Source organism: Opisthocomus hoazin, chromosome 2 (assembly GCF_030867145.1).
Source record: "Opisthocomus hoazin isolate bOpiHoa1 chromosome 2, bOpiHoa1.hap1, whole genome shotgun sequence".
Taxonomy (NCBI): domain Eukaryota; kingdom Metazoa; phylum Chordata; class Aves; order Opisthocomiformes; family Opisthocomidae; genus Opisthocomus; species Opisthocomus hoazin.
Window position 1 is genome coordinate 80593067 of NC_134415.1, and position 134321 is coordinate 80727387.

Genomic DNA, 134321 nt, shown 5'->3' on the forward strand with positions numbered 1-134321 from the left:
CAAAGTGATTCAAGTGCCGTCTCTGAGTATTGGCTTTGTCCTTCTAACGTTTCATCAGGCTCCTGGAAGGCAGCCTCAACTCTGATGGCTGATCAAGCTTTCAGCAGGGGTGACATGAGTAGAGAGCTCAGTCACTTCTGAAAAAGATCAGTTTGGAAATGATATCTTCAGTTTCCCTGTGCAGCTGCTCTTCCTCGGTAACGCAGAGAAAACCAGTGCCTCCTATCTATTGGTAAAGATTAATATCTTGAAAAATAGAAAAACATAACAGATGTTATAAAAGTAGCATATGGTAGGGACCTGACAATATCAGCCTTATAGAAACAGTTAGATATCTCCAAAGGCTATTCATGAATAATGAAACTCATTTTCAGATTTCATCTTCATGTTTAGAGAGTTCATAATTTTTCAGGACTACTTCTTGCCAATGTTCCTTAATGATAATTACAGATAAAGGTTAGTACTTGCAGTAGGTCCCAGAAAAAAAAGACTTTAAAATGGAATAGATCAACAGAATAATTAAGCAGTGTTTAGTCTTCTGGTCCCCCACAACGGCAATGACAGCAATTTCTGACTGTAAAAACTGGAGTTTGAGATTAGTTAAACTGTCATATCTTAAATAAGATTGAAATATGCTCTAAAATGGCTTCAAAGTGTTGTTAATTCAATAGTACATTCACTCTGGTAATACTAGACTGCATGAAAATGTGACATTTGTTTAGTGAGTTTGCTCATAAAAGCCACCGGCAATGGTTTAGGGAATGTCTGTGCTTTCAGAATGAAGAATGACAGAAGAAGGAAGTTTTGGACAACTTCGTTAGGCAAGCACGCACATTACCATGTTTACTCCTGTATCTTCTTGACAACAGCACATCCATTCCATTTACAGCAAGTAAATCTCACTTTTCTCACTTTTGAAAGGTTTCCTCCACCACCTCTGGTCTATCTATGAATTCCACGTTTATTGGCCAAATTCATCAGGAAATCTTGGTTTTGAATGGAATAAATTTAGTGGCAATGAAGTGTGAGACTGGAAGAGCTGGAGTCAGAGATGCTCTACACAAAAAGCACAGTGGTTGCAGAGAAGAGCAGTAGTTCCCTGAAGTTCCTCTATGCCTTAACTTGTCTTGGGGTCTCACTTTTAAAGAAGAAAGGGAAATAATTGTGTTCTTTCTTTTCAATTAGGGTGTTAGTTCAGTGCACGTTCAGCTGAAGCCTGTTTTTCACCAGGTTCAAAGCATGTTAGATCAAGTCCTATTCCTTCAGCGCTCCAATCTGGTCTCGCTGAGGTGATGGAACTGGAGCAACGCCGCTCCCTTTCACCAGGCTGTTTGCAAATGTAACTGTGCTTGAAGAGCAAATGCATTAGAATATTTTGCTGACTTGCTTGCAGAAATTATTTTCTCCTTTGGTATTCCACTTCGTCTCTCCTCATTTTTCAAGGCATGCCACAAGTTCCCCACCACCATCCTTTCCGTGTGTAGCATGTACTTGAAAAGGGGAATCTGGTTTTCAAGAAAAACATGCCAGGCAGGAGTAATACACTTGGCACCTGCAGTGTCTCGGTATACATTTAGGGGACAAAACAAAGAGTATTTTTGCCTAAGAATAGCGTGTTTCGCTGAGTTCCTCCCTCGGGAGAGATACCAGGAGGTGTAATCTCCTCTCCCTTTGGCTGAAGATCAGTAGGGCCTCTTTGCTTGCTGTGTGAGGGAGTCCCTCCTGCTAGGATGTGCTGTGGTCCTGCTGGGCTGCCCTTGAGTGAGAAAGTCTCATGGCAAAGTTGTGCAGCACTGATGGCTACAACACAGAGTGAATGTTTGCTGGCTGTGATGGATGCTTTAAGTCCCAAATCAAACAGGCACGAGCAGAGCTGGGCTCTTGTTCCTCCCTGAGGATGTTTAGACACATTCCCCAGGGCAGACCTTATGCCTTGGGATGTGTTTTCGCCTTGACCGCATAGTCAGTGCTTCACACAGCCCTCGTGGCTTTTATATATTCCTCATGCTCACTGTCTGCGGGCTGCTATGGGTGCTTTGAACCTAAACGTTGATTCAAGACTGGGATGGGAAATGAAGAAACACAAATTTATCATTGAGTCCTTGGAAGCTAAGAAGCTTAATAATTATTATCATCACTATGCTTGAAAACTGCAAGTACAGACCTATTAAAAAACAGCCCTGAGAAACAGCCCTCTCCTAAACTGGGTATCAGCTGTCCTAGGGGCCAACACTTCTGGAGAGCGAGGCACCAGGCCTGCCCTCATGTCTACCCGAAGACAGTGTAGTGGGCAGCCCTCCCAGGGGCAGCTTTTCTTCCAAAATATGTTCTCTGACTTGTGGTGTGACCAAGCTGATGGAGCCCAGCACCTTCCCACCGCCACTGGTCTGCACAGCAGGCACGCTGGTGTCCCTGGGAGCCGGCAAATTGACTCAGAGCCGATGCCTTTCTCTGAAAGTCTTTTTGAGGTATTTTTGTGCTCTCCCTGAGCCAGGCCGTATTGGCAAAGCCTGCATTGTCAGTGTGGTTTTGTAGCACAGGACATGGGCACAAATATGGCCTGAAATGGAAGCCCCAGAATAAAATGGAGTTTGCAGGTCAGTACAACAACGTGGACTTCGCCTTGCCAGTCGCATTCCTGACTGGGGCTGCAATACAAGATTTTGTTGCTTGTCTGTTTAAATACTGTGAATTGAGATGTTTTCTTCTATAAATGAAGTGACACTGTTTTACATGCTGTATGAAAAAGCACGCAGAACTTGGCTACGCAATTGTGCTTTTCACTCTGTCTTCTGAGTTAATAACTGCAAAAGCACTATGACTACAATATCTTCTTAAAGTAGTAACATCTTCCCTGTTTAAGTGATGCCATTTTCCTTCATGATTATCCTGTCCACTCCTCTGGGGCTAAGTCTTAATTTTGAGCATTGAACAAAATTCTACACTTTGTGTATGAACAAGAAAGCAATGTAATAGCCCCTCCTTCTAGTCCTGGCTGCAGTGACCATCTGGAGACTTCGCTGCTCAACTTTGGATGAACTTCAGCTGAAGTACGGGAGCCAGTTCGGCTCCACAGAAGCTGTTCCAAGCCTCATTGTTGCTGTTAGCAGTTTGTCTTAGTGACAAGGCTGCATTTTGCCTATTGAAGGCCTGGTTTTAGTCATTCAGCGTGTTTCCATTGTTCGCAATTGAGAGTAGATCATTCAGGCTCTTATGTTTCCAGTGCTGTGGATACAAAGAGAAAAGGCAGCTCTTGTTCACAATAGCGTATTATCCTGGGGTGGTTTTTTTGTTGTTGTTTTTGTGGGGAGTTTTGGATAGATGCACAATAGATGCAAGCTCTTTTGAAGGGCAGGTTCTTTTCTTGATGTCCTTGCACAATGTTTATCGCAACGGGGCTCTGCTTGCTTGCAGCCTTCAAAGAAAGCCAGTTATGGCACAAAGCGAGGACCAAAACCCCAAGTTTTTGTTAAGGGTGGCTGCAGCTCCTCTGCCTGTACCTAGCTCTTGTCAACATGCAGTGCATCGTCATGATTCATCAGGGCACTGGTGAGACCTACAGAGGCCACACAGGAGAAGCTGGGTTTTATTGTCCTCTAGGGCCATTGGCAATAACAGCTTGGAAAATGATTGGAATGAGGATAAAGTTATGGAGAGAAGTTATTCAAAGGACACATTCTTTGTTTCTGATGGCATGAAGCTGAGAGTTACTGTCAAAACAGCAGAGTGGGACTCTACAGGAAAAACTGGAAAACACCGATAATTTGAATAGCAGTAACGAGAAGGAGTGCAGGGTCATGAACCTAGAGGCTTAATAACGAGCTCTCGGCTCATACCAGAAATGCTTAGCCACTGAAAGCAATGGAGACAGTGAAAGGCCCAAATGCATTGGTTAATCATAAATTGGCTTTGAGCTACCGCTGTGGTGTAATGTGGCTGAGTAAAAGACAAGCGAGATTCCAGAGTGTTCTGCAGAGCAATTTTTCAGGAGCGGTGGGGAAATATTAATGCTGTTGTGCTTGTAAAACTGCACCTGGAATTGCCTTTACAATACTTGTCACCCATGCTGGAAGGCAGACGGATTCAGCTGGAGCAGGTGCAGGGAACGGCTACAGGGATTAGCCCAGGGCACTCTAACATACAGGAGTAAACTGGGAGAGCTTGACTTATTCACCCTAGCAGAAAAAAGGCTAAGGAAGAATGCAACTGTTCTCTATAAACACGAGTGAATTAAACACAAGGAGTGAGAAGGCATATTTAAACAAAAGAACAATATTGCCTTGAGCAAATAGGTGTGTGTGGCTTGGCTGTGATTAAAGTCTCTAACAAAAGGTTCTGGAATACTAATAGGAAAAAGAAACCTAAATACTCTTTAGATAGATTTCAATAAATTTATGGAGATGACTGTATGACATAGCTACCTATGAAAAGAAACAGAGCCCACGAGGTCCCTTTTGCAGCGTGTTCCTAGGCTTCCTGAAGAATATTGTTAATAACATGCTGATTTTTGTTAAGCACATATTATGTGTGCCTGAATAGCACTCACTTTGGGACTAAAAGCTTGCAAATGCAAGTCTTAAACACTCTGGTCTTGGACTAAATCAAGCAGACTCTCTCGTACAGAGAGGTACAATTCACAAAGGTATCCACCTTCAAAGATTTCAATCTAGGAACATGAAGCCGGGTCCCGTCCTTCACTAGAATACTTCTGCTTCCTCATCCCAGCGTCCTTTGTCTCTTCAATGTTCCTCTCCTAAGTCTCTGGTTTCTCGAATGAGTTACCAGCTTCTATGACACTTAATTCTTGCCCTCTTCCGTGTGTTTTCTACCTCCTGGTGTTTCACAGCCTGCCTAGGCAACCTTCCTGTGCTTCTCTGTGTCTCTTCCCAACCCAAAAATGTCCCCTCTTGGGTGGCACGATGAAATGCCTGGTGCTTTTACTCCATACGCTGCAGTGGAGGAGCCTGTCTCCTCACTGGGATTAGTGTTGGCAAACAGCAGTCGCACCCCAGCAGCTGTCCCAGCTCACAGTACAGTGCAGGCGGGTGCCCAGTTGCTGCCAGCCAGTACTGACCACCTACCACCTCTGCTCCTGCTCCCTTGTTGCTGTATCTTTTGCATCCGCCTGCAGCAGCCTTTCAGCCAGTCTCTCCTCTGCCCTGTAACTCCAAGACCTTTTCCTCCCCTCCCAGCACACACCCTCCCCTGAAGAGGGGCATCTAACCCAGGAGTCTCTGCTGTTGCCCCGGCTGTCTGAGCTGGCACGCATGACAACAACCTGTCCACCACACGGCACGAGCAGGCCACACAGATCCGTTCAACACACAGAGTGATGTACAAAACCAGCCCCTCTAGCTAAGCAAATTTCAGTTCCCACCACTTTGAAGTCCATTTCAATCCATATTGTGCCGCAGCATCTGCTTGCGACTCTCGACAGCGCTTGCACCCTCATCATAAGGGTACCGGACCACGGACCAGGCTAGAAAACTGCACGCAGGACCAGGCGAAGGTGCCTGGCTGGGTTCCTGCTGCTGTCTCTGAATGCTTTGCACCGCTGAGCTAAAGACATCTTTTATCACTGTTCAACAGCGAGCGCAGGAGGATGCCCATGCTGGGTGGGGAAAAAAACCTTTCTCCTGTTTACAAAGAAAAAGGTTAGCTTGGAATCCTCTAATTGCATCTGGACGTTAGTCAAGCGAAGGTGTGGTGAGCTAATTAAGATGATGGTGAGTGTTTTTCATTTCCTGTCTCTTTGTAACATACCTGTAATTGGATACCTTCTTTATTTGAGAGACATATTGAAAAATAACAAACTAACATAAACCTTTTTTGCTCTGCTGACTTTTTTGCTTATTTCCCTGCCCTCTCTGGTGGCATTGTGGGCACCAGTTTAACATGAAGTATGACCGCCATCTAACCCTAGCAGTCTCCTGTATGTGAGTTCAGTGGTATTGCTCTCAGTATTTTGGGGGGCAGAGCTGAAGGGGGGGCACCTGGGACACCCCAGGTAGGCCACAAAGCCCATTCCCCGTTGCAGGTTTCCAGACAGATTAGTCCCTAGGTGAATCATAACAGCGATGGAGAAGTGACTAGCACTATGTAAGGAGAAGCTACAATGAAGTCGCAGTAACTATGGAAGTGCCTAACGCCTGAAAACAGAGAAACGCAGCAATAGAGAAGTGGCAGCAGTCAGGTTAAATTTGGCTTTGAATTTCTCCTTACTATGAGTCTGTTAGGGAGGGTGAGGGAAAAACACATACATGGAAACAAAATAAACTGCAACATCGGATTGTAGTTGTGTTTAAAAACATCTTGCAGCAAAAGCTCTTATTTTCTTCTCAAAGGTAACTTTTCCACTATAAAACGTCCTTCCCGGAAGCAAAAATTTTGCAAGCCCAAACATTCAAGCAGATTGCTTGTTTGCTAAAGCTCTGAAGTTAAGTTCCCTTCAGGAAAACACTGGAATTATCTGGGCTCAGATATCAGGTGTGCTAAGGTTACACCTACCCCCTGCTGTGGCCACGCTGCAATGCCAGAACACTTTACCAATTTCAGCAAATTGTCTTTCAAGACAGCTGTACAAAATGTTTGTATAGGCAGGGGTTTTCCTCCCCCCCCCCCCCTTTTTTTTTTTAGTCCCCAGACCTTCCTGCTCCCTGGAATTCCTCTACTTCTTTAACAAGGGGTTTTGAGAGTCTAATTATCCGTCACAGAAACTTAACTGTTTATAACTCTGGAGCCGTGACTTGGCAGTGGTAGCAGCTGCACAAAGCTCTGCTCCGAGACGCCTCTCACAATGCCTATACCCACCTGTAAGCCAGAGTGTTAAGACAGTTCAGGAACTGCTGAGGGGCCCAGAGTCAACTACTTCGAAATGGTTTTCTAACACGAAGACAGCAAAAGTCTCTTAGACACACCCTTGAAACACTTGAGGAACTCTTGCTTACATACTGAAGCTGGTCGACCATGCTGCTTCCCATGCTCTGGCTTTGTGGAATTCCAGCATTAGATAGGGGAAGTCAGAGGCAGCACCAGGTATACGGTCCCAAAAAATGCAAAACAGCTAGCTGGGAGCGGGAGCAGGGCAGAAGCCTTGTTGGGGCTGCCTTGAATCTAATAGCCCAGAAATGTAAGCATCTGCCCAGGAGTTTTGTTTTCAAGTCTTTATAAACTTTAACTCAAAGATGGGTCTCGATCACTAAGATGAAGTTCTCAATGCCATGCTATTCAGAGTTGCAGAATCGACGTCCGCATGTCTGGCTTGTACCTTCTCTACTGTGTATTTCATCGCATAGTTATTCTACGCTCAGAAACCTACCAACAGAAGAAACTCTGAAGGACCTGTGTCAGAACAGCCAATTGCTCTGATCATCTGCACGCTCCTTTAGAGGATGTTGGAGACTGGAATCAGAGCTTCACTTTAAAAAAAAAAAGAAGCAGTGCTGGTGTGAGAACAGCTCCCTTCACCTACTCCTCCTCTAGCTGCTCGGCAAACGTGGAGTTTTTCCATCGGATTTCTCTTAACATCAGGGGAAGTTATACGAGAAAGATTGCCAAGCACAAGCAGGCATTTTCCTCTGGGCGGAGGAAGTCAGTCCAGAATTAATTTCCAAGGGAGAACGCAATTCTCTGCTTGTTCTCTTCTGTGAGTAACACTCCAAGGCTCCTCGTTACCCTCCAGGAATGCTGTCCACAGTCAGGATTTTATCTCAAACTCTGGGCAAAAGACACCAACCCTTACTTCTAGAAACCGCAAGTGGTAGGTCTGGGTTTGAGACATGACTGCAAATCAACGAGCAGGTACTCCAAGTCGATATCCAGGTATTCCAACTTGGATTATGGATAACCTCAAAGACCTCTGTTCAGCAAGCTGCTATAAGACAAGATGTACACAGTGACAATCTTAGATCATACCTAAATTATTGAACAAGACAATGGTGAAAAGTCTGCTGGGACCCCCACTTAATCACTGCCCACTAACAGAAATCATTGCCCACTAACAGAAAAAAGAGAAGACTGTTCTATGAAAAGAAGCCAGATAGCATCAGATTAAAAATAAGGTATAGATTGGGTTTAACTTAAAAATTTAATTTTACTTTTAAATTTTAATCATGTGTGTACCATTGTAATTGTGTGGGAAAGGTATTGGAAGATCTCACTTGGGGTGTGGAAAATTCACCAATTCATTTGTAATTTTTAGAAATAAGGTGGTTTTTTATATAGGTGACAGTATCATCCAAGACAAGATGTAATTCAGGAAAATTCTGTATGTTACCGTATCAGACTAACCTCAGTTGTTTTCCCCACCCTACAGTTCCTACATTTGTGCAAGCTGTAAACTACGACGGAAAGCATATCTGATGTAATAATAAATCTACCAACATAACCTTCATACTTTTTTAACTTTCAAAAAATGGAAACTACAACATTCACAACAGGATATCAGTTGTTTAGTAGGTCTTCCAGTCTATCAACATTATGGTTTGGAAATTCGTTTCAGATTAATATTGTGCTGAATGGTCATCCATGAAGGAATAGGTGGTATTACACTTATGGAGAGTTACATTGAAGAAGATTCTTTCTTAATAAGTATTCTTTTTAAGTGTTCATTATAAAGAACCATGATAAAGCAAGAAGAAAATAACTACTCAAGGACTAGTAGGCATCTTTCCCCAGAAGAAATCTAGAATTCTTCATTCTTACAATGAATGTAACCAGAGTAAACTGGTGTGATGGGTAAACCTGGAAGTTATCTCACCTCTTGCCTGAGTTTGCTAGAAGGATTTCTTTTTTTTTTTTTCCCTTAAATGAACTATCTATATGCCATTCTCTAGTTTCCTTTTATATTTACCTGTTCGTGAATGGATCCTTGATACCTTTGTTCCATTAGAGCTTGTCTGGTTGTTCCACTACAAAAGCCTATGCTCCAGAAGGAAACCAACCCTTTGGCATCAATGCAATTTTCACAGGAAGGCTCAGGTTAGTTCAGGTTAGTTCATTAATGGGCCAGATACCTTACACACCCTCTGGGGACGGAAAAAAGCAGTTCCACAGGCATAAGATACATAATTTCAACGTGGTGCTTTTAATATCAGTTAGAAATTATTCTTCATAACAGACATATTTACTTAATGATTCACTTTGACTTAATTACATAGTAACAAGCTCTGATGATTCCATCCTGCATTACTGTATATGGTCTTCTTAAAGTGGATTATTATTTCTGCAAAAGGGAATTAACTGCAGGAATACATTTTTACACCATCCCCACAGCCTTCTTGCTTTAGCTGACTCGCAAGTCTCACGTTATGAAAAAGAAGATTTCTGATGCTGAAAGACATCGTGGTCGTGTCTCTTCACTTCTTCTAGCTGGATCATTGGGAATTTTACTTGTTTTTCAAACCATTTTGCTACACTGAGAAGCTGCCTCTCCTGGAATGAACGTCCAATGAACTGAAGCCCAAGTGGCAACCCTCTCTCTGAAAGAGCTGCAGGAACATTTATGGCTGGCAGTCCTGAAACAAAAAAAGAAAAAAAGATACACATGCAACCACTTACTACTAAACAAATCCAGCTGGAGTAATTTCTGTATCAATTCTGCCCTTAGAATTGTTTTTATGTAGTGGAAAAAGACTACTTAAAATAATTTTAGTCAACGAACAAAGGATACTGCTAGGTGATGACAAGAAATGAATTAGTGATCAGAGAATCAACTCTCCTAAGAAAGAAATTTCAGTCTCGGAAACTTGAATGGATTCATCTTATCTGCAAACCCTACCCAGCTCCAAGGTGCCTCATCTTAAAATCTAGTCTTACATTTTAAAGCATTTCATAAATAAGCTAGCCTTATACTTGGTTATCACTGTAGGAGTTACAACACAGAGATGAAATATCTTGATTCTAAAGAAGAGGTTAAATAGCTGAAGGGAATGGACATAAAAAATGACTAGGCAGCAGAAAACGTAGTTGTATTCCTGTCCCTACTCACCAGCCATGTTTGCAGCCTGTGTTAGGATGTCATCTTGTGCGCTGCGGGTTCTGTTGTCTTCTTTGATGAATTCCACATATGGTACTGCATCAGTCAGAGTGGTAGGAGTGAGCAAAATATCAACACCACTCTCAAAAACCTTCACAAAGTCATTGGCAATGAGACGTCTGACTTTCTGTGCCTTGATAAAGTAATTCTCATAGTTCCTAGAAAGAAATAGGGACATGAGGGCCTGACACTACTTTCAAAAATACAGAACTTAATTTCTTAGTTTGTGTAAAAAAGACAAGGCCGGTATTCCTTCTGGTTAGAAGACTAACACTGGTACTTGAGTTTTTGATATACCAGAAGCTTAGTCATCAAACATGGTGTTTATGCTCTCATAGCAACAAAGCTGTCAGGGAAGATGAGGGCATACTGCTGCAGAAAGGTGAAGGGAAAATAAAACTCTAGTTTACAATAGTGAACTAAAAATCCAAACAACACTTTTATGACCTTTCTGAAACTAAACCTAAACTGTGTATTGACTTTCACTCCAGGGCAGCACAGCAAAGCCTAGCAACAATACAAAACTAAGCAGGCCTGGCAAACAGGCATTAATCATTTAGGATTCAATCCAGCAAGATAGTTAAAGCATGTGAAAAAGTCCCAGCATCTATGGAGGACTCCATGTGGTCTATGGATTTCTAAACTGTCTATACACAATTCTGAAGAACAAATTAGTCAGCTTTATGTCTACTGTTCCTTTTAACTTCATACGCAGAACTGGTAAATGTGGAATCCTTAAATTCAGAGAAGTTCAGTTTCAAAAGCATTGCCATCTGAACCCACAGCTATTCTAAAAAAAAAAAAGCGGGGGGGGGTATTAACAACTGCTACATGCTGGAATGTTTGTAGATAGAACAACTGAAACTGCCCCAAGGCCACTTTGTTAGAGTAATCTAAAGATTTCTGTTTCTGAAAACTACAATGAAAATCATTATAATCAATAATAGACAGCAGATTCAAGTTAAGAAGTTACATCATGGGAATTACCCCTCTTTCTACAATCGTTTCTGAAATCATCCTAGCTGTTAACTTCAAAAAAAGCAGTAAACGGAACAAAAAGGACTTCAAACAACATTTTAAGCTGGAAAGACCATTCTGGGTTTTTTAAGAAAAAAGTGAAAAAATATTGTTAAATTAAACATACACTCTGTTAATTCTGATACAATGTTGACAAGCTTCCATTGCTTCCTGAACAATCACCTAGTTATTTTACAGATCTCAAAAGCATGATAAAAATCACTTGTAAAATGCAACGTTTGCAGGAGACACAGACGGTTTTTGTCTACTATTTATTCTAAGAATGCTTTCCGAATCCTAGGTTCAAAAAGTAATTACTTCAAAAGTAATCTACTGTGGACAGGAAAAGGACTCTCCTGTTCAATCTTGGTGGAAGCTGATTGTATATTCCTTCACAGAAAAGTGAATGACATGAATTTTATAGCAGCCTTAGGAAAGCTGATCTGGACAGTTGTAACCAGAAGGAGCATATTTGGCAGGAATATCGGCATTCCATAAAGGCTAGTTGTTACATACTGACTGACAACATTCCCGTCTCCAAGAGCAACACATCTGATGAACACTCTTGCTGACAGAACTCTTTCTGTAGAGCACTTGCTTTGACACTGATTACACAACTAACATTTCTGTTAGTATCTGAACAAATGAAGACAGAGAAAAACGGCAGTTTTACTATCATAAGTTAGGACTGTTGGGTAAGGAGTGAAAACAGAAAAAAAGTCGAACTGATCCATGCACCGGCTTCTCTACGTGAGCTGGATAAAAACCTGTCTTCTGTGAAGACATCAGTTCAGTACCTTTGCCAGTGCCTTCCTTTGCCTGTATACTGAGGCGAAGAGCTATCGTTAATTTAATTGCCGTATCTTCTGGCTTTCTCTAGACGATCTCAGTAGAATGTACCAGCAGTTTTTCTATGCAGCTTTAATGAGGTTAACAGCTACAGCACTTTTAATGCTACGACAGTAATGGCTTCAATATGATTTCAATGTCATACCCCAGGATAGATTTTTGCTTAATTTAAGTAATGGGCACCAATAATACTTGGTGGGGTGGGGGATGGCTGTGGATGGTGGAAATCACTAAGTTGTTTTACTTATTTAATTCAGGAGGCTTACTGGTAAGACTAAGGGAAAACATTTTCATTGATTATTAGCAGTTCACAGGTATTATATAGCTAAAGCAATAATAATACTACAAGTAGCTACCAGTGTAAGGACAAATTTTTTTTCACGTCATGATGAACAATTCATCACCATTTACTTAAAAAATTGTTAACTTGGCAAATTTGAGTTTCAGGATGTTCTGCTCACTGTTTCAACAAGAAATAGTTTCCCGACAGAATTCTTCCTCTTACAACATCATTAAAGCCTTCTCGTCGTGTTGCAGCATACATGCTTTCTGTGGACTTGTTCATGTCAGAACGGTGTCCTGAAAAGAAAAAGCAATTTGGAAATCAACACTTTTTGTAATCCTTAAGATTTAACAACATAAGGTAATGTTATACATAGCAATACAATAGACCACTGTTTGGTGCAGTCTGACATGCTACTATTCTGGAAATACAACAAAGTATATTCCTGTTTTATTATAGAAATGTTAGATGGATTTTAAGCCCAGACACCCATGTGTCTAGAGTGAAGTATACTAAAATATGTATTTATTTACTCATTTTTACTTGGACAGGCTTTTTACTCTAGTCCACCTTGGAGAAATAACACCATATATTCAACCATGAAAAGCTTATCTATTAAAACTAATACTTTTTAATGGCACCCAGCAATGTGTCTATTGTCTCAGAAAAAAGTTTTTTCAAAGGCCTTACCATATTCAAGTCCATCAAACCTGGCCATATTTGATGCCACTTCTGCTGTGCACAGCACATGATAGCAGACAATTGAGTAACAAGTGTGTGGTAGACTCACTTCAATTACTCGAGCACCTGCATTCTTAAAGAGCTCAGCAGCCTTTGACCAGAGAGACAGAATTTCACTGGAAAGCCCTGGTGCATGGTATTCCTTAGAGAAAAACAAGAAAGGGAGTGATTTACATACCAGTTTACTGCTAAAGGCAAACAAAATGCAAATATTACTAGCTAAAAATACATTGAAACTATTACCTCACCACTATATGATTTAAAGTACTTATTAAAGCTTCTTGCATCTACTAAATACTACACAATCAAGCAGTATTAAATTAACAGGATTCAGTTGTCTGAAGAATATTATGTTCACCTCAGTAGAATCAACCCCCACATCACAAACCATGGAATTTCAGCAGTTTTTCTGCAGGAGAAATTGCCCAGTTATCTACTTATTTGCCTATTCATGGAGACCACACTGCACTGCTCTGCAGTTCCTGGGTAGAAACTCTTCAGGTTTAAATCCTAACACTAGGGTTGCTGTGAGTAGGAAAAACAAGAAGAAATTATGGCCACAGCACATCAGCGGCAACTGGTATGCCTCAGTGCAACAAACAAAATAACCCACCAAAGAAAAACTACAACCAAGTGGTTGGGAGAAGACTTAGATAAGCAACGTTCTTGTTTAAGAGCTAAGTTAAAGATATCCTACTAATATTCTCTATTTTTTAAGACACTTGCTTTAGTTCTAACTCACAATATCAGGGTCGTAACACTGTCTTGATTTCTGAGTAGCTATGACTCATGCTTAATATATGCATATATCTGTTTAGGATAATCTGTAGCAGCAGAAAAAAACTGTCCAAATGATACGAATATTTAACCAATACAACTATTTTAGATTTTTCAAAATCTAAACAGTATGCAGCCAATTAATTTTCTAGGCACACAACTTTTGCATTTCACAGATCCTGAATAATTAACTGGTCAGTGGACATCGCTGTTTACCAAATTAAATCTTTTGGTATGCCTGTTCCAGCACAGGTTCAAATACTGAGAATCAAACCAGTAAATGTTATTCACACTGTCTCTTTGAAGGCAGATCCTTTAATAAACTAAAAATAGGCTGAAGTCCCAAACGTTGTGCCTAAATTGACAGTATGCTTAGAGCTATACACAACTGATTTTCATAGATCAGAAACCAGATTACAGTTGTCTTTCAATCCCTATTAGAACTCTTCAAATCATGGCTCCTTGTGCCTCTCAATTGCCTTTAAAATTCTGCTTTGTACTAACACAGTGTCATTTAGACAAGTATCTCAAAGCACTGCACGACTAACTTCACTGTACGAGAAGGCACTAAGAGCAACTTGTTTGAGGTTAAACAGGTGACTGATGAATGAGCAACGGAGAGAACCAAGAGCTGAAGTTCCCCATTTTCCTTGGAACTTCTGACAGTGCTTCCCACAATGATGACAAAATGTTTTAGATGAAGCATTAGCATATGCTCACTCCAAACCGCCTGCACAGGCAACAGAGCACATACTGCTCTTTCCCAGGAGCTGCTCGTGCTGACGTCACTGTTTTATATCATGAGAGACTGGGAGATGGTGGGCAAGACACAAATGGTTTTTTGTTAGGTGTCCTATCTGCTGTCCCTGTCCACAGCTGCTGACAGGATTTAAATGTTACCTTTGGAATTCCTATTGAGAGCTTGCTGACATTAGTCAAACTAGGTAGTTCAAATGGCTCAAAGTTGTCCTGAATTGTGGTAGAGTCTTTAGGATCATGTCCAGCAAGTGAACCTGAAATGTGACATGACATATGAAGAACAGGAAAATGTACATTGAGCAGCCAGAACTCAATTTATTTTGAGATGATGTTGTAAACAACAATATGTTGCATACAAAGACATATGTAGTAGTAATACCTAACACAACTGCTGCGTCATCCACACATCTGGTTAAGATTCCTGGCACATCCATGGAGTTCACTAGAGGAATGAGACCATGGCGAGAGATCAGTCCATATGTTGGCTTTAAACCTACTACACCACAGTGAGCAGCAGGGTTTCGGGTAGATCCTCCTGTGTCTGACCCTAAAGCTCTACAGTTTCAAAAGAATTATCATTAGTAAAATAATTGAGAACATTTCCAAATAATTAAAATGTATGACCTTAAGATGCATGGATTTAAAAACATGTGAATTCTTCCAGATTATAAGTCATAGTAACACAACCTAAATTTCAGTCTGCTCCCTATGTCTGCTATTTTTTCTCTGTTCTCTTTATTTTTCTTAGGGCCTCTGAATTAGTCATCAGGAGAGCCCAGTTCTCTCCACAAAGAAGAGGTACACAGGCAGAATTTAGGCCATCTGAATATGGCCCTAAACATCTAATTCTGCATTCTCTGTTGGTCTGTTCGTGGACTCCAAAACAATGTCTCATATGATTTCGTGCACAATTTTCAGACACTGGCATCTTATTTATTCAGTAGCCAATACACTATGAATCAGCATTTTCCAGTAAACCATGACAGCAACACAGTACACTTTTTGGTCCTAACAACAGAGCATACTTTTCAAAGTCTAGGATGTCTTCCCTGTTTCCAAATCTACAAAGCATAGCACCAGAATTTCCAGTTTAGAGTAGCTTAGACGCATTTTTAGAACACTGTATTATTTTTTTATTTCTTTTTTTTGTTCTTTCACATGTGAAACCTTGTTCTTTCTAAACTGAAATTTTTATTTAAAAAATTGTAATGGAATTCTAAATTCATATTGAAATGAAACCTGTTCTTCTCTCATTTTTAATAATTTTAACTCAAGGACTATTTAAAAAATAAAACCACTTTAATCCAAATCTTTGCCAAAAATAAATTAAACTTCAGAAGGAGATGTAATTTTTATTGAGGTGGGTATGTGACTTTTCCCATAGGCATCTGTTTCTGAGATGGCTGAACCAATTCAATTGGCTTTGTTGAAGTGGAATTTTTTCCAAGCTTTTGTGTTGATGTAAAACATACTCAATTTTGTAGCATTTCTGTACACCCAAAGCTCAAATTGAAAAGACAAAGACTGGCAGCATTCCTGATGCCTGAAAGAAACTAATAGAGTAGATATACAATAGGTTATAGGCAAGAAAATAGCTGGACAAAAAAATCTCCCTGACCCAGCAAAGTGCTGAGCATCGCAAAATGGGAGTTCAGCATGCCCAGCAACAGAAGAGAAGGTGCCAGACCCTATCAGGATCAGGCCATTCTGGCTCAGGACAAGGACCAGTAGTCCCTGGGAACTGCTGCACTGAGTTCAGTCTCACCAGTATTAAAATGTTGAGTAGACTACATCCTAGCAAAGCGCAATGAGATGGAGAGGTATCATTTTAAAAAATAATAAAATAAATTGAGGCTTGTACATAAAAACATATTTTTTTAATAAAGCTGTAATCAACATTAGCAAAAAATATTTTAACAATAAAATAGATGCTTATAACATAGTCTGTGGGTAAACAAGGACACAATACCTAAAGAGCATTCTCAAACACCTTCCAGTTAAGAGCACAACCAAAATCATCATCAGTAAAACAAGCTCCACTATGTAGCTCTAAAAACTGCACAAAAGGAAAGGTGTAAAGTTTTAAAGATCATATTTCTTTTTACTGCCTTCCCCATCCAACTGTTTATACAACTGATTTGTGAAATAGTGTGCTGCTATTCCATGCAGATAATAATCATTGTAAAAAAAGAAAAAATCCAGCTTGTTTAAATTCCTCTTAAAAAACCCCCCAAAACTAAAAGTGTATTCTAACTTTTTTTTAAACAGACAGGTTTGTAAGTATCTGTGTGGTAAGCTCTGTGTATCCTTTTGTTAAGTCAGGAATTTGAAAGCTTTTAGATCCCAAATCTCATGCATTGCTACATAATTTTGCTATAAAAACAAAAGGAGGGGAGGAAAGATTATTATACTGTTACAATCTAAGGGATCTCCTCATTTGCTGAATTACATTTTCAGCATGTATTTGTGTAATGCATTTACTGAGGAAGAGGATGTGTCACAAACCCCATGTTAATTTTAAGAGGGTATGTGGGAATAACAATGCAATTGTCATTCCTTTACTGCTACTATCATTTTATTTCCCGCAGTGTAAAGTGGTCATATCAGTACACTGAGTAACGCTCCAAATGAATAAGCCTAAATCTGTTTACGTGGATTCATTCTGGCTTCATGATAGACCACGAATAAATTAGGGACACTGAAATAAATTCTTGCATGTCAGTGCCAATAACCCTCCCATTTCAAACTAGACTATGAGATAATTATAAAATTAAAACCTTGCAACATATTTTGAGACATTTAATAAAAAAAATTTTAAAAAGCCTCTTACGCAAAACATGTGAAAGATGACACAGCAGCCGCACTGCCTCCTGAGCTCCCTCCTGTTATTACCCAGTTAGACTCTTCGTCCTCAGAATGGGATTCTGGGACAGATTTTTCCTTGTACTGTCTTGAATAACTCCAGGGATTTCTGACTGGTCCAAATACCCCATCTGTACTCCCAGATCTAAGACAGTCAGACAGGACAAATACATACAGAAGTGACAGATGACACACTGCATTCACCAAGTTTTTTTCTTTATCCAATTCCTCATCCTTGCAAATTCAACTTCAACACAAGAAGACTGGTGTACATAAATCCTTGTGCAGTCAACTTCAACAATGTTACACAGAATTGTAAAGCTTATAGATCTTCATCCCTTTCTGACACAGAACCTGAACTCGTACCTCTTTCTAACTTCTGCTAATGCCACTGAAAAGAACAAAATCACAAAAACGTAAAACTGATTTAAGCTATGTAACAGTAAAGCTGCACATCTGTTTCAAAACAAAGGTATTTTGGTTTCCTAACCCTGCATTTGGAAAAGGCAAAAGAAGATGGCCACAGTCTTGTGGAAAACCATGCTGCTAGAGGGGGGGAAGAAGCCCTGCAACAGCAGGAACAAGCACTTCTCTGTAAATAACGTACTTACTCACTCTGTAGCCCTCTCCTGAGACCACAGTTCACTGGTTCAGAGTGCCAGATGGGCTTCTTGGAAAACGTTTTCAGTCAGACTGTGGTCACCTAAGTGTGAGCTGCCACCAGAAGTGGGGTGAGGGTACTTTCCTCCTTCCTCACAGCCTCCACCCTGCGTTCCTCCTGACTCCAGGGTGCCAGTGTCATCAGCCAAATCATCAGACAGAGCAGGCAGTTGACACAGCCGTTGAAAACTGACCTTACTGAGACATCATTACTTTTGAGCTGGATCAGGTCCCTAATCAAGCTCATGGTGCAGCTGTGTTGCTGCTAGCAGCACAGACCATGCAAACACACAGGCAAGAGATCAGAGGCCAGAGGTGGGATAAGCCTTTTTAGGAGAATCCTGCGCTTTAATGAGCTTAGACCAGTTGTAACAGTGCATAATCAGCTTTTTTTGTGCTTTTTCCCCGCTCCTCCTCTGAAGAGCGTCTCTTCGATACAGAAATTACTTTATGTAAAACAATACAGTCAAAGTATCTCCGCCCCATCCATGTGAATTCCCAGTCAAACCTCTGTCTGTGGTTTAAGTAAAATAAAAACAAAATCAAAACACAACACTTATTCCTTCTCATAGGTAACTGAAGTCCCAGCATTCCTTTCCAGATCCAGTAGTTGTGGTGACAGAGACTCCCATCCCTAATGGCCCAGTGCTGTTCCCTGCTACAGCCTGGCTGCCTTCACTGATTTGCTGGAGAATCAATCCGGGAGAGCATTTTCCACGTGCTCCTGACAAAATGTCACCAACATTAGCTTAGGCAATTTCAAGTGTTGCTCTAGGTTAATCTGTTTGCAGCAAATCAAGGAGCACTGGTACAAAATACTCCAGTGGCTGACTGGCCAAGTCAGTGACTACCACTGGGGGCATGGTAATACCTAGCTAAGGGCAAAAACCACCAGTAAGGAGAGAGAAAAAGGCAGCAATTAACTGGTGTTGTAAACAATTCTACTAAAACACTACTGGATCTGGAAGAAGTCTGCTTGTCCTTGGCCTTCTGCAAAGGCTGTACTGCTTCCTCCCACTCAAACACAGCTATACTCGAACACTGTGTTCATAAAACTCAACATTTATATCATTTACACAACAGTATAAATGTTCAGGGACAAATTCATGCAACTCTATACACTCTTCACGGGTAACTATTCATTACTTTCTGAACGCACAGAATGAGGAGTTGAGGCTTACAGGTAGATCAGAACAGATGGTGTGTATTCTGTTTAACGTGCAATCACACATTAAAAATAATAAACATCACTCACCCCATTGCAAATTCATCTAGGTTTGTTTTTCCTAAAAGCACAGCTCCCTGATCCAGTAATTTCTGAACTACTGTAGCATTGTAAGGAGAAATATAACCTGAAAACAATCAGAACAATTAAGAGAGTAATTGGTGAGATACAGCTGATTTTTAGCAGCAGCTACTCTGAACACTTCCAAGTTGCCATTATTTGTGCATAAGAACTGCCAGTTCACAGGGCCAAAATTTTGCTTCAAGATAACACAAGTAACTTCCAAAATTTAGCAGAAGTAAACCAAACGCTGCTGTTTGCAACATCGTTTTTTTTTTCCTCCACAACTCACAACCCAGTAATTCTGGATTACACATTTCTAGACTGTGGAGCTAACACTTCACAGGGTAGCAAATTACAGCGTTCAGCCAATTTGCAGGAACTGTCTAAAATTAGAAGAAATGAGAAACAGCTCTTCACAGAAAAGTGCTAAACTATCTTGAATTATCTCCCTTTACCGTGAGATAAAGGAGCATATGGTTAACCACAAGTTGAAATACTAACTGGCTAGCTATCCTGCGACCAAAGTGTGCACCCTTGACCACTTAGACCTTACATAAACTAGGACAAAAACCATGATACCTACATGAGATCCCAGGTAGCAATCAAATCCTTCTGTGATATTGACAGGGGTTTCCACACAGCTGCCTCAACAGGAATAAGGACAACATCATTCCTAATACTCTCAGCCACGATGTTGTAATCAATCACAATGGGTCTGAGAATGTGCTTTAAGGAAAAGCATCTCAGGTAATAAAACACTTTTTAAAATGGCGAAGTTATATTTTGCTTCTTCTACTATTAAAACACCCATAATCAGATTAGGTTCCTGATAATTTACTTGAGCCATCTTCCACAAAACTTTTTAGTTCTGCTTTTGTGCAGAATAAAACAGATGTAATAAATGTTTTCTACTTTTGCTTTTACTATGAAAACATCCTAATGCCTTCTCTTGTTAAGAGAAACAATGAGCTTAGGAAATCTCAAAAAAAATTAAAAAGCCTTATAGAATGTGTCTCTATATCAGGAATATACAGAAAAGAATTGTTAATGTCTACTCTTCCTACAGCCACATGAAAAAACTACTTAAGTCAACAAATGTCAACGGCATCAAAAAAAGACTGTCTTTGGATTTTGCTAGACAGAAGAGCAGCAAGCAGTACTGACTGCTCTCCTGTAGACCTCAACATAATGTGAAGCAAAATATGAACTACAGAACAATTCTATTTTCTTTTTCTATATAGGCTATAACAAACATCATGGTTAAAAGCATGTAACTATGTGAATAAAGGAGATAATGTGCTCACACAAGAAAAAGATGTATCTGTGATATCAAATAAGTTTGGCAGCAGAAATCAGATAAACATATTTTCTCAAATAAGTTCAGCTCATTTTTTGAAAATATTTAGAATTCTGCAAGACTTCACTCCATAAATCCTCTAAAGGGAAGAGCAAGAGGTCTGAAATGAAATTTGATTTCACTTTAAAAGCTCTACTGTACCTTTTAGCATGTTTGATGCACATGTTGTCTCAATGCCAGCTGTATTAAAGTTGTCTTTTACCGCAACAGGAATTCCATCTAAAACACCCAGCGGCTGACCTGCATTAGGAATTGTTGTAAAGACACTGGTGATCAAAGCAAAGTGTGCTATATGCATAGTATTCTTATCAGTTACAATTTATTTTACATGTCCCTTCGGGTGCTTGTTGGAAGCAAGAACGCTATCCGCTTAGCTACATTTCTGTCAGCTACATTTTCAAGAACCATCTTCCATTCTAACTCGAGCACTGAGCATTCTGCCCAGACCAGACTGACCCTGCCGCGCACAGCTCTGCAAACGGGTCTAAGCCTGCAAGACAGGCAGCTACCTTCATATAGTTTAGCTATCCCAAAGGAGTGCTTACCTCTTCAAACGTGACCACGTAAAGCTCATTTCATGCACAGGTGCTGCCTAAATCTACTCCGTGCCCAGGCTGGGAGCCACAAACTCTGCCTACCTAACACACACAATAGATATGATCTAAAAAAATTACCAAAGCAGAGTAAGTCTTTCCTACATGAGTGATTACCCACCACCCAGCAAAAAAATAATTAAAAATGCCTATGTCAGGAGGCAAAACACTCTGGCTGGCAATTTTCTTAAGCTGTCAAGAGGACAGACAGTGTCACCCAGGAAAGAAAAAATGCACTCTATTAGATGAAAATTTCCCTTTAATGTGCTAGGAAAGGCAAAGGAAAATGAGGATGGTCAGCCTCTAAACGCTGCAGGTGACAGAATTTAACGCTGGTCTGTTCACCAACTCACAACTGCAATTAACAAAGTTGCTTTATTTTCACTTGCTTGCTTTATTTAAAACCTGACAGGTAGTCAACAGGTCTGCAAAAGACCACTGTATCGTCCTGCTCATTCCAACCATTGGCTGCCAATTTAAAACAAACTGCTGAGGGGAAAGGAGCAGCAACCAGCAGCAGCGCGGTCCAAGAAGCAGAGGGCCTGTTTAATCTGCAGTGCCCGCCCGGTTTGGTCCGGCTCTCGCCTTCGATTTTTGAATTGAATATGCTACCGAGTGCCAAGCCCACGCCCACGGAAGCCTCAAGCACAACCCTCGTCCCCTAACAGCATCACCCGCTTTAAGAAGAACAAGTTGCTTCATCCAACACCAAGAGCTCCTCCGCAACAGCTTCTGAAGGACTCACGTCAAGCAGGAGCAGACCCACCTCTCCTGTATCTTTCCTCCGACTCTTCAGCCTGCTTCAAAGCGGTTTCCTCCGCTACGGTGATGTAGGCGTTCAGGAACTTGGTGCTCTTGAGGAGGGAGAGGCACCGCTGGCAGAGCTCCGTCGGGGTGACGCGGCCTTCCCTCAGCGCCGCCGACACCTGCAAGCGCATTCCGCGTCTCTAGCGGCGGGCAGTCAGGCGACAGAGCCCTCTCCGGGGCTTTCGGCGCGATCCCCGCCGCCGCTTCGGGAAGGGCCCTACTGGGGCCCTCCGTGGCCGGTCCCCCGCCGCCCCGCGGAGGGGGAACGCGAGGAGACGCCGCGGCGAGCCCGCCGCCATCCCGCTCCTCGGCGCGCCCTCCCCGCGCCGCGGCGGCTCGCAGGGCGGGCCGGCGCCACTCACCTCGCAGAGGGAGGCACGCAGCATGGCGGCCCGGTCCCCGCCGCCTCACGCCCGCCGGCCCGCCGCTGCCGCCCTTCTCCCGGCGCCGCGGCTGGGCGCCGCCATCTTGCCGCAACACCGAGCGCCACCATTGGTAGGGAGGCCAAGAAGGCGGCCGCCCATTGGCCGCGGGCGCCGCCGGGGCGAGCGAGGAGGGCAGGCCGGGCCCCTGGGGCCGAGCGGGGAGGTGAGCGGGGAGCGCCGGTTCCGGGCCCGGCGCGGCTCCCCCGGCCATGCTGTCGCGGGGGGCGGCGGGCGGGCGGGCGCTACGCGGGGCGGCGCGGGCGGGCGGGCAGCCGCCGAGCCGCGGCTTGCGCGCCTCTCCGCGGGCGGGGTCCGCCATGCCCTCCTGGGTCATAGACCGGTACGGCCGCAACGACGTGCTGCGCTTCACCAGGGACATGGTGCTCCCCATCATCCACTTCCCCAACGAGGTCATCATTAAGGTTCACGCCGCGAGCCTGAACCCCATCGACCTCAGCATGCGAAGTAAGTTCTTGGGGAAGGGCGGCACGAAAAGCCATTGCCTGCCTGGAGACGAGAGCGCGCCTGCTGAGGGGAGGGAAAGCTTTTGGTCCAAGGGGAGAGCCGTGGATGCTGTCTATCTCGACTTCAGCAAGGCTTTCGACACTGTCTCCCATAAGATCCTCCTAGGGAAGCTCAGGAAGTGTGGGCTGGATGAGTGGTCAGTGAGGTGGATTGGGAACTGGCTGAATGGCAGAACTCAGAGGGTTGTCATCAGCGGCGCTGAGTCTAGTTGGAGGCCGGTAACAAGTGGTGTCCGTCAGGGGTCAGTACTCGGTCCAGTCTTGTTCAACTTCTTCATCAGTGACCTGGATGAAGAGTTAGAATGTACCCTCAGCAAGTTTGCTGATGACACAAAACCGGGAGGAGTGGTAGATACACCAGCAGTCTGTGCTGCCATTCAGCGTGACCTGGATAGGCTAGAAAGTTGGGCAGAGAGGAACCTGATGAGGCTCGACAAAGGCAAATGCAGGGTCCTGCACCTGGGGAGGAACAACCCCATGCACCAGTACAGGCTTGGGGCGGACCTGCTGGAGAGCAGCTCTGTGGAGAGGGACCTGGGTGTCCTGGTGGATGACAGGTTAACCATGAGCCAGCAGTGTGCCCTCGCTGCCAAGAAGGCCAATGGGATCCTGGGATGCATCAAGAAGAGTGTGGCCAGCAGGTCGAGGGAGGTTCTCCTTCCCCTCTACACTGTCCTAGTGAGGCCCCATCTGGAGTACTGTGTCCAGTTCTGGGCTCCCCAGTTCAAGAAAGATGAAGAGCTACTGGAGAGAGTCCAGCGGAGGGCTACAAGGATGGTGAGGAGACTGGAACATCTCCCCTACGAGGAGAGGCTGAGGGAGCTGGGCTTGTTCAGCCTGAAGAAGAGAAGGCTGCGAGGGGACCTAATAAATGCTTATAAATATCTGAAGGGTGGGTGTCAGGAGGATGGGGCCAAGCTCTTTTCAGTGGTGCCCAGCGACAGGACAAGGGGCACTGGGCACAAACTGAAGCATAGGAAGTTCCGTCTGAACATGAGGAAGAATTTCTTCCCTCTGAGGGTGACGGAGCCCTGGAACAGGCTGCCCAGGGAGGTTGTGGAGTCTCCTTCTCTGGAGATATTCAAGTCCCTCCTGGACAAGATCCTGTGCAGCCTACTGTAGGTGACCCTGCTTCGGCAGGAGGGTTGGACTAGATGACCCACAGAGGTCCCTTCCAACCCCTACCATTCTGTGATTCTGTGATTCTGTGACTGCTGTCCTCTGCAGGCTCGCAGCTCACAGGTTATCAGCTTTCCTTTTTTGGTGGCGTCACCATGGTGGGGTTTGTTTCCCGGCCTTCTCCCCCGTCCCCACCACCCGGATGTTGGTACCCTCTTGGTCAGGAGGCCAGACCTCCCAAGGAGCGGCCTTCTCCCTGGGAGGCCCTGGCTTTCCCCAGCTCCTCAGTGGGCCTGAAGGTCGAAGCTACCTCAGTCAGCACTTGCCAGCTGATCTGAACCATGTCATTTCTCATCATGGCCTTTCTTCCTGAATTGGCATCTGAGAACCTGCTGTCTGGCCCCGAAAATCTATGTCTTTGACTGACTTAACTCTTTGACACATTTATTCAGATTTTTTCCCTCGCTTTTCAAGGTGCGGAACACAAGAAGGAAGTTGTGGTAGTAGAAGACCTTAAATTTCATGTTGAGAAGTGATCTCACATACCAAATCGGATTCAGGAGTGCACGTAGAGATACATGCAGGAGGCCTACAGACAGAGCTGTAATTTGTGTTTGGGGTCTCCAATAAATCGATTTAAAAAAAATTTGTATATACTTGTAAGTTTGATTGTGGTACATTGGCTCTCTGGGGGTTTCAGCTGAACGACCCACTTGAACTGTGAGGCTGCTACTAGTATATTGAGTCAGTATAAAAGTATTTTGAAGAAGCTACATTTTCATCCTGCTTTCACGGTGCCTGTTTTTGTGTCCATTTCTTTTCAGTATACGAACACGTTCTACCATAATAGGGCACCTAAACAGACTTCTCCAAGCACTTGAAAGGGCATACATACCCAAGTGCAGACTTCTTTTAGGCTGAGCAGAGTTATTAGATGGGTAATTAGCAGCATTTAGCTATTGCTTACTAAACAGAAGTTCAGGTTACTCATCTTGGGATATGTGCCTTAATAATTTTTACAGTTATTTTCATGTTGCTTTGTTTGCAGTACTTCATTTGAAAAGACAAATGGAAGTACTGGAGTTCTTTTGGATTCCTAGCTACGTGATGCTGTTGGAAAATAGAGCATTTCCAGCTGACTTAGAATTTCTGACAGTGTTACCATGTACTAAATATTTTTATAGTGGAGAGCCATTTCGTGGACAAATAAGCCAGAACTGAGATTTGCTCTTTATTTGTAAAACCCGTAAAAGTATAAAATATTGCAGATTTTTTGCATGCTGAAGTTATAACAGAGATGACACACGTTAGGTACAGACAATGCTTTCTAATTGCAATTGTCCACTTAATAAATTAAAACTCAGTACGATGTGTCATGGTTAATTTCATGTTTTGCAGGTGGTTATGGTGCAACTGCGTTAAATATGAAGCGAGATCCCCTGAAACTCAAAAGCACGGACACTGAATTTCCACTAACACTTGGTCGAGATGTCTCTGGTGTTGTTATGGAATGTGGGCTGAGTGTATCTTATTTTAAACCTGGAGATGAGGTGATTTCACTAAGCTTTTTTCTGAAATGTATAGTTAAAATATACTATGAGATGTTAAGCTTTTTTTTTTCCCTCTTAAGAAAATTCCTTTTTTTTTAAGTTGTCGCACTCTGAATGAGGACTAGAGTGTTTCTTCCCTGCCTTTTTTCTGTGAAAAACGTGGCCTTAACCCAGACTTGCTTCTGCAAGTTCATTTGCCTTCTGTTTTTTACTTTTCAGTCCATTTTAATGGTAGCAAGAGAGGAATTTATTTATTTGTAAGTGCATACTCAAGACGCTGCTTGATTTCTGACTGAAAATAGAATTCTAACAGGAATGGATTAGGGTTTTCTTTTTTTTTCTTGAATAACTTAGGATAGGAGCTCTGGCATAACCAAAAAGACTCTTTGTGAGTCCTCAGATAAATACTGGTATTGTTTGCTTTCACCTTCACCAGTTGCTTTCATATTTCACCAGTTTTAGAATGGCAAATTCTGATTTCCCTCCCTCTTCCCACCCCCCCTTAATGTGGGTTTTCCTGGCGTGGAAGTACTTGGGGTTTTTTTGAAAAAATTATGTTTTATACACAGAATGGTACAATTTATTTACATAGCACTGTGGTCCATTTAGTCAGTCTTGTGATGTTCTTTGTGTAAAGAGTAAATTAAACTGGTTTCTAATAAGCAATGGTGAAGACATTCTGCAAATGGGAAAAAACATTTCTTTAATGAAGAAAGCTTTTCTGTGTAGGTAGAATCATGTGCAAAGTCACAAAAACTGATAGTTGTTTTCTGTTTGGTTTTAGGTGTGGGCAGCAATTCCTCCATGGAAACAGGGCACTCTGTCAGAATTTGTGGTAGCTAGTGGAAACGAGGTAAACCTTCAAAAACAGACAAAAAACCAAAAATTGTGAAGAATGACATTTTTTTTCTTCTGTGTCTGAGTAACTGTTTATTTATGGTGCTTGGGTTGATTTAGACTCCAGCTAGTTATGAAGGTAGTTGAGAGTGTGGAATACACAATCTGCAGTTCAGTAAAGCTTGTCGAAGTATTCCAGTGTCACGTAGGATCTGCTGTGTGACTTAGATACGATTGATTTTATTTCAGGTGTCTTTTAAGCCAAAGTGCCTCAGTCACACAGAAGCTGCCTCCTTACCATACGTGGGTCTCACAGCATGGTCTGCAGTTCACCAAGTTGGAGGACTGAACCAGAGTAACTGTAGCGGGAAAAGGTAAGTAACTAGTTCTGGTGCTAAAACTTAGTGTTTCAACTTTATACTGATTAGCTGCTTCTAAGACATGTCCAGCAGTGGTGAAGACACTTCTAGCATGACATTCACGAAGACCAGCTGGCGTGAAGATGCTAGGTTCAATCTACACAACTGCTGAGAGAGGCTCCTTCAGAGGGAGACTCAGACAAGGACCCTGACTGAAGTGTACCTAGTCACTTGCTGCTCGCTTTCTCTATGTAGTAACTATATAGAGGTAGTCCAATGTACATCTAGTGTATAGGACTATATAGAGAATTTAAGGATGGCATCCCTAGGAATTTATAGGGATTTTGCCTTTCTGCCTGCTAGGACAGCTATCCAAATGTAATATACTCTCTCTGAGTGAAGATAACTCGTAAAAAGCCCTCTCAACCAAAGAGGTGTGGTTCACTCAGTTCCTGCATGCGTGGGCCGTTTGGAACAGACTGGTTTTCCAGCTTTTTAGAAAAAAATGAGCAGGTGACTGGGTCTCATTTGACCTCTAGGCCAGAACTTCAATGTGGTCAGGAATGCAGAAGAGGGTAACGTGCAAGACGAGCAGCCAAATCAAATAGAAAAATTGGCTTTGTTTATCAGCCTGTTAATCTGACAATGGCAGATGGAGGACAGAAGAGGAAAAATGCATTGGAAGATTGGAGCAGATACCGTTTTTCTGCTGATAATTGAAATCTGCAGTTGTTTTGGCCTTTGGATGTTTGTGTAAACAGATAGCAAAATGTTCAGAATGGAAAGAAGGGCATAAGTAAAAATACTAGAATTGCAAAATAATCATTAAAATTACTGTGCTGTACCAAAAATTAAGGTCATAAATTAATTATTGGGCAGCAGGAGTCTAGATGCCTGACCTCCTCTTATCTTGGGTGTTACTGTTGTAATGCAACACATTGCTAAGGACACTAGATTTACAGAAATTCTTCACCTACATCTTTAAAAGATAATTGAGTGAGTGGTTGCTCATATGTCACGGTAAATTTCATTGTGAAAATACCGAGTAATTGTTTGTTGTAAAGATAAACAATATTTTGAGACAATGAAATTGCAAAATTTAAAGCAATTTCAAAGAGACTTCATTGAAATTGACTTCCAGCTAGCGATAAAATTCTAGATATGTTGCCTTCCTTTTTATTTTTCAGTATTTAGACTTTTATTGTTATGTTAACTTTCACATGTAAATAGAATTAACATAAAGATATGTTGATAGGGTAGCTTTACTTAATGTTTCTTAATAACTTGAAATAATTTAATATGTTTGGTAAGAAGTTACCTACATGTGTGATTTTATGATGGTCTTTTTGTCTCCTGTAGGTGTATGTAAATAGCTATGTAGAAGGGTGTATATACACACAAGAGTGTGTCTTGTTTTGAAAGAGCAGCTGTGTTCCTTGGTGAAAGCTACTTCACTGATACTTTATTGCAGTGTTAAGACATCTTAGAAACAGCAAGATTTTTCTATTAGTGTGTATCGCTTTCTTTGCCTCCTCAAGGTGGAAGGGTGGGCTAAGCAGAGATACTTGCTAACAGTCCCACATCTGACTCTGTGTTGATCTGACAGAAGTATCTGCTGCATCTGCACGCACTTTCACAAATGTTGTTTTTAGAAGTTACCTGAAGTGTGCTCACATTGTTTGTGATGTCTCTTGCTTCTGTACAACTCCATTCGTTTCTCCATAACTTTTATCCTATACCACTGTAATTTGTGTCAGTATTCTTGCACAAGCTTGTTATCCAAAGTGTTCAGAATGACTCTGTTGAAGTTCTCTGTGGATAACAGCAGTGTCCCGTTTCAGTAGAAAGGGGATATGCTTGTTCAACAATAGCTGTTAAATTTCTCTTGCTTGCTGTATTTACAAAAATAATGGTAAAACCAGACCTGACAATTTGAGAAGTTCTTGAAAATATTTACATTAATATTAAGTGAAGGTCTTTTAAATAAATACAGAGTCAATATTTGATATGTTTAAGTATGCTGGGGAGAGATGCTGGATTCCGTTAATGTAAGTTATTAAATGCACACTCCTGGTTTATATTGTTACAATGAAAATTTGAATGATATAATACTCCAAGAAAATACTTTTTTTTTCAAAGTCTGTGTATTATTTCATCATTTTATCTGTTGAGAAGTACAAAGTGAGTATAGGTTGTAAAACTGCTTGATAGGGTGAATGCTTCTTGACACAGGAGTAAATCTTTTGGGGACATTTTGTTGGCATAATTAAATGGAATTTAATTTTATATATAATTGATATATTTATTCAATAAATATAATATTTTTTATTTGGCGTGTAATGGAGTCACTGAAAATTGTTAGTTTATAATCTGGAGAAAATGCTACTGCTTGATCTGTACACCCACTCCGCACTCCGTGTGTCTTTTGCAGGGCGGGGGGGACACACAGCTGAGATGGGTCCTGGCTCTCTGCTGCGGGTTTCTGACCACTCTGTAGTTCCAGGCAGGGCCTGGGGAGAAGGGCTAAACTCTCAAATCCCATGGTGTGCTCCTCTGGAGAGATTTGCTGACTCTCTGGTCATATGAACCGCTAGAGCCTCATATGGGGCTTGGTGAATGCTGGCTTGAATGATGTTACTCTGTCAGAAGAGAGCAAAGCCCAGGGTGTGAACGTTTGTTTCATTCTTTTGAGAGAGGATCGGTTCTCTTGGATCTCTGTTCAGGTCAAATAATTCATCGGTTTGTTCCCTTGGTGTGCACATGTTTGTATGTTAGTTTACTCCTGAGCTCACCTTTGCAGTGAAACAGGTAATTTCTCTGGTACTTTTTCTCCTGGCTGTGTTTTCCCGAGGCAATGCAAACAAAACTGTGTCTGCTTTGGCACTTCCCACCACCTGTAGTCCATCAGTACCGTCCTAACAGGTCCTGCACATTCAAATGCTTCCCCACTTCCTCGTGTTATGCCAAACAACATGTCTTGCAGTCCTCAGTGCTGTAAAAATGCTGATCTGTTGAGCTGTGGCACATGAATCTCCTGTGCAGACATAGTTTGTCTCTGAAGCGAAGAGCTTTCTTGACGTCACAATGTATGGAGAGAGCTTTAATAATTAGAAGGTTTGGGAGAAAATAACCAAACCTGGAAAGTGTTTCTGCCCCGAGAATCTCAAGGGCTTTTATTGAAGGTGAAAATAAAAAAAGAGTCCTAGCCAAGCAGCTCCCCAAAACTGAAAAATGTTACCTAAATCCTTGAGCGAAATCTACATTTTAAAACGACAGCTTTCTCCAAAATTTATAGTGGAAGAAATGCCCTTTAAGCAAGGAGTAAAATTGGAAAGGCAGTCTGACAAGTTTTTTTTGAAAGGATTTGTGACTGTCCTTTGTAAAGATAAAGACGGGCTTAACCCAGTATCTTGAGTGTAACATCCCCGAGCCTTTTCAAGTAGAGTAAAATCTAGATATCAATGTTGCTTCAGGCATATGTCGTGAGAAGCATGGTTCTGAGGATAAGTGCTTTTTGGCAAATTTAAAAGCTGCAGGCATTGTGGTTTCAGATTCCTAATCTGAATTTTGCAGCTTGGATCAGTGAAGTAGGAGGGAACAGAATATGATCAGTTACAAAAGAGGAAGCTTTTTAAAATGGATGCTGTGACCAAAGCCAAGTCTCTTAGGTTACTTCAAAGAATTTCTGTAAACTGAGACTCCAGATTGTGTAGTACAATTTTGCACCATAAAAAGAATTTCCTTCAACATCCAGCACAGTGCGATTTAAAACAGGAACATCACCAGCTTCTGAAGACACTGATTTTTTTCTGGCAAACAGAAGTTCTGAGAAACATGGTGTTCCCCAGTCATAAGCCAAGACTTCATCTTGGATCCTCCTTTTGTCCTAGAATTAGCAAATGGGTCCAAAGTCCGAGTGCTGTTTGTAGCTTCAGCAGCAAGGCTTTCTTACTAATTCCCTTTCTGAACTTCAGTTATTTAATAAAATATCCAGGTGAAGTTTTTGAGCAGTGATTAGACTGTTAGCAGTAAGGTTCTCACACCGCTAAACTTGCATTCATTTTTGTGAAATTTAAGGTAGTGTGTTCAGTTAAAATGAACTCTCACTTGCTAATAATTTGGTAATATAATTTTTTTTGTTTGTGTGCCAGTTTCAACAACGTGGCATTTACAGGGTCTTGTTGAGATGTACTGAACTAGAAGAACTGTACTGCCTTTTTCCTAAAGAAAAATGCACATATCTTGATTTAATGGGACGTAAACTTTTTTGTGGTGAGGCTACTTCATTGTATTTTTGTCTTTTAGATAAATATTATGCAATATGGGAAAACTATGTTCCATATATTCTGAAGTTCCCAGTCTCCCTAAATAAAGTGATTCTAAACCACTTTTTCTCTTAGGTAACACCAATTTATGAAAAGTGTTGGTAAATCAGATTTTTTCTTCTGGAGATATGACAGTGGAGTCTGGGAGACCAAAGGACTCTTAACTGATTTTGCCCCAAACTAAGCAATTCTGTTTGGGAAAGTGAGGGCAGGGACAGGGCTTTTGCATGGTGTTAGTGCCTGGCAGCTCCACTGCCTGGTTTTAGTGGAAAGCACGTATGAAGGAGTCCCTTTGGCTGTGCTAAGATAATGCTCTTGGCGCAGGAAGCATGATGAGCAACGTTAAGTCACATTACTGGTTATCTGAAGAGTTAACCACCAAGTAACATTGAATGACAAATACAATCTTTTACTTAATGTGGTGTCAGAGATGTACAAGAAGCATTAGAATACATACTTACTGTAGAGTTTATTTAAAGAACTATTTAATATATTTTAATTTTCCCTTACAGAGTATTAATATTAGGAGCTTCAGGAGGAGTTGGTACATTTGCTGTACAGGTAATATAAACCAGCATGCCCGGGATGCATCTTCAAACTCTTCAATATGAAAAAAAAAAAATTGAGGGAAGGAATAGTGAAATAGCAAGGTACTGATAGAGCTGTCTGATTGATCTGATCAATATTTCCAAAAGTGAAATATTTTCAGATTTATTGCTTTCTATTTGTTATGATGTATTAGTTTAAAGTAGGAAGCAGGGACTTTCAAAGAAAGGCGTGCATGTAGGTAGTGAAAGATTGCATTTTGCAGTTCAGGTGCAGAAAATCTCTTAATTGGTGTAACTTGAAATACGTAGCCTATTTTCATTATCTTTCAGTCAGCTCTGCTCCATAAATATGAGAAGAACTTTGTGTATGAGTAGGAAAATGGTTGGCAAATGTATCATCTACCATAACTATTGTAGGTGGTGAAATGATAGGCACCAGGCTTTTATGTGCAGTGTGTATAAAGCGCAGCGGCTTAGATTAACTTTCTCTCACTGTCCTTGCCCTGCTGTCCTTTTGTCTGTCTTCACTCCAGTAGCTCTAAACTTTGGAGAGTCAACATGCTCTTTTATTGATCCATTAACTGTGGAACATCCTCTTTTCACGCTCTCATTTAATTTGGGGATTTTGATTCTAACTGGTGTTACCTCATGTGGAAGTGTCTTTCTCTTGAGAATATGGAAAAAATACGGAAGTTGGGTGATTTCATCACTGTGTTCCATGTTACTAGACCATAAACGTGGTGGTTTTAAAGAAGCTTACAGGAGAATTTTTAGTGGTTTGCTATTTGCCTGGTCCATGATGAAGCAAGTGGCTAAATTAGAACAGTATGAAAGGCTGACCAGCCACTGACTGGCTGCAATTTCTGTCTGATTCTGTTGCGAATCAGACAGTAAACTACATTAATTCTGAATAAATGTAAAAAAGATTACTAGGAATGAAAAATGATATTACACAAGCGATAAATAACTAGCAAAAATCCTTTGCTGTAGCTTTTGGAGTAGAAGATAACCTGACATCCTTCCTGTGGTAAATCAAAGATGACTTCCTTCTTTTTCTCATTATTAATATTTAAGATATTTACAGTGAGATAGATACATGAAATACTTAATGAGCAGGTAGGAATAGAAAATATTTTAATTTAAAATATTTATAAATATTTAATGTTTGATCTGGTGGCAGTTTTGTAGATTGGTAACTTGGACAATACCTCTTGGTATACATTTAGCTGGCAGATTCAGATAGCAAACTGAGCATTTTATTTTAAGCCTTATTTATCCTGAGACCTGATATCTGTAAGTGGCATTAAAAAAACACCCTCCTTCCTCCACACCAACTTGTTCCTCCCCCAAACCTCCTTAAATATTGATAAATTCTAACTGTTGTTTGTCTGTGGGATGTGTGACAAGTTATCCTGTGTGGGAACACAGTCTCCCCACTCCCTACTAAAGGTGCTCATTTATTATACAAATATAATGAGACTTCGTTTTTTTAAGTTGTTCTCAATGTTTCACTAAATTTTAAACTTTGGACTTCTTTTTTTCTTTATACTTATTTTTAGCTAGTGAAAGCCTGGGGTGCTCACGTGACAGCAGTTTGTTCTCATGATGCCAGCACACTGATGAAAAAGCTTGGAGCGGATGATGTGATTGATTACAAATTTGGAAATCTGGAAGAGCGACTTAAAACGTTACCCTCGTACGTGTTTGTATTGCTTAATACTGAGATGAAAGAGTTGGTGGTCAGACCTTCTGCCTTTTCTTTGCTTGACTCCGGTCTGTCAGAACTCCCTCTTTTTTTTTTTTTTTTCCCCATTTCTAAAGTGTTTCTTTCTAAAGCAAATTCATCCCAGCCCTTTCTGAATGCAGTTTGCCAAGTGAGTATCCCAAGCACAGATTTAATTGTAAGACGAAGCCAGTTAATTGGGCTTGTGGAGGCAAGCTCGCTTTCACATGCTTCTCCCCAGTGACAGTGATTTGAAGGGTTTTGTCAGCTTCCATCCAAGGATCTTGGAGCATTTACAAAGCATGAATAAATTAAAATAAGTCTCAGAAATCCCATGTGATGTTAGTAAATGTTAAATTGATCTTCTAGAGGGAAGAACTATGAAGCAGTTAAGTGACTTGCCTGAAGGTCTTTAGCCACTGTGCAGCTCAACTGGGAGTAAATTTCTCTTGTGTAACAATGGGTACGGCTGCCTCTGATAAACAAGCACACTTATCTTGTCACAGAAGTTATGTTTAAATTAGCTTGTGGGTTTTCTCTAGAACTGAAGTCTTTTTTTTTTTTTTTTTTTTTTTGCAATCTTTCCATCTGTTTAAACTTTGTCTACTGTGACTTGTATTTGTGGTATTTACACTGCTCTTTTTAGCTACATTCAGTTAACTTTCTTGGAGGAGAAATAGAAGCTGTTCAATCTATGAAAGAATCTTACTGATAACTTGTGCTAAGAAGGCACGTGCCTTTTAACTACGGTGCGATTGTCGGCAGGCCTGAGGTCAGCTGTGAGGGTACTGGCACTGTCTGTGGGGAAGATGTGCAGCAACTAACTTCACAGTTTGCAAGCAGTGCTAAATTTGCCTCTGTGTAATTCAGCATCTTAAAAGACTCATTATGGCAAGCGACCCTTTTTGGGAGCTATCAACAGCACTGTCTTAGGGTGCAGTTTTATGATATAGCTAAGCCAATCAGTAAGGTATACAGAGGGGGATGGTCCCACTTCCCTCCCCTTTTCAGTTGTAGTGACTCTCCAGGCTCCATGGTGAGCTACTTTTTTCCTGGAGCATTAGTTTTCATGATTTTAATTTCTCTTGTTGGCAGTTAACTGTTAGGTTGACCGAACAATAACATGAAATCACGTGCTTGGAAGACAGGCAGGAAAACTCTCTTTCTCGATACAAGAACTTTTCTATTTAATTTGCATAAAGTATTTTCCCTCTTGTCTGTAGGTTATTTAGGTTTGATGTATGTATGTATACATATCTGTTGCAATCTGGAGATTGCTGGAAATTTACAGACGAGAATGAGCTGTGCATCTAACAGAATAGTTGCATAGCTCCCTATTGCCCTATTCAGCCTTTACAGGCTCACATGCTGGGATAATGAGAAGGAACGCTGAAACTATGGCTTGTTGCCAGAGGCTGCACATACCCATTCCATGGTGGGAAGGTTTTAGACCCTTTCTATTGTTAGGTTCTACGTTAAACAGGTAGGTTCAAAGAAAAGAACTGTCAGTAAAGGTAAAATGGTCCCAAAACAAACAAGGAGGCCAAAAAAGACTTTTAGAAGTGAAGCTGAGAATTGGGTCACAGAAAAGATGTGAGGAGATAAGGGGTAGCAGAGTAATTTGTTTATGTGACTTTGGCCACTGAACCAACTTTCACGTGAGTACAGCAGGTGCAGGAGATGTTCCTAGTCAGGGCGTGAGCGCAGACTAGTTTTTACATGCACATAGTATAGTGTTCAATGCTGGGACCAGACCTCAAGCCTGTTCCAGTAGTCTCAGTGGGAAGGCTGAAGAGACAGAGCTCTAGAAGGCTTTAAGCAAATAGGGAATGTAGCTGTGCATCTAAGAGTCTGCTTCTTGGAGTTCAAGAGCGGTTTAAGTTATCCACATAGCCTGTGTCTGCTGTGAAGTGAACGGGCAATAACCTGTAAATTTAAATCCCATTGTACGGTAAAGCTGGGATTTAGCTGAAGTCTTGGGACTTTCTTGCTACTGTGTTGAAGGCAGTTTTTTTAATGCATTGCAGTAACATGTAAAAATGTCAGCCAATTTCTGTTATGAATTAGCCCAGTTATTATTGCTTTCCCCATATCATGTTTTTAAACCTGTTCTTTACATGTCTGCAGATTCGATTTCATCCTAGATAATGTTGGTGGATCAACTGAGAAGTGGGCTCTAGATCTCCTGAAGAAATGGTCAGGAGCAACATACGTTACCTTAGTGACACCTTTCTTGATCAATATGGACAAACTTGGAGTGGCTGATGGCATGTTACGAACAGGAGTCACTGTTGGTTCCAAAACTGTAAAGGTATTTGACAAAATCCTGTATACTTTAATATTATGTAGTACTCTGGTGGTTTCCTTTGTGGCTTGGATGCTAGCCATGTGGCTCATCTGTCTTATTTTCCTCATTTATAATTAAGTATACTTCAGATGCATTTTTATTCTTTTCTTCTTTCTTCCACTGAAAGAAAAAAAGTGTTGGAGTCGTGCTGATTGATGTATGAGGTAGTCTGGGGTGCTTTGAAGTTTTGATTCTTTATTGTGCTCTTCATTGTGGCCTTTTCCATATGGCCTCCCTAGTGAGTCCTGCTGACAGCTAACGTTTCACAGTAAACAGAGCAAATCCCTGCCTCATTGAAGTGAGGGTAATTTTGCTACTTGCTTTAGGCTGGTCAGGCTTTCTCTCAAAACATTGTTCCATGACTGATTCTCTTCATTCTACTCCAGCACCAGAGAGTAATAAAAGTGGTTGAGGGTGGCAAGAAAATCTTTCATCTCTTTCATGTTCATGTGTCTGGATGGCGATACTGATTTTTCTAGTTTTCATAAGTGGATCTTAAAGCGTTCAGCCAGTGGCCAGATCAGTGAGGCTTTTCAGAACTTTTCTTTTTCTTCTCTCAACACGTGTACTTGCTCTCCAAATGAACACTTTTCAAGCAGTTGCCATGGTATTCGTGTGACGGCATGGTTGAATGAGATTGTAAGTCCTGCACCGATACTTTCAAAGGAAAGCTCAAAAACAAAATGAAAAGGCTGGGAAGAAACCATGTAATGTTATTTCTCAGTGCGCACGTTTCCATGATGAGGAGCATTGTATGCCGAGTATTAAAAATCATCCGGCCCTCTGATTCCTGTTACGACTAACTCAGAGGAGGTGCTCTTGACTTGTGCTGGTGAGATCTTCCCAAAATGCTTTTCTTGTGAAAAGAATCACCATCTGTCACTGGATGGTGATGACTTTGGCAGATGTGATGGTGGAAAATTTAATCACTGACACTGAGGTGCAAGGCTCTAAATGTCACATTGCTGGGTTTATTTCACCCCCTTTGTGAATGTGTATAAACATATAGCACCATTTCTCTGTTATGTAACAAATAATGCTGTTTCTGGCTGCAGAGGCAAGGTTGTTGTTTTTTTTCAACTAGCTGACTTGTGCAGTTGGACACAAAATTCACCCTGATCCTATTGTAGTAATACAACATCCCTGTCTGTACATTTAATCCACATGCTTAGGTGACCTTTTTTTCAGACACTAGCATATAATTTCCATGTCTTTTCCTTAAGTTACTTCCTTAGTGCTTCTGTCATTCATTTTAGTTCCCATTTCAATTTTGTCTCATGATTTTATTAATATATTTGTGGTCTTTCTTGCAGCATCTCTTTAAAGGAGTCCATTATCGGTGGGCATTTTTTATGGCAAGTGGCCCAAGTTTGGATGAAATAGCAGAACTAGTTGATTCTGGAAAGGTATGTCAGTAACAGTTATTTGGGTATTTGTGCTGAAAGAGGTACTGCTTTGACTCAAAAATGTTGTAGTTCATCATTAGGGAATAAAATGTTACGAGAGTCACAGTGAGGAAAACCTAGTTAAGAATTGACTTGCTCCAGTTTCTAACTTCTCTGCCTTTTGCATGGAATTTAGGAGTTCGTAATCCGTAAGACTGTTCTGCTTTCTCCCTCTCCACTCTACCTGTCTTTGAAAACACAAAGCTTGCTAAGTTATGAGGAAAGAACGTCCAGCAATTGTTTATTTTTGCCAGTGGGAATCATTTAGCATGAACTGTGATGTTGAAAATGATATGTTTTAAGAGGCCTCCTAAGGTTCATTTGGCCAGAATGAGTATGACCATGTGTATCTGCATATGCAAAATTGCCTAGCCTGGATGATCAGGAGTCCTGCCCATAATGTGCCCAGAACTAGAATATTCAGGTTATTGCAGGTTGTAGATGATCCGCATTGGCAGAGTGGTGACAAGAATCTTGTGCTTCATTATTTCAGTTCTTTGGAGTATGTTTCTGCTAATTCAGCACAGTGACTTGGAATATTGTGAGCGTTCATAAGCTCTCGGGGGAACTCTTAGTGGACTTGGGGAAAGGCATGAAGTGGCAGATAGATTACTGCTTTTCTGATCTTGTCAGGTTTATGAGCTTCTTACAAAATGTGTATGAGTGAGCAGTTGATTGCCTGATTATTGGACTGTGTGGTGCTGTAGGTCCTGGCAGTGTCCTCTTGTGGATAATTTCGTGTTCCCAAAATTCCTGGAGTAGAGAATATAGACAACTACTGTTAATCTTCCTATGGGGTGCCTAGGCAGACGAGGAAGCAGAGTCTGCCATGACTGCTGGCAATTCCAGTATGTGAACTGTCAGGCCATCTTGTGCTCAAATTGATCTCCTTTTTCACTAGGCATTATGTTCCAGAGTTTGGACAAGAGGAAGTAAATTGCTGTCATACTTAAGGCCTGATTGCTTCTATTTGCCACCTCAGTGCTGCTGACCAGAGTAAAAATCTTCCTGAATTCAGCCCCTCCTACTCCTCTGTTGTGACCAGTGTGCTGCTGACACAGCCAGTGGAAAGTCTGTGTTTCCTAAAAAGTTACCCACTCACAAACAGAGGCTGCAGCAGCAAATAAGCTGTGGTGAAGTGTGTTCCTGGCTACAGCTTTGCACTGCTGTGCTTTGCATTGTGCCCAGTGCTGTAGGAACTGTCCCACGGTCAAGAAAGAAGCCCTAGAAGGTGCGCCTCATCCTGTGACTGCACCCAGTCACACTGCTAAATTATAATTGACTAAGAAACAGAAATGCCCTTGTCTTCGTTCTTACCATTTGTCCTGATTCTTAGGCAGTCACAGCTTGTTTTGTGTTCTGCTCTTACCTTGTATGCAAAACAAATGCCAAATATGCCCATGAAAGCCTCTTGGGAAACACCTGTTTATGCAATAGAGATAGGGCTTAATCGGTGTTCTCTGCCTAGTAATCTGGACAGGTGAATTGTAATGCTGTGCAAAATGTACGTCATACATATATGAATGTCCCGATGTACTTTTTGTTGTAAGATGATCGTGAGGACAAAGATGTTTGCTTGGTCTTTTATTCTCTGTGCAAAAACAGGTCATAATGTCAGACTCTTTATCTGCATAGCCATTATTCTAACAGAATTTTACTCTGTTTTGCAAAATGTTGTAAACACTCGTGCTATCATCAGTATTTTATAAGAACCAGATGTGTTCCGTTTAGACATATGTTAATAAGACTTTGACCTTTATTGCCTAGACATGAATCCTCTTAAATGGACAGATCATCCTTTCAGAAGAGTAAGTGTTTGGAAAAAAGGCAGGAGAGAATTTCTGGAGGAAGCATACCATAATTTCCCCAAAACTAAATGAAAAGAAATATTTATGTTTGAATAGGAGAGATAATAATAAATGAGAATTAAAAAAAAAAAAATCCAAACCCACAAAGCACTCAAATCATAGCAAGAACATTTGGGGAAGCCAGCAAAGTGAGCTCAAGTAATTGAACTTCTTAGTTTTGAGTGAATACAGTTTTGAGTAATGCAGATCTAGTTATTTTGAAATTTCAGTGAATCGTCTTTTCTGTTATAGACATCTTAGTTTTGAGATTGTATGAAGTGTGAATAGGAGAGCAATTGGAGAGCTGAAAATGAGAGGCTTTTTTTCAGGAAAGTATAAATCATGAGGGGAGATTTAATAAAGGAAATTAAAAAGAGCTGATGGTTTAAAGAGATGATGTTACAGTAAGTCAAGCTTTGAAGAGCACCCTGAAGCAGTTACGGATCGTATTGTCAGTGTTTTTTCTTTTAGTCCTTTTGCACCAACACAGATTTTTAGTTCCGAGGACTTCATCATTTTCCTTTGCAGAAGCAAAAGGACTTTCAGTGCTTCAGTGGATGAAGAATAAGCAAAAGGGGCATTTTATTTACAGATACTTGGTTTTCACACAGATAAGCTTTGCAGCATGGAATAGAGATTTGCAACATCTCAGCTATAAGGAGGGGTTCTTTTAACAGCCTTTTTTAATGGGGAGGAGAAGGAGAGGATCTGATGAGCTCGTAGTGCAAGAAGGAGAATAATTTTCCTTCTGTAATGTACTTGTACATCAGCTCTGTTCTGGGAATTGTAAAACCATTTTCAGTTTATGAGCTGTTTTCTCTGCCTTGCAGCTGGATATCTTGCAAAGAGACTGCTGTGAGACGGAGAGGCTGCTGCAACAGTAATGGGCACAGAGAAAACCAAGTATTTCCTTGTCAAACTTTAGAGATACTGGCTACTTCCTAAAGTGCTGGGAAATCCCTCTTGTGAATTGAACTCCACCAGTTAATTACGAGCCAGTAAGGATTGGCTTAACGTGGGCTCCACCAAATCAGTTGATGAAGCGCATGCCAGAGGCTGGGGATCTCTTCAGGTGGCAGAACGTTCCTGGTGAATTACAAGATTCCCATCTAAAGAGAATGGAAATCCACAGGGCCTTTAGTTGAGAACACAGATTGCTGCACGCTGTTTGCTGAAGCCTCGCCACTGGTCTCTGCTGCCAGCATCATCACTGACAGGCTTGTGAGGAATTAGTTTGGTATATTTGTGGTCAGTGTTGTAGTTTTAACATTGACAGTCTTGGGTTTTGCTGCTTGATTTTTTCCTCCTTTCTAAGGATGTGCCATTTAGTCCTTGGTGAAAATATACCAGGCTCTTACAACTACATAAGGTTGTAGAAAGCCTCTAATTTAGAATTGAGCACTTACTTTGCCTTATATAAAGCCTGATGGAGGAAGGCAGGCTGAAAAGATTCCTGACGGTTGCAGGAGGGACACTAAGTATGTTGTATGTTCCTGCTGGACCATGGTAGGCTGTGGGTTAATGTGCAGCCCTACAGAAATTTGAAATTTTCATTTTAATTCTGTGCGGTTTAAATATAGCACAGGTTTCTGCGTGCAGTATTCCTGGTGGCGTAATGCTCTGTCCTTCAGAGCAGAGTTGGATCACATGGGCTGATGGGTGAAAGCTGGTTTTGCAGAAGGAAGGCTAAAGGACAAGTAGAGTCTCCGATCGTGAAATGAATAGATTATTCTCTGTGTTATTTGCTTTCTAGATAAATGTTACAGCACAGGCGCACATACAAAAAACAATTGCATGCCTATATTAATGTAATTTGTGTGAAGTGTTGATTAGACATTTTGCTGAAGATGCTAGATGCTTTGGACTTAGTACCTGCTGTTGTGGTTTGGAGGACAGGACGCTGACTGGTCTTTGGCCCTGCAGCCGTCTTCTGTGCAATGATGTACAAATCACATAACCTTCTGCTACCATAGTTTCTATATCTACTAATGAGCGCTAATGCCCTTTATCCACCTTTGGTGATTTGCTCTAAGATACCCAGTTAAAATGTGGAATTCAATTGTTTTCTATTGCTGGTCTTTGCTATTCAGGAAGTAAATAACACAAATGGATATGGTCATCCACTTTGACATTACTTGGGTTTTGAGTTGTTTGGATGGCCGTGATTTAAGATGGCTTACATTCCTCCTGCTAGCACAGGTTACCACAGCTTCTTGCCTCTGTATCCTAACCTCTGTGTATTGATTTGCTTGCAATTCATCTTGTTACAGTTCTGCAAGTAACTTTTTCCCTGGCCCTTGTTGCACAATTGTTGCAGATTTCTCTCATCTGTATGAATATCAAACAGCTAATGTAACTTACTGAGTCCTTGAACGTCCTCCAAATCTGGCATCTGTAGATGTGGCTGCCTCTGGAGTAATCCCAGTCTTTGTCTTTATGGCTGTGCTAAGGTATCTTAAGGTACCCGAGGTGACACGCTTTTGGGTGGTGCCCGCTTTATCTGAAGAAGGACCCTAGGGTAGCAATTCTATACTTAAATGTCTACATTGACTAGAAATCAGTCCCTCTTTAGTCACAATTGTTCCGATGATCATCTTTCTCCATGCTAAACTGCAAAGCTTGCACTGTTTTTTGGTTGTTTTTTTTTAAAGTGTTTTCTTGTTGCAGTGCCTTTGCTTGCCAGGTTGGTTGGCTAGAGCCCAGAGATGTCAATCAAGGAGAGGTTGCCAAAAGCTCTGTTCAGTCCTTTTTCCTCCAAAAGGAACCTCTAGCTGCATTTTGTCATGGCCACAAAAAACCCCACCGTGATTTTTACTAAAATACATATGCTCCTCTTCCTCCAGGACATGGTAGCTTGGTTATGCTCTTTATGGAAGTGCTGTGTGATTACATCATAAAGTGTCTGTAAAGAAGACTAATGGAAATTTTGCATACTGTGGGGAGATAGGGTTTGAATATGTAAATTCACATAAACCACAATGAGGTCTGGAAAAATTTCACCATGTACCAGGTATTCAATCAAATTTGTTGGCTCAGTCTGATGTAATTGTATATTGTGTACAAAGTCCATCCTGGTGTTCTAAGTTCTTTTCTGCTACTATAGGAGGGAATTGTGTCCAGCACAGCAGTGAAATGTGGGGTCAACAAGACAGCTCTTGTCTGTTGTGAGTTTAATTTACTGAGACCTGGGGAGATGCAGGTCATGCAGGACTATTCTTCTAATATATATATATATAAAATATATATAATATGCTTTCACCTATAAGATATAAAATATATATAATATGCTTTCACCTATAAGTACATATATATGTAACTGTACTAAAGTTTGTATATAGTAGCATTGGCCTAGACTGATTTAATTTAGTGGCATAAATAGCAAGACAACTACCATGAATGCTACAGCTAGGGGATTCCAGAAGAGGGAGTTGCTCTTTTCTTTAGTTAATAGCTTTTCAGCATGGTTCAGTGGGTAACTAAATCCAGAATCTTCCTCACTTCCACTAATTTAAGCTCGGGCTAGGCTGGCACACACAGTAATTCTGGGCTTGTTCCAGTTTCTTACTGCTCTTCATTGCGTTCTGTAGAAGCTGTTCTGCCAGGGCTAATTAATGAACTAGAGACTTTTGAAGCCTCTTCTACACTCCAAACCATACCTTGATAGATTGCTTAACTGGGATTTATCTTCTAGCGTTTTAATAATTGTAGATGATATTCATGAGTTCCTGCGGGCTGCTGTTAGAGGCTTGGTGTGAAAGAATGTACCTTGGCTTGAGAAAGAAACAAAGGAGCTGGTAATACGGTTGTTGTAAGATGGCTGTGGGAGTAGCCCCCAGGATACATGCCTTCCATTCCTGTCTTAACCACGGCACCACCATTATTCTTATGGGTGTATGAAACTGGATCGTTGGATCATTTTTACTTCTGTTAGACATTTGGAACAGAAATACCATGTATCTGATGTCCTTCAGTGTGCTCTTGGATGACAGTGTGTATTCTCTGAAATAGAAGTTACTCAAAAACATAGTACTGTATAGTTGCAAAGCTACCCATACATGATGTGACCAGAGCCAGCTCTTCCAGAAGATAAGAACTTTGATGTTTGTCTTCAGTGAGGGTTAATCCTAGAACCTAATGTTGGCAAGCAATATGAAGCTCAGCACACATTGTTGCATGCCATTTTATGGGGAAGGAAAGATGAAGAAAGGGGTGGGATTAAGAGCCACAGAACATGGAACTTGAGTGCAGCAGAGAAGGAGATGCTCAGCTAAAGGGAAGAAATGACAGAATCAGCAGTGTCCCAAAACAGCATTTTTGTCCAGAAGATGACAATAAAGTACTGAACAGATAACTAAATGCTTCGTTACAGGATGGGGACTGTTCTTTGTAATGGCTGCTGTTCAAGTCCCTTGATGACACTGAAGGGAGATTCACTGAAGGCCAAAGCAGAGTGTCAAGCTCTGCATTTGTGCTCAGATACTGCCTCTGGGCACGGTGGTAATTTCTGGAGGAAGACGGCCTTTATCCTCTAACTCACCTCGTCAAAAGGGCAGCCAGGTCTTTTCCATTACAGCAAGCCCTCAAGAGGGTTTTGAGGTCTGCTGGAGCGCATCGCAGCTCTCGTTCTGTGCACATGCAAGCATCTTTCCCGAAGCGCGCGGACAAGCGGTGAGCGGAGCCGTGGCCGCTTCCCGAGGCGTGAGCAGGGTGTGGGCGCTGGGAGGGAGGGAGGCACTCGGCAAAGCAAGTTGGCCCCGCGGCTTTGACACAGCCGCCCTTTACAAACCTGGGGGAGAGCCAATGCGCTGTCATTACATTTTTTTGCTTTTCGGCTTCGAGCTCGGCTTGCTCTGAGGACCTCTGAGGTTTGGCTGTCTCTCCCTTGAGCGTTTGGAGGCTCCAGCTCTCCCTCCAGCGGCGAGAAGCAGCTTGCACTCGCGGGAGTGACTTGTTGCTCATAGGAGGGTCACAGCAGTCTTCATCCCCTTCATGTTTTCACGTTTGTTCCCTCCAGGGGTGGGCTTGAATTTAGCCATTAGCAGGAGCCTGTTCCTGCTGACCAGTCAACTCCTGCCAGTGCCGGTTCTCTGCCTGCTGCGTTGGGAGCTGGACTGGCTGGGATACCACGTCTGTGCTCTCCGTAGGATAGCCTGAATCAGCACCAGCAACTCTTTCTATTTTTCCAGACACGTGAGTTCATTTCAAGAGACCTGAAATTCGTTTCTATAGTATGTCCTACATCAGAGAGAATGAAGAGGAAGAAAATACCTTTCAGGCCCAGTCTGTTTTCAGATAAACATTTTAATGCGGGTGTGTGTAATCCTTTCTCCGCCAGACTTTGGTTTAATCCCTTTTCCCTGAACAAATAGGTGTCCTCTGGCAAGGAACTGATGTGTGGCTGTAAACAGCCAGTGTTTTTATTATCCAGTTAATCTCCATTTATTATCACACATTCAGCGAACAGCAGACGTTCCGCTACTTGTTTGTCTGCTTACAGGAAGAAATTTTATCTTAGTCAGTGGATTATGGTAAAGGCTGAGTGAATCACTGCGCTGCACCACTGTCAGCCCTTTCAGGGTTATTCAAACAATGGGACTGACCAGCCAGCCAGATAAAATGTTTAATGCTCTAGATTGTCAGGATCATCAATTTAGTATTCATGTCTCTCTATAAGCACTGCCTGCAGCCAGTGTTTAAATGGAGCTAGAGGTTACATCGATTGAGCAGACGGGCTTTGAGTGTAGATGGGGCTGCAATACACACGGTGTTTTGAACTGTGAGGCTGAATTCAGGGTTCCCTGAATCCCTGTGTCACCACTTTTCAAAGGCGATGCCTTGAACTTTACCTAACAGGCTGAGGATGAAACAGATCTCATTCTGTCACGGTTACAGGCTGCAGCCTACAATAAATGACTGCGGGTAGCAGAACATTGAAATGTCTTACTCATTTTTCTCCGTTGCTGCACGTCTCTGAAACTAACTTCTGCCTTTCCCTGGAATCCCTTGTGCTTCACATCCCTTGTGCTGCTTCACTGCTTTCTTCCCCAAATACCCTTCCTCTCCTCCCAGCCTCTTGCCCTGCTAAGGTCACCTGCGGCCATGCTCCAGCAGGCCGAGTTTCTGTATTGTTTTGTTCTTAACCAAAGTGCAGCTTTGTATGTAACTGCCATTAACAGTAAGTACTTGTACGAGTGCTGCACTTGTGCTTGGCTCAGTAGGGTTACTGCATTGTTTTTTCCCAAGCTTCTGCTATGACACGAAGGCTTGGCAGTCTTCAAAACAGTCGCTGCTGATCAGCAGCAGGTTACTCCTGCTGATAGTCAGAGCAGCTGCAGTTTAAGCAGATGCTGTTTACCCAAAGCTGTTATCTCATCCAGTGTTTTTTGCTGCCCTGGGTCCATGTCCCTCAATTTGCTGATGCCTGAGGCATTTCCATTCTGTGCTGGATGCTGACCAAACATGATTTTGTCTTGAAGTTGATAATTCATGCCCCACATTTCTTCCCCACTTGAGCAGCAGAAAGCGTTACCCTTGCTGTGTGTTGGTACTCACTTTGCTAGAGGTTTAAGGGATTGTCCTAGCAGAACAGGGGGGAGGAAATTACCTAGCCTCATACCCTGAAGCATGGCAAGTTTGAGGCACCTGGTGAATGTATTTATTTGCATTGTTGCTCTCATAGTGATTCGGCTGTGAAGTCTTGACTTTTTCTGTGGACGAGGTTCACTCATTCCTCCTTTTCTGCCATGTAAAGTTTCACACTACTGCTAAGTAATGAATAGACAAAATTAAGGAAGTTGAAAAAAGGACCTCCATGAGCACAGACAACTATCAGATTGCATTTGTTGTGCTGCTGGGGAGGGTGCTGGGTGGTCAGTGCTGCTGCTGCTTGGAAAATGTGTGCATATGAAAACCTTTCCTTGGTAGTGTTGCACGTTCACTTTCTAAGCAGCATGGCAGAGTACGTACCCTTTGCCTTCTGGAAAAGCAAGGAAGCCTTTTTTGCAAGACAGCATTGTTCCTATGTTGGCAAATTGGTTGTCTCCTTATTGTTGTTGTATTCCTTTCCTGTTTAGCAAAATGCATGCCCTACCAGGAGAGGGCATTTACCAGCTCTGGAATATTCAATAAGATAGTGTCCATGCTAGTAGCTGCGAGGAAAAAGCCTGGAGATATTTTTCACTGATGCCAGTAACAAGGATCTTATTCTAGCACAGTAAATAGGATGTCTGAATCTTTTTTACTTAAAATCTTTATCACTGTTAAGACCTAGCAGCTGCAGAATCATCTAATGTTAATGTTTTCCTCTGATAAGAGGATTAGGATCAGTTCATCAATGTAAGAAGACTAACAAACACCATTGGGCTGGTGTTAGGGGATCCAAGGTAAGAGACCAACCTCAGGGTAGGCAGGGCCTTCGGTAGGAGGTGTGGGAGGTGCTCTTGTATAAAGGTTTATTCTGGCCTTTGGAAGGAGGACTCAGACCTTGAGGACAGAAAATGTCTCTTCCCTTGGACTGACAGTGACAAGTATTTTTCAGAAGCAGCTGGGATTTCTTCTGCATCTGTCTAAAGGAAACGCTGGTGGGGGTTTCTGGCTCCTTAGTTAATGGTGGGGACGGTGAATACGGTAGTATCACCTTCATTATCAGAGATCACTCTAAAACAATCTAGAAGGCTACTCTAAAAAATCAATGCCAAAATAGCAGTCAGTGCAGGCTGGGCTTAATGATCTATGCTGATTGGAATACACGGTGGCTGAGTTTTCAAGTGTCTAAATACTTCAGCAATAAACATTTGTGGACTTTTTGTTTTGTACTTGATTTGTGGCCAAGTCTTTTAAGGGTACTGAGGAATGTACAGATGATGCAGTTAAGCCACCAGATTCATCGGTACATCTAACCTTTTGAAAATTCGTGGGTTTAATCAGAAAAGCAATAGAGAAATACAAGAAAAAACGTTCTTCCTTTTCCTCAGTGTATCACTGTGCACAACAAAAAGTTGAACCACGGTGTCAGCTTTTAGAGGGACTTATAAGTTAGAGCCTTGCATGGTGACTTTATGGTTAGAGTCACAGGTCAGGGCTCTGAACTGTGCCAGTAGAGGTGTTTCAAACCTTGGGCAAACAACAGCAGAAAGCCTTCTCCTGCATGCAGGGAGGTCCCTGAAAAAAGTTAAAAGCTAGTGATTACAGCATTTGGCAACTTCTGCCCTAAATACTATAAAGGAACACACACCCCCTCCTTTTATTTATACAGCTTTGAAGCATAAAGGTGATACATTATTTTATTCCTAATACAGTGACACTTTTTCTTTATTCCGCAGATTCAACCAGTTATTGATCAAGTCTTCTCTTTTTCTGAAGTTCCAAAGGCCTTTCTGAAGTTGGAAGGAGGACATGCACGTGGAAAAACAGTGATCGACGTAATCAGTAAAAAATAAAATATCTCTAATCATTACTCTGCCTGCAGTCAGTCCTTTACTAGTAAATTACACTTGAATGTGAACTGCTACGTAGTAACTGCTTTCTTGAAAAGCTCTCACAGAATACATCATTTAAAAAAAGTCTTGTTTTAGAAAAGCCTCTTTTGATTCCTTCATACTCTGCCTCTTAATATGCAGACAATAAATGCTAATGTCCCTTAGGTGTTTCAACATGAAAACCATGTTAAGAATGTAGTTGTGACACTCCTTGCTCTTGGGATAAGAGGAACAATTGGCAGCATTTTCAGTTTGTAGATCTTGGAGCTTATATTTTACAGATGTTTTAATTAATTCCTGAAATGGTCGGGCACACTTTTATCCAGTTGTCTGTATGAAACTTGTGCTGTCCTTTGTTAGTATATATTATGACTCACTCAAGTTCATTCTCAGAACCTCTACATTTTTCCTGTATTAAGTGGTCACAGGGCTATCTCAAGACCAGTACTTTAATCTTGATACGGCAAACCTCTCGCAGTGTACCTCATGGAACAAAACCAATCTGTAACTGATGATTATTCTAACTGCCTAACTCCTGGCGCAGATTCAGCTGACAACAGTGTTCATGGAGGTAGGCTAGCCCTGATTTTGTTGTTAATCAGGAAACCCTGTTCCTTCTGTACCCCCATCACTGCTGGTGGTGGTGAAGTGCCTGCAGGGTCTGTGTCTGTCCATCTGCTTTTAAACTCACCCTTTTGCCAGAGATGGGTTATGGAGTGACTTCCCATGTAATTATGCAGGCAGATTGCAGGAAAGTGGTAACCTTTTAATTGAGAACTGCATGTTTACTGTGGTGCAGCTATGGTGATTGAAAAAACAGGTCATGCAGTGCTTCCACCAGGCAACACCATAGCAGCTGTGTGAATCACGACCTCCTGCACAAACGCACTGAACACGTGCTTGCGTAGGAGCAGCATCCGTTCCTCAGAGCCTGCAGCTGTTCCACACCATGTATTCACTCCTCGTTAGCTAGCTCTTGCAGAGGAATTATGGACAGAGAAGGGCAAAATTAACTGTAAAATGCCAGCTTTTTACCTTTAAAAATAATTTCAGAAAAAAGTTACCTAACTTAAATTTATTTGTAAAATGCTATATTATATATAGCAAGAGCACATCAATATGACAAAGTACCACTCTTTGGAACCATTAAACAACACAATTTCTATGAAGAACTAAAAGCAGCACATTTCAGAGCAACAAAACTTCAGTACGTCTGTACAAAAGGACGAGAATCAGTAAGGCACTTCCTCTAGGGTGGTAACAGTAACAGCACCAGTATCCTTTGAGGCTATACACTAGTAATGAAAATGTTGATTTTAAACAGACTTACTATGCAAGACAAAGGCCTGGACGCTCCTAGGAGCAGCTTGTAGTAACACTGGTCTAAGCCAGAACAAAACACAGCAGCATAGTACAAGACTTTGTATTTTACCTTTTTGCCCACATTATTAAGGAAAACTAACAAAACCAGGTTAAGAGCAGGGCAACAGAAGAACCTCCTGCAGTCATCAGTCTGTCTTACTTGTCACAAGCTCTTTACTAAATCAGTAACACTTACTTTGAGCAGGCACAGCCCTTGTGACTGGGCACATGTCCAGGCTTGGCTATGGCCCGTACTAGAGCAGCCTGACACTTCTGCCCAGCAGCAGCCCACCGCAGGCGCTGCTCTCCAGCATTGCCAGAAATACCTGAGCGGCTGGCATTCTCCACGCTAAGCCCAACAGGCAGTGGCTGAAAAACTCAGCAAGCGCTTGGGTGCTGTTGCAGTCATCTTTCGTGACATTTTCCTGAAGAATTCTTGTTTTCTGTCTGATCTTGGAATTCACAAAGACTCTACTTACTGGAACTGTTCTAAAAGGTAAAAAATTGACTCGGCGAAGTAAAATACCCATAATTCAAAAAGTTAGGCAGCCTAGAAAATGGGCAAGTTCTTCACATTCCGATGCATCCTTTAGCCAGCCCTCTCTTTCTCTAACAAACATCTACTAATTTACATCATCTCTACATTAGGAAATCTAGAATTTTTTCTTAATTTAGGACTTACTATATCAGCATACTAACTGTATTTGAAGCCATTGTTAAAAATTCTTTGGATGTGCTGTGTGCTAGCAGTCTTTAAACTTTCAGTAAAGGTAAGTTTGTTCCAGTGAAACAAATATATTAATTTTCAGTAGTGAATATTTCTCTATACTACAGCCCATAGGTCCAAGTTGCTATACCCACATACACAATGCACTCCCGGTCCTTTATAAAACAAGCTTTTTTAGCCCTTCTCTCAGTTAAAAAAGAAAATTTAAAAAAATAATTTAAAATTATGCTTATTGACTATTCTGGATTAACTACTCACTGACATCTGTAATTCCATGGGGTCTCTCCCACCTTTAGTTCTTCCACTCTAGCCCAAGGCATACTACCACTCTCTCTCTCACATTGAGTTGTGATGATTAAAAAAAAAAAAAAAAAAAGATTGAGAGGTACTCAAGCTTTCATAGGGATAATAATCTTAGAGAGGTGAAATAATTCTGTTGCTTGTTCGTTTTAGAATTGCAAAGGAAAGACAAAACTCTCTTGTTGATCCTGTATCCTTCAGAGATGGCAGTGGCAATTCTAGTGTCTGGAATAGTGGCTAATTCAAACAACATCTTTGCTTGTTTGGGTTTACACAACTAGTGGTTCCCAACACTGCGTTAACTTTTCTTCGTTGACTGCGTTGACAACAACATGGTCGCGATCATATTGTGCACCCCCTGTAAAGAAAAATTTCAAAGTGCATAGATTACCTTTGAAATACAAAACACGTACTCTATGTTTCACATTATCTTTGAAATAAGAGCCACGTACTACTCTAGGTTTCAGGGCAACTCTAGTAAGTGCTGGCGCAAACAGTTTCTCTTCTCCCCAGGGCGCTGAAAAGACAAACTCATTTGCAGCACTGCCTGCTTTTGGAATTAATTTTGAAACAAGGGAGCCTGCCTGCTCCTCTCCACCCCTCCAGTAATTCAGTACCTCGGCTTTTTCAGCCTGGACGGGAAAGGAAGGAAACACTGCAGTAGTCAGGTGTAGCTCCTTTAAGGCTGTCACTTCCCAAACCTCAAACTTGGCTGTTCAGTTTCCCCTCGGCAGTTGTCACTTCGCTCTAAAGATGATGTCTACACGATGAAGTAAATCCTGCTGCTAACAGACAACAGGAGCATGACCACACCAGGGACACGGTCTGGTACTCATTTACTCTGTGCCCTTACAATCCTGTATTTTGACCAGCTGCATCACAAGTCGCCATGCAGAGAATTATCACCCAATGTTCAGCTGTTTCCACTGGCAGCCGAACATACCTGAATGCCAAATACAACCCTTTTTCAGATGGGCTCAATTTACTCATGTGATGCAATGCCAAACGTGCTCCCACAGAAAAGCACCATCAGTATTCTGACTTAAGAAACTCAGAAGCAAAGAAACGTTCGACTGGAGCTGAAAGTCAGAACTGACATTTTTTTCTCAGCTCTAGTACCTGCTGTAGGACACGTGCATCTCATGCAGTGCACCACACCTGCGACAGCATTCCCGCTGGAAGCAGCCCCCTGAGCACCAGGACACTCCTAGACACCGGTCTTTCATTCGGCACCCCTGCAGCCTCACCCTCCCGAACGAGCAAGCGACAAGCCTGGCAGTTGAAGGCTGCTGCCGAGTGCAACAAATGCAGATTCCGGCAGGGCTCAGAAAGAAATACGCCAGGCACCTGGAGTCCTGCACGGGCAGGCACATTTAAGAGCAGCTCTTTTGTGCTAAGGAAATGCCACCTTAAGCACCTTAGCTGCTTTCTGGTGCCACTGTCCCAAGTCAGAAAGGTCTCTGAGAAGGTTAACACCAACATGATTTCCCTCCTTGCCATCACCAGGCAACTACTAAAAAGCAGGAGAGATACACAGCAGAAATACTTGCAAAGGTCTTCAGAAAAAGAGGAGAAAAAGAAGAGAACACCAGATCAAATATTCCCAACAGGGAAAAAACCCTCACCAGCAGCTACAAAAAAATAGCTACATAGCTCCGTAATCACTGTGAGCGCAAAAAATATTCTGTAAGTGGTGTCTGACAGAACACGAACATGTTCTAAAGGGAACAGATGGGATTTCTTTCAGTAGAACAAGAGCCTGTGGACTCTGACAGAGCAGTGCTGGGGACAAGGCACCGCTCTGTGCCGGTGTATCCACACGACGGCATTGGTAACTGCGCAGGCGAATGGCTGCTTCCACCTGCTGCACAGCTCAGTAACACTCAAGCTGGGGTCAAGAATGGATCAGCAGAACTGGCAGAAACAGGTAATGCTCCTACTTGGCTTTCTCAAATAAAAGCTAAATGTACCCACTGTTTTGTATTTACCATACTAAACTAAGAGTGCATCTATACTTTCATCACCAGACCTATCCATCGTGAAGTTCTTCAGTTACAAAATGCAGAATATGTAATTGCTTTTACCATGGTTACTGAAGACAAGGCAGTGTAACAGTATTTCTGCTGGTCTGATGCAACTTGGAACTGACTTTAGAAAAAGGTATGCAGAGCCACTGTGACTCTCCCAAGTCTCCCAAGACTCTCCCTTGAACTGGAGTCTTTTTGGTCAGTTTATAATTAATCATCACTAGCTTTTTATAGCAGTAAAGAGAATTTGTGACTATCTGAGCCAGTGCTGTATTATGGACAGACATCAGACAACCCTTTTCTCACAGTTCTGATAGTCCTGTCCTTTTTAGTTCTAAAATGGTGACTATTGACTCTGGTATTTTTCTTTTTTTTTTTTTTTTTTTTTGTAATTGCTGTAATTAATGTCATAGCATCAATGCAAAATGAATTTCAAAACAGCTAAAAAAATTAACAGCTACAGAAAATTATTACTCCCCCCACTTGAAAACACGGAGTTATGTAAGAACATCTGGTTACGCTAATTCTGCTAATTATTCCATTCGTTGCTTTTTCAGACCTTCTATGAAACTACAAAAACAAAGTCCAGAAACAATATCTACATGAATCAAATTGCTGGGACAAAAGTGACTGTAAAACATGCATCAAGTGCACACAGACCTTAGGCTGCTATGGTAGAAACTCATGTTCGCAATAAAAGTATAGCCATTAATAAACAAATGAAAAAATTTTTTGCATCTGATCACATCAGTGTAAAAGCCTGTCTTTGCTTTCCTAATATCCTTTGGCTATTGCATCTACAGCTACTATGTAAGAAAATTTGCGCTATACAAATTAAAGTTAATAAGAAGGTAGGTTTTTCTTGCTTCAGCATTTTAAATAACTATACTCACATCACCCAGTGCCACATAAAATTAACTGAGGATATCTACAGTGAGTGGACACTGGGAATACAAGATAAGCAAGTCCTGTGAGTTACTAAACTCTATGTACGAAAAATGAAATGAAGTCCTTAGGGCCTGTATTATTCAGGAGGTCAGACTAGCTAATCGAGTCTTTTTTGGTTCTAGATTAAAGTAACTATAACACCATCCTTAATTTATAGGCACGTTTAGTGCCTATCCCACTGTAAATACTATGTAATTAAGACACAACCTAATGAGATAACGCATTTGCTTACCTTTGATATCTAAAACCAGCTTGGGTTTCATCTTGCTGTAAATCCTGCCATCGGGACTAATATGCCAATATTGTTTGTCTTCATTCCGCTCAAATGACAGACCGAGTTTAGAGCCAGGAGTTATAAGATTTCCAACAATTGTCAAGCAGCAATCCTCTGCCATCTGTATCATCAGAAAGGCAACAGCAATTATTCAAAAGACCTTACTTCTATCTACTATCCACTGTTTTTTAATCAGATAGGAGAGATGTCAGCAGGTGAGAATGGTATCTAGGAACTACTTTCCCTAAAGGAATGTATTTTTGCCCCAAATTCAAGACTACTTATTTTTCTTTTGTTCCTGTTTCTGCTGACACTCCCCACTACATAAGAACATTAAAATAACCATGCCATATCAGATCAAAAGGTGCAATTAGCACCTGCCTCTAGCAGTGGCAAATAACAGATGCTGTGGAAGATTACACTCACTCTGCTCTCGTATGCAGTATGTTCTTGGTAAACTCTCCCAGTCTACAGCAATTTCCAGCCCAGAGATTTTTCCATGCAGAGCTGGTATAATTAGTAGTTGGATGATTTCTGTCCCATGTATAAATTTGTTAGTCGCTTCCCACTGAGATCAGTGTAACCCGTTTACATGTACACCCTTCTGTGGCAAGCAGTTCCAAATCTTTACTACTATTAAAAAAAAAAAAACCTGATAGGCAACTACTAGTTCCATTGGATGCTCTCCTCATGCCCCCTCCACTCCCTTATTTTAAGGGATGTCTTGTCCACACCATGTTTGCAGAGACTTCAATCATATCATCCCCTCAAACTGCCCCCTTTGCAGGCTAAGCAGTCCTAGCTATTTTGTCTCCTCGCATAGAAGCCCTCCATCTCACCTGCTCATCCTTTTTTTGTTTTTTAGTAATTCCTAGTTCTGCAATAATCTTTTGAGATAAAGGACAGAACTGCACAGTATCGAGTGTATGAATTTCACAGTGTATCACAACAACATTTTCTTCTTTGTTCCATCTTCTTTTCCTAGTCATTTGTATTACTTCATTTCAAAATTCTGAAAATATCTTTATGGTTAAAAAAAGATCTGGCAAAAATCAAGCCTACTTGAAAAGAATATTAAGGCTGTATTAGTAGTAAATTACAGTTTATTATTCTATGTGAACAGTGATCTTCAATACATCACCACAAACTGCCTTCTAACTTCTGAATGGACTTCAGTGGCAGATTACACAAACACCCATCTGCCATTGTTGATACGGCCCTAAATTATTAAATACACAGTTTTGAAAAAGTAGTGCTTCTTACTATCTCAACCTAGAATTGATATAAGTATGTTTAGTTCTGCAGTTCTGAAATTCTCATCTGTATCTAAAAATGTTCTCTGGTGGGACTCAGAAGACTCAGAGCTTACATGTTAGGTCCACTAGGCCGCTACTTCACCCATCTCCAAGAAACTCATGAAGAGCGAGGAGACCTGAATTCGTATCTGCTATTCATCCCTGTTCCTGACAAAATCAGCAGTGACTTTCATAACCTGCTTAGTGGTTATCCCACCTACTTGAAACAGGCCTTCCTTGAAAACCTCAGGCACACCTCAAGATACCATGACTCAGAGTCAGTGTGATGACCTAAGCTTACAGGAAGAAAGGCACAAGTTCTTCCAGTGACCTATGTCTGCCTACGTGCACGTACCTACCCACTCACAAGCTTAATTTTCTTTTTAAAATGTGGTGGGTTTTTTTTCTTTTTTTGTGCAAAATAAGTTTACTGCCATTCAAGAAAGAGATGGCAGAGGTCTGTAAGAGTTCAGTCATTTAAGATCAACATTGCCAGCTTGCACTCCACACTAAGCTACCTGATTGCTATACCGCACGAGCTGTTTCTTTCCTGTGCACAGAAAAACTGCTTTAGAAGATACAGAGACAGGGCCAAAAACCAAAAGTATTTATCCAAAGCCATATAATACCACACTGTCTCAACAGGAATAATTTCAGTGAAATGTTTGAGAGACACTGTCAAGAGAGTCTTTTGTATGTGATATTAAAGCTTTTAGCTCACTTTGCATCATTTTGCTGTCTGCAAAAATCCCTTTTACTACTGCATGGGTCCTGTAAACATGTCCAAACAATGCCTTAGCTTATTAACAGTAAGATTCTTCCCTCCAGCATAGATGACATAGTTATAAATGGCTCTTTTGAAGTTATACAATCCTATAGAAAAAGTTCACATGATTCTTTGCAGTCAAGCTGTTTAACAGTATTAAAGTAACTTAATTTTCTTTGGCCAGCATCCCTACCTAAGACTGTTCACACTTAAACATTATGAACTGCACATACCTCTGCTCACCTCAACGACAATTCGCACATGATTAGTTTTATGGACTGTGAGAAAAGCAGGACTTCATTTGGAAACTTGTACAGAAGAATGGACAAACACAGGGATAACCAGGGAAAAAAAACAAAAAACAAAAAAAAAAAAACAAACCCCAAACACAAAAGAGTAGGATTTTAAGCTTGCCTGAATGCAGAACAGAATATAACCTACATTACCCTAATCAACCTACTGCAGGGTATGTATAGTTCAAAATATTATCAGAAAGGGTCTGCATTTCAAAATGTCTCCCCTGCTTTCACACTTCTGTGGTATCTTCGCTGTGGAGAAAGAGGACATGAAAGTGCAAGGAGCTCATCAAGAGCAAGACCATGATCGTCTGGTGTTGACTGTACTTATGAGACTACTATTCTTTTAGGGGAAAAGTAAATAATAATTAAAATATATCAAAAATTCAATTACATCAAAAAAGGTATCATACAACTAGTTTCTATCATCTGAAAAAGCCAGAGTTCAATTTAAAAAAACTACAAAAAGATTATATACAGCTGAAAATGAATAAGCATATAAAGTAAATTAAGATGATATAGTAGGGACTGAATTCAGAAAGCCCTACTACTGGAGAGGAAAAGAGAAAATTCACATAGAACTTGAATCTCACCCGGCACTTTATGAATCCATCCTGATAAACCCAGATTTGATCATCTGAGTCTGTGTCTTCTGCAACCTGTATTCTGAGAAGATTCAGATTGTCTAAGTTTCCATCAGCTGACATGAATTTTCCTGTTTCCTTGTTTCGAAGCCTGAAGTACACACGTTTCTGCAGAAAACAGAACTCTTTAACCACGGTCTCAGGGCAGAACACATCCTGCTCTGGTTAACTTCAGAGCAATTACCGCTCAGTGCTGAATCCCGTGCCTCCCTCCTTCTGCTACAAAGCTTAACTTTTCTATTTTAGAATTTAACTCCGAAGTCCATAAACGTCTAGACAAGCCAAGCTTTGAGAACGTGCCATTCTGCATGGAGAGTTCTAGGCTTTCCTATGCACTGAAATCAGCACACAGTGGAACGCCAAGAACTTTTAAAGCAGAGCAGCACCGATTTCTCTCTGCTAACTTCTCGTACAGATGCTCTTCGCTTTCATTAAGGGTGCACTTTTGCAGTGCTGCTTATTTCACTGGCAGCGAGTATTACACTGCACACGCATGCTGCGGCTTGTTACACATTAACATTTCTGTTTAGACAAGCTCTCAGCTAGGGCTGTCAAAATGCATCGTTCCTAACTCTGCTTAAGGCTACACAAAGACAGCACCATGGCAGCAAGCAAATGCATTTGGTTACAGGTACAAGTAGTCTGTGAACTAGATGGTTCCCTCAGTAAAATATGGCTCAGCAAGAACCTCAAATTTTAAAGCTCACAGGACTGCTTCAGCATTGGACCAAATCACATGGTCCTCATATAGAGAACAAAATGAAAAGAACACCACGACAATAAGTTTTGCGTTAGATTTGCAACTTATTCTGCTATGTAATAAGCAGGGAAGGACCTTCCCCGCTAAATCAACACAAAATCACTACTAATCGATGTAGCCAGTTTTGTTGACTTATTTTCTTGTTATTCCAAAAATAATGCAGACAGTACAGATAGTATGCCAGTGACCAGTTTGGACGCTAATTATAAAAATTATAAAACAACTTAAAATAATTTTTATATAGTAGTTATAGCCTGTATTTGTTAAAATAATTTAGCCAATCCTTCTACGCTGTCTTCTATACTTTAGCTTGAAGTACACTTAGTGCGCAGTTTAAGCAGAACTGCAAAGCCATGTAGCATTATCAAATAGCTTTTATTACAAGTGAAAGTGTAGAGCGATTTCTTTACACAATTGCCGTTGCTGAAGCCTGTGACATGCATCAAGACTGTAACATTGCTTTCAGCTGTATAATATCCCCCCACCCCATTCCAAAATACAAATTAGTACTTGACAATCTCATGTCAGAGTCTACTCACCTGCAGTAAAGGTCTCAGAGAACCTATCTGACAATAGCCACTCACTTTATACCAATCTGGAATTTCATTCGGTGATAACAACATCTGACGCCCCCTGTAATTACTATGCTCATAAATTACCCATCTATAAGAAAAAAAGAAAAGACAGAATGCTTTTACTGCCAAATCCTGCTTTGAAATCAATAAATGAGTTTAATGGAAATCTGTCCCACAAAGTAGTAGTGTTTAGCTTTGGAAAGCCAATGACCTTCTTCTTAACACGTCTTCAAAAATAGTAAAATCATGTCCTGATTTAGATCAACAGCATTAAGATGAATACACTGGAGTTTACATTTTAAAGTCCTGCTATTTAAAAATTAGGAGCTGAATGAAACAAAGCATTTTCTTGCCTTAAAGTGAGAACTCAACTTTTAAGAAATATCTGTTTTCAGAAGGTACTGTGACTCATCAGGGAGCACATATGTATATGCTACATATGCTGTATATGCTAGATTGCTGCACGGGCAGAATGAATGTGAATCTTAATTTGGGCAGGCCTGGCCCACACAGGAAAGAACTACTACGGATGCAGACTGCAACAAGCAAATATTGGAACTGCAACAGGGTGAAGTTCTCTAGGCTATTTTGATAGAGGTTTTATTTCAGAACACCCTTCTTCTTTCCACATACCTGAAAGGGAAAAAGAAGAAGAAGAAAAAAAAAAAGACAGAGAAAGAGAGAGAGAGAGAGAAAGCATATAGAAAAATTTTGTTCAGCATTCCCTAGCATACATCCAACTACGCTTAAAATCACATTGAGAGCAACCTGTCAGAACCTGACTTCTGCTTCTCTGCTGTTGGCACAGGCAGTGAATTACAACTAGACTTTGAAATAGGCTGCAATACAGTGCAATTTACTGAGTTTTCTCACACTGGTTTGCTGGGACTGTCCAATAGCCGTAAGTTTTTGAATACGTGAGCACTCAATACACACATCTTCCTGTTACCTCCTTTCCTCCGACTGATTTGTCAGTACACGTTTACATCCGGAAGAAGCACACTCACCTTAATTTTGGTGCTTTTTCACAGCCTAATACACATCTATCCCCAGATATGAAATTAAGAGAATTATAAATGGATGTCTCTTAGCAAAGGAAGAGAAGATGAAAACCCCTTCAATAGGAAGGCAGTAGAGGCAACAACACTCTGAAACCTGTTTTTTGACCCATTTTGGAAGCTGACACTGCTATAATGAAATCAGAATTTTCCTATCACACTCTGTATGTTTCCAGTGATCGACCAGAAAAAACATATATATACTCTGGACAGGAAACACGTACAATTCATGACTCCACTACCTGAAATCACGGTAAAGAATCTTGGCAAAGAAGTAACTTCATATTTGACTTCATGTTATTTAATGTTATGGAAAGATAATCAATTATATTGTGTTTATGGTGAAGGATACTTAAGAATAGGGCACATGTACCTTTTCTTATGACCTTTATGTTTCAAACTTCAGTGTGCTAAGGAAACTGGCCAACTCATCCAGACAGGGAAAACGTTTTGCTCTACAGATCTGGTATTAGCTCTCCACTTGAGGGCAGCCTTAAGCTATCCAACTGTCTCTCTAGTACACACCTTGGAAATTTACCTCTTCAAAGGAACACATTTAAATGCAAAGCAATAGTAACATGGATCTATTGTTAAAAAAATAAGTCACGTTCTTCAAGTTAAAAAAAAACAAAACCCTGAACACATACTTGGGACACATATCCTGGAGGTAGAGGTTAATAACAGTAAGAACACAAAAAAGAGGAATTTAACGTATCTGCTGGAACACTGGAAAAAGATAGCACAGTAGTTTTCAAAATGCTTTCAGATACTTTTTAAACTTCATCACAGACTTTTTTGTTACATGATCTTCAAAAGTAAATTTAGAGAACACAACTGCTTAAAAATAGCTAAAAAATTTAACTGCTAGATTTACAACCAAGAGTCTGTCCCAGTTCCTGAAGTAAAAGAGATTATTACTAATGCCAAAAGGGGCCAGATCATGATCTGATTGTACCACCCTGTCCATAATATCTAAGTAAAAGGATGAATGTGAAGACTTACTAAAACACCTTGAACTCAGATCACAAACTGAATGTTTTGGTTTTTTTTTTATGATTGAGACCTAAATTAAGAGCACAGAAGTTAGTTTCAAGGATGCTATGCAAGCTGGCTTTTATAACAAGGCATGAGAGAAGACACCAGTTTCTTTGTGAGTTTTACTCAAATTCATTTGAGCTTCTAGCACAGGGCACCAGTCAGTGGTAACATGCTGTTGAAACAGGATGTGAAAAGGTTCTGTAAGAAGATACCTGCATTAATGCACTGCACACATCATGGTATTTTAATTTTATACTCCTTGATTTACAACACCTGTAATTCTTCTGTTGAGTAAGTACATCATTCTAAAGAATCAAGAAGTGATTTTAAACTTACATGCCACCAAGGACTTGAACTGAAGCTATTCGAGGACTGTATCCCAGGAACTGGAGATTTAAGATTTCTGTACTGAATTCTACTTTCTTTCCTTGGAAACCCACTTTTTCAAACAGAACTATGCACGGCTCAGACAGCTCCTGCAAAAGGAAGATGAGCACTTTTATAGGATGTTAGAACTCCAGATGGTGACTGTGAAAATCATTACTCCACACAGCCCTTTTCTTTCAGAGGTTTCTTCTTGATTGTTGAAGATCAAAGTCCCTGAATAACGGTTTTGCTCTGCAACAGGTTAACTAGGAGAAATTTAAAAAGTAATAAAAAGCCCTTATACAAAACACACAAGGGATCTTCTTGCATGGAACACAAAACTTCCTTATCTTACAGCACACACAAATGTCTCTATGGTCTATTCTTGCACAGTATCTTAAGTATGTTTTAAAGTACATTTTAATTAATGCCATATCCCTCTTCCATTGCACTAAACCCCACTCATTGTAGGAATTTTCATCTTCAGACCTGAACACACTCCATAATATTGATTCAATGATACTGATTTCTACAGCTTCAAATGATGCAGCCTTGTCAGCACTGCTTATCACTTATTCCTCTCATTTTTAACCCTTACAGTAGGTTATAGCAACATCGATCTCTGACTAGACAGAAGCTCCAAGATTCGTATTTCTGAGGTGAAATTCATGACTCAAGAGAAAACTGTAACATCTGAATCCTCCAAATTGCTGTGGGGAGATGATTTTTCTACCTCTCTCTCAAAACACTTCCCGTGTCAAAGTGGTTCTGCCCACACGAAGCTCCCTGCATCACTGAATCCATTTAAATTTCTTCTGGATAATGAACCACGGACTCTTTTCTGTGTGGAAAGGTATCTGTAGTGGGCTGGAAATAACCTCTCACAATTTTAAGGCCTTCCCCTGGAAGCTGGAAGGTAAGTGTTTGAAACCCCTTGGGGTAAAGCCAGTTAAGCCCCAGTGTCCCCGTGTTACAGTTCACACTCACAGACAGAAACGACCCTGCCACTCCCTTTCTCGCAAGTCCTCCAGCAGCGACTGCACACAACCAGTGCCGCAACCAGAAGAGCTCCTTCCTGCTGGCGCATGTTTGGCATGCTCAAAACACATCAACTGGATCGGGAACACCTGACACGACATGAAGTCTCAACAGACTCGTATCTGGCCTCAGGCACGGGAACAGGCCCTCCTGGGCAGAGGTGGCTCTGTACACACACAGCAGCGGATATCCGTGCTTCCGTGTGACTTCATTGGGCACAACCTCATGTCTACCAGTTTCTAGACAGTGCTTAAATCCTTCTTTAATCTTCCTTTAGATGTTTAAGGGCCCAGACGACAACGTTGCAGGAGTGTCGCCATTATCTCGGCAGCAGTCCAGGTTACCACACAGCAGTTGAGCCATGCTTCCTCATTGCAGGCATGCTGCCGGGCTGCGGGAAACGCCAGGAGAGGCCTTTCAGCTTCCCCCAAAATCAGAGTACACTCATCCCCACCGTCACAGGCTAACACCAGTTAGACTGCCGTGTGTCATCATGGGTAAAGAGCCCAAGAGGAACAGTCGCACCATGAGGACGTCCCGGTGTCTCTGACTCCTCTGCCCTTTTACAGACCTGCACTTGCATCCCGAGACACACAACTGGTCAGGCAGCAGCCCTTGAGCCATATACAATGCTTCAGAAATAAGCTACTTGCAAAGAAAACACACAGACAGAAAAGGAAATCCTCCAATTTTCTGCCACACCTTCCACTGTGGGCATTTTTTAGATCCAGCAGCAACACTGTTATATAAAACGTTCCCCACAGAGAAGCGCAAGGCCGGGTTTTCATTCAATACTTCCCATGTACTGCACTGTACAAAGCTGGTGCTCCTGTGTGTCTACATTTAGTTATTTCAGAGAGCTGCTTATTAAAAAGGAGTATTTTCAGCACGACTGTTCAAGCATGACCCACATTCACAGTTGTTTTTATAGCATGTTCAGGAAAAAGAACACGTAGGAAATTCAGGAAGGAAAAAACGCAATTTTCTATCTGCAACACAGCTATGTAGAGCATGCAAAGCAAGTACAATCAGGCAAAGATACAGTGGTATACAAAAAAATCCAAAACCTTGAGCTTATGAAGAAAAGCCCTTTTAACTTTCACTTCCAAGTTTATCAAGTATCCCTTTCACTTCATTTTTTTTATGGTCCCTTAGAAATGGATCCCTGCAAAGGGGAGTTGAACTAGGTAAGTATAGTAACGTGACACGTTAAAAGAGCAAAGGTGCTTCTTGTATAGATATGTCGCAGGAAGATCATTGGGAAAGTTATGAGAATGGCAGATGGTGGGGAGGAATTAAGATTGGCACTGCCAGAAAGCCAGTCCCAAAATAAATCTCACAGGTGAAACCAGTATCTGGAATAATAAGGTTCAAGCTTTTGTAAAAACTATGAAAAATGAACAGTATGATATGATCATTTCCACCTAACTTCTTGTTCTCTGTATTCTGGTTTGCTAATAAACCGCTGAGCAAAGCAACCTATTTTCTTCTCCTCTGCAGGTAGGAAGCTTCTGCAGAAGGAAGCAGCAGCATGTGACTTGCAGACAGACACAGCTCTGTGCTGCTGTCTGAAGTGGGATAAATTGTAGGGCTACAACAAGTTTCAGAAGTTATAAGAGCTTAAAGAGGCACATAACTGGCATTTGGCTGTTTTAACACAACAGTCCCTGTCACAAATAATAAATCTTCCGAAAGCAAGCGGATCCTTCCAGCTTGAAACAAGCATTTTAAACCCAAGAACTTGATACTGACATGTACAAAAGAGCCTATTTTAATTCATGGTAATCACTCAGCAAGCTTGGCTGGAAACACTGCTATTGTTTTTAATAGGATCTGTCTACTGGACAGCCAAAGAGTTCAGAAGGCAGACATACTTGCTGCAGATGTTTGTTTACATGGTACATCAAAATGCTCCAGAGACATGAAAGAGGATGACACATTTTAGTTCTCCTTCGTCAACTGCTACATCACTGACGGGTTACCAAAATTACAGTGGAGTGCAATAAAATTGCCAAATTCAAAGAAGAGAGTCAATAGTGTACTCCTCCTTTTTTAAAATGAGTACCATCTCTTCATATTGCTGTAAGTTCCTGGATTCTTGACCACATTTTACTAGTAATTACTTTGATCTTAAAAGGTATTTGCAGATTCCATAAGTGATCCATCATAATGATTGGTTATAGGCTTGAGCAAACTCGTTCCTCATCACCGATGAGTTACAAAATATGTAAATGTTGTTTAGTTTATATCCACCACACATAACAACACTGTCTGATTTTGCCAAATGGCATTGGGTGTTGCTTTACTTTATCCAGAAGGGCACATTATTTCGTGATTAACTCAAATTGCATTTCCCTAATGATAGCAAGTGTTTTATAATTACATGTATTTCATGCAAAGTTGCTTAGTTAAGTCTGCTTTTTTTAATATGCATAAAAATCAGGGTCCACAGTACAGATATTTCTTCACACTGTCCTACTGACAGTTCTCAAGCCACTCTAAGCGGTCTCTCCTACTGGGAAATAAAGAGTCTATCTGACACATCTTTGACTTTTTTTTACAGAAGTCCTTTTACAAGCTGTTATCAAGAACAGTGATACCAGGCAGCTGCTTCTGTGATGTCCTCTCCTTTGCAAAAACAGCACAGGGGTCCAAAAAACTGACTGCAGATAGGACATTTAACTGCTACTGCATGGGGGGGGAGGCGGGGAGCGGAATACTCCTCTGCTGTCTGTGCATCTCTAGCTGTTGCAAAAAACGGGGAGGTCAGAGTCATCAGTGTCCTTAGCTTTACTTTACAATATTTCTAATAACTTTACTTACAATATTTATAATCCGTAAAGATTTTAGAACTGCGTCGGGTGGACAACCCATCGCCATCAGATCAGGATAGATTCCTTCTTCTAACACATACTGGTTACCGGAGAATTCTTCTTGGTCATACATTATGCAGCTGCAGAAAGAAGTAGAAGAAATTGCCTCTTAAGAATTCTGGGCAAGTAAAACGATGCTAGTGTTCTCAGTCTTTAGCAAGAGCTACTGACAGAAACATTATTTACAATGTTTTGTCCTGACAAACTAAAGATTGATGTGCAAACTGCAAAGCATTGTTCTCTGTAAGTCCCCACAGGTGAAAACACTTCAGGTGTTGGAAAGCTTTTTAAAAAACTTTCACCATTTTAGTGGTTTTGCAATATTCATTCAATATAACTTACCTGCCATCTAAAATTTTTGAAGATTTCACAGCAAATGAAGCAATACATCTTGTGTTTTTTTCAAATATTTGGCAGTTACCCTTGAAATCAGGCTCTGAAAATAACTGGACCTTTAAAAAGTTACAAACATATTTAAAAACAATTCGTTCTTCAACCTTCAGTAACATGTCTCTACCATTATTTCTGTAACTAGATTAAAACATACTTAAAACACCCAGACTTCCTCAGTTACATATATTTTTTGTCACCTCTTTAGTGTTGCCAACCTTGTTCAAGACTGCAAGGTAACAATACCAAAAATTACTTTTGGCTATAAACCACTCACTAACATACAAAATAATTAAAACAACATTAACAAAGATAACTCCTTGGACGATCTGCTGGAGAAGTGTCCTGGTTTCAGCTGGGACAGAGTTAATTTTCTCCCAGTAGCTGCTGTGCTTTGGATTCAGTATGAGAAGAATGTTGATAACACACTGATGTTTTTAGCTGTTGCTAAGAAATCAAAGACTTTTTTCAGTTTCCCATGTTTGGCTAATAAGCAGGTGTGCAGGAGCTGGGAGGGAGCACAGCCAGGCAGCCAGCCCAAGCTGGCCGATGGAAATATTCCATACCATGGACGTCATGCTCAGTTTATGAATGGGGGTTGGCTGAAGGGCAGGAATCCACAAGTTCTGCAATCGCTGCTTGGGATGGCAATCGATCACCGGGTGGTGAGAAACTGTATCGTGCATTACTTGTTTTGTATATTTGTTGTTATTATTATCATCATTATTCTCTCTTCCTTTTTCTGTCCTATTAAATTGTCTTTATTTTAGCCCATGAGTTTTACTTTTTGTCCATTCTCGAAGGAGCGAGTGAGTGGCTGCGTGGTCCCAGTTGCTGGCGAGCAGCTGCATGGTCCTAGGTGCTGGCTGGGGCTAAACCCCAAGAAGATTTCTAAATTCCCACAGAATGGCCAGAATAGGCACATCTTTAGTAAAGGGCCATAAACGGTTTTGTTTCAGATTATGAATCCATTTAATCTCCAGAATACATACCCTTCCCACTAAATGAAACTATGTGTCTCTCAGAACATAAATGGTGGATTATCTTGGCAAAGGACTCAGCCAGCCAGTGTGCCAACAGGCATGGCATATATTCCCAGGGCAGATGGGCTGTATGTGCGTTTTACAGCTATAGTTACAGTCACATCAGTTGTTCTTTCTCTGCTCAGAGGATAAGGGAGGATACGTTACTCAGAGTCTTTTGTCCTTGTTAAAAAGAAAAAAAAATTCTGAGCAGCAAACCTGCTAATTTGGTTAGAGGATAATTAACCCTGATCACACAGAAGTCATTCACATTATCACATGCCTACCAGCTTTATTCACTCTTAACAGAGATACGAGTGTGGGCATGTACAGCGTTCTCCAAAGAGGAACATGCTGACGAGGGGTGCAGTCTGTTGACTACAAGCCATTACTTCTTTGTTTCCTTAGGAATGACTTCTTAACAGGCACATAATATAGAGATTTAAATACTTTTTCCTGCACATAGCTGAAAATAAGCAGCCTTGAGATTTTTACTCCCCACAGTTTATACATTATCCCTATGCAGGAGATTCCAGAGAGGCATGCTACTAACCAAGAATGCAAAATGAAACAGTTAGTTCTCCCTAGTTTTTAATTCCATGACATACTCACCATTTTGACTGAAATGAAACAAAAGTAACTTTGTACGGTGACAAATATGGAAGGGTTCAGAATTACAAAAGGATAAAAAAGCCACCCATTAGCCTCACTGTCAAAACTACGTACTAGTAGTTGCACACAGGAGACAGTCCAATGTAAAAATCTGCGAACTCACCAAAGAGACAAGTTCTCCCTACCATTTCCTTCTCATAGTTATTGACAAAGATGGCCCTAACTTTTAAGCAGAACTCAACAGTATTTGTAAGTGAATGAGATTCCCTTAAAGTGCAACCACCTTTAGCAGAACTGTTAACCAAAGAACTAGGTTCAAAAGGCATTAAGTCACAACAATACCATGAACAACAACATCTTACTTGCAGAGTCCTCGCCTGAGCAACAGACTCCAGGTACCTGCACCTCTGCATAGAGGGCTGTGGGCTCCGGCTCCTCAGAACAATCACCGATACACCAAAACAGCTCACTTGCTGAACCAAAACATTGCCTGTGCCCTGAGAAAGTTCTGATGGCAGCTGTGTATGAAATCCCACCTTCCTCAGGCCTTAATGTGCCTTACTTGAGAGTTTTGGAGAACAGCCTTCCTTCACCTGCAGTTCTCACTTTTTGTCTGACTAGTCAACCATCTGTGCAAAAACCTGGGTTTTAACAGTAGACAAAAAGCCACTTCTTTATTTACACACGTGATAGACATTACACAGTATGTTTCATGCACTTAGAGAAGCATCTTACCTTGACTTTACCCCTTTCACTTCCAACAATATCCTGCAAAAGTTTGGAGGAGGGAAAAAAAGGGAAAAAAATATTTTCAACAGTGATAAAATAACAAACACAAAAAAGTTTACTATTAATTATTGTTTAAAGAATGTAAATTAACCAAATTTGATAGAAAAAGTATAGCTCCAAATACTTCAGAATAAACTTGCAAAACAAGCATAAAACAAACTCCTTACCATAACGATGGGCTGAACTGAAGATATTTTGCAATTCTTTCCCCCCCATGCCTCAATGCTGGGATATAGCCCTTTAGCCAGTATATACTGCTCCCCTGTAAACTCAGGATTCTCGTAAGCCACCCACCTAAGACAGAGAGAAAAGGGCGATGGGCAGAAGTCACACTACTTTTCCAAAATACAGATGTGTATATTCATTATTGTATTAATGTAAGAACAAATAAAAATTTCTCCCTTCAAGTGCCGAACTGTGAATGCTATTAAAACCCTAAACAAACCCGTGTATCTGATACTCCAAAATCCATGCAAATTTCACTTCCATTCACCCTGCTATGTCAATATCAATCAGAGTGAATCAGCTACAGCAGACCACACGTTCAAGTATATCATCTGCTAGATATCCTAACAGCCGTCTCAAACATTTTGAGATGTTTCACAATCCTGTTATTTTATCTAGATCAAGCTCTTCTCCAGATAAAGACAGATATCAGAATACTTTTTTTTGGATAAAACTAACTTTCAGAGTCATCTGGGCAGTAAAGATAGGAATACCAAAATTTAATGTTGCCTGTACCTACAGTTCAGTTGCGTTTAAGCAAAGACACATCCCAACAGAAAACTGAGTTGCAACAACAAGCACATATGCTAATGAGAGCAGGCTGCTCCCTGCTAGGAATCACAGACATCAGCAGGAAGAACATCCTTGGAAGTTAAGCATTAAAACCATCACAAATTTGACCAGATTAATGTATTTAAATTCAAAGCCATTATTATGACTACTCAGTCATATCTTGCGCCTGACACAGGCCACAAACTCAAATTTCTGCATCAAGCCCGTAACTTCTCAGTCAGAATATGCCTCTTTGAAAGATGCTGAACTTATGAAATACACACTTGAAGTATTAGAAAAGCAACCAAATCACTACATATATCTCTCCGATGTTCAATCACCCCTGCAGCGCTTTATCTTAGTCTGAAGCATCTCCTAATCAGCTAGTCTTCCTATGCGCAGTCTACTACATTCAATAAACCTTCTATTATGGCGTTCTTCTAACCCTGGCTCCATACTGAAAGCATTCCCGCATCAGCACTACCTTTGGCTTTGTGATAACCTGCCTATCTTCCGCTGCCTTTCACCGCTACACTTCCAAACTTTCCCATAAATACATTCTGGCTCTTTTTTAAACTCATCCTTTTTTTGTTTGTTTTTTTCATTTCTGAGTGCAGATATTAGAGCTAGCCACAGTAATAGCTGAGTTTCATTCATTATATTTATGCAGGGATCAGGACATCCTGCTGGTTCCTCATTCTACAAGATAATCTTCTACTCATAGTCAACCAGCTTTTAATTTTAGCCAATGTGTTGCACAATGAGCGTACGCTAGGTTACACCAAAACCCACTTGCAGCACAGTCTTCTTACAGAGCTTCAACACTAATGAAAAATTTCACATCATAAAGCAATAAAATGATACGGAACTTCTAATCTGCAGTGGTGGCTAACTCTCACCATCTAAATTCATCATAAAATTTGTGTGTGTCGAGCAACTAGATTCTATAAAGCTGCAGTTTTATTCCAAGAACAAATGCCAGAGTCTCTGCAGATACAAGAAGTGCGATAATTTCAAACTGAAATAAAGCTGCATCAACTTGTATGTGCTGAGAGTATAAAATCTGTATTACTTTGTCCATGGCAAACGCTCGCACAGTGATTCACATTTATCACTATTCACATCTCTTGGTTTGCCTCAGATATAATCAATTATTCTAACTTGTTATGCACTAATTACTTAAGGCATATTTCAAGGCACATTTCAAAATCACCTCACAGTAATTCATCAAAGAGACATTGGTATGTACAACAAATCGAGCAGACAGTTCAGATGTCGCAGGTGTGTCTATACCTGTATGCCACATGTACCAAAAGCTGTGAAAATGAGGTCTCCATAACCAATTTCTTCAGCAGACATTCATTAGATTTTTCAGTGCACAAATGCCAGCATATCACTACAGTGCATGATAGTTTAACTTGATTGACATCTATGCAAACAAGCATTTCTGGTATTAAGCGAATGATAAAACATACCAAATGCCTCCTAAGAATCTCTCCATAGCAGTCATTTAGTTTCCCCCCACCTAAAAAGAGCCCTGAATACAGAAGTTATCAACATATCTCGCTTTAAGCACATGTTTACGTTGAAATCAATGAGATTTAAGTACGTAAGTACCACTCTCCCATGCAGGTCAGCCCATGGCGTTAAGAGAGTTTCTTGAGTCAAGGCTCACTGGTGAAATACTTGTGCTTTTCCACTTCATTCAGAAGTCCATACAAGCTGCTGAGAGTAGCAATAACAACATCAAGGACAGACAGCTGAATTCAGTACCAGCTAAACCTGTCAGACCTCAAGACTATCCCTAGGAAGCAGCACGGCCTTAATACAACTTCTGACTAATAGAAAAGCCTGAAGAGCAAGACATTGCCTCCATATCTGAGCAAGAGAGTCACATCCCACCTGCCAGGCACCACAAGAACTGAAGTACTGCTCTGCAGCATGGCAACAACATCCCTGCCCCACGGGGAGCGAGTTCTTCTAACACAACAGTTTTTGTAACCCCCAGCCCTACAAATTGCCTTCCTTAGGCTGAGCAACAGCCTCATCCCAGGTTGCTGTCAGCGTGGTGCTGGAGACCTTCAGTTCCCTGCACCATCCATGCCCCTGGAACCAGAGATGTAGAGAAAAGCACCATTTATGCATTGTTAGTACTATTACACACACAGCATCCTTCCCCACAGCCTTCTATATACAATGTCTAGAAAGCACGTTTCCAAATGGAGTCTGGAAGAACAGCCACGACAAGAACCCAAACACAGATAACTTGCCAAAAATCAGCTTTGCTCATGGTTAAACCTAACTTTACCTAACTTCATATTTTAAAACATTGGCCATTTCTCATCACGTATGCTCTTTCTAATGTTATCTGAGAGGAGCAATCTCTGTTTTTGCATTGCTCAGACTCATCTTACGATAGGACAGACTACCTAAATCCTGGAAGGACCTTCTCTCTCAGCTACAGCAGAAATGGCAATACCTTCATTAACCTAAGTGGCATAGTTTTAAAAAGTAAGCTTTTAGGCACAGAAGCACTCCTTCAGGTCTGATATTGAATCCACAATCTTTAAAAACTGAAATACTACGTGGAGACAACAGGTTTAAATTGGCCTACACGTGCTAATCACACACAGCCCAGGGACCTGTAAACTTTAGTTTCATGACTCCTTGAAAGGTTTTTTTGAAGGTCAGTTCAGCTCAGTTCAGAGATGGAGGGAAGTGGAAGCTTTGTTTGAGATATTCTCGCATGGGGCACTACTCAAGGCCTCTTGCCCTTTTCAGCTCCCAGGGGAGGTTTGCTCTTGTGTGTTGTTTTACTTTCACCCATGTTACCTTCCCAAGTGCATCTAGATTAAATTTACTACATTCTGGCTCCTGTATATGAACTACTCATCACCTAGTAATTTCCTTAATATCACTATCCATATGTACACCAGAAACAGCCAAATCTGCACTGTGGACTAATCACTTGAAAATTAGGGGAAAACCAGGCTGATTACAGGACCACAGTAAAACAAATACCTATGTAAAAAAAAAAATCTGGGAAAGATCTTCCACCAAGTTCAAAAAGGATCAACTAAAAGACAGGGGCTTTTTCAGTGTTTTTGGCAAAAGTTCAGTGTTATGGATAAAGAAAAGGCACATTTCAAACATGCAATTCCTGTGATTTTGATCGCTATTAAATGTAAGCTTGAAGAGCTTTTAAGCAGAGAGGAAATCAAAGTTGTACAACAGTTGATTTTAGTACTTGTTTAAACTTGTAAAGGGTGTTACCTGTTGCTAGTAAATACTTCAATTTTCTGCCACTTAAAATTCCGCCAGTTTGGAAATAAAGATTAAACCCTACTGAAAGGCCTCTCCTATTTTCAGGCAGTTTAGATTGCTTTCTCCCACCCCAATGGCAGAAGAATAAAATATCCTGGATGTTATGGTTGGTCAATCTCTGAAGAATGCTCAAGGGTAAAACATTTTAACTTTTGAAGAAGTCAATCCTCACCACCTCAGGACATGTTTTTCAGAATGTCTTTACAATGAATTTAGCAAAGATGTTAAAATATTGCTTGGAAACATTCTTCAAAAACACAATAGCTGAAAATTTTAATGCAGCTAGCGCTCAATTACGCCAAAAGGGAAGATTCACTGCCCAAATGCAGAGCTGAGCTGTCTTCAGCATACAGTTTAGAGACGCAGTTTAGCTTAGAACTTGTTCAGTAGTATCTATGCACTGCAGTGTCAGGCTTTCTTTTCTTTGATATACCCTTTAAATTACGGAGCAATCAAAACAATTATGTGGGAAATACAGATTATCTGTTATCTGCTACTGATGTATCTGCTTACCCCAGATACCTGTAGTTAAAAAATTGCTACGAAAGGTTCATGGCTTCTTACATTTTTGACTTTTTTTTTTAATTAAGTATTTTCAACACGATACCAGGAAGGCTACTTCAAAATCTTACGACAAGCTTTTACTGAATCTGTCACAGTTCATTATGACATCATCTACATTACAGTCTAAACAGCTCAGGAAATTGCTCAAGGGATTATTCATCGCTCTATGACTGATTTCTTGGAAGGAAAGACATAAAAATTTTCTACCTGAACAGTTACTTAACACTTAAAATGAAGCATTTTATTACCAAGTATGACTTAATGTGAATCTTTCAACCTTTCTGACACATTAGCATTTAGTAAGAACACCACCCCAAAACCCCCAAACACTCACAACCTCTTTGGAAACAAAAGGGTCATACAAGACTCCTAAGAGCTGAAAGCTAGTCACCTGTTACCAGCAACGCATCTAAATTTTTAAAAAGCTTATTCCTACAAATTACATCTTTAAGAGACTACAAGGGGAGATTACAGGAGCAGCAGCGGAGTCTGTGGGACGAGCATTGTCTATAATGACTTCTAGCCGCCTTTGCCATCAGAGTATTAGAGTCACTCTTAATTACTAGAGCGCTCAAACTCAAGTATGATTCCTATCTCAGCTGCAACAGACGTCTACCAGAACAACTACACAAAGGACATGATAGGTAACCCACAATTTGCTTCCCAGCCTGCAGAGGTGACTCTTTCCCATGAATCTCCCTTGCATATTACAGCAGACAAAAGGGCACAGTGGCTTCAAAGTTCACCAGGCAGAAAAAAACCTGCTGTCGCACCATATTCATATAAAAATTAAAAGCATTCCTCTGGAACACACTGAGCTTGATTCTACAACCTTTATCCAGACAAAACTTGCAGAGATATCACACAGGTAAGATACAGAAAGATTGAAGGTGTGGCTGAGTAAGGCAGAGCTTTCAGCAAGTCACCTGCATACCAGGCAGGGAGAGAGACTGTATGTCTCATGCTCTTTTGGTTCTACTACTTTCAGTAAATTTTGTATATTTGGATACATGATTGCTAATACTTGTCTGTAGTTCAAAAATACGCTGATGCAGTCTGCAAGGCTGTGAAACTTAATCTGCAACTGATGTACTAAACAAATCAAACAGCAAAGTCTATCAACTTATCAACTGCGTGTGACAACACATGTGGCACAAAGAGTAAGAGCTGTTAATGGCCAAGTCAATGCAAAGGTTTGGGAACAACTGCGTTAAAAAAAAAAACAATGAAAAACAATGCCATGGTACTAAAACACTATTAACCTATAGGATTCACTGCAAAAGCAACGTTACTTTTCAGAACAGTTAAAAGTCTCCTTAATATCTGAATGTATTGGTGAGCATGGTATGAGTTATCTCCATTTTACACACAACTGAGAGAAAGGGCAATGGATTTGCCTCTGGTCAAACACAAGAAGCCTGGAATTTAGTTTCAAAACTGGAAATCAGTTCCATAAAAATTTTGCTGTTGAAACGCTTTAAAAAAAAACATACAGCCATGAGAACATGCTATTTCTACCTCTCCAATGAAATTTTATCTCATACTTTCATACCCTGTGTATCAGTAAGTCAACATGTCCTACCATGACAAGGAAACACATTTACTGTACTTATTCACAGAAACTTTACTTTTCATATTCTGCAGTCAAGGGCAGAAAATTTTACCTGAAGACTCCACACAGACATTAGAAGTCAGCGTGCTGAAAAGCATCTGCAAATACTATTAAACTCTAAAAAGAATAGCACATTTAAAATTAAGCAACGATTAAAAATATCACTTACACGCCACTTAGCACATTTATAGACTGTGTCCTCAGCCCATATCCAGTGTCCTTCAGATTGGAAATAATTCCCAACACATTAATATTGGAACCCTTTGATCCAAAGTCCTTTTCACTGTACATTATCATATGGGAGCTTGTGAAGTCCTGTTAAAACAGAAGGAAGCGTCATAAGGAAAATGCAACATGACATCTCGGTGCACTCAGGAGATGCCTACCATATGTTCTTGGAACTTACGCCAACAATCGGTCGCAGCGACTGCAACTGTTCATCATAGCCACCCCAGTCCATCCAATCCCGATACGCTCCTTCCTCCAGCAAGTACTGATGGCCTTCAAACCCAGGCTTCTCATAAGCAACCCAACTAAACAACAACAACAGCAGAGTTTGCGTGTGAAAATGGACAACTGCCACTCCATGGTGTTATGTAGCAGATACAGATGTGTGAAATTTGTTCTTTGGCTGTGAATATTTGCAAATTTAACCCAGGCATACATCTAGAGACAAAAACTAGGAAAACAGAGAAAATACACGGGTACTGAATTTGTCCACTGCAATTTCCAGCCTATGGAGCAACTACTTCAGCTGAAGGGAAAATACTGCTGGTGCTTTCCCACACTTACACTCCTCCCAGCACTTTCATGGATCCCACTGATGTAAGTGGAAGTCTTGTCTTTTCTTCTGATTTCTTGTCATCAAGCATAAAAATCTCTGATTCTACTTCCACATGTCTCCCTTCAAAAAAAGGCTTCTCATAAATGATTACCTGTAGTGGAAATGAAGAAAAATCGCAGAGAGCAAGATAAATTCCGACAAGAGTTTCTTTTGCAGAGGCACGTAGAGGGAGAAGGCAAGATTATGAAACTAATTAGTGAGATCTCTCCATTCTCTTCAAGGGGTCTTTCCCTTAGAGATGCAACATGAGGGCTTCAAGTTCATTACCCATCTGCATTATCCAGACAGCTGTTAATACTGTCATACATGTATGCAACGGATGCATAAACGCAACTGAAATTGCAGTTTCATGGTGTGGTCACATACAGTAGGACCAGCCACTCAACCATCAATAGTTGGTACATGATCAAGATGTATTTATCTACCCAGGTGTTGTGTTAGAAAATACCTCTGGACAATCAAATATTGACTTTTACCTTTGGCTCTCCACTGAATTCAACTTTGCGACCACCCTGTTAAAAAAAGAAAAAAAAAAAAAAGAAAAAAGAAAAAAAAATAATTTGTCTATACTTAGACAACTCATAGGCAACTGTAAGTCATCAACTCTTCACAAAAAGACAGAATTAAGATGAAACCTTCCTTGAAGCACACAAGTGAAAGTAAGAAGGCAGATTAAAGGCAGAATTGGATGCAATCAAATGTTGAAAGTTCAGTAATTTTATAGACTAAAGATTTTGTTTTTTAAAGGGTTACATTTTTATGAGTCTTGAAAAATCTAGCCACCTTAACACATTATTTCTATCACATAAACACAGGTCACGTAACTTGAAAGTAATAACAGTATTTTACCATTTTCAAGGGCCTCATGGACCTGATGTAGGCTTCCTTCTTCTCCCAGAACGCTAAATTAGGATATTCACCAGGCTCCAACATTAAAGGGACTCCCTGGAAACCAGGTTCTTCATAAATTAGCCATCTAAAAGCAGGAGGGGGGAGGGTGGCGGGAGGAAAGCAAAAGATAAAAAACCCAGAACATTTCTGAACAACAAAGAACAACACAGTATGCTTAAAAAAAGACATCACTGTACCCTTAATAAAAATTTGTTTCTCTACCATCAAACTTGCCAGGTACAAGCTGGCATGCTGGCCAACTTCTATGCCTGTGCAGGAACCACCAATAATGCATGTGTTTTGTTTGAACAGGTGAAAAAAAAAAAAAAAAAAAAAAAAAAAAAAATCAGACAGTTAAGAATTTGACTCTGTCTTATCTGAGGGCAACCCAAGGTTTAGACTGTTTCCAGACTTAAGGTTACTCTGCATTGTTTTTAGAATAGTTTTAAAATATGTAGAACCTATTTTCAAGAAGCTGAAAGATCTCTACTAACACAGACATCGATGTGTTGCAAAATCTGTTCAATGGAGAACTCTAAACTTGTGTTATTTACTAATATGTAGAAAAAACTGACAACTCCTTAGAAATCTACTTCCTCATGGTTTGTATCTGCTATTAGATCTCCTTTGAAAGACATAACTTTCAAAATTCCTGATTGGGATAGCAACAGTACTTTTTCAAAGCTTTTTCAGGACAATCTTAGCCAGTAATCACTTACTAGAAACAAAGAAACATACTGCTGATCTCTGCATAAGGATGGCAATGTATTTCTTCCATTGAAATTTACTTGGCTCTCTGAAATGCAGCATGGAGCAGTATAAAACACATACTAAGCAGGAACAATTTATGCAACCAACTCTTTAATCACGTAAGGATCGTAATGTATAAATCTGGTGATATCAGAAAGATGTTAAAATAATCCATCCCTCTCTCATGATTAAAAGACAGATTCCAAGCTGATGTGAACTGGCACAAGTGGGTATAGTTTCACTGCAGACACATGGATCCAAGATACAAACAAGGTGCTTTAGTTCTATTGCTGTCTACAGCTGAATGTTTGATACATAGTGTGTCCTGTAGCTCCACTGCTCAGTAAACCCTCAACTTCACTGCAAGAATTTAAACACATGGAGGACCAAGGAGAGAGTAGAATCAGAAGATAAAGGTGTATTGACTCATTTTTGTTGGCAGCTTTCAGTAAACAGCAATTAAGCACCAACACTTAGAAACCTTAAGAAGATACAACCACACCCACACGGCAAGGTGACTCAGAATCAGAGCCTCCTTCAACTGCCAATCCAGGGAACTACGTCATGCCTGGAAACTCGAGGGAAGAAAAAACCCTGCAACATGCAAAAAAGCAGCAACATTTTACTGAGTATCTCATGCAAGCAACTGACAGAAGCGACTTCTTTCTACACCAGACTAATGAACTGACGTACCAGAAAGATTATTTTTCAACTATCTATTTAGCTTCCTGGTTCAAATATCAGTCTGCCTTCCCTCAAGTGATCCAAATGCAACAGACAGAAATTAAGACTGTAAGAATTTACACAGATATAGTGCAAAAAACGCTGTCACACTGATGCAAAATAAGGACTGGTCTGAAGTCTGAGATGTGCACGCAGGCTAAACTTCCTTTCCAAAAATTTTGTAATTTCACTATTCACAGAATGCTTTTAAGTGAGGGACAGAAGTGGAAAGCTTGATGAACTCAATTAATAATCAACCTCCAAATAACATAGCTGATTTCATTACCCTTGGCAGACATGTAATTTGGATTAAGCTTGCAGTTCAAGAAAAATAACCTCCTGTCAGAGAACCAACTACCTGGCCATCTTAAAAAATCCCTATGTACCCGAGTGCTTAATTTCTTCCCCAAACCAAGGTATAAAGATTTAATTGGATAAAATACCCATTACCTAACAACTAAAATGCCCCATCTTCATCCATCATGTAGCATATTTGAATATATTTTTGCAGTGGTATCTAACACTTGTCTTTAGTTGGGCAGTTTCTCATAGTTAAATAGACTATTTGCAGCAGGCAAATGCTATCCGTGCCCAAACACAATGCAGCCAACAGGTAATAACCAAGGTCTGTACACCATGTAAAATTCTCTGTAGGACCCAAAAATCACTGAAAGTGATGCCACTCTCACTTTTTCTGAAAGCAGCCTCCTTCTCCTGCATATCGTCCCAGCAGTATTGTGAGGCATATTTTCAGTATCAATTTACAAGCTTGTTTATTAACTTATCAAAACGACCATTGGTACGGTGTCTGGATTGTTACTTAGAGGTCTCCTTCCCTATAAAAGCTTGCTCAGTTCACGACATACGTTGCACTCCTAACTCAGACGGCTAGATATTTTCAGGTGACATAACATAAATGTCCTAAACATCACCATAAAAACATTGATTAAAATGCATTGTGAAACACAAGAATGCTTTCCAGAGTCCACACATGGCACTAGGTCTTAGTTTGTAACACAAAGGCTTGAAAATTTTCTTCTTTTAGTACAATGATTTCAAGTTCAGAGGGAAGCAAGTACGAAATGCAGTCCTATCCTAACAGTTCAGCCCTCCATGCTCACTTGCCTAAATAAGAAAAAACAGGAGAGGCAAACTCATTCCTTTACTACAAATACACAGGGGTTACTCTGTCTTGACTACCTGCAAGCAGAAGAAAAACTGGCTCTAACAAAACATTTTAAGAGGTCAGCCTCTCCAAGAGTGAAGCATTAGAATAATGTACTGTCACAGACTACCAAAATACAGGACTAGAACAAATACAGCCTGCTTGAATGCCTGATATGCGTATCCAATGGTTTAAAACAAATCCCTTTCATAGCAGCACACGTTTGTACAGAACTACGCACTTACACGCCCCAGTGTACTTTGATAGAACAAGTCTTCTGCGTTGTGCCAAACACCCCTGTTTCTTCAGTGTCGTCAAAAAAGGAAGTCACGATTCCTAACCCTTCAGGTTCTGTATACAAATCAATTCGGCAAACCCTGTAATCCTGAAAAATTAAGATTGCCATAATCACTTAATCTGTGCTGTGAGTTCTGTAATTAATGCGGATAACTAAATCAGTTTTGAAATACCCATTTTAAATTGTTTCCCCCCCTTGTCAATTACTACTGCTATAAGACGCCTACAATAGAAGTGTAACTAGGCCAGTTGCCTGTCTGGACCAAGACAGTCAGTCAATCTCTAACCAGCATTTACATTGTTTACTTTCTGCCACCTAGGCAGGAATGCATCTTCTTTCATCAGTTAACATCTCCTCTAGCAAATTAAATCCTAAGATAACACCAAGCCAGCCATTCTTGAAGAGAACTGCAGCTTAAACAAGAACTGTAGTTACGAGCAATATATATTCCTCCTTTTTCCTTTCCTAGTCAAATAACTCTATAGCTTATGCTCATTTTGGCAACCTGCAAAGGTAACTACTTAATGGTAGGTTAAAAGTGCATGTAGGAAGGCTGTTCCACCACATGCAAAACTCACTGATAAGTTTGCGCATACCTGGCTGTTTTTTGAGTATCAAACAAGGTTTGGTGTGTGACACTAAAGTTTGTGTTGAATGTAAATTTGATTTATAACTAAAAAAAAAAATAAATAAACACCCCATCCCCACCTTTTGAAGATATAAGTGTGGAATTACTGATGCTAAAAAGCATATGCTGTCTATAGCATTTTGGAGACTATTCTAATAAAAACCACCAAGTTTTCTTCCTGCCCTGTCCTTCCAGTGGATGTTACCACAACCCCCACTGTGCAAAAACCTCCACATTTGTCATTAAACAAGAAATTCAATGTGGACAATTGTTCCGTGCATTTACAACACATTACACTTGTGTCCTCATACACCAATCACACTTTGTATTAGTATAAAACACCACCAAAACATTAAGATCTATACAAAACTTTCTTTACTTCTATTACTTGCCTTAACAACATGCCTTATTGAACCAATCACTGCAGGCTTTAGAGATTTGCATTCATTTTGTTCTTCAGCAGTACCTCCACCCCAAATATCTGGGAATTCCACCTCTCCTTCTTCCAGGGGAATAGATGGGCCTTCAAAATTTGGTTTCTCATAGAGTATCCAGCTTAAAATAAAAAATTCTCATTTTTAATGGTGCTTTATCATGTGTGATTTGCAAAAATCATGCTCCCATTTAACAAATCCTTTCACAAGCAGTATTATTTTCAGACCTTTCCTGCCACCCCAATACAGCTTATTCGCCCAACGCTGCTGATGCAAGCCATTGCTGGTCTCTGCAATACTTTTAAAAGCAATGATAAAACAAAGATGCCTACTGCTGACTTTGTAATTTCATCAAAAACTTCTCCGCCTTTTAAAATTGATGATTTGGGGCAGCAAGACTACTGCCTATGAAGACCAGACTTTTGCATGAGATACTAATCAGAACCAATTTGTAGGTCAGAAAATGCTGACACTGCAGACTGCTATGTCATGTATAAACAGACAAGCTACTTGGATCCTGTGAGCAGCAGCCTGGAGTTCTACAGGAGCTGGTACAGACATGCTGAAGGATGGTAAGACTGCTCAGAAGACAAGCACAACTTTATTTTTAATATCAGGTTTGAATACATAACTAGATAAAAACTGTATCCATCTACAAAACCCTCCCATGGAGCTCTTTGTTGAAGGAGAGGAAAAAACCCAGTCCCCTGGTCCATGCTGGAAAAGACGACCTGGTTCACACAGATCAACAGATTTTCATTCCAGTTTCCTGAAGCTAAACAGCAATCAGTTTGTTTCCCAGTACCTCCTAGTGCAGCTAGCTATCAGATCATTCCTTTTGAGAACCTGCTATTTGACTGTATTATAGCCTGGCCACAACTTAACTTAACATGCTATCCATAATAATGGCTGTTCTGTTTATGCTACGAAGAATGTAGGAGATGAACTTGTTTTGAATTGCTCTTAGGCAATCCAGTTTTTAGCGAAAAATTTCCTCTGGACTTAAGAGAGAAACAGTCATCTATCTCTACAACACCACCTTACACCTCTGGACACAGAACTAACCTTCTGCATCCAAAGCCATGTCAGGCCTGGCCTTAAAATCCTTTACCAGCCTTTTAGCCCAATCCAAACACTATGCAAGAACCCATAAAGGGAAGAGGAGTCAAAGGGCAGCATAGCTGGACAGAAAACATCATTTCATCCCACCCCTATGCCTGGCGAAATATTGCACCCCTCCAGATGGTTAACACTCACTCAATTTGTCAGAAAATTAAGTTTCCCAGCCCAGAACTTCCTACTGCAGAGGTAAAATGCCATATTTCTTGCTCAGAGGTGTCTACACTATATTGTCATTTGCAAGGCAGACTTACTGTGAATTACATGCTGGTTCTGTTTCAAAAGATTTTTGGGTAGACCAATGATAAAGAGCAAAAATTAATCTCTTACCATCCTCTGACGACTTTAACTAAAATTGTTGGTGACAGTATCCAAGAACTGCAATCCAGAACATCATGGAAAACTTCAATACCATTTTTTTGATAGTCTGATTCACAGTATATCACCAGCTGTGTTAAAAAAACATAAATAAAACACCAACAACGTATAATTCTATCTTGCTATGCTTCAAATATAGAGAGGAACAGTAAAGGTAATAAAATCGATCTTACCTTGCCAGGTCTGGGATTGATTTTACTTCGTCCATTTCTTGAAAGTGCCTAATAAACAGTGGGGAGAGAAAAGTCACAAAAAAACTCCCAAACTAAAACATATTCAATAAAGATGTTTAGCTATAAAAATAGAGCTAGTAAGGCAAAATAAAAATTAGTCTGAATAGTAAAAAGCTGACAACACTTTGACTACACCTGCTTCCTGCTTCAATTCCTTCTTCCTCCTGAAGAGCAGAAACTTGCCACAAATTTACAAATTAACACAACTTTTTTTTTACACCCTGAATTATCATCTCACTGAAGCCAACTAACCTCTGACTTGAAATGCTTCTGATCAGCTTCCTATATATTCCAGGAGTTTCACACCAAGAGACTACTTAGAAAACTGGCATTAATAAAGTCCATACTATACCATGGTAAATATATTAATGAAAGTTTAAACGTCTGGTAACCACAGAGCATGAAATAATTATGAAGGAATATATTAAAAGACTGAGGAGGCATGACAGCATATACATGTACGAACTACTTAACATAATCAATTTTGTGCTGAACACCTTTAACAAGATAGGTCTCTTCAAAAAGCATGAGAGAATGTGCAGTAAGTGATAGACTAAAAAAGGCGAGAACAAAACACACTGAGGTATACAAAATCTAAAACAATGTTGAAGTCAGTAGCAAATTATATGATACAGAATATATGGGAAAGTCGTGGTTACATCACGTCATCTTAAAACAAATAAAGAAAGCGTGGCAATTATATGTCTGGAGTCCTAGGAGAGCAGTGCTCATTCCGGGACAGGGTGCTGCTCTTCTAGGAACTATTCGTATAAACAAAAAACCCCAAACATATTCTGCCCCTAAATAGGTTGCAGCCTAGGATAACCAGCAACGCGTGCAAGGAACTAATGACAACATACTAGTCAGCGTGCAGCGCAGGCAGTGGTCTCAGGACAGAGTCCCTAACCACCATCAGAGTTGTAGGCATCATCAAGACATGTTGAAGCATGACTAGTTTTTTGGCCTGTGCTTCAATTTCAGCTAGAACTTGCTCTGTGCTTTAAGGAATGCCAAAATCATTGTTTTGGGCTGCCTTTACTCTTTGCTTTCTACCCATTGCATCATCATTTTCTCAGTCAGTGGAAGATGCACAGTAGGTACACATCATCAGCTCCTGTCTAACTTGAGCAAGACACTTCAGATACAGCAACAGCGCTGGAGAAGTCCTGGAACCCTACAGAGCCTAACAGGCTTCTCCCAAGAACAGTCTGCTGTGTGTACATACCCTCTTGCCATATCAGGCCTCCACACTCTACTGTAAAACTGAAACCCACTCGGGAATAGCTTTAAACTCAGGTTTTGAAATCCAAGCAGGACCATCCAGAGTAAGAAAGCCTCTTTAACTGGAAGCATAAGTCCACACTACTGCAAGTAATCCCCCTGATTTTCATCCCCACACTAATTAAAAAACTTCCCACGAGAGAAAGATCTACATCCTCAAAACCGCAAGGTAGCATGGATGATTTCCTTCTGCAAGGTGAAGAAGAAAGGAGTTATTTCTACCACTCCCCTACCCTTTTCAGTAGGGCTGTAACAGCAGATAACCATTAGCTTTAGAAAAGTATTTCTCAAAATTCTTACGTTTCTTCAATTCTACAGATCACATTAATACAGCTGTTAAACTCTGGAGAACATATTTCTTCCCATGGTTCTTAGAAGTCCCATTCATAGTTTTCCTCTAGGGTAACAGTAAGGGCCCATATCAACAGAAATAGCAGATACTATAGGCCATTGGTTCATAATTTTGAAAACAGAAATTATGAAGTTCTCCCACATCAGGGTAAAGCTCCCTTGAAGATAAAGCACAGGTCTGCCTTCACTCATGATAAATAGACGCTCGTAATTAGAATAAACAAAAAGCAAAATAAAAGGAACAGCCCTCCATTGTAGAAGCACTTTCAATAATCACCATTATCCATTTCTTAGAAAATATATATTCTTAAAGAATATTTCATCAAAAGCATGGGAATACTGGCAACAAAAACAGAGGACTAAATAAAAAAAGTTTGCCCCGTTACTCATTCAACAGTGCAATGGCTGAATATCTTGCCAAAAGCGGAGAGAGATTCCTGTCATCAGAAGCAGGCAAAAGTTTTCTGAAGTTCACGGAAAGTACTTGACTAATTCACAACAAAAAATAAAGTTAGCATGAGATTTGTTTCAAAATAATACAAAATCAAATATGAAGACTTTTTCAAACATACACTTTCAATTCATATTTGTGAAGAGTCTCAAAATAAGGGCACCATGAAGAAACATAATCATGTTAGGAGATGCCATCTCATTTTCACATGTAGCCAACATCAGACGAAACTGGTACTGTACCTACGTTCACCTATATGTATTTATAATCTATCTATGTCCCTAAGAAGGGAAACAACACAAACTAATGTATGCACACCGTCTACAGAAAATATAAAAGCTGGGTAACTTTCCAGGCAGATTTTAAACAACACAATACTTACATCCACATCCAATAAACCACTGGGGACATTTGATTCGTATCTGCTTGTCCCTAACCAGTTGGAAAAGTTCTTCTCAGTGTTCCCATAGTTGGGCATTTGCAAACTTAGTTCTTTTTTTGCACTATCTGCTTGTGTGTACTTCTCCACAAAACTTGGAAACTTCATATCTGAAAGAGACTGAATTGCAAAGTCAAAATTAACAGTCAATTCAGCAAGTAGACAAAATTTTACACTGTTTCATTTCATGAATTACCTTTATTACCTCGGATTTTTGAGGCATGCCAGAAGGGCCAGAAGCATCCTGTTGTAAAGGAGGCATCCCTGAGGAGTCAGTTGTAAAAGCTGTTGCCGTATTATTTACTGAGGTAACAGAAGGATTAAAAACTCTTTCTTTAGATGTAGAAGACAACAAGCTTGAGAAGAGGGAGCTTTTTTCAAGCCGGGATCTCTTAATTTCACCATCTGTAGCATCGGTGTTCTCTTTTCCATTTACTTCCTGAGTAAAGGCAGGTTCCTCTCTGTTACATGACTGCAGGGCTTTGAATATGATACTTTGCTCTGTTGATGCACGCTTGGGCCTCACTCTGGCTATTGTGTCCAGGCTTTGCATTTTAATTTGTTGGGCTGGTAACAGATCCTGTGTTTTTTCCCTCCTCACACCCAAACCAAAAGTAAACACGCTGGGATCAAACACTTTCTCTAAGTTGTCTTCATGAATGGGGGGCATTGCGAAGTGGGGTGCTGGGGACTTGGGAAGCTTTGATCTTTTCTTTTTCTGGGTTAAACAAACTGAGCTGTCCAAGTTTTTTATTGTTTCAGCAAACTTCTTCATGTCGGATGGGGAATCAAAAATGCTATCATCCTCAGCAGATCCATTACAAGTTTTGCCCGGGCTGTTCTGTGTATTGCTGTCTTGCTCTGATATCAATATACTATCTTGACCGCTGTCATCACACTGCAGTGCTGCAAAGCTCAATTCTCCTGGTTTTGTCTTTTTATCGCCATTTTCCATCTTCTTAAATTCTGATTTAGAAACCTGGTGAGATGGTAGAGGACATTTATCATCACTGCCAGGTGATAAAATTTCTGTGCTTGGCAGCATCTTTTCTTCATTTCTGGGGAGTTCTGAGCTTGTGTTATTTCTTTGGCATTCTGAGCTTGTGTTATTTTTTTGATTGGAAGCATCTGGAGCATTTTCACTTTTACTAGGCAAATGCAAAGACAGTTTGAAAGGTGAACTTTCTTTTTTAGTTGTGGTTAATTCTGGATCGGGTTGCTTCAGAGAAACACTACTAGCATCAATTTTGCTGCTTTGGTTAAAAAGGGATATTGCAGCTTTTACTTTAAGTTCTGTTGTCTTCCCAGTATCCTCATAAGAGGCAGAGCCTTCTTCATTTTTGCCTTTTAATTCTGCAGTGCTTTCTTTCTCTGGTATGCCATTCTCAAATAACTTCTGGCGACTGCTTTGCTTATTTAACATTTTATCAGGCTGTTCACTTTCCTTGAGTTGTTTTCCAAATTTCAGCTTTGCTCTGCCAACAAATGTGCTTGGTACGGTACTATTTTTTGAGGCAGGGATGTCAGTAGGCCTCTGGCTCTGGTTAGCGCATTTATTTTCAAACAAGGAAATTTTGTTGGCAATGCTGCTGTTAGTTTTATTAACTGGTTTTTCAAGAGTATCCTGCTCACTTTCTAAACTGTCTTGATTCGTAGGTGCTTTAAAATTCAGCTCTACATTCTTCGGTTTGGCTGGACTACAGGAGGCAAAGTGATACAGAGTTACATCTTTGACTCATCTTGAGAAGACTTATAACAATTTTGAAAACACTACAAGGTAGCATTATAATGCAATTTTCCATAGTCATATTCAGTTTAAATTTTGGTATCTCAAAAGGAATTTACTAAAAAAGGAGTAACTATATGAATGACCAAAAAAAATCAGACACTAAATAAGGAGAATACATTTCAAATATGTGTGTAGTGCTTTAATGCTCACTAAAACAAAAAACACAGCAGCCTACAGCATCTGCAGTTGAGGCAGAGAACTTAACTACTTATGACTGACAGACATTAAAATTTCATGGTGAATAGGCAGAATAAATTATACACATGCAATTCCCTACAGAGTTTAGGAAACAAATCTCAATTCATTAAGGTGATAATGAGTTGGTTAACATTTTAATATACCTCTCCAACAAGTTTTGAAGACATCTGCCCAGATTCTTTGCAGCCCTTACACTGCAGAAGCAACCTTAAATCAAGTGAAACACCTCTTCTGGCCTCATTAGTGCTGGTGGAAAAGGCAACTGTCCCCAGTCACTGCACCTCCATTTGGCTAATTGAACACCACACGTGAGGACTCTCCCATTTCCTTCGGGTAAAGTCAGCTAACAATTTAAACTGTGTAAACTAACCCTGCTGATTTTACAAGAATTGAATTAGGAAACACTTACAGAAACTTCTCCATCAGAGTGGACAGAGAAGCATGTACAGTGGCAGAAGGCTGATGACATGCAGCTGAGGGTTTTAAGTCTCCTTCCTCTGAATACCTACATCCAGGAAAAATCATTTGTCCGTGTCACTTGCTACTGCAGGAACAGTATGAACAGCTGTGAAGATGCAGGGCACGTCTTCAAAAGTTATCAGTCAGACATAAGGAGTGTCAAGCAGCCCACCATCACCTCAAAGGCAGATTTGTTCTCCAGAGAGGAATCTGGAGACACTCAGCAATGGGAGAACAGGCAGAAACTGCACTACATGAAAACTGATGATAGTGGGAGGCAAAAGAAACTAGCTTGCAGCAACAGTCTCCAGGGCCTCAAATGCTCTGTCAATCAATGGATGATTCTGGTATTTAAGTGCTTTCTTCTTTAAATCATGTTTACTGAACTCTCAGACAGCTCTTTGGCCCAAGAAAGAAGCATGAGGTACAAGTGAATTAATGTGAAAAACCCAAAACCTGAGATCACTTCCTTCTCCTCTTCCTCAAGAAATCCATCCCAAGTAAGAAAGTAAGCCCTATGAAAGCAAGACTCTCCATTGTACAAGCTTCTTTCCTGGGCAAATGCATGAGGAACAAACTTACTGAACTAACAGAAGGACACCAAAATCAGCTGCCGAAGAATCTATACAGAAAGCAAGTGTTAAAATCACCACTTCTTTTCAGAGCAGACTTCCTAACAATGCTCACTGTAACCACCAGCCTGCTCACGTTGGTTTGCAACTGGAAGATTCTTACAAAGAACACATGATCAATAAAAAATGAAATAGTGAACTTAAGAACAACTAGCCATACTTGAGATAGAAGCTAATAAAACACACGTCAAAAATTTAAGTCTAGAAAGAGAAAAAAATTATTCGTCACACAGCGTAAAATTAAATATATTTAGATCCTACTTTTCATTTCCAGTACGACTGTTCTCCCTAAACTTTTCAAAGTTAAACTATTCTATGATTTTTATTATTGGAAAATGAATATAAGTTGCACGGGGACCTCTAAAGGTCAGCTAGTCCAACTTCCTACTCGTATCAGGGACAGGTTCAAAGTTAGATCAAGTTGCTGCAGGCTTTGTCTGACCAAGTTCCTATTATCTCCAAGGGTTGAGAATTCACAGCCTTACTAGGAAAGCATTGCAGCAGGTCAGCCACTGTCACTGTGAATTATTTTTGCCTCATATCCAATTGAAACTTCACTGTTGCAACTTGCAACCATGGCCACTGTCCCTTCACTGCACACCTCGGGGACGAATATGGCTCTGCCTTCTCCATAATACCTCTGCAGGCAGCAAGAAATGATTGAGGTCTACCCACATCCTTCTCTCCTCTCAGCTGAACAAACCAAGCTTCTTCAGCTTCTCCTCATTCATGGTATGCTCCAGTGCCATCACCTTCTTAATGGCTCACCACTGGACTCATTCCAATCTGTGGACATCTCTCCTGTACCAGGAGAAGCGAGTTGGAAGAGGAGGGAGGGGTATAATTCGATATAATGCCCCAGACACAGCCTCGTGAGCACCAAATATCTTCTCCTTTGACCTGCTGGCTATGCCTCTGCCAGTGTAGCCCAGTACAGGCTTAGCCTTCATCTGCTATAAGGATGCACTACTGACACATGCTGAATTTGCTGTTCACCAGGATCCCTCATGTCCTTCTCTGATAAGAATGAGGTACTCACCCTTTCCTTCTACTGCGTTTTTGAGAGGCATCGCTAATGGCCTAGTTATCTTAACAGACTCATCTCCATACCATCCTTCTGTCAGCCTCACTTGCACTACTACGTGCATTTCTACGTAACAACACACATCTTCCTAGTAAAATCAGTCTCTCGCTGTATGCCTCGACATAAGCCACTTTAATGGTTAACATTGATAGTTATCAGCCACGCCTAAAACCTGTTTTAAATGAATAGCTAACAACTCCAAGGTATAGTTTCAAGCTTTGCAAATTTATGCAGAAACGACCACTTCAGCACTTTGTATTTTACATTCCACAGTATTTCTGCACAGCAGCAGCAGCAAAACTGCTGAGACCAAAGAGCAACAGAAAGCTCAGGCCTGGAGTTCCATTGGCTGCAGACAGCCTCCTCTAGCTAATCTTTTCATTACACCTTTTTCCACACTAAGTAATACTGATTTTAAATACAGCCAAAAGACATGCCTCATTGCATGCACCGAGTTTCTAAGCTTGTTTAAAAGGAGGAGATGGTTGGTTTGGGTATCCTTTAAGCCTCCCCTCTAGTTTAGGGAAAAAGCATTGAAAGATGGATTCACTTAACAGCCCAAACGCTTTCTTACAAACAGCCCAGTGTGGCTGACTCCTATTACCCACTGCTGATTTGCAATGCCAGGAACAGGAAGAGACACAAAAGAAATACTGCTGTCCTTCTCTTTGGCTACACCTTGCACCCAACCTGTGGAAGCAGGCAGTTAAACCTCTCCCATTACAGTCATAACTGGAAGGTGAGTCACATAGATGAAGCATACTGCCCAAACGACCACGTCAAGCACGTAATTGATGCCAAAAAACACTGATGCCAAAACATCAGATTGAGGTGAGCAAAGAAAAATGGCATGTTATAATGCAGAATAATTCAACAAGTGGGTATAAATGCAGAGGCAACTACAAAACCACGTCTGAACATCAAATATGACGACTGAAGCCAAGATTTCCGCTAAGCACATCAAAGTAACTACTGCCTGAGGTTTCATTTGCTGATTAAGATGTACCATGAACCTCAGTTCAGTCTCAAACCTGACAGGCTTCCCTTTCAAAAGCTAGAAGCAAAGTATCTTATGACCTCCCTTGCCAGTACACAGACATAAAAGGAGAAGAGACAGAAAATGCTATCACTACTTGCAGGGAACCAGCAAAACTTTTAAAATTGTTTCTAGAGAAACTTGACTCGTAGAATTGGCACAATGTCATTAGTAAGAGACATTACATACTTATAAGTGAAAACTACAAAATTCATCTTGTAGGAGGCAAATGAGTCCAAGAGTAAACGAGCATTTTTCAGCCTGAAAGGGATTCATATGAAGTATCTAACAACAATTTTTCAACCTCTGAAAATGGAAAAGTTATCTGTTCTCTAGTTCAAAGCAATAACGAGAACAAAACCTTCTTCTAATAATGGCACCATCTTTTCCTTTCCCATTTTACAGCAGCTTAATCCACATCCAGGTTTAGAGCTCATACGTCCTGATCAATGACTACAAATTGTACCAGGTAATCTGACTGTATCAATCTGTCTGGCTAAAGAAACTGTGTGGCACTGTGCAATGACAGCTATCAGATACTTTAGGAACCTTGCATGCAACACGATGGTCCCCACCCAGGGCTAAAGTTCCCATAGCAGCAGATAAGGCCAAGACATAAAGTGCTACACACCCCACAAAATCAGGTGGAACAGAACAGGCTGTTTATTCATTAAAATTAAATGTCAGAAAGGATACTTGTCTGTCACTCTACGAGTACAGCAGAAGATAATTCACTGTACAGCAAGCCAAGGAGACAGTCAGAAAAACAAAATCCAGCTACACAAGCATTTATAACTTCATCATCACCAACGACAGTGACACAAAAATATGAAAGCTACCTGTCCATCGAAGTTGTCAAGATACAAAACTTCAGAGATTAAGATTTGTGATCTATACTGCCCAACGGCAAAGCACCACCATGTATAACAATACCACAATTTAATTTCCAGTACTAAGTGCTTTTAATTCGGTTACGAATGAACAAATCCAATGTAAAGTATTACAAATGATGCAAAGGAAATTGTTCCTAATGCTCCTATGCTCCTCAGATGTGGAAAACTTAATTGGGAACATATTAATTTCTTAAGCCATAACTCTAACACAACTGAACGACAATTCCGAACACTTGGTGTACCTCAGGTGGACCTACAGGATTCAGTGTACTCTGACAGGACCTATAAATGAATGTACCAGAATGAGGAAAGCAACAGCACATAGTACATAGCCACGACAATCAACCAACAGAAATGATGAATGCAATAAAGTGATTCACTGTAGAAGAGAATGTAACAGAACCCAGGAAATTAATTACTGGACTCATACTAGTGATTACAGTGAAAGTTATAAATACATGCACTTCTTCATAATCCTAAGGAAAGCACTGATCACCTCTGTTTGACAGACAACAATTTCTTTGAGGGTAAACCCAAATCCTACAAACTAATATATGCATAATTCTGCAAATGCCTGATGTTATTCACATGCATAAAAATTTCGATGATTCATCCTGCACATACTTACGAAAGCAACTACATATATTCAAATTTCTGGAATGTGATTTATTATATCATTTGAAGGATCAAGTCCTACATTACATCCTACATTTCTTCATAAAATACTAGCAGAAATTACGTTGTTTCAAAGAACAATTTGAACACATTCCTTGTTCAAAGATTTTCACATATCAAATCTTCAACCACAACCGCAGCTGGTTACAGACAGCGAAACTACAGTAAGGTCAATGACAGGCACGCTAATCTGAGCAACGACGGAGGCACTGACAATGGCAACAGCGTAGTTTTTATGTAAGTTAAACTATTCCATATAATGGAACTGACATACAAAGAAATTCCCTATCCATAAAAAACATGGAAAAAAGAATTATTTTTTTAACACATGTAAACTACAGTGCTTGTTAAGTGGTAACTATAATTATGATAAATTTTAAAAAAAAGTGCGGTTCTTAATTGAAAATAGCCTAGATAAGATGATAACAGACACATAGTTAGTGTTCCTATAGAATCCTAAACACAGGTACAGGCAAAATCACAGCTACAGGGATAAGGCAAACTAGTTTATGTTACTTACAGGCTAATCTTTGTTGTGACTGTTCTGGAAGCATCCAAACTCTTCAGCTTCAAGCTGTCTAAATCAGAATTTGTCTGTCTCTCCGCTGACATACACAGGTCTCCATTTTTAATCCCATCAGTACGCAAGAAAGCTCTTCCATCTGAACCATTACCATGCTTTACTGCCTTGGTCTCATTTCTGCCTTCAGCAAACACCAATGCAGTGTCTTCCGTCTTATCAGCCAAAGAAACTTTGGGAGTCTCCAAGCTGTCTTCCCCAAAAGCCACAGGTACAGCTCCCTTTTCCACCAAAGTTCTTTTTGACATTTGGTTACTCTCTGGTGATGCTAAAGGTTGTCTTTTTGAGGAGTAATCTTTCACCTGACCCTTCAAACCAGTAGGGGAAACAGGGCCAGTGTCTGACTGACTCTTTTTATATGATCTTCTCCTTGCTGGGGTTGTGTTTGAGATCTGCTGCTTGCCTTTGTCAGCTTCAGTTTTAGATGCCCCTTTGTGAGCAGATCCAACTTTTAGATCCTGATTATTACCTGGGGAAGAGGAATTTCTTTCAGGAGTCTGCTGAGGAGACTTCACCTTTCTCTCCGAGTTTATTATCTTGTCTGAAAATACCTCAAAAGGGACATCATCCTCAAAAACAGATTCTTCTCTTGCAGTAGCCTCAGTCTGGTTTCTCTCTCCATTTGGAATGTCACTGGACGACTGAGATTTTCTCCTTTTTCCAGATCTTTTATTGGCAGATTTTTTATCCATGGTGTCCGAGTCACTACAGTTTTCTTCTGATGTAACAGTCACTGGTTCATTAAGGAGCTCGTCTGTTTTTCTCAGATAGATATCAACTGTTAACACTCTAGCAGAATGTATGTGTTCACTCGCCGCAGATTCCAACTCGTATGGCAAATCCTTTGGTTTTGCATGCCCAGGCTCCTCAGACACCCACGTGTTCACAAGTTGCTTGTGGCTTAAGATACTCTTTTCTAAGTCTTCACTAGACAAATGTCTCAAGCTCTTTATGAAATCTGGAGTTGTGGAATTATTTATATCTGTGATTGATTCCTTCTCTGGTTCAAGGATTTCCACATTCAGGCTGCTCTCAAAGAAAGAGTTTTTAATGGTTTCACTGCTGCCGCTCCAGTCTGCCGACCACTCGCTGTCAGAAGAGACTCCCCTACTACTCCATTCCGAAATGGTGTCGCGATACAGCGGTCCCACTTCCCCACTGAAATTATACTCCTGCGTCTCACAAACGGCGCTCACGTTTCTCACTTGCTGCTGCACTTGAGGAGCTTCGTGTCCTTCCTTTATGTGCCTACAGTATATCGGCTGCGCTCTGTGAGGAGAGACTGACCTCTCCCCCTTCCGATACGAAGTGTGTTCTACTGAACTTCTGACGTTCTTCCTTTTCCCCGTACCAAACAAATTTCCAAGTCTTTCCAAAACCGGTTTCTTTCTATTCTCTTCTCTAGAAGAATCTGGAAATTGTGAGGTGGACTATAAAAACAAACAAACGAACATTTTGTTAATGCCAAAATTGTTTCTGTAATGCATTTGTTTGTATCAGCACCACCTATAAATTAAAAGGACACAGTGAATGGGAACAAAACAGCTTACTGAGCAATACTAGGTCTTAAAAAAGAAGAAGAAAAACAAAACCCTCAATAAACAAATAAAATCCCAAGATCCTTCTGTATGTTTTTGACTGTGTTTGTTTACAAGTACGCCCATCTTGCCTTACAATACCAGCATTACATGTCCCAAATCTCAAACTTTTGCATAATTAGTTAGCGTCACCCAAAATAATACAGGAACGCATCCTCGTGCCTGCAAGTCCGGGGAAAAAGCGCTTGGTCAAAACTCTCCTTACAAAAACAAAAGTGGGGAGTTGAACTTTTCCCTCCGTACTGGCTGAGTTAGTTTTGACACATGTGCTGGTAGAGAATAGTTTCAAAGGCGAAGTTATATTGCAATTCGTGCACTTCTCGTTAATGAAGGCCAATAAATACTTGAGTTTTGGGCTAGAAAACCCAGAACTGCAACATTTAATGAGCATTACTGGGTCAAACACTACCCTGGATTACTCCTGGTGAAGTTTTCCCTTCCAACTTCTAATTAACATGGTAAACAGGAAACACGCAACAGCATTGCCGAGTTAACACGCGCATATTTGCATTTTAAATATATTAGCACTTTTTACATGCCAGCACGATGAGTGCTTGTTCGGAGATGTCCACTTCAAAACACCACGAGTATTTCCCACCCCGGCGGCCCGGACGGGCCGAGGGCAGCGGGTCGCTCTCGGCACCACGGGGGCTGCTCCGGCGCCTTTTAACCCCGGGTTTCCCCCGTCCGGCCGTCGCTTCCACCGCCGACGGCAGGGCAGGGCACGGCAGGGCGGGCCGCAGCACCCGCGCCCTCCGCGCAGCTCCGCGGCCGCCCCCCCCGCCGGGACGGTGCCGCCCCAGCGCCCGCCGCCCCCGAGAGTGAGAAGCCCCCCGAGGCTACCGCCGTCTTCCCCCCGTCCCGGAACGGGACGAGCCGCAGGAAAGGAGCCGCGGCGGACTTTACCCGCCCCCGGCCGGCGGATCCGCAGGTGCCTCGCCTCGCCTCCCCGCCGAGCGACACTCACCGCCCGGCTCGGCTGCGCTGGGCTCGGCGGTCCCTGCGCGGAGCTGCCCCGCACGCACCGCGCCGCTACCCGCGCAGCTGCCCCGGCGCCGGCTGCCCGGGCGCTCCGCCTCGGCCCGCCCCGCGGTGCGCCCCCGCCCGCCCCGAGCCGCCGCCTCCGCCGCGGGCAGCGGCTCTGCCTGGCCGGGCCGCCTCCCCCGGCCGCCGAGGGAGGGGCGGCGGCGCTGCGAGGGCGAGGGCTGAGGGGCAGCGGAAAGCGCGGGAAAATGGGCGTTCGCGGCCAGGGGCGAGGCCTTCGCAAGGGCGGCGGAGCGCGAGTGGGCGCCGCGCCCGGTACGTGCCCCGGCAGCCCGCGCTGCGGCGGCTCCCTCGTTATTGAGGGCAAAACGCCGCCCCGGGCGAAACCGACGAGCGTTTGATGTCGGGGAGAAGCGCCGAGGGTTGAGGGCGGGCAGTTCACGCCGCCGCGACGGCTGGTTGCAGCCAGGGCTGCCCGGCGTGAACCGGCGCCCGGGCCGGGGGAGGCCCCAGCGCTCCGCCACCGACGGGGCGAGGGGACCGGGCGGCGCGGCCCGGCGGCACCGGGGTGTCTCCGGGCTCCCCGGCTGTCAGCGCGACGGCTGCGGGAGGTGCCGCGGCCGCAGCCGGGGCCCGGCGTAGGCGTCGCTCTCCCCAGCCCCGCGGCGGGACCTGCCCGGGTAGGCATGCCGGGGCCGGCACCGCCCGGCGGCTGGGGCCCGTGTGGGAGATCTCGGTTCAGAGCCCCGGGGGGAGACGAAGCCGCATTTTCCACCTCGCAGCGGCGGGGCCGGCGGGCGCGGCTGCCTGCCGTCTTCGGCCTCGGCCTGCCCCGGCGCGCCGCCCGCCGGCCGGGGACCCGGCTGCAGGGGCCGGGGCGGCTCCCCCGCGCCCGCCCCTCTGCCCGGCCGGGCCGGCGTGAGAATGACTCCGCGGCCTAATGGTGCCGGCGCTCTCCCCGGGCGCTCAATTAGTATTTAATGTTTAGTGAATGCTAAACTAGTCCTCTTCTAATTAACGCTTAATTACTTAGACGGAGTGGAACAGCTTCAACAGGAAGGTCCACGCCAGCCTCACTGAGGCGCTTCGGAGGGCCCTGCGCGGAGGCGGCAGAGACAGCAGGTCAACCCGCCTGCATCTGGCGGCCTGGCCCGGCCCGGCCCGGCCCGGCCCGGCCCGCAGCGTGTCTGGCCCTCTGGCTACTGAAGAAAATAAGAGCATTCTTTACACGGTTGCTTCCTCCTCCGGTTGAAAAAGTATTAGGTTAGTTATTTCTGCTTCATCAGCAGACTAGCATTTGGCGGCTGTTCTAAAACTCTCCCAAACACGAGTTGTGAACCGTGGTGTTGGCTCCACAAGAGCCCCACACAGCCTGCCTACTGCCAGGGAAACGGTGTACAGCAGCGAGGCTTGCCCAAACGCATGAAAAATACAGAAAACCAAAACTGGGGTTAGCCTATCACACCGCAACCAAACTGAAATCCACGGGAACCCTTTTTCCCCTACCTTTCTTAGGTGCCTCACACAACTGATAAGCAACTGTACCACCAGTGAAGTCCTGTCTCTGCATGCACAGTCATCTTCCCCAAGTGGCTTTCAACTAGGCAAGTCTATGATAATTACCTGAAGCATAAGTTTCTGAGCTGTTGGGTTGTTGGTTTTTTTTGAGATCGTGAAATAATCTGCAAATGAGAAAATTTGAGGTCTGTTTTTTCCCTCCCTTCACTGACTTCTTTCAACCAGGAGAACCAAAACACGCAATTAAATACAGGAATGCTGAGGGCTGCATTGAGTTCATACAGCTCAGACAGTTAAGGCGCTTTTGCGATAACAAAAACAACCATAAATTTCCCTATCAGATGCAACAATCATGAGTAATGCAGCCCAATTACTATCTAATTTCTTGATTTTACATTATGTATTGCCAGTACTAACTAATTATAGGGAAGGGATAAGGAGATGCTAATTAACATTGCTAGCTATAAAAAGTGAAAAGACAAAATTTTCAGGAACACTTAAAGCAAGCCAATAAGCAATGAGTAACACTAATTTCTCGGAAAATTTGTAATAACTGCAAGTGTGAGGAGGATGCTTCTATTGTTCATATTAAAAACCGGTGAAACACCAAAATAGGGGAAATTTAATTTCATTATGGTGTCAATCTGCATATTAATATTTGGATGCATAATAGCTGCTAGTCCTCTAAATTAGTTGGGATTATATTATCAACCTGACAGTCATTATTACACTTGCAGTCAAGCTTTGGGTTTGCGAGATCATGCTTGGAAAAAGTTAGTTATTTGAACTGTGGATCTGGATTTCTCTCTTCCCAGCAGCTGATTTTCATAAAGTCCATGGGAACTTAATTATCTTTGAGACGTCTCCCCCTTAAAAATGTAGTTTAAACTGTCCACCAAGTTCAAAAGGTGTTGGATGGAAGGGAGGAGGGACAGCCAGCCAGCCAGTCCAGTCACATAAGCCTTATTTCCTCAGGGAACGAAGCTAAAGATTTTTTCTTGATCTTGAAATAGCTGCCCTGTGTAAACTGTTTTGAAGTAATTTCTTCATACAAAGTACCTTAATTATATACAGCTCTTTCAAAACACATAAAAGGCCAGGTACTTGCCCTGAAGAGCTTGTATTTTAACTCAGATAAATGTAGCTGAGCCAGTATTGCCAGTGCAAGAGAGCACAGAGACCAAGCTTCTCGAGAGGCTCCAATGTGGGGCCCAGCCTGACCAAGCACAGCACAGGAATGCTCGATTTCCAGAGCACCGCACTGAAATGTTTGATTTTCTGAAGGCAAGAAGTATCCTTGCTCTGCAGATCAGGCTTCTTCAACGTGTTTCTGCTCAAGCACTCTCACCCTGGAGCGATTAGCCATTTCAGAAACCCCCGATCAAAGGCGCTGGCAACTAAGAAAACCAGAGGACTTGGCTGTCCATTCCTCGGACAGCATGGAGGAAGCCGTTTCAAGTACACTGCATGAATCTTTAGGGCGCTGTTCTAATCTGAAAGCTAAATGTCATCTTCTTAACCAAGAAATTTAAATCTTGTTTGTATTTATATTCATACCTGTTTATGTTAGCACTAAAATATTTCCTCTGTTTTTGGCTGAGTTTTTTTCCCATTAGCTAATGTAAGTTGCCACAGCCAAACCCCTAATTTAACAACGTAATTAAACGTGTGCTTTGCTGGTCTCCAGTGGAGAAGAATCATAAACTGCTGTGATTTGTTGAATCAGAACTTCAGGCTGTGTCTCAAAGGATCAACTGGATGTTATTTTCTTAGATTAGTTCATCTGAGTCAGTTGAACATGACTGAAAACACTTCTTAGAGCACACATTATAGAAAAAAGTAGTATTTTTACTAGTCATTAGCAACTTTGTGGTAACTAATAGGTGGTATTATCTGGTTTGGACAGTTCTGTAATTTAAACATTTATTTGCTAGCATATGTTCACCTTCAGAGGGGGAAACAAGGAACAAACAGTATTTAATGAAGAGTAAGTTTGAGCTTTATCATTTACTAGAAGGTCATAAATAACTGGATTTCATGTAACATGAAAACCTCTGAGACTCTTCTATCTTGAACAATTCTAATAGTGTAGGACCCTTCCAAGTTCATACTGGAACACCAGTAACTTTGGGTATCTTTAAATCAGAGCATCGTAATTCTCACAACCATGAGAAATAGAAAGCCTCAGAGTTCTAGCAGTCACGTGATACGCCAAAAGTGCATTAGCTGAAAACATTTAAATAAACAAACTATTACTCTTCAGGCATTCCACAGAGTGACTGAGACTCAAATATTCAACACTAGCAGTGCCAGGCTTTGTTAGGCTGAAAATTCAGCTGGAGTATTGCCGGCAAAATATGCTGTAAAAATATCAGTCGGAGAACTAGAAGGAAGGATGTACAAATAAAAGCTAAGAGAGAAAAGTCTGAGCAGCACAAGACCCACTCAGATCCCTGCTTCAAGCCCTACAGAGAGAAGATTCCATACCACTCTCCCACTTCTCAGGTGAGTGCCCTAACTACTGGCAGAGAGAGAGGGAGTTACAGATGGAAATAAAGGCTTGCTAGTTTTGCTTGTGTTCTTATTTAAAAAGCATGGGGAGAAAATACTCTTAACATCTGAGTATAACGTTTGACCTGGAATGATTTTTTTTTGTGATTCACTGAGGGGAAAAAAAGCAATTATATTTCAAGTTAATCTAAATGATTTCTACTCTTAACCAGTTACTTTGCTGTCAGTCGACTTGAATTACTTCAGTTCTCTATAATATCTTTTCCTTGTTTATGCTGACCCTTCACAAACCCACAAAATAGGAGTTACTATTATGAAAAGTACGACTATGTTATTTTAACCCACACACTGCCCTCCTCCAAATACCAAGAGTTTGGCACATACACATTAAATGTTTTTAGCATTTCTTTTAAATATATCAGATTCCAGGTTGACAGTGTCCTCTTCAGAGGCGGAGAAAGAAATGCACTTTAACAAGTCCACTCTAGCACGCGATTTACTCCCTGCCTCCTCCAGCCCTTTGCCTGCTACACTTACAGAGGATATAAACAGCAACAGCTGGACTTTAAACAATTTGAGCTTTACCTGAGCTCTGTTTATAGGGAATGTAATTATCTAGACTGGGGAACTTACCTGAATAACCAAGGAGCTATAAATGTGAGACTTGAGCAGAGTGAAGTAAAACAAACATACATTTTCTTAATAGTCATATTTTTCCACAAACTGTATCTTCTATTTTCTACCAAGTCAGGATATTTTAGCAAAGCAGTTCACGTCTTCAAGAGAACAGAATCCATCTGCTTGTAATTCATTTTTCACTATGAAACTGAATTTTTTAGTTCAAATATACCTTGAAAATTGAACATTTTGCAATAGCATACAGAATAATGAGAATACCGAGCCTGCATGTTGAAGTGATTTTTTTGAAAGGAAATAATCAGTTCAAAAGGCATAGATTGAAGTGTAAATCTTGTATTATTTCTTAGGTGCCAAACTCAGAGATTTAGATATTGGATGTATTCAAAACACCCAGCAAAACAGAAAGAAGCAAATCATGCAAAATCAAGTTGCTAGGAATCTTTCAAAAAAGCTCAGGAAGGATGAAGAAGCATAAATAAAAGTTGAACAGATCCTTACATGAGTATTTAGGAAGAATGTTGATAAAAAAGAACAGGCATGTCAGAAGAGGCATGCCTGCTCCCATCTCCTCTTCCCCAGAGCTAGTTATTTCCATATACTAAAGTCTTTACCCCCTCCCCTTCTGTCAACAGGAGCATCTGTCAGTTAAAGAGACGCTCTATAAAACCAATGGAGATCAGTTAATTTTAAGATTTTAAAAAATTAAACGTGTATTAACCTGAAGATTTCTGATGGGGTTTAAAGAGAGAAAAAAGGAGTGCTGTTTGCCTTACCATGATGATGATAATTCTTTTTGCTGTTTACAGAAGAATAAACAAACTATGGTGTGTGAGATGCAGTCCTGTGTGTCATTAACCAAACCCTTTTTCTTAGCAATCCTCCCACGCTTTAACCCCTTCTTTCTTCTGGCAGCACTCAGTTAAGAACAAGCAAAAAAGGAAGTAGTATCTGACTTGAGCCTTTCCAGCTGATAAGTCATTTGGCAGACAAATTATAACTATGAAAGGGACTCAATTAGAGGATAGGAGAAAGAGCTGCAGAAGGGTGGCAGCAAGTCCTTCAGTATGCACCTCCGCAGAAGCAGAGAACCTGTTGCTAAGAACTGTGAAGTTAGTGTTGGGCAAAAATGCCTTATGTGCATTAATTAACATGCAATACTAGAATGCAGATATGCAACAGGAGGAAAAAATATACCACACACGTTGGTTCTCACAAACTTGATCACCGTTTTCTGATCCACATTTAAGATGGCTACAGAAAAAAAAATCACTCGTGCCTTTATTCAGTAAGAGATTAATTTATACAGGCATCCTTGGTTCTTCGCCTTCCTGAGTTGGTGTATTAAATCTGTGTTTTTCTAGCGGCTCATGGTAAAATGATACTAAAAAGGGACTTGAAAAAGCAGAAAAGCAGCAGCACCGAAAGCAGGAGCAGGAATTATTCAACACTGAAGAAATGAGAGAATATTTAAACTCTCCTGAACTTGGAAGATTTCCAGAAATAAAATTATATGCAAAAAATAGCATTAACATACATTATGGTACTTGTAACTCTTTGTGTTTCAATGTAAGAGAAAGTGAGAAAGTTTGATACGAGTTAACCTCACATCTTTGCTCTCAGGATTTCAAGTCCTCCTGCTGCGCCAGAGCCGTATCATTAGATAATCCACTCGGTGTAAAGATTCAGCAAGACATCACCTCTTTTGAAGTAAAGAGTGACAATAAACATATATGATCTGTGTTTTGTTCTAAGAGAAAGGAACTTGAAAGTACTTTTTCTGTTGAGCAATAGAGGATAACAAATAGCAAAAGCATTTTGCAGGGGAACAGAGGGGCTTGGAAGTCTTTTAGGTCTCTCTAACCAGAAGCCACAACTAATTAATGTAACCCCTTTCCAATTCTGAACGCAACTCAGAATGATAAAGCATCTGCTACATAAGTGGGTTTGCATTCACTAGGTCTCTTTCTTCTAGGTTTGGAGGTGTCTCTTCTGTTTTGTGAGAGCATACAGTGTCCTGCCACTAACTCTAAATAAAAAGTGTATATTGCGGAGTATAGATTTAACATTAGTTGCCTAATTTAGATCTACAGCTCACCATAACACTTCCCAATTCCTTTTAGATTAAGTATTTATGTATAATTACTGGAGATAGGAACTAGGACTCTTTTGCTGCAAATCTAAGATTGTCTGTGTGACAAACTAAGCTATAAATCTCTGGAAATCTGCTCTCAGGCACCATCAATCTTCATCTTTTCCCCTTGCTTCCACATAAAATTGTTGCTGTCAATAGGCGCTCCACAGTCTTGAAAGTATATGGCATTTGAAAAAGTCTTGCAGCATTTCAGAGCACATGCAAGAATTCCATAAAATCATCAGTAAATTCCCAGAGCAACCCAAAATCAGGTACTGTGACAAAGACTGATAGTTTTCACTAGTGCTACCGAGCTTACAGTCAAACAGACACTGCTGGTTAGGTCAGTTAAAAATGTACAAGTGACAAGTCATTATGTTTTCCATTCTGCATTGCTCTCATCTAGGGAAAAGCATTTTAAGTAGCAATCTGAATTTATTTCTTTGCTAAGAACTTAGATACAGTAAAACTGATATATATTCCCAAAAGAGAAATTACGCACACTGAAAACACCTTTGAAATCAGACTATAGAAACTGTATTAGAACTGTCAGACTCACTGTAATCCTTGGATCTCACTCCAGATAATCTAACCTATCTCCTCGAGACTGTTTATACATTTTTACATTAAATGATTATGGGGCAAAGAGGAAATAATCCTAAGGAGCCACATATATTATTAGCCTTCGCGAAGCACGGCACTGATGTGGCTACTCTGTGCTGGGTAACTGAGCTGGCTCCTCCTGGCCTAGCTTGGCATCCCTGCATGATTCCGCATGTAGCTCAAGAGCAAGGCAGGATTTCTAATACGCTCCTGTGCCCAGTCTTTCTTCTTAGCTAGCCCTAAGTGCTCAGCAGATGAAGGATATGGATTGTCTCACTCTCTGTTTGCACTAGGTAGGAAACCTAGGTCCTTAGCTGCAGTTTTAATTCAGTCTGAGGAAAATATGCATAGGAGTTAGCTTCACGAGCTAAAGCACCTAAGTGTTTTAGTCTTTCAGCAGCTCTAGCTCTAGATACCAAAAGGTAATTTAAGTCATTTGAAATTTAGAAAACTGGGGGGGAGGTCTTTTCATTGGGTAAAGCAGATGATAGTCTGAAACTGTAAATGGAAAACTAAAAGCCTTTTTCTAGCAACACTAGGATTTTCCACAGGTCAGGCACAGTAGAAGATTGGCTGTCATAGGCATACAGGGCAAGAGGCAGAATGCCATCCTTCTGAGCGCTGTGTTGTTAATGTCAGACTGTAAAACTGCAAAAGCAGAAAGACAGTAAACAAACTGCAAATTGGACTGCTAATCTGACCAAAGCCAAATTTCCTAAACCTAAGAACAAAGTGAACTGCATGTTTGACATGCTTGCTTTGGGAAGCAGATGTGATGGTCCTGAAACAGGAAAAACATTATTGTATGTTTATGACTCTGAAAACCATTTAGTAGGATGAAAAATGACAATATTTAATCAAAGTGTATTTGAATATGAAATTAATAGAATCTCTCTCCTCCATGGAAGTTCTCATTAAATAGATAAAAATCGCACAACATAACTTCTATTACACATTATGCCAGGATGTCATTTGGTACTTTTAAACAAACAGAACTTTTCAACTGAAGTATGTTTCAAGTCAACCCCCCAGCAAGAAGGCATCCATTGTAGCATCTGCTTTGGAAAATTTGGGCTTGATAGTCAATGTGCTTCAAAGAGCCCTTTTGTAAAATGTATGAAGAGTTTACACCCCTAGATAACTTCTTTGATGTACAGATTTTTCATCATGTACAGATGAAGAGTATTAAGTACAAGGAACTATTATTCTAAAATACCTTATCCTGACTATAAAAATGGCTGGACATCTCATTTCATATTTGCATTACAATGTTATAATTTAGCATTTATTCTAAATAACAGTGTTCACCTAAGGCACCCAGAATACCTTCAAACTAATTATAATAATAATTATTACAGAAAATTGCCTTATTATTAATTAGAATAAAATTTATAAAACCAGTACAGAGAAGATAGGAGTGACTCAAGACCTACTGGTTCCCTGCAGTGCACTGGGCAAAAATTAAATCCAGTGGAATCCTGCAAACTCTTTACTCTTAATCCCACGATTACATCAGTATCACCTAATATTCACCATTAAACAAAAGAAACTTCTGAGAGAAAATGTTTTAATGAAATGCATTTATATTCTTAGGTGTGTTTATTTTAGGCTCTGAACAGAACTAATTAGTATATAAAACATTAAAACAAACAATACATGTCTGTCCAGAAAATAGATACATTATTACTTCTGAAGGAAAAGGGAGATGCATGTTTTCCTGCTATTACAGATGTATTATTACAGACATGTTGCATTGTCCTTTTGTGCACCCAAACTACTAAATGTTAGCTGCTAAAGAGGTATAACTACAACAACATTTAAATCTCACTACTGTTACTAGTGGATAATTGGATGAAAGTTTGAATTCCTACCTGGTATTCAGATGTTACTCCTAAAATATTTTGTTGATTAACAAGAATGCAACAGAGAATTGGATCAAACTGGGTTAAGCTCTGCTGTTCAAAAATGCCAGCGTTTCCAGGAAATGACAAGAAATACACTGGCTTATTGATTCTGCACTTGAATTTCTGAGTAAGACATTAGTTTGGGCAACAGCGCAATCTAGCATACTCTAGGACTGGCTTTGGTGCCTGTGGCTTACGACAAGAGACACTACAAAGGTACTCTTACAGCTAAGCCTTAAAAGTATCGTGATTGACCGAACACAGCTTTAACTACAGCAGTTCTAGCGGTGGGCTCAAACAATTTTAGATCCTTTCTAAATGAAATATGGTAAAAACACTCCACTAGCAACTCTTGGGGACCACTTTACATAAGCTTACTCCATTATTTGTCAGGCTTGAGAATACAGGAGGGAGCTGGCTGTCTGCCATTAAAACCTGGCAGACGCCAAGCTCTTCCTGGACGTGGAAGGCAGGCGTGTGTCTTCTCTCCTGTTCCTACTCTCCCGCTTCCTTCCCACACCTTCTTGGCACCTGGTGGGAAGGGGGTGGGAAGACAAATCTCTGCTACTCTGTATGGTTTTCCTCTAGCTACCTGCCCTTTTTGTTTGCAGGTGACTCCATCTTTTGTCTCTGCTGCAACTCAGGCTTTCCCAGCCAGCCGCACGATGAACCTGACAAGTCTCTTCAGTTTCCCAGCTGTGCACAAGGCTCTGAACAGCAGCCAGCAACAAGCAGGGCGAGGTTCTGTTTCGCTGGGTGGCCGCTTAGAAAAAAACCCTCACAAACTGTTTGTACCTTTTTCATGTTTGGAAAGTGGTTTTCTTTTTCAGGTCCAAGAGTCAGAAAGTTACCTGATAAAAATGAAGTCTGACATGCCAAAGAAAAAACATACCCTCAGCATTCCCAGAAGCAAAACAACTGAAACTCCCCTAGAGAAGAGGGAAGGGGAATATCTAGAATTACCACTGATAAGCCTTCTAAAATCACAAGTATCTCTAGAAGAAATACAAAAAAGTAAACAGATCTTGATGTTCTTTTTATCTAAATTCTGCTTGCGAAACATTTACAGTGTAGTTTGCTCATATTTTTCAGACTTTTCAAAAGCTATGCTTTTCAATCCCTGTTTTCCTCCTAGACAATTGTTCTCTTTTTCAGCAAATATACCATAGAAATCAAACTGGTAAAATGAAAAGGGGGAAAAAAAAAGAGAGGGGAATTGTAAAGATGAGAAAGGAAAAGAGGCTATATTTTTATTTGCATGTTATAAAGTATAATTTAGAGGAGATTACGATGACAAGTTCCATGACAAAAAACCCAATGTTTGTAGAACAAAACATTACATTCTGTTTAAATCTTTAGATATTGTTTGCAACCACAACAAACTCAAAACTTATCTGTTGAAATGTTACCCATTGTGATTTTGAAAATTGTATGAACAATGCTAGTTTGTAGGAATGGTAGATTTCTTTTGGAATCTCTAATTCTTACTCAAAGAGTAATTTAGGCAATTCTTTATTAAAGTGGATCATCACGCTTTGCTTTTGCAGATCTTGAGCCATGGCAGATCAAGTGCTTGTTTTAAAGGGGTAAGTGAAGGAGCATTCCAGCTTATTCACTTATAATTCAGTTTCTCAAGAGAATAAAATGAGAAAGATGAAGTTTTTCATAACTACCCTTTGCAAACCCATTATTATGCTGCAGCTGGAACTACAGAGCAATAAATTACACATATATGTATATATATACACACTCCTAATTGTCATATGCATTATACGGCGTATAAAGTGGCAAAAGCCTGGTCAGGAGGAATGAACTATTACTAAAAGCTTTGTGTCGCAACCTTCCCAGATCTGAGGGTGCACAGGTGTACTGTGCATATGCTGAGCCACCTGGTCATGTAGCATGGCAAAATGGAAACAGGGACACACCCAAGGAGCGAGCGCAGCTAGCTGCCAAGGTCCTGAAAACCATTCCAGTACATTGCACAAGTGTGGAAGTGGTACAAGAAAAGCATCATGCAAAACAGTCTGCAGCTCTCCGCACAGATCACTGCACAGCAAGCCAGCGCAGAGGCCAGAAACAAACTCCTGGTGATTCAAAGAGCAACTTCACAGGGCTGTAGTCACCAAGGGGAAGAGAAGGGAGGGGTATGCCCTTTGGGAAGATGGCACTAAAGTGGCTGGTGTCATCCTAAGAAAGAGTTACACACTAGCGTGAGCAACACCAGTGACATGTTGAAATGCTATGCAGCTAGGTGTTTGGCACGATGATACACAAAGGTGGGGGAGATGAAGGATGGCCACTGATAACACTGGGCTTCCTGGTGCACACTCCCATGTCACCATTACCAGATTCATTACGTACTGTCCATGCTTGATCACTGACAACAGACCTCCTTCATACTTTGCAATGCGTGAATGGTTCATTGCCTTCCCTGTGCAATGCCACACTGAGTACATGGCTACCCACATTATCTCACTCCTGCAAAGCGCAGTATTGTGCTGGTTTGATCAGCCTTTTATTTTGTCACTGCCTGGGGGATTGCACATTATTCAGCAGTCCAGCCCTGAAGACCTCAACATTATCATATTCCTGGACCATTGCTCACGTGACTGTATTTTAAGCCATCACTAACCCTCTCAAACTGAAAACCATTTTCACCCACTGCATCCTCTAAGTTCGTTCAAGTATTACATGGAGCATGCAATAACTAAGATCAAATTCAATTCCAAACATAGCTCAACACAAAGACTATGCAGGATGCAAGTCCAATGTAAAGTTGCACATAGCCTTTTTATAATGCTCCTGCATCACGGTGGAGTGTTGAGCTGCTTGGAAGGAGAGGTCTCCAAGTGACATCTGTCTTAGGTTGCCAGCCAAGAGTAAATATATGTAAGCTATCTGATACATGCTGCAGTTTGGGTTTTTTAAACTGCATGTAAAAAAACCCAACGATCTCCTCAATAAACTTAGTGAGTACTTGTAAGATGTCTATCAGAATAAGAATTGACTGGCATTCCTACTCTGCCTTCAAATTTAATTATATTCTGAAGGGGTGGAGGGAACCTTCTTGACTCAGTACATCTACTGCCATCTTGAATGCCTAAGTGCTAGACTACAAGACAGAATCCTCTCACACCAGTATTCCAGGAGCTATGTTCATTCTATAAAAATGCTAAATAACTCCATGCCATCTTTCCTCCTTTCTTTTGCACTTCTCTAAGGCTCATGTTAGCTGTCAGCTGCAGTCCTGTACACCTGCAACAAACCACAGCTTAAATGGTCTTGTGCTAAACTCTCAACGAAAAGCAGCAGCTATAGAAGAGAGAAAGATGTTTTCAAGGTCTCTCTGAACCAGCCATAAGAACTGGACATAACCTAGATATATTTTTTAGGAAATAAGAGAGTTAGTGTCTTAAGCCAGGTTGGAAATAGCAAAATGAACTTTTTAAGTTAATACTGAAATGAATTTGTGGTTCAAATGGGGATAAGAGGAACAACGAGCTGGGAATATGGAAAAAAGTGGACTGACAAGGATATTGCAATGATGCCATCAGTCTAGTCAGCAGAATGGTATTTTATTAAGCGAAGAAGTAATTTTGTTGAGCAATACTCAGAGAGGTTCTGTCATGGATGGATGAGAACCTCTCTTCTGCTGTAATTAGCCATAAATTTCCAGACTTTTTGGAAGATAAAAGGATGAGCAGGTCTTTAGTGAGCTGTGTTACAAAGCCAAATCATAATAATCAGACAGTTTTATAGTTGACCTGATGTCCAAGCCTTTTGACATCGGGACTTCTCAGATTTTGGTCTCTGCCTACACAGTAAGTACAACCGTGCATATGTAACTACCTGCTGGATTCTTCTGCCTTCATTATTAACAAATGTGGTTGAATTGAGGGCACCTGGAATTTTCTTTTATGAAAGAATCATAGTTTGTTTCCAGAGCATGTCTGCTGCAATGCTTTGGATGTTTGCTGTGTCCTGGGAAATCTGGGCAGAATGATGCTTAACCAAAGGTACATATCCTTATGGATACTCTTAACTCAGGAATTCTTGATTCTGTTGTGTGCCTCAGACAGATCAATCACGTTAGAAAGGAAATTCTATTATGAATGGCTTACTCTGCTGGGGATGCAATTACCAGAATTGTAGTTCTTTAACAAGAGACATAAAATACACCAGACTTAAAGCAGAATCCTAGAAAAGCATAAACCTGATATCAGGTAACTGAAAGCATGTAAATGACAGAAATAGCTTATTCTGTCTTCTGGACACTCCTACTTACATTCTTGGGCTTGCTTTCTTTCCTATCTAATTATTTCCTAATTAATTTATTCTAAACCAATTAATTGTTCTTGCTTTGGTGTTTTAGCTTGCTTTGAGTTTCTCTGGCTTGCTTTGGTGCCATCTTTTCGGTCTTTCCTCTCTGATATCCCTCTTGTCACCTCTCCCTCCTCTTATCAAGGCTTTGACAAAGAACAGATACAGATAAAGCAATGCACGTGCAATTATTGCAGCCCAAAAGCAAAAGTGCATGATGCAAATTCATATCACCTTTATCTTTGTTTCTTTCTTTAAAGCAGACATGATATCTAGGTTCTGTCAGCCCGAGAAGCATCGCCATTGGTGATTTACAACTACAGATGGCTCTCCCAGTGTCCTGATTCAGCATTCTTACAGGTACAACGGTACCTATGCACTATTAAAAGTAAATTGCTTGTATAGGGGCTCTGCTACTTCTGTATTTTTTAGTGTCAATGTTGAGAAATATTTATATTAAAAGACAGCACCATAAGTTATTAAAACTGAAAGAATTAACAAAAATATAGTTCAGTCCTCTGCTGTTATTTCGTACTGTTCTTTAGGAAGAGCTGGCCTACATGTGGGTTCTTGCTAGCAGGTGGTATTACACAAAGACTGTATGTGCTAGGGCCAGTTTTGCTTTGTTTTCATGATGCTGAGCATCCCTTTCTGTCAAATATGCTTGTGGTCGTCAGCACTGCCATTATGTCTCTACAGACCATGCTCTTAAACATTGTCTCAATGGAAAGCGCTTTGATAGAAGCTGTCTCAAAGTTATTCCTCCTGTACTTTGTGGGTTTTAACATTTTAGCATATCATTTCAGGTTACTCGTTTATGATGGTATTCACCAAATACTGTGCACAAGTAATTTAAGATACAGTGGCTTTTCAGAGCACAAGTGTTTGTGGGAGACATCACTGTGGCTTAAATGGTCAGCATTTAAATTCCATCCCAGTTCTGTATTTTCTGGCTTCCATGATGATTTCAGTACTATTTAAATTCCGTTTGCTTCTTATTGGTTGTGGTGCTGTGTTTTTAATTATGACTTGCATATTTATCAACTAAATAATTCTGAAAGAATATTTCAGTATTAATCATCTCAAACTATTGCAAAACATAGCATGACTCAAAGCTACACATCCTATAAAAACTTGCAAAGTTTAAAGGATGGGGCAAATTAAATAGTTGCTCAGTGTATAAATCCTCTGTCAAGCATGCACAAAATGCTGGCCTGGCCAGGACAAAATGAGGCATTCTTTTTCCCTTCCCACATCTCCCCACCCTACTCAGCTGGTTTGGTTTGAAAATGTGATTACTTTTTCTTCCCCCCATGAATTTCAAAGTAAAGGCTTTAGTGTTCTTCCCCTATTAACAACACTTTCTCTCCCAAACTGCAGCATGGTTGCAGCCCAAGAATAGGAACAAACTGTGTACATAGGATACAGGAAAAAAAACAACTGAGATAAACTATTATAATGTTCTCTTGTTTTCTCAGACATTTCAAACCACAATAAGGAATTACTGTGCTGGGCAGCACAAAAACATCCTATTAAAATCCATATTAGAAACCATACAGACAATTAGTAATGTAGCTATTCTGAATGTTGTCAAACAGCTCTCATGTGATCCACACTTCATCACATTTGATCTTTTTCCATTCTCTCTCTATACTGTTCTCTTCAATTCATACAAATACCTCAGGACAGCAATCCCAAATCCATGGCTTATGGATTACATCCCCCAAACTTTCTTCAATTCATACACACATTAAAATACACATCCATACATGTATAGCTAAAAATGTAAATAAAACTCCTATATATATTCTAGTCTATAAAAATCTTGCTGTATTTTTTGATTGATCTAAACCAAAGAAATTTTGTTTTCCAGATTTCCCATAAATTAGTGCACTAGTGGCACATAATGCATAGGTGACTCTCACAGGCAGACGTGGCTATTTAAAGAGGTCACAAGTTACGCTTTAAAATTTAAAACATGGGAGGCTACTCTCTCCTCTGCAGGAATGACAATAGGGAGCAACGTGATTAAAAAGCAGCCCTACGGGAGTGAGCGCAAGCATGACTAATAAAAAAGGGACTAAGTGAATGCCAGCTTTCTGTGGGGATTATCAAGGGATTTGGAATCTATCTGTCTAGTAACAAGGGGGAATTCCTGGTAGAAAGAAAAGCAAGAAAAAATGAAAGGAAAATTATTCAACTTGCTAAACCTGGGAGGGAGGTAGAAAGACCATTATTTCAGGGAAACAAGGGACAGTGGGTGAAGGAGGGTGACTGGAGGCATCGCACAGTAGCAGCGAACCATCTGCGTGGAACTCGTGCTATCAACAAGGCTTTACAGCCCACCTGGGGTCACCCCTGCTGTATTTCCCATGCAGGGAAGGGCAGTGACGCTACCAGGTAAAGAACACGACAGCTGTGCTGAGGAAGAGAAAAATAAACCCCAACAGATCGAAGTGCATTATTTTCTACAAAAGTTGAGCATAAGTGTAGTTAAGCAGACAGAACACCTGGGAAGAATCCAGATGTCCAGCACAGCACTGAGCAGGCTTTTTTCCCTGTGGTTTTTTTTTTTTCCACGTAATACAGTAAAACTTTGTTCCGCTACAAGATTTAATTAGCTGGAAAGGTATAAGTTATTCCAAACAGTTGAGGACCTATCCGGATTTTAAAACAAAACAAACAAACCCAAGAACAAGCCCACCCTCCTGACCTACCCAGGTCCCTCTTAGGTGACTGCCTTGCTATACCTGCCCTTTACCTCAAAAGAAAAAAATCTGACAGCGCATAATTTCCCCTTCCTTTTTCCCCTTCATTCTTTGCACAAGGCAGGTTAGTGCTCTCCTGATACTTTCCCCCCCCCCCTCCTTTGCAAAAACCTACACCAGCAAATATTCTCGGCCCCTGCATGACTCAGTTCGTAGGACTTTGGCTAAAAGGTTCTGTTTATCTTTCTGATTCCAGGCTGGAGAAGGATGCCTTCTCTTCTTTCGGTCTCAGGTTTTAGGAGGAGATTGGTTAACCACTGAAAGGCATTATCTGTAAAACACTGTGGTGAACCTTAAGGCCAAGACTTGTTCTCCTCAGGGCAGCCTCCTCTCACCTGTCCACAAACTGGTAATTTTGTTGTCTGTTACTTTGGAAAGTGGCTCACCTGCTTTCTCACTTACTTGGTATTGGAAGGTTATCAAACAGCAGAATAAAATGCTTTGTTTCTACCATTTAAACATCACTCTCGCAGGTAATTTTGTAACCCCATAGGATCCCAAATAGACTTTAGGTTTTGTTATTTCTTGAGAAAATAAAGGACTGTAAGGAGAAGCAGTATGAGGACCTGAGCTGAATGTCTTGCTAACATTTCTCTGAGCAAGGCACAAACAAAGCTAAAGAAGCAGATGAGGAATCCTAAATTGAGAATACCCTTAACCTTGACGAGCTATCATCTTGCAAGATGAGTTAAAAGAGCAGAAGGAATTAGGGATCTGCATATCTGCTGTCTCAGGAATATGGCAAAGGCAGTGATAGAATAAACTCATTTAATCCAGTAATTTGACACAGAATCAAAATAGGCTTCCACAGCCACACCTGAGTGTTAGAAGTACTCCACCCAGTTTCCTTCGTTAAATATTCATGTCATAGGACTGAATCTGTGTGTGAAAGGCAGTGGCTGTGTTCCGGTAGCAAGTAGGTGTGAGAACTCTTATCTAGATGGAGAATCCTGAGAAACCTTTAGACAGGTACCTGGTTATAGGTCTGACAATATGACTAATCAACACCTGAATATAAGAGGAGAGACAGCATTAGAACACACAGATGTGACTTAGAAAAAAACTGTTTAGACCTAAGTGTCTCACATGGAATTTTAAAGTCCAGATTTTTTTGTGATCATTATTCCTAGTGCACAGGAAATGTATAAATAATGAAGGATTAAGAACTCTCTTTTCATTCACTCATTTTACTATCAGCAGAAGCCAATCTAAATTTGAAATTGTTCTCTACAGGAATAAATACGTTTCAGCTTAACTATACGGAAACCTATCAGCTTAAAGCCTATTTGTCTTTAACTACATAATGTAAAGTCATTTGAGTTTGCCATATCACAGGTAGGACTCCTTCTCAATTGGTATTAGTGTTTTGTCACTATTGAAGCTGTATGACTGCAAAATATACATTTATCTGTGATTTGGTCCTCGAATTATTATTTATTCGAAGAGAACGGAACGAATCCAGCATTGAGGAAGTTGTTTCTTCATAGTGGGAACACTGGCCACATTGTTTTATTAATTAAACAGTCTTAAAGATATATAAAAAAAAAGTCATAAAATTATGGTCACAGCTATCTACTTCATGTAGTACAGGTTATATGACAACTCAAATAATCTTCAGTGTAGATCTGCATAGAGATTCTAAATATAAACGGGAATCTAATCAAGCTGTTTTGACTTCATTTGCAAATGAACTCAGACACTAAATACTCCTCTTATTTAGCTCCACTGAGCAAAACTGGATTGTGCAAATGTCACCAGGGATGCAATGCATTACTTGGGAAAAGGAAAAGGAATGAACTGAATTTTATAAATCTAGAAATAGAATATTTTGCAGAACTGACATCTAGAAATTATTTCTGGGGTTTTTTTTTAGTATTTATTAGTGTGTTACCAAACTTCTATTTGCCAAAATACCAAAAGAAAACTGCTAACCTTCATTTTCATAAAGCAAATATTTTGCACATTCAAGAGTACAGGATTAGAAGAGTCAAGAAAATGAAATGTATTTAATTTTGTATGATTTATTATGCAATTTATGTATTTGATAACAGCACTTTAAAATCTCTCTTTCATTGTTATATAGCTGACATTTCCAGTTGTTCAAATCAGCAGCTGATAATAAAACAGCGATAAATTCCAGACAGCCTTGCAAAGGGGAAAAAAAGTAGAAACCTGTGTACAGAACTAGAAGTACATCTGAATCAGCATCAGAGTTATCTGATGAGAAAGTAAAGCTGATACAGAAGGATGTTGCTTTTTTGCTAAAACAATGAGGTAGTGAGAGGAAAGATTTTTGACTTGTAATTTGGGCAACAAAGCATTTTCTCACTGAGAAATACTATCAAACAAGTGATTTTAAACATTTTTTAATTTCCTGCTGTTTTATCACCACTATTGATGGAAGTCAAACATAAAGAAAGAGAAAGAAAATTGCACTGTATATCAAGAACAGTTGCTGTGAAATACAGGTATAGGTAAGATGAAGATTCGTTAAACAATCCTGGAAGAAGATGAAAGGGGGAAAACAGGGTATATTACGGTAGAAGTTTATTATACACTACTTAATTGGGTGAAGACTGTTTTTTGATCAAGCAAGGGAAACATCCAAAAGGACAGAACCTGACGGCTTTAATTACTTCTTCGAATTAAATTTTTTTTTTTGGAAAAGAAATACAAGACAGAGACAGTCCAACAAGTTCTTGGAATATGCTGGGGACAGCTTTTTCTTCAGAAGGTGAAGAAAACCATTAAGGGAGTGGCTATTTTAGATCTTCTGCTGACTAGTAGGCATGAACTGTCTGAGCGTGGAAGGGAATTTAGGTGAAAGAGAACTCCATCATTTAATGATCACTACTACAAAAAGGGAAAGCAGCAAAATAAAATTACTTTTTTTTTCTTTCAAAAACAAGACCAAATGTTAACAAGTTCCAGAGACTGATAAGCAAGGTTTCTTAGGAACACTGTTTAATTAATAAAAGAATGCAGGAGAGCTTGTCTGTTTTAGTCATTGCTGGAGTCAGCTCTTAATTATCAGAGGTAAAGGGAATAACCTAAATTAGGCAAAAACAGAGGATAATACAAATTAGGCTGTGTAAATTAGTCTGCAAGACTCTACTTAGTACATTCACCTTTGAAAGGCTTATGAACAGATTTCCATAGAAAGAACAGCAACAGATTGGAGCCTGGTGCAAACAGCTTATATTCTGTGTCATGCACTGTTTTCTACTGCTCTCCCACAAGAAGTGCTGAGGGAAGGCAGGGCTTCATTAAATCCCAATCCCCATAAGCCATCTATCATCAGCAGGTGACTCTATTATTACACACATTAGCAGATTATCCAAATACAGAAGAAACTGCTGAATTCACACACACACACACCCAATTTCCTTGATTTTTATGATTTATCTAACAATCGGACCTTTGTGTTATGCATCAAAGCATAAAATAATGTGGCCTCCTCTGATACTCTTTCAGATGCTTCACTTAAAGGCTTTTAAATGTTCTTAGTACAAATGGATTGGTTCCAGGTTAGAGGAATGACACCCCAACAGTTTAACTTAGCTTCAAGTACAAATAATTCATTCCAAAAGAAGGACAAAATGCCAACTCAGAGCTCACTAAATAGCAGCTGAATTCTGCCAATCTTATATTTCCACTGAAAAAAATCAAACATCTACTTGCTTTTCTAGAAGTCCTTGCAAGGAGTGAATATACACGTTCATCCAAGACAGCAATAGGGTGAACAGCAATTTTTTCTGTTGGAAAGCTAATTCCCCATCTAGCTCTACTGCAACAGAAATGTCATCCCATCACAGTACTGCGCCATTTTGCTCTTTCGTAACTGTGAAGAAATGAGCTCTTTTTGTAGGCATGATTCTACAGTATCAATAGAACTAAGACGCTAACTGAGACAAGGGATATTTGGGGTTTACATTGTTTCTGTATTCAACTAAAGACCAATGAGTCTTTTTCAAAGGGTTCATATAGAAATTAGTAGATGAGATTTGCTGGCTTGAGAAGACTAGACGATAAATTTATTTGTTTTAAAGACAGACTATTTTAAGCCCTCATCAAATACATTCAGATGAATAGTAGTTCCATAACCAAGAAAAAAGCAACTTTTTCAATTACTGGCCTGCTGTGTACTTTTGTTAATGTGGAAAAAAAAAGTATTTCTCTCTCCATGGAAAGATTACAATAAAGACAAGAATGGCATTGCACAACCTTGTCTGCAATCTGAAATTAAGTTCTCACATTAGAACAGAAGTAATTAGCATTTTCCCTAGCTTGCTTTCATGCAGTAATACTGCTGCCAAGCAAATGAGTAACACTGCATGAGCCAAATGAACATTAGAAAACAAATGCACAGCCATTTCTCCTTCTCTGTGCTAAAACTTAACACAGAAAACAGTACAAATTAAGTGAGAAACTGTAAAAGTGTAGGCGCTGTTCCTTTATTATTTTGGCTTATATATATTTTATGAACAAAAGGAAAAAGCCATATGGTTTGTGAGAACATGTGGAAGATCTCCTCAAGCCATTTCCTTTGTTGGCTCTTCATGCCAGCTATAGTCATTATGTACCTGCCTTATTTCCGTATATGATAGTCATTTGAAAATTTTCCAGTACTTCAAACACAGGTCTTTTAAAGGAAGATTACAGTTATACCTAGTGTTAAATTTTGTCTTCAGAATAGTCGTCTTCCTTATGATATACCTAAGTGTGTATATATATATTTTATGTAAGCACACATATTTAGTTTTCTCTTACCTTTCTAAGTGCTGCTGGTAATGAGGCAGTAGACATTGATATTGCTGGAAGAGCATAAGAGTGTGGACAGATTACTGATGGTATTTGATTTTCTTGAACAGTATAGTGTCTGCCTGATATATCATAGTACCTGAAAGGAGAGCAAACATTGTTCAATTAATACATCCTAGCAAAAAAAAGTCTGAGCTAACATCTGCTGTATTTCTCAACAAAATATACTAAGCTGTTTTCTCTTGTGGTAGTGGTTCCGGTACTTCTAAAGTTTACAGCTCTATTTTAGCCAAATTAGTTGCTCCTCTTACTAGACAATAATTCGTCCCACCTGTTTTAGCTCTCTGAAACTCTAACTTGTCAGCTTTTTCCTGATAACAAAACAACCAAAAATTGAATACAGTATTCAGCAGCGTAACCACATCAGAGCCACAAGGCAGAAAAATTGGTCGTCTTATCTTCTGTAACTCCACCTCTACAGACACAGCAGATTGCAACATTTGGGGTTTATAGCTCCACATGACATCACACATTCTGTTCACCTTCCTTCTGGAAGCTGTCTCAGTAAAGAATCAGTTGCATTCTCAAAACAGAAGGTAATTTATTGGGAAGATACTGTCACAATTAAAGTATATACAATCTTTAAAACAATTCACTAATTTTTACCCAGACAGTTCTAAAGCTTAACCGACCTAATTTTGCTCATATTTATTCTGCAGTCTCAATTTTGAAATTCTGAATCCAAAGAATGCGGAAAAGCTCACTTAGTCTCCCCCTAAGAGAGTAATAAAATAGTAAAAACTGACCAACTTATATCATCTCTTTCATTTCACTGTCTTAAATATCAAAGTAGCAAGAATTTAGAATTCTCAGAAGATCTGGTTTCATTGAAAACATTGATAAAATGAGATTTTATATATGTAGTCCTTTAGGTGGTTCAACAATAGTTAAAATCCAGCACTTTTTTAATTTATGTATTTTGGTATTTTTATTTCAAAATTGGACTTTATTTTTCACAGGACAATTCAGGTTGGCAGGGATCCCAGGAGGTCTCTGGTCCAATGTCCTGCCCAAAGCAGGGTCAGCTGTGGGATCACACCAGGTTGCTCAGGGCTTTTCATCAACTCTTGAAAACGTGCAAGGACAGACACATCACAAAGACAGAGACATCACAACCTCTCTGGACAATGGTGAAAATGTTTTCCCTTATATCCAGTTTGAATCCCTTTCTCAATTTTTGCCTGGTGTCTCCTGTCGTCCCGCCACGCACCACTGTGAAGAGTCTGGGTCCATCTTCTTGGTGACCTCCTCACATGTACTGGGGGGCCTCCAGGCCCCTCATCACCCCCCAGAGCTGCCTCTTCCCCCAGACTGAACAAGCCCTTATTCTCCATCCTCTCCTCACAGGGCAAGTGCAGCCTCAGAGGCAACCCTTGACTGCAGTGGTGGCCATTCGATGAACTCATCCCAGTTTGAGACACTGAGAGGTCTTTAGGCAGAAAATACCCTCAACAAATATTTTGCTTTCAGCGAAAAAAAAAGATGTCAAAATGTTTTTGTTTTGTTTTGTCCTTAAAATATGCATATTTTTCATTTTAGTTGGATCACAACTCCCTTTCCCATAGGCTTCTTTTCCAGACTCATCACAAAGTCCCAAATCCAGCTCTGTTTGTACAGCTTTAGTTGAAAATTTAGTTTTCTAGCAGACCGCCATATAGAGTTTTCAAAGAGTAAATAAGAGAGCAGAAAAGCCTCAGGCTTATTTAGAGAGGTGTTCAGTTCTTTGCATAATTGTGGTGAAAATGTTTTGACGTTTTAACACGTATTCCAATAAACGCGTGCAATTATTTTGTTTATTTACCTATTTCTAAGGAAGAAACTGTATCGTCCTCAATGGCTGGTTACCTTCTCCAAGCCATAGCTGACTTTGAGCTGTCTGTCTTGATTTTCAGTTTCTTCCCCCACCCATGGAGGTTGTTTTTGCGGTGGTTCCACAGACATTGTATACGAGAGAATTGGAAAGTCACGTTAACCAGCTGCTCACCTAGTGCTGGAAGGTCCCGTTGCACCCCACCCTGTCCAATGCATGTACTGGAGGCCTCTGTGAGACTGCTCAAAGGAGCAACAGTAGACTGAGGACTATCAAATCCGTGACTCAGAGCAGCAGAACAAGTGACACCATACGGGCAGGAGACCGGGAAGGCACTTGGTCGAAGTCCGGGTAAGAAGTTTGGGTAAGGCGGAGAAAAATAACGGCACGTCATGGGAAGCGGATGGAAGCGCTGTCAAGCGCTGAGGTGACGCCAGCACTCTGTGAGAGGCCACCATTGGCGATGGCATGGCTGGGCTGGTGCCAAGCATCCACACCCCAAGTGCTATATAATGAACATATGTGAGAAAACGACACGCCACCAATCCCACAGGTCAAAGTGCCAGAAGGAGGAAGCTCTGCGAGCAAATGGCACCTGAGGTAGGAATCCACGATGTTTCCCCAGGATCCCCCGTGCCCTGCTGCAGAAGGGGGCTGTGCAGGTCCCCAGCACCTGCTCCGGCGACGGAGGCCGGGACCCTGGGGCACCCTCACACCTTGCCCCACGGCCCGCTCCTGACAGGCCATCAGCCCCCGAGACACCAGCAGACCTCGGGGCGACGGTAGGCCCATGGCGCCCGTGCCGGGAAGCCGTCGCTTTCAGGGTGTGGTGAGGCAGCGCCATTTCTTTTGGACACCTTTTTTTTTTACAGGACACAATTTCATGCCAAGAGCTGGAGCTGACAGAAGCAGCGTGAAACGTTTCAACCCGAAGACAGCGCGCTGGAAAACGGCCGACTCTGGATTTCCACATGGGTGAGAAGAGGCACTCTCTGGATTTCTTCACAGCGTTAAGGCCTATCCTCCCAACAATCTGCTGACGAGCGGAGCTCACCAGAGCTTCCCAAAAGCTTTCCTTTATGGCACCGGGCAGTCTTCCAGGGAAACGCTGCGGTACGCTTCCCGCCCGAAGGCACGGGCACGCAGGCGAGCTCCCGGGGCCGAGCCGGGGTGTGAAGGCGCAGCGCTGCGCCTCCTCTGCCCCAACCGCCCAGCCAAACGCCCTCCTTCCAGCCCGACGGCGGAGCGGCTCGCCCCAGCTCACCACGGGGAAGCTCACCGCGGCGCAAGGACAGGAGGGTGGACAGTTACTGCAGAGAAGCTGACGCACCATCAACCCACACCCCGACTTTCCTCACCCGGGCTTGTTTGTGTAACCATACCCACTCACTCACAGCCCCGAGGGCCGGGGGGCAGGGGGGAAAGGGTGCTTGCAACACGCTAGGCACCTTATGAAACCCTCCCAGGCGTTTTGCAAGGCCCATCAATTGTCGGAGGCACGTGCAGAGAAGCTTTGTCTGCAGAGGTAAGAATTTTCAGTTCAGGAAAAATGGTGGGGTGAGTATTCATGACAGACTGAGGAGTTTATTGCTTGCTATGTGTTTGGCTACTAAATAGTACAACTAATTATGTCAAAAACGCTCAGAGTGTGTTTAGCTGGTCTACAGCAATGTATGTCTGGCATGTTTTCATATAGCTAATGAAAATAATAACTAATTTTACAGTGAAGCAAAGGAAGAGCAGGTAGGAGGCCTTGGAAATTACCAAGCTTTTGAAGAGAGCATGAGGCACTAAAAGGAGGAAGGAGAAGCTCTGTAGGTACATACTTCTTGTCTTTACCAGTACAGGGATACTGGTTCACAGCAGAACTACTGACTGGAAAAGTAAACCATCAGGTAGGAATTAAACTGGGGAGTGCTCTCTTTATGCTGCAGACCACACACCTGGGCCCCATCGCTCATACCTCTCTGTGCCTCAGTCCTTAGTAGCGACACAATGCTATCCTATTAACTGTCTTAAGATTTTAATTGTCTTAAAATATCACGACCATTACAAATCATTTTGAAGGGAATTAGCCTGAAGACAAAAATATATGAAAACACTAAGATAGGACCAATAAGCAAACAACTGCCAAAGAAAAAGAAGAAAAGAGGAGATTGGCATACATTCTAAACTAATAATGCTTACTAAACTGGCATCCTTATAATTTTACAGCCATGGCTTCTTTCATAATCCATCATATTCAGCCCTGATACCCATCTCCAGTCTGCTATTTTTTAGAACAGTCTTCAGTCTATACCTCATACCTGGTTCTTGCATATTAATTCCCATTTTCAATCAACACTTTTACACAGGATGAGATCATGTTTTAAAAAAGAGAGAGCATGTATGAGCAAGAGCAACTTGATTAAAACAGAAAGACATTTTGTTTGTTTATTCAGATCCTCTGCCCAGTCTCCCCCCTCCCACGCCGTATCAGCACTTAAGTTTTTCCGTGGGACCAGCAAGTATTAATTTGATCAGCAAAGTGTCTGTGCTGAAGATTTACTGCCAAACATAGAACAACATTAACAGCAGTAGAGGGCTTTTCCCTGGCTCACCCACCACCTAGGTGCTCATGACTATGATGGATGCACCTACACTGTCAAATAGTTTACCTCCCTGGTTCACTGCCCGGTCCTGGTCCCCTTGTCAGCCATACAGCACATGCATCGCTTCGTGCTTGGACTCTCCTCTGGAGGAAACCAACTGCTTCCCTCCAAGGAAAAGCCGAGGTGCAGATCTGTGGACGGACTGCCCTAGGGATGGCACAGCAAGAATGGGACTATCCTAGCTCTGGCTCCTCCTGCCCTACACCATTCCAGCTAGCCTCCTGCCCTCAGACACCCCCTGTATGCCCCCCACCACACCCCACAGCATGCAGCATACCTTTGGCATAATGCTATAAAAACACCAGTCTTGCAGGCAGCAAAGCAGCCCTCTCATTACCTCAGACACTTTGAACTGAAGCCACAAAAATATAATTATGGTCTTAGAGCCACAGGGGCATCGGACCCAGGTCAAGTGTTAGGCAGCACAAACACAGCCAGTTCACTCTAGAGGCGTGTAATCTTGAGAGGTGTGGATGCATATATAAGGATCGCTCCCTGGGGCAGATCCTTTAGCAGTGTAGACTCTATTTTAAAGAAGTTTGTTTTTTTTTTTTATTGCACATTATTTGAGTTGATGTAGTTACAGTCTTAATATATTTTGAGCATTTCAAACAGCCTGCTCTGGGCTCAAGTTTTCCATACAAAGCTACTGCTTGTTATTCCTTCTGTCATCTTTTCTACAAAACCAGTACGTGGGCTTCCTGAACAGTCTGCAGCAAGCTACGTACTGCATTTACATCACCTCTTCCCACTGCCTCAGCAGGCCCAGTACTGTATCCCCCATCATGGAAGAGAAGAGCCAACTTCAGCTCCTATACAAAGTGGTTTGCTACACTGGGGTAACTGAACACCTCTTGTACCTACCTACCTACCTACCTACCTACCTACCTACCTACCTACCTACCCACCCAACCACACAGAGTTTCAAGGAGTGAAAAGCTGGAACAGATGCATGCATCCTTGAAGGGACATGTGCTCGGGACACAGCTGTTTTATGACTTTCTGCCGTGGGAGTGACAGGGCGCGGGTGTGTGATTTTTATAGGAAAACTGAGCATCTCGGACTTCTCCCCAGCCCTGGGACTGATGAGTGGCTCTGAGCTCCTCCTGGGGCATGGCACTGAGAAGCAGCGGGGAGGCATGCACCCTCTTGTGCCAGCACCCTGCCATCTAATGGCCGGGCTTCAGATTCACAAATGAAACAAGTCTCACCTTTCTGCCTCCACCTCTCTAGATCCTGGAGATAGAAAAGGCTGTTTAAACTACCTTAGGTCACATCTTGCCAGGGCAGATGTACTCCTACTGGCTTACTTCAAAGTGGTTTGTCATGCATCTTAATAACAGGGTTAATACCTCACCTAAAAGTACCCTTTGTTATAGTTACTCCACTCTGCCTTACTGTGCCAGCCTGAATAATTCCTTTCTTTGTCTGGCAAATTCACACCATTTAAATATTTGCAGGCTTCAGCTGTATCTCCCACTCAGCCATTATTTAGCATAATCTTCCCTTTTGTAAATGAATTCCCGTTTTCTCCTCTCTTTTTTCGTTCTGGCACCATCTCTCCTGCAAAGATGCATCCAGAGCTGGACATGATGTCCCTGTTCTAGTCACACCAAAAATTACAAGGAGCAGGTCTGCTGCCTGGTCGCTTTGTTCCACGATACATTTGCACACACAAAGACTGCACAGGGCTGCTTCTGAGCCACTGTAACACCACAAACTTGTCATACTTGTAGTCCAGTGCCATACCTACATGTATTTGGTTTTTTCAGCCCTACTGCCTTCCTAGTACAATATATTAATTTCAGGTTATTAAATGTATTTGTTTGCATTTGGCAGTTCGTTGAAGCTCTGAGCGACTGCTCATGAGATGAAATGGTTTCAAGCTTCTGGCTTTCTTGCACTTCAAACAGCATGCAATTGGAAATACTACAGTTGTCAGTCCTTCAAAATGTGGAGCCCTAACACAGATACACAGCCTTGCTCTGTAGCCAGATCTTTAACACAGTGAACCTAAGCAGCTTCTGGTTTCTTATTCCAAGGGACCCTTTTCTGTTTTGCAAAATCAAAAAAGCCCTGCTGTAATAGATATTATTGCAGTTATTTGTTATGTTTAAGGGTAACTTCTTTAGCACCTCTACTAACTGGGAAATAAACCCAATACATACACATCAAATTGAGAATAGCTGCATTTGAGTTATGAGGTTATCTGCTAGATAATCTGAAAATTTAGTGAATAATGTTTTTAGCTGCACCAGAAGCCCAGCCATTATATAGCTAATTAAAATCTTCATGAATGGTAGCATAGAGCTTGACCTACATCAGGCCTGTACCAGATGCTCATCGTTGTTTCACTCTTTTGCCTGCTGATAATCTCAACTAAAGAATTTAACCACTGTAATAGATTTAATTTTGTATCTTGCTGGCATCATAAATATCTTCTCAGCAACTCCACTTTTTCCCTTTTTATATCTACAAACCAGATGATTATCATTCTGTATTAATGCCGCTATGAGGAGATGCATCATAAATTTCAGTTAACACCTACCACAGAGAATCACTTCTCTTTAGTTGGACTTCTAGCTCTTGTTTGCACAGGAAAAGAACACAATCTAACAAAACCAGCAAAAATAGCACCTTGGTTGAGTACAAAAACACTTGAAAATATACTGATACACTTTCTAAACCCGGTTTCACAGGAGGAACACATTTTATTATTTGATTGCTTGGAGAATATTTGAATTAACTGAAGCTCTTTTTTATTCTGTGATTTGAAGACCATTAACAAACTTTGTCAGTTACTTCTTTTCGAGAAACTGAACCCCATGTGCTGATCATGAAGTCTAAAAAAAGGAAAATTATTTCAAAAATTATTCCAAGATGCCTTCCTTTGATCGTGCTTTCCTCTGCCCCCCCCCCCCCCCCCCCCCCCCCCCCCCTTTTTTTAAATTAGTCAGAGATCTCATTATTACCGCCTGGCCACTGGGTGGCACCTCTACATAGAAGCCAAATGTGCCCCAACAAACCCATGCTGCCTGTGATAACCACTCTATTCCTCCCGCAGCCAAGTGTGGATATTGCATCAGCTCTGCATATGCAGCCATGTTTGGGAGACAGCTAAAGTTTATTACTAAAATTGACTTTGCAAAATATTCCTGAAATTTTCCACTGTAATTTTTCTACTCCTAATTTTGGGGAAAAATGAAGCTGTGTAAAATAACCTGTCAGTGGAAACATGATTCTTTGAGTATGTGTAAGTATTGGGAGCTTTTGAGAGATGTGACAGAGGAGATACATAATGATCTTTGTTGATTTGTATTAATATAAAACAAATCATGTCTGACATTGCGGTAACATACAGTGAGCCCGAGCAAAGTCAAATTCCAGTTTTGGTGGGCAATGAACAAATACACGCTGCTAACATGCTCGCCCCCAGAGAACATTTGTAACTATGCTGCACTGGAGTATCTCACTGAGTCTAGAGCTAATCTTGGTATTTATATTCTGGCCTAACTTTAAAGCATCACATAAACAATAATCATCACATTGACTTAATCTAACAAAGGTAATATCTCATTTTATATAGTAAGAAGCTCAAAGAACCAGATGAAGCTGTTTGACGGAGGAGACGGCAAGCCAGCATCACTCATTTCTTTAAACACATGATGCTTTTCTTCCTTTGTTCACACTGACTCACCATGACTTGATGAACATATCATGTTACTGCATAATTTTGCTACTTTCTGTAGCTACATCGAGAGATACAGAAAGGTGTTTACAAATTCAGGGACATGAAAATACTTTTGAACACACAGACTCACAACATTTTTCCCCCTGCTCTTTTATGTGAGTATAAGTGAAGTTAGTTCAAAGTGATAGCTGGAAAAAACTAGCAAAGTTTATGCTCTCTGCTCTTTAAAGTTTGTTGTGAGCATACAGCAACCTGCCTTAGACTAAAGTTCCACTTTGAAAAAGTTCCATTCATCTGGGCATCTCTAAACACAGTGCAATTCCGACAGCACACAGGAAAGTCTTTAATTCTTAGAAAAAAAGCTTCTGCCCACAATAAGGGTTCACATCACACCGAAACAGGCCTCTCAAGTTCCCACTGGCCACATGCAAGAACGCCTGTGCAGGATGGGTACGGAGGCAGCGGCGGGGGGGGGTGCACCAGCTACACACACCTTAACACGAGGTCTTGTGGCAGGGCCCCATCCTGTCGTACAGGAATGACCACAGTGCCAGACTGCAGCTGGGCACCACAGCCTGAAGGGAGGTCCCTTTCAGCGTGAGATCCCAGAAGATTACACAGACTTTCAACTGCCTGATGCGCCGGCTCTTCCCTGCTCCAGCCTCTCCTGCACCCATCGGGCTGGTGAGGAGACCCCCCCGGCAGGTCCCATGAGCCGAGCGGTACGCAGTGGGGTGAGCCCCCGGCAGCACAGCCCCGAGACAATGAGGAACACACCAAATGAATGAGATGCATGCAGGACTTGTGAGGTTTGGCTGGTGCTGCAAAAACTCATCAATTTATCTATTCATCAAAATCTTATAAACCACACCCTGCAATTACAGCAAAGGAACTCACCCAAAATGAGTTGATTTCCTGAGCTAAATTAGCCCACTGTCTAGAACAAAGACAACCAACTAGTGTGGTACCAGCCTTTTTACATTCGCATCAATTATGCTAAGCCTAATTGAAACTTGGGCTTTTGGCAACAAGGCACTGAGCCATCTTTTGCTCAGAAAATAACACAGTGGCTTATATTCAATGGGGATTTGTGATTACAAATTGCACTGATAGAAGAGTTTATTATTTCTGAGTATCGACAATCTAAATACTTAGGAAACCTATAAAACAGTTCCAAACATGCTATGGAAAAAAGCAAATAAATATATTTTTTAAAAGTGGCACTATAGAGGCACTAATTAAGAACGCAGACTTGGAAATTTAGCTTTGAAAATTGGCCACTAAAATTTTACCGATCTTTAAGTAGAAAGGAAGAACAATTTATTATAATGGTCAAGCAACTGGTTTTGATCCCAGGAATGGAAAATTGAATTAAAATTATGTATTCAGTAAGAATTAATAGGAAAACATGAAATTATACTTAGATAAGTAATTTCATGTAATGTGAGATGTTTTGTTTCTTCCAGACTTAATAATGGACTGTATAATTTCACATTTCAAATAACGGTAACTTCATTGCAAAAAATACTAATATGGATTTTCTCATTTTCCTAAAAACATGCACCTGCAGAGATTTTAATATAAATCCTAACATTTTACTATTTTGGTTTAAGAAATAATTCGTTACTCTCATTCGAATTCTCTGCATATTTCTATATCACAGAATCATAGAATGCTTTGGGTTGGAACGGACCTTTAGAGGTCATCTAGCCCAAACCCCCTGCAGTGAGTAGGGACATCTTCAACTAGACCAGGTTGCTCAGAGCCCAGTCCAACCTGGCCTTCAATGTTTACAGGGATGGGGCCTCCACTACCTCTCTGGGAAACCTGTTCCAGTGTTTCACCACCCTCACTGTAAAAAATTTCTTCCTTCTTTCCAGTGTAAATCTACCCTTCCTTAGTTTAAAGCCATTACTCCTTGTCCTATTACTTTAAGACATGATTCAAACTTTGCTCCATATATATATGAAACACATGAGCAAAGTTTGAATCGTGTTAAAGTAATAGGTTGATAATACTCAATCCCCATTCATAAATGTGTTCAATAGGCCAGGTCCATGGCTGTCATGTCTTAGAACAAACAATCTTCATGTTATATGTGTATTTACAGTTATATTTATGAGAAAAAAATGCTAAAAATGCTTTAACACAGACATATTTCAAGATACAACTTTGAAAAGTCTGTTCTCCTACTTCCCATGGATTTTCAAGTTATGAGTCCAGCAGAAAAAGTAGCTCAGGGAAATCCTGGAATCATTAAGCCAGGAGAACAGTGGAGATGGTGAAAAGGCAACTCACAAGCAATATGTATCAACTGCAGTCACAGATGCAGCATAAGAAGTATCTTTGTCACAAACACCAACATGAGATACCATTTCACAGCACATCCTGTAGCCCTACAGATCATCATCAATGCGCTTCATTCTTATATTCTTTTGAGAGCAATGAATACAGATATTTAAACTGTCAAAAGTGACGCATCAAATTAAACACATGGATGTGAACAGGCTTTCTTCATCCCTCCATAGAGGACAGGCTTTCTGCCAGCTCAAACAGACATCATAACATCCATTTACTCTATGAAGTACTCCTTTGAAGTCATATTGGCTTTTTAGGAAGGACTAACTCACAAAGCAAGTAGCAGCAGACTTCAGGATTGGTCCTAGACACAAGCTCGCTGCAAGGCAGCCTACCTGCATCTCTGCATCTTAACTCTACAGAGCCAGAAGACCATGGGCTTCACTTCAGAGGTTGTTTCGCTTCACCTGCGGAGGAATGAGAAGTTGTCTTCTGACAGTATTTTTGCCTCTTGTCAAACCCATTTATCATTCCCCTCATTCGCCTCCTTCTCTTTTCCACAGCTATCAAAAGTGATCTTGCAGGCAGTGAGGCAAGGTGAAACAAAGGACGTAAAAAAAAGAAGAATGGGAAATGAAAAATGAACATGAGAGGATCCTGAGAAAGGAGGGGCAGACAAACTAGAGAGAATATTTTTTTAACTGGGACGCTGTCAGCCCAGTTAATTTTGTGTAAGGCTTTGTTATTTAAAATTATAAGTATTTTGTTACAATTCAGTACACTTACTTAATGCTGCTTCCACATTGCTCATTAACAGCTCTCTTCTGGATTACTAAACTACAAGGCCTTCAACTATTGGTTACGAACACCTCATCTTCCAGCCTCAATGCTTGCTCATCCCAGGATGCTTAAATACCTCCTGAGCAGGAAACACCTTCAAGTTAATTACATTAAATGTCTGGGATGGAGACTGCCAAGCGGTTCTGAACACAGGAAAGCAGGCAGAGACTCTCTGCAATGAGGAAAAACAATGTGCTCCTGTAATAAGATCACTACATCAAAAGAAAAATCCTAAGAAAAAACTAAGACAGTTTTTAACATTGCAGAATCTGGTTAAGACAAACTCTTCATTTCTGTCTCTTGCGCTGATCTGTGGCCACACCTCTACAAAAGAAATACATTTATCTCATCTCTTAGATTTGACAAACAGACAGCCAGAGCAGAGGTGGCTAATCTCAATGCACACACACTTCTGAGTGAAAACAAGTTTGATTTGTCCGCCATAAGTGTTAACTTTCAGCCACACCTACTCTTCTGATTGGGTCAAGTCCATTACTAATGAAAGCTCCCTCTCCATGTGACAAGCAAATTTAGACATAGTCCTCCTTATCTTTGATTAAAGATGTCATCTATAAAATGATAAGATTACTACCGTTGTGTTTGAAGCTGAATTAAGAAGAAAAACTTAAGGGAGTGAACTTGCTCTTACTAGCCTGCAGCTACAGTATCACAAGTTCTTACCTTGTCTACCTGACCTGGTCTATGCCTAGTAGGAGTAACCTCCACACTGTTTGATGAAGGAAGTAATTTTCATGTCTCAGTAAGTGTCATGCTTCAGTTCTCTGTCATCCATAAATGATTTTTTTTTGGTATGGCACTAAGTGACAAACTATATTGTTCAAGCACGCGTGCATCCTATCTCAGTGATTCTGATGCTTACGTACTTTCAGTGTGCAAGCTCCTGAAACCTTCCAGTCTTGAAAAGATCGTGTGACCATTTAAAAGCAAATGAAGAAACAAAAGCACCACATACGAAGTTTTCTGGTGTTCCTTTGGATCCAAAGGAGTTTATACCACACTACTATCTCAGTAGGCGAGGCAGCTCAGTTTGGATCTGGGTCTTGCGCAAGACATCTAATTGACAGTTGAGTACAAAGAGTAATTAAGTAAACATCTCAAATCACACAAAATAATTCTACTACGATTTCAATCACATGTTAATTTTAAAAAGGTTCACACGTTAAATTTTATCCTAAAGCATCATTTGGTACAAATGTATTACGAGTCTTGGACTTTATACACGAAATACAAGTTATTCTGGAGCCAGTTCAAAGACTGACTTAAGTCATCTAGGATGTCCTATTTGCAATAGCTTACTACAGAGTCATCTGCCAGCAACTCTGTAGTTACCTGCTAAAACCTTCTATTTTAATTTCTGCATTTGCCTGCTTTCATCCCTCTAAGGGCTAGAACCAGTTTAACAAGGCATTTATGTTGTCATTTATGACCCAAATGGGGCAACTCCTTCATAAGGGACAAAGAAATTAGAATATCCCACAGATAAATCCTAGGTTTTGGGGGCAAACCATTTTTTGTACTGGATTTTAGACTGCAAAGTATTTTGTCTTTATGATTTTTCAAAGTATAACATAAATGTCTCCTGTCTTAAAAAACTTTTTCCTGACTAAAGGAGCATAGATTCCTTTTCAAAACTCTAAGTAATCTCCAAAAAAATAGCAAGAGTAAATAACTAAAGTAATCAACAGTCTATTACTAGAATCGGTTATGTAAGGGTAAAGAATGCAGTTGTGTTCTTGCTGTATTCCATACACAGTGAAACAAGTGACAATTTCAACATCTTTGGACTCGGTCTCCAAACTCAGACCTTCAAGCGTCCTGAAGGCCTGCTCCAGGCTGCCGTGTACAGTAAATGCACAACTGAAAATAAGTTAACCTGGCAGCAGAGCTTTAGGGCTGAAAAGTTTCTTCCCGCAAAGATACAGCCTCTGCAATCTCTGTCAAGAAATATTCAATACCCATAATGCAGAACTGTATTTTTTTTTTCTGTCTCCATATGAGATAATACTCACTTCAAAGAAGCCAAGGATCAGAAAGAGGCAACCAAGGATGACAAATAATTGCTAAATATTTTATTTTCAAGATCAGATATAGTTTAAATGTTGCAAATTGCTAAATTATAGATGTAAAAATAAAATGGCATGATTTTGCTGAAGCATCATAAAGAAATGACCTTACCAAAAAACTTGATCTGAACTGTGTTTCCATCTGAAGGCAACACTGTAGCCAGGCCTGTGAGTCTGTTAATTACAAATCTTTCACATAAAAAAGTAAATGAAACATACCATTTTCTATTAATTTTTCCATTAATTAATAGGAAAAAACAGGAGCTCCAGAAACAAGAGGACACTGAGTTCTTGGTTTCACTAATTAAAGCTAGTTCAACATCATTTTAGTAACTCGCGTCTCACTAATTAACACCTGCAATAACATTTTTAGGAACTTCAGAATAACAGTGGCTGGACCTGTAAGCAAGACCCTACCATTCCCAGGCAACGATCTCTGGGGTAAGCCCAGCTGTACAAGATAACTTACACAAGCATGCCTAATAGTCTCCTCCCTTAAAGATGTGTCACAAGACTAACGAAAATGGAGGCAATAAACACTAATAGAGCTTTACAAATTTCAGCACAAAAATCTAGAATTAACAACTTTCATTTTATACACCCATCTCACTATCAAACCAGCTCGTTCATTAGAAGTTTCTTTTCTTATCACGTAACTCTGTATAATTTAAGTATTACCCCAAATCCCTTTTTGGCCTCTCAGTATTGATGTTTGATCAGAAGTCAGAAAATACGCTAAAATGCAATGTTAGTGTCCTAAAGTAAAAGGTACAGCCAAGGCATAGCCAGTATAGCCAAACACCTGCCTATGTTAATTGGCATAATACAAATTAATAAAAGCAGTTAGTGTCAGTGATGCAGAAGAAAAGACGGAAGCCCTCAACAAGTAGATAAGTGCAGGAAGGGGTAAACCAAACTGATTATGTTTCACTCTGAGTTGGTTTTAGCTTAATTGTATGTCCTTAGTCATTCTTCTTTAACGCTCTAGTAGGCAAATGTTCAAGAGTTGGCTCAAAAAGTAGTTTTGCTACAGAAACCTTGGCAGACACTTAAAAGAGTATTTCTGTTAAAAGGCTCTGCTCATCCCTAGCAAAAAGGCACGTTGTTTTCATTAAAGAAAAGCTTCAGTTCCCCTTTGTTTTGGTAAGATGTGTACAGCGGTATTTCTGCACCTCACTCTGTGCACAAGTACAAGAAAACAAACAAGCACCCTGAAAAGCCCAAGCAGACTGAACCATAGACCGCAATAACAGAAGACGGAAGATAACTGAAGGGTTTTGTTTTACAGCTAACTTTTGAAACTAGAACAGCCTCTCTTCCTCAACCCTCACCTTCATTATTAAATCGTAATTTGGCCTAGATTAAAGGACAGTGGGGCAGTATAAAAGGAGGAGTGGAAAGCTAACCAAAATAAACACTTTTGTAAAGGGACTTAGGGAGACGAAAGATTATTGAGCAGATGAAAATAATGAGCCTGTTCCAGGCATATGAAGCATACAGAAATCACAGTGGAAGAACACTTCTGAAAATATGAGAGATGAGAGAGGTACTTTAAGAAAGAAAAAAAAAGGAAGGCAAGGACTTCTTTAACAATGAACAGAAGGTTTCCTCAAGCCATTTTTTAACCATGTATTTCTTACACTTGGAGGAAATGGAAAGTAGTTTTAGGAAAAATTAATTTCTATAAACATTTAAAAATTGTCTGTACTGATTCAAGCTTTTGCAATCTGTTGTTTTCTGCTGAATACATGCTATGCAGGCACCATGTAAAAACTCAGACCCAAATATCAAGCCATACAATGTAACCAACAGGTAAACCAGGGTAAAGACAAAAAAGAGGGCATAAGAAGTAAAATCTAGTATTATTTGCACTGCAATTATGCTGAGAACCTTCAGAGTCTCACTGTGGTAGGTCCTGTCCCAAAAAGTGAGTATGGCCTGTAAGCGGGAAGGGAGGAGGCACAATCATGCTGAAACACCTGCAATTATCATAACAGTTTCAGAACAGCAGCTGCTTCACCAGATTTATCACACCAAGACCCGACATCTGACAGGGAAGACTTGTGGCAGGAGGCATCAGCAACAGGTAAAAGCAGGTGTCAACATCAAAGCCAACTGATCGGATGTGAGCAAGCTCCTGAGAGTCATCCAGGCTTTACACAACATATGTACCTCTGTGGTCTCTGAATCAAGATCACAGGACAATAGTGACAGTCACCCACACCCGATGGCATTTCCAGTAGCCTCCAGGATAACAGATGTATCAATGATAGCACTTCATTACTAGCCAAATAATGACACAGAACAGCAGGGAATGTCACATTATGGTAAGGTATGTTCAATTCTTTGCTTGGACATGGATTGGTGTTCAAATTCATGCTTACATGGATTAACAACACAAACAGGTAAGTTCAACAACAGGTCTTCAAAAAAAAAAAGAATCTACAGAATTTACAAGGAAAAGAAAGAAAAACTACACAATAAAAAGTTAAATAGAGTGAAATAATGTTAGATGTGCAAATCTGCATTTCATTAAAGCATTAAAAAGACCATACTTAAGTTGTTTTCTAAATCAAATGGGGAAATTTTTTCTCTAATTCTGCAACAGAGTAAATACTGGGCAAAAATAGTCTTTCCTGTCTTCCCTGGGCAAAGCTGGCTTATTTCGTAGCGACCTTTCTGATCTTCAAGTCACAGCTATTTTATTTTCCTCAGTCTTCCAGAGTACGTATGTGCGTAAAACTCATCACATTTAATTATCGTGGTTCTTCCACTGACCTTTCACTCAAGTCACGCCTCTAGTAAGACAATCCACAAACTGATAAAATAAATACTTCAGTGGACAACGAATCACCAACTATGGATAAGCACCTAACAGCTTGTACTGGGTCTGGCTGGAATGGGGTTAATTTTCTTCACAGGATCCCGTATGGTGCTGTGTTTCAGATCTGCGACTGAAACAGGTAACACATCGATGTTTCAGCTATTGCTGAACGGTGCTTGTATGGCACCAAGACTTTATCCATTCCTCACGTTGGCCCCCCAGCAAGTAGGCTGGGAAGGAACAGCTGACCCAAGCTGACCAAAGCGATATTCCGTACCACGTCACGTCACACTCAGCAATGCAAGCTCTGCTTTGGTGATGGGGGGTGTCTTTCCAAAGCAGCTGCTGCTCAGGGACTGCCTGGGCATCAGTCTGCCGGTGGGAGTTGCTGACTGATTTGAGTTTGCATCACTTGGGGTTTTTTTTCTTCCCCTTTGCTTATGAAACTATCTTTATCTGGACCCATGCATTTTTTCTTGCTTTTGCTCTTCCAATTCTCTCCCCATCCCACTAGCGGGGCATGGGAGTGAGCAAGAGGCTGGTGCGTGCTCAATTACTGGCTGGGGTCAACCACCCTTTTTGTGGGGCTGAGACCAGGATTCCTTCACAACAACCTGCCCTCAGGAGATTACACATCAACATGGCCTATTTGTGACATGCGTACTATTTTTTGGTTATCATGCATAAATGCACATTGATCCACTTCTAGTTTACTACACCATCACGTTGCACTATTTCTTTCACTTACAGCAAAAGGATTGTTTTCATTCAATCCTGTGTGACTCTACTAAACAGAAAAAAAAAGGAAGCTACCAGAGTGAAATCAGTACTGGCCATATGTACACTCCAATAGAGGTGCACACACCATAAATATTCAGACTTGATAAGCTTTTTGTAGCAGTACCTATGCATTTGATATCACAGAATCATAGAATCATAGAATGCTTTGGGTTGGAAGGGACCTTTAGAGGCTATCTGGCCCAACCCCCTGCAGTGAGCAGGGACATCCTCAACTAGACCAGGTTTCTCAGAGCCCCATCCAACCTGGCCTTCAGTGTTTCCAGGGATGGGGCCTCCACTACCTCTCTGGGCAACCTGTTCCAGTGTTTCACCACCCTCACTGTAAAAAATTTCCTCCTTCTATCCAGTGTAAATCTACCCTTCCTTAGTTTAAAGCCATTACTCCTTGTCCTGTCACAACAAGCCCTGCTGAAAATATTTTCCCCATCTTTCCTGTGGGCCCCCTTCAGGTACTGGAAGGCTGCTATAAGGTCTCCCTGGAGCCTTCTCTTCTCCAGGCTAAACAGACCCAACTCTCTCAGCCTTTCCTCATAGAATAGGTGCTCCAGCCCTTGGATCATCTTTGTGGCCCTCCTCTGGACCCACTCCAACAGGTCCATGTCTTTCCTGTGCTGAGGGTTCCAGAGCTGGATGCAGGACTCCAGGTGGGGTCTCACCAGAGCAGAGCAGAGGGGCAGAATCACCTCCCTCGACCTGCTGGCCACGCTTCTCTTGATGCAGCCCAGGATACGGTTGGCCTTCTGGGCTGCGAGCACACATTGGTGGCTCATGTCCAGCTTTTCATTCTCCTGTACCCCCAAGTCCTTCTCGGCAGGGCTGTTCTCAATCCATTAATCTTCCAGCTTGTATTGATACTGGGGGTTGCCCCGACCCAGGCTCAAGACCTTGCACCTGGCCTTGTTGAACCTCATGAGGTTCACATGGGCCCACTTCTCAAGCTTGTCCAAGTCCCTCTGGATGGCATCGTATCCCTCAGGTGTGTCAACTGCACCACTCAGCTTGGTGTCATCTGCAAACTTGCTGAGGGTGCACTCTATCTTGCTGTCTATAACATTGATGAAAATGTTAAACAGCACTGGCCCCACTACGGACCCCTGAGGGACACCACTTGTCACCAGCATCCATCTGGACATCAAGCCGTTGACCACTACCCTTTGGCTGCAACCTTCCAACCAATTCCTTAGCCACTAAACAGTCTACCCATCAGATCCATCTCTCCAATTCAGAGAGAAGGATGTTGTGAGGGACTGTGTCGAAGGCTTTACAGAAGTCCAGACAGATCACATCCATAGCTCTTCCCTTGTCCACTGATCTAGTCATGCCATCATAGAAAGCCACTAGATTGGTCAGGCCGGACTTGCCCTTGGTGAAGCCATGCTGGCTGTCTCAAACCACCTCCCTGTCCTCCATGCACCTTAGCATAGCTTCTAGGAGGATCTGTTCCATGATCTTCCCAGGCACAGAGGTGAGGCTGACAGGTCAGTAGTTCCCAGTGTCCCCCTTCCTATCCTTGTTTAAATATGTTCTTTGTTCATAGCTTAATGTTCTTCGCACCAACGTCATAAAGAGCAAAGCATGCCCAAAATTTCAGTTTCCTCATAAGCATGTGATCCCAGGTTGCCTTATCTGTAGAGAGAATGGTGGCATAAGGTGCCTATGGACAACACATCTTCAGCAAAGCTAAACGACATGTTAAAAAAAATCCATTCTTCTATCTGTGGTTGTCCACAGGCACACACATGAATAAGTCAGCTCTGAAGTAAGAAGTAGAAGGCAGACTTCAAGGACTGTTTTGCTGAATACACCATGAAATTTGGATGCCCTCTGAAACTGTGTAGTATTTTATGAATATGAAACTGTAAAACTGTCCTTTGGAACTCTTAAATAAGATAAACACAGTTTCCGACCATGCTGGAGGTGCTACTTCCAGAGCCCCGGCAGCCTTGGTTAGTTCAGCAAATCCATTACCCAGAGGTCACTTGTTTATAGGCACAGACATGGCTCCCAAGGCTGTTTGTTGAACTTCCAACAATACTGGCTGGGTCTTTGATGTCGTGATATGTTGCCACTCCATCACATCTTAGACCTTAACTCTTTTAAATTTTCTCACTTGTACAGTGCTCATCTACAAACAATCACATCATCTTGAGAGGGTGAGCCGGGAACAGGATCTCCATAACCTGTGAACTCAATCACTGTCTTCCAAGCATTTTCTTGCCCTGGGGACTGCTCCTGGGTGGATGAAGTGCTGAAGGGTCTCTCACTGGGCCACCTTGTCCACCACAAATGGCTTGCATCCCTAGACTGTCTCAGAAACCATCTTTTCCTTCCAGGACCCGCTCACATTGGCAATGACAGAGAATATTTAAACCCATCACATCCTCCTAGATTCCTGCAAATGATGAGGAGTCATAGAGAAAGACAACACCCTTCCTCCACAGCAGTAACCTTGGTGCCAAGGGCAGCAGGGCCATCACGGGAACTGAATGCCGTGAGCAAAGCAGTTTCAAGTCCTGGAGCCTTAGTCAGTGCTACCTGCTGCTCAGATGCCCTGACGTATCCTGAGTTGTCTGTCAAATATATCCTGGGATCCTGCGTTGTACCAGCACTGCTACTGAATGCCACAGCGGCAACAAGGATCAGGTAACAAGATGCCATAGGGAGGACCAGTGTCCAAACTGTTTCCTCATTGTCATTTGCTCGTGATTCAGCCCTGGGAGAGAAGCAGAAGGCACCAGCAGTACCACAGCACCCGTTTCTCACCCAGGCACTTTAGAAGCAGGTCACCAACATCAGAAGCTGCATGAGCACCACTGGAAAGTATTCCTGCTTCCAGTTTTGGGAGGTGCTCACTACTCCTCCAGATGCCCCTGATCACTGCCTTGCTTGTTCAGCTCTGTGAAATCTGTGACAAGGGACCTAAACCAATGGACCCAGGCTTATGAAAACTATTGAAAACTGAAATTAAAAGCTCCCCATGAACAAGAAGCTTGCACTAGGGCTGAGTAGTGACTGAAACACATGAAGACATTTAGCCCTCTTTTCCTCACAGGCTAAAATTACAAGGAAAGGAGAGGCAAGCAAGGGCAACCCAGGGAATCACAGAATCACAGAATCACAGAATAGTAGGGGTTGGAAGGGACCTCTGTGGGTCATCTAGTCCAACCCCCCTGCTGAAGCAGGGTCACCTACAGCAGGC

At 41.1% G+C, this 134321-nt stretch overlaps 3 protein-coding genes across 4 annotated transcripts; 1 reads left to right on the forward strand and 2 right to left on the reverse strand.

Moving 5' to 3' along the window:
- Window positions 1–9062: 9062 nt before the first annotated feature.
- Window positions 9063–22513, reverse strand: QRSL1 (glutaminyl-tRNA amidotransferase subunit QRSL1). Its single transcript, XM_075414292.1, has 11 exons — window positions 22392–22513; window positions 21989–22148; window positions 20771–20869; window positions 19240–19336; window positions 17293–17469; window positions 14842–15017; window positions 14604–14716; window positions 12876–13068; window positions 12364–12481; window positions 9989–10194; window positions 9063–9515 (listed from the first exon to the last, which is right to left on the reverse strand). Exons 1-11 carry the CDS (start codon window positions 22413–22415, stop codon window positions 9307–9309), a joined length of 1572 nt encoding a protein of 523 aa, XP_075270407.1. The 5' UTR covers window positions 22416–22513; the 3' UTR covers window positions 9063–9306.
- RTN4IP1 (reticulon 4 interacting protein 1) lies at window positions 22484–47533 on the forward strand. Of its 2 annotated transcripts, none has more exons than XM_075414293.1 (9): window positions 22484–22617; window positions 25496–25647; window positions 26432–26500; window positions 26734–26858; window positions 31681–31729; window positions 33276–33412; window positions 35567–35750; window positions 37100–37192; window positions 47400–47533. In XM_075414293.1, exons 2-9 carry the CDS (start codon window positions 25522–25524, stop codon window positions 47514–47516), a joined length of 900 nt encoding a protein of 299 aa, XP_075270408.1. In that variant the 5' UTR covers window positions 22484–22617; window positions 25496–25521; the 3' UTR covers window positions 47517–47533. The 2 variants fall into 2 exon arrangements, with proteins under 2 accessions (XP_075270408.1, XP_009935246.2); XM_009936944.2 differs by lacking the exon at window positions 22484–22617 and adding an exon at window positions 22664–22919.
- A 2680-nt stretch (window positions 47534–50213) lies between these two features.
- CRYBG1 (crystallin beta-gamma domain containing 1) lies at window positions 50214–91030 on the reverse strand. The gene is made up of 22 exons (XM_075447155.1): window positions 90264–91030; window positions 85108–85158; window positions 83183–84674; window positions 82921–83097; window positions 80396–80443; window positions 80175–80293; window positions 78684–78846; window positions 77611–77750; window positions 74686–74812; window positions 74313–74348; window positions 73785–73927; window positions 73399–73525; window positions 73162–73307; window positions 66883–67009; window positions 66662–66694; window positions 64245–64354; window positions 63853–63982; window positions 59962–60101; window positions 57494–57617; window positions 56144–56302; window positions 53152–53314; window positions 50214–50302 (listed from the first exon to the last, which is right to left on the reverse strand). The coding sequence occupies exons 1-22, from the start codon at window positions 91013–91015 to the stop codon at window positions 50214–50216; spliced, it is 4596 nt and encodes a 1531-aa protein (XP_075303270.1). The 5' UTR covers window positions 91016–91030.
- Between the last annotated feature and the right edge of the window lie 43291 nt (window positions 91031–134321).

Coding starts and splice junctions, on each gene's coding strand:
- QRSL1 (XM_075414292.1), bottom strand. CDS start 22,415: ATGCTGCGTGCCTCCCTCTGCGAG. Junction 13,069..14,603: donor TCTCAATAGGAATTCCAAAG/GTAACATTTAAA, acceptor TTTTTCTCTAAG/GAATACCATGCACCAGGGCT. Junction 9,516..9,988: donor ACAGGCTGCAAACATGGCTG/GTGAGTAGGGAC, acceptor TTTTTGTTTCAG/GACTGCCAGCCATAAATGTT.
- CRYBG1 (XM_075447155.1), bottom strand. CDS start 91,015: ATGGATAAAAAATCTGCCAATAAAAGATCTGGAAAAAGGAGAAAATCT. Junction 66,695..66,882: donor CAGTTCAGCCCATCGTTATG/GTAAGGAGTTTG, acceptor AAACTTTTGCAG/GATATTGTTGGAAGTGAAAG. Junction 56,303..57,493: donor CTCTGAGACCTTTACTGCAG/GTGAGTAGACTC, acceptor TGTTTTCTGCAG/AAACGTGTGTACTTCAGGCT.
- RTN4IP1 (XM_009936944.2), top strand. CDS start 22,664: ATGCTGTCGCGGGGGGCGGCGGGCGGGCGGGCGCTACGCGGGGCGGCG. Junction 26,859..31,680: donor AGTAACTGTAGCGGGAAAAG/GTAAGTAACTAG, acceptor TTTCCCTTACAG/AGTATTAATATTAGGAGCTT. Junction 31,730..33,275: donor TTGGTACATTTGCTGTACAG/GTAATATAAACC, acceptor ACTTATTTTTAG/CTAGTGAAAGCCTGGGGTGC.